Here is a 125590-nt window from a genome sequence, read left to right as displayed (position 1 = left end):
AAGAAGATGCTGCTGCTTTTCTTCTCTCCCTTGCTGAACAGGGTGAAGCATGGCTCCTTGGGTGCAGGGAAAATGGAGTCGCTTTATCCCTCTCCCACAAGATGCCCCCACCACCTTCTTCCCCCTCCTCACCACACACCTCCCTTTTGGGAGAAAAAAAAAATAAAAAAGAGATAATAAAGTTCTTATTTCCACCACATTTGCCATTTCCTGGTCTAAGTAAAGAGTGTCATAAGAGTGACAAGCTAAAAGCCACTGATTACTGTGGATTCATGGCATTTATTCTCCTCGTGAAAAGAGCAAACATCAGAAATAATGTGGTCCGGCCTGCCTCGGAGCCTAACCCTGCAATTAATCAGCATTCATGTGCAGAAGGTGCACGAGCATCTGATATGCAGAGAGGGAGTAATTAAAGGCAGATGCAATCTCTGCTTCCCGCAGGCCTGGGGAGGGCAACCGCACCCCCCGCCCCGCTCATTGGGGTGCAGTCCCCAAAGTCATCACCATCCCCCCCTTCCCTCCAGAGCAGCTGGTCACGCTCGCCCCGTCCACCTTTGCTGGGTGCATCACAGACAGGCTCTGCTCCCTGGAGCCAGCGGGGCGAGAGGGACCCTCTGTCCCTCGGCTGCTCGGCAAAGCGTGCGGGAGGGTTTGGGGACGTGGTATTTATGCAAGCTTCCGATGCCTTGAACCCTGACATGGCTAAGTGACACCACGAGGTCCCTGGAGAGGGGGATTGCTGCGGGCTGGGGCTTGCCCGGGACTATCGCTGGCCTCCTCCCGCCGGGGTCTACCCCGCTGCTCCCGCTGATCCTGTCGAGACCTTTAATCCGTGGGGGATCAGCAAATTAATCCACTAAAGCATGAAGGGCCTGAGCTGTGTTTAATCGCTCCCTTTTGTGTCAGGGGACGGCTAAATGACCATACAAGAGAAAAACCCACAGAAGGGTCAGAGGGGAGGCGGTGGGTGATTAACCCCCGTCACCTCCCTCCAGGCTGCGGCGCGGGGTGAGCCGGGGCTGAGCCCGCAGCCATCGGGGATGGGGCATCGCGGGCATCAGTTGAGCCGGTGTCCCCTCGTGCCTTGATGCCCCATGTCACCGATCAGGGGTGGCATTGTGGCCCACGGCGCTCTGCAGCCCCCCAGCACGGTTGGACCTGCCCCAGCTGCGGGTGAGACAAGCTGTGCGAGGTCTCAGCCTGGCTCCCAGCAGACAAGCTGTTATCACGGCAATTACCCCCCAATACGCCCTTTGGGAGCTATTTCGGGCGGAGGGGTCAGTGGTGCTGACAGCGGCCGAATCCTCCCCTTGCCCCCGGGGAGGAGGAGCCGTGCTGGGGGAGGCTGAGCAGAAGCTGTCTGCCTGCTCCGGCACAGATTGTGCCAACGCGTGGTTGAGCGCGGCGAACGCTCACAGCCAGCACCCTTCAAAAATATCACTCGGGGAACAAATGACACCACCTCCCCCTTGCCATCCTCACACACCAACGCCCTCGCCCTGGCAGGGGCGGCCACGCCAGCCTGCGTGCCATGGCCCCCCAGTCCCCCCCCCTCCCATTTTCTTCAAAAGGAGAATAACCTGCAATATATATATATATATTTTTTTTCCTTTCTGGAAACTAATGGACTCCTTAAATAGCAAAAATTGCACCCTGTAATTAAGATCTTGCTTTTTAAATGATTAATCATTCTAACCCCTTCCAGCGGCATCCCACTTACTGCTGCTCTCATATTGAAATGCAGATCTGAGAGGGAGGGAGCCGAGCAGGTCTGTGGAGAGGAGCAATTAAATCTTCCAGCTGTCGCTGGTCCACCCCATCCTCCGTTTTTTTCGGGAAGCCCTGGGCGTTGTCCGCCAGGCTGGCTCCGTGCCCTGATCCACATCCCCCTTTTTGATACTCTTATCTCCAACGTCCTCCCCACCTCCATCCGTTCTTTTTCTGTTGTCTCTTGGTTTCTGGGCTCAGTGACACTTTCTCACTGCAAGGTCTGACCTTCCTTTCCCTGGAAATGCTGTCAGCTCCCCAAAAAGCCTTCTGGCCCCCTCTTCCCAGGTGAAAGGAGAAAGGATGTGAATACAGGGTTATGGTAACGTCAGCTGGAGGTCGCAGAGAACCAGCAGTGCCAGTCCAGCCCATGACAACCATCTGCTTGTTTGGGGGCTGCTGCTCTGCATCTCTGCCTATGCCAGTGTTTGCAGCCCTCTGAGGTCTCACCCTCCTGTCCTCTTGGCTTTCCCCTGAACTCCATCCAATTGCAAAAAATCAAATCCTGCAAAGACACCCATGAACACGTGCCACCTCCCTGCGAGGGGTTCCTCACAGCCTCAGCACGTTGCCTCCCTCATTCACACTTCTCTGGGACCAACTACGGGTTTCTCAGGATGCTTCAGCAGAAAAACTGCTCAGCTGTGTAGAAACCATCACCAAAAGAAGGTCCTCTGGCCTAAATCTTCCTGTAAACCCTCTGCAGGTTGGAGGGGATCCTTACGGTGCTTTCTAGAAGCACGCTGTTGGTTTTTCAGCCCATTGCAGTGAAGCTACAGGAGCATGGAAACCAACCAGGGGAAAATCCATCTGGTTTCAGTTCTCAGCAGGGTCAGGCTGATGGTGTGGGAAGGGCAGGCTCCCTTCTGATCACCACCTGAAGGGGAAGGGCCTGTGATTTCTGTTTCAAGGCTCTGCAGTAAATCCCCCTTTCTGTCACCCCCTCAAGCCAGTCGCATGGCAGGTCTGCGAGGTGGCCAGGACGCCAACCCCCATCCCCATGGGCTAAGGAGGAACCTGGTGCTCTGGATCTATTGAATTCAGTACAATAAACACAGAATTTATCCAGGGAACCAGAGAGGGGCATCTCCAGATTTTCTGTGTCTCTGCCAGTTTGATTTTTCTGATATAGAAATAAGAGAGGAGACAGGAAAGTGTGTAACCATGTGAGATGGGGGAAAGGGAATGACAAAGAAGAAAAAAAAAAGAGAGGGTGGGATGGGGACAGGATGTTCCCCACAGAGTGGAAATGAGAGAAGAAGATGGTTTCCCAAGGAAGAGGAATGGGAAGGAGGCTCCTGCATTACTGTTATCTCTAAAATGTTGCACCTGTCTTCTCAAATGTTTCCAAAAAAGAAGATTCCCAGAAGATGTGAGGAAGGGAGGGAGATTGAAGCTCCTCTGGACCATCCATCCCACAATCACCGCATGGTGCATTGGGCCAGTGCGGTGCTGAGCACCAGGGCAGAGCACAGGAAGGATGCTCCGTGGGTTGGGGGAGAGAGGAGTGAACCTCCTCCATAGTACACACGTACACTGTTACCCCTCAGCATCAGCACTGTCTCCACACTGATTTTCAGGCTTATTCCTTATACTCTGGGTTGCAACATCTGTCTGTGACACGGCTATAGGATAGGACGTGGTTTTCCTCACCAGGTACTGACCCATCCCAGGACACAAGGTAATGTTCCAGCCCTCCACCCTTGTCCTCTTGGTGTGGATGTATCCAAGAGGGAAGAAGGTCCCTAGGTACCTTGTCCCTGCTGAAGAGTGCTTTGGTCTTTATAGTCACCGGGATGGCTTTTAATGGTGTGGACAACACTGACCTGGGGCTTGATTCCCTGCTGCCCAGCTAGAGCTCAGAGGCCTTTTTCCCGTGACAAAATGGAGACAATATCAACAAGTCACATAATAAAGCAATGCCCATTTTGTCGGTGGTTTTGGCTTTGGTCTTGCTGAGAAAAAACCTACACAACCAAGCTTGTACAGCCAGGAGCACTGTGAGGGTTAAGCAGTGGGAAGTGGAGCCGGGTACAGACAAGTCCTGATGGGACCAGATTTCCAGAGCACCAGAAGGAAAGTCAGCAAACCCCACCAAGCTCTCTATTTATGGATCCCTGCTCTTCTGCATGGCACCTTTCTTCCTCCTCATTGCTTCCCTCTTTTTACTCCCTGCCCTGAGTTCCAAGGCGCAGGACCCTGGCCCATCTCCGAGCCCCCTCCACGCCATCATTTGCATTTTCACCAGCCTTGATTAATGCCAGAGCCTGTTTATAGAGTTACAATCTCCAAATTAGGTTGCCGAAGGCATCCCGGGCCAGCCCTGGAAAAATCTCGGTGGCTGAAAGGAGCCATAACTAAGCCTCAAGCAGACGTCTTTATTCAGCTGTAATTGACGTTTAACAGACGTCTGTAACTTCGTCTGGACTTATAAAAAAACCCAAAAAAAAGTTCTCCCCTCTCTTTATGTTCCCCCCTTTTATCCAGCAGTCAAAAGTGTAAGAGCCCACCACACCGGCCCCACTCGGTCAGTGTGCAGCAGGGGCCGTGACAATAGTGGGGCTGAGACAAAGCCGCAGCCCACGCTGCACACACTGGCGCCTTGTATGTCTATTTACCTCCTAGAGTGGTTTATGCTAATTTATTGGCGAGCGGCGACCACTTCTGCATACTGATGTGCTGCCACTTCTTTCTGAGCGGGGGCCCTCGTCTGCAGGGAGGCCCGTGGGGGGACCCCCTTCCCCACCGGCAGCGCCCCAGAAAAGGATGCTGCAATGCTCAAGGCTCCCCGCGTGCCCCCCAACCCATCCAAGCTGCAGGTTTGGTTGCACGATGGCTCTTTATTTCGGTCCCCTTTGGACACAGGGTGCTGATACCATCCCTTTGCACAGGGATGTTCCAGGCACTGGAACCAAATTGAAGCAAACCAAACCCACAGCCATAGGATGGAGCTAAGGGCACAGAAAGAAACGCTATAGATAGCTGTGGAGACAGCCGGATTTTCATATAAATATATCTCTGCTGTGTTCTGCTGACATGTGTGAGTATGGAAGGGTGCTCACAAGTCAGGAAGACACTAGAAATCAGGATAAAATTATTTTCTTCTTTCCTGAGTGCTTACATTGTGTACTATTCTTTGCTGCACAATGGTTTATTTCAGCACTGGGACATGAATTCTCAGATCAGGCTTTACTGACTAGTCCTTGAAGGCAAATTTTCCTTTCTTCCTCCAGAAGACATGGTGCTGCCCAGCCCCTGGCCAGGGAAGAGCTCCTGTGCTCTCCCACAGATGATCAGACCATCAGGACAGTCAGGTCTCTCTCTGCAAACCACATCCTTCCCAAAGGAGGGTTTTAAAGAGCATTTTCAATGTAGAGACTACCCACAGTTAAAGAGTAAATTGGTTTTAGTGGTTCAGGATTTCCCAGAGAAAAGTGAAGTCAAACTGGATGCTGTTGCTTTCACCCACAAAGCACCTTACAGCACCTGCCAAGCACAAATCAAGGTGAAGCTAAGGCTTGGAGGCGAAGCCAGGAGAAACAATCAAGGCAAAAGGAATAAAATCAGGAGCAATTCATTTTGACACTGGGGACTTTCTGTTTGTAGCACATGGAGCTCCGAGAAACCTGGTCAGTGCCATGATGATGCGAAGGTTGGGGACAGTCAAACATGGGTCTTCATGTCCACAGCGTGAGCACTGGGTCATCGTATTGCAGATGATAAAGTGAATGATTCGGGCAGTTTATCCAAGAGGAACAGAGGCTATGTGCAGGTTTAACCAAGCAGTAGGCCTGGAAGCTTTAAGATGTCAAAAATCCTTTGGCCTCTCCAGGAGAGGATGAAGGGCTCTTCAGCCCTCCAGCTCTCCCACTGCTCCTCCACACTGGTGACTCCTGGCTGCAGAGCAAGGCAGGAGACCTGTCTGTGCAGTGGAGGACATACCTCATGGCTGGAAGAGCCATGTAAAAAGAGTGAGAAATCTGGCTTCAAGTTCCAGAGAAGTGGTAAGGTCCCAAAGCCAGGAGCTTACCCCTGCTGGGACAGCCAACAGCTGAGAAAAAAGGGTGACAGAGGGTTAGTTGGACAGGTGGGACTGTGAGAGATGTCCCAGAGGTCAGAACACCTTGACTGTGCTTTGCGGGCTCAAGCCTAGAGAGACTTGAATGTGCCCTTGAGAAGCTGCTGGCTGGGAGGGATTTATTTGGCGCGGGTGCCCACTGCCAAGCATGGCAAGCAGCCCCCGCAGCTGCTGCTATCCACGGCAAGCACGAACTGAGCACCTGCACTGTAACACCACCTTCCCCCAGAACGCCAGACGTAGGTACTCCTCCTATTCCTGGGAAGACTGGAGAAAGTCATCACGACTCCGATGCAAGTTAGGACAACCTTGGGGCACTGGGAATCCCATCCTGCTGCCTGTGGTGCTGGAGGTGGCTGTGGCATAGGCACCAGCCTGTCCCTTTAGCCACCGAGGGACCCCCACAAACTGGAGGAGAGCTCGGTTTGCCAGAGAAGCAAGTTTTTCAGCTGCTTTGTGCTGCTAAAGCTACAGAAAGGGGCTGTACTACAACCATGGATCCAGCCTTTTGTGTTTCAAAGCCGAAGGCTCAGGGTTTCTTTCCTTTCTGGGCTGCTCAAAGCAGCAGTAACTTCTGTAGCCCCTCTGGCATCTTTTCTTGAGGCTTTTCGCACCAACTAGGTGCAGAGCATGGCCGTGGGGAGGGAGCAGCTTGTTGCAGTGCCAGAATGGTTCCCCTTTTCCATGGAAAGGGAAAGAGCTACCCTGCAGGTCTCTTCCATAGTCCTCCTGCATGTCAGTGCAATGAGCCTGGGACACCTCCCTCTGACATGAGATCAAGGGCTGGCAGGACTCTGAGGTCAAGAAAGTCTTCCCAGGCCGAGACAGGTACGAGGGGGTTTCTCCAGACTTTCTACAGCAGTGGAAAGGGAGGATTTCTCACACAAGGCTGAGCACAAAGAGCCTGAGCTGCCGTGCATCAGTAATACTCAGGGGTGCCTTTCCTTGGGCCGGCAAAGGAGGTTTGTCAGCGGCACTAGAGAGTCACTGGAGGGGTACACGCATGAAGAAAAGCCTCCTTCCTCCCCCCCCAGCACCCTGCCTGCGAGGCAGGGCAGGCAGGGCAGGCAGGGCTCTGGGAAGGTGCCAGCCCAGGGCCTGGCAGCCTGCAGCCCTGCCTGCACTGCTGCCTTGCAGGAGAGGAGGGAGATGTGAGGACCATGTCTTAGGCGAGGGCACCTCATGCTGGCAGCTCCAGAAATAGCCTGGAAAGCCTTTGTTTTAGTGCTTTCCCTTCCTGCAGAGTGGTTTGCTCGAGCTGGTGCTGGCAGGGGGAGAGGGTGCTCTGGAGCAGCATGAGGCTGTGGGGACCAAAAAGCTGGCCCAACCCTGGAGATCATCCTCCTGTTTCCTCTGTCACATGTCCCCCTGCAAGCCCATGCACAGAGCCACAACTGTATGAGGCCAAGCCAGGCTTTTCCTTGGCCACCAGCACCAAGCATCCTCCAAGGCTGTGTCCACAAGGTCCTGCTGTGCCCCAACCCACCAGGACATGGGGGGCTGTGGGTGTGTGGGGTGGCTGCCCTTCCGCAGCCTGTCTAGGGACACCCCCATGCATGGCAGCAAACCCCAGACATTTCAGGCCGAGCCCCTGACCCCAATGTCCCAATGTGCTCTCCAAAGGCTTCTGCATCTTCCCTTTCCCCCCAGGGTGAGCTGCCTCAACAGGGGCATCCCCAGGCCTCGCCGGCGAGCTGTTATCTGCCAGTCAAAGGCGGGTGAGAAAAGAAACAACCTCCCTAAAAAACAAGATGTCTGGTGTGAATCTCCTGATCCTGCTAACCCGAGGGCTCCGCTGGAGCCGGCCGCGTGCAAGTGGCGGCCCCAGGTTTCACTTAGCAACAGGGCACGGAGCAGCCTGCGGCTGGTGGGAGAAAAAAGGGTCTTTTCTTGTTGGTGAAAGATTCATCGTTGGGCTGAAAGTGGCCCCTCCCCTCTTTCAAATACTTGTCAGCGGGGAGAATACAGCTTAGATACTGGGCTGATCAGATCATGGCTAATCTGTTATTCCTGGCCGTGAAAACTGCCGGAAGACTTTCAAACAACTTCACTGGGAGCGTGTGTGGTGGGAGGGAGCAGGCAGGAGGTGCCGAGCTGCTGGCAGCTCTACATCGGCATCCCGAGGGCATCTCCCACTTCTAAGGTGTGCGGGGAGGGTAACGCTGGTCCCCCACTCTGTGCCGAGCAGGGCTGGTGGCATCCTCTGTGCCACAGACAGGGGCAGCAAAGGGGAAGAGGTTGGTGCTGAGTGGTAGAAATGGAGGAGATGGGCCGGCCAAAGAGTCCCCTGTGGTAAGAACAGGGCCCTCGTGGTTTCATGGCTTTTTCTCCCAAATCAGGTGGTTTGGAGATGTTTGCCACTGTGGAAGGACATTTGCCACCCATATCTGGGAGCCTTGGTGCTGCAGAGAGTACCAACAAAAAGGTGGCCAACTCAGAGAAAGGTGCTTTCCTGGCTACTCCCTCCCTCTGGGCTGAGATGTTTGTAAGGGAAAAAACAGACCAGACAAATAAAAAAAAATCATACTCAGTGGTTTGCAGGAATTTCATGTAGTGGCCCAGATTCTGCTCCTGTACCTGGGGGTACTACATCAAAGAAATGCAGTTAGCAGGAGAGGTAGGAGCACATCACAGATATCACCTACATGTCCTGCTATGCCCAGCACTGGGGTGGCCAGCCCAGGGGACAGCAGCAATGCACCCTTATGGCCAGGAGCCCACATCTCAGCAGAGGGAGCTGCTTTAACCATTGCTATGGCACATGCAGGTAAGACCTGATCCCCAGGCCTGGCACATGCTGCTCTGCCTCTCCCCAGATGCTCTGCATGCCCATGCATCTTGCCCATGCACCTTGCCCTGATCCCTAGCTCTCTTGCTGCTGCTGCCTTGCCCTGCTGCATACCCCTGCGAGCCTGGCTTTAGCCCTAAATCGAGCTCTTCTGGGCTCAGCACTAACCATGGTTATTGTGCAGGATCTGCTGTGGAGATGGACCCTTGGTGGGACAGCTCTGCCTGTGATGGAAAGGAAAACTACCCTGAAGTGGCCCAAACTGATGGGAGCCTGTGGGAGGGGGATGGATGCCCAGCAAGCCTGGGGACTGGACCGCACCCCGGCAGGCTCCTCTTAGTCAGGATTAATTAATTACCTTCTTGAGGATCTTAGCTTCAGCGCTTCCCTGCTCATGCCCCAGCCCAGGAGAAGAGGGAGGGAGGAGACGGCAGCGAAGAGGGTAGAGAATTAATTGGACATTGTGTTGGGAATCGCCTCCTGGTTGCTGTCAATCTTAGGAGTGAACAGCCTCTTGTCTCACTCAATAGGAACTTTATATGCTCCTTTAATCCTTCAGTCCGTATTGTCAGAGCTTCCCCCCTCCTCCTGTCTCTCCTTCCCACCGCAGGACTTTTGATGACCCCAGCTGTCTGAGGCAATACAAAGAAGCCCCTTAACTAACACCCTGTGATCTATACAGGCAATAAAGAGGCTCCCCTTGACAAGGATTTGCGGGCAGAATATATGCAAATGCTGGGAGGTGCGCGGGTGGGGAGGTGTGCTGAAAAAGCCGCCGCGCGGCGGGACAGGGCTCTCGGCCCTGGGGATGCGGTGGCCCAAGTGGGGATGTGGTGCAGGTGAGGGATGGCCAGAGAAAACCAGGGCTGGCCAGGGCTGGCTGGGCATTGCACACCCCTCCATGAGCTAAAGCAAACAGGAGTGCCCTGTTCATCTGGGCTGCAAGGCCAAGGCATCCATGGGCACGTAAATGGGGGGCTCCTGGCCTGTGCCCCCCTGTGCTTTGCTCCTCGAAGGCCACCTCCTGAAGTCAGGAGGCCATGCTCCTTCCCACATTAGCACATGAATGGGGTTAGGGGTGGGGGGGAGGCGGGAAGGGGGGCAAGCCCCCACTGTCCACTCAAGCAAACAATTTGGCTAGCAAATTGACATAATTACAAGGGACAGAGAGAAAAGAAAGGCGAGCCCCCTCCCCTGCGCTCCAGAGGGCCCGACCCCTGCGGAGTTACTTAGACCCTTTGTGCAACTCAATGCTAGGTACTGATGAGGGGACGTATGCCCTTTTCAAGGGCCCTAAGCGACCGGCTGCCCTAATCTGATTACAATTTACAGCACTCCTTCAGAAGGGGCTGGAGCGGCGTTCACGCAGGCGTGGACACGCCGGCTCCGACACGCACGTGCTCACACCAGTGCAAAGGTGAACATGCACAGCAAAGGTAGACGGACATGCACAGCAAAGGTAGACAGACATGCACAGCAAAGGTAGACGGACATGCACAGCAAAGGTAAATGGATGTGCACAGCAAAGGTAGACAGACGTGCACAGCAAAGGTAGATGGATGTGCACAGAGGTGCCGTGGCTGGTGGGCTGGGACGCGTGTGCGAGGGCAGGTCGACACTGCCAGCAACGTGGACAATGTGGGTTTCGGTGGGCTGGTTGCCTGTGGTCAAGAAGGCTGAAGGCATGTGTGTGGGGACACAGGGCTTTGCAGGCATGGGCACGCTGCCAGAGGGAGATCTACCGTGGTGAGCACCTTGCGTGTGCAATGAGCCCGCTTCAGCCCAAATCTGGTTCTTGCATCATGTACTTGCACCCACACTCACGCACACCAACACACACACGGGCACAGATGTAAGCACGCGAACCCCCTTCTGCCAGGGACCTTCTGCAGAGGCACGGGGGTCCCACCAGGAGTGTGTGACAGCAGAGGTGAGCAAAGGCGATTTTCCCTCGAAATCTCTGCAGCAGCTTGCAGGAGCAGAAGTGCGAGCAAAACCCACCACCTGCCTATTAAAAGCGGGATTAAACGATGCTGTACCGTCCCCTTACCCCCTTTCCATTCCCTCTAATATCATCCCCTTGGGGAAACCACCACCTTTACACAAGATTTTCTTCTTCTTTTTTTTTTTTCTAACCTTTTTTCTGCTCTGTGCCCCACAGATCCCAGGGGATTAGCAGCCAGGCTGGGCCTTCCAGCCTCCTTGAAGGCGGGTTGTTTCAGCTAGCCCCCCCATGGGAACCTGCCCCAGGACAACTTTGGTCAATGCCTCCGGTGCTTCCCAGCCAATTTGTACCACCTAATCCCCGCGGGTATCAACAGCCCCTTTCTCACACATCCTCCCGCTTACTGGAGCAGCCCAATCCTCAGCCCAATCCTCTGCTCCCTGTGCTCCCCTGTTGAGAAACCCTCTGTCCACCGCTGGGGCCGTGACCGCACTTCAAACGCGCCAGCCCGACCCCAGCATTGTTTGCCAGGGAATTAAGACTGGAAGGCCAGCCCCAGCGAGTGATTTAGGTACTGAGACCAGACTGAGCTCCGCAAGAGCATGGGCAATAAAATGCTTCACTGCCCAGCAGCCTGGGCAATTTAGGTGTCTTCCCACGAGGAGGAGGAGGAGGAGGCAAAGCCCAGAGGGATGGGGAGTGGGGTCGGGGCTCCTTCTGCTGGCACGTGCACACAGGGCAGGACCATCTCCCCATGCTCACAGACCTGCCCCACCGAAGACACGGGCAATAAGGATCATTCAGTCTTTGCCATTACTGATCCCCACAGCCCCTTGAAAGCTGCTGGGAGGAAAGACTGGAGGGCATGGGGGCTGGACGCACTGCTGGATGCTGGGTCAACTGAGACATGGCCGGAGCTCAAATGGGGTGGGATGGCGGGGCACTGGTCCAGTGACACAGTAGGAAATGCAGTGCCCAAAAAGTCCGCTTCTGCTTTCAGGTTTTGCAGGCTTGGGACAAAAAGTTTGGGACTCCCTTTTTGAAATGAGATTGCCTACAGTGCCTGTCAGTAAACATCGCTGTGGTGGTTTCTGACAGGCTCTGGATGAAGCTGTGAGCAGAAAATGGCTGTTACATCCTTTCCCCAGTGCAAAGAAGCTGGGAGGAGATCTTTCTTCAGCAGATCCCAGCACAGGGAAATCAGGAATTGCCCTTCATTTTCCCATCCTTGCACTAGGAAAATGGTGCAGCTCAACATACACTCAGGCTCTGCAGTGATCATTCTCCAGAGACCATTTCTAGCTTCTGTCAGACCTGCCTTTGCCATCATAAAAGAATATACGCTGTACCACCAGCTGGCAAGAGGGCTAGAGCTTCTAATGGCCCAGCTATGATATTTCTGAATTTCCCCTTAGCCAGCAAATCCTTTCCTTGCATCCCTGATGCCAAGCTTATAGGCCTTTTGTTATTTTTTTACTCTTCCTTTTTCAACGGTGAGGTTGTCTCAGGCCAAACAGAGGCAATGCTGGTTCAGAAGAGAGAATCTCCTGTGCCTGGCTGTCCCCGTCCCCGCGCCATGGCAGGGGAACACAGTGTTTTGGCACCTCCTCCTCTGTCACAATGTTTTTCAGCTCCGCCAAGCAAAGTGTCCAATTAGAGCAGAGCCTCTTGCTTCCATCTTTGCCGACATTTAATTAACATGCTGCTGCTGGCAGCCGCTGACAAATTCCAGAAACATGTTGTAAAGGGTTTTTGTCTTTACCCAGCATGGAAAATGAGGGTGTCATATCCCAAGGGGATGTGAATAGCTACTTTTGACTCCCCCCCTCAGGTGTGAGAATTACAGCTAGACATGGTGAAGAGACCTATCAGCCCTCCTACCTCCTTTTCTTCCCCCCTTTTCCTCTCCTGCTCCTCACATCATATCACCCTGGAAAACACACAGGTTTTAGGCATGATTTTCATTCCCGTCTCCTCCAACTCTGGCTGAAGCCTGACGGTCTGGTTAAAAGCTGGGGGCTGTGCTCTGGCTTTGGGCTCTTCCCATCAGGATAGCACCGGTAAGTGGAAGGAATGGTCTGATGACATCGGAAGAAATGGATGAAACCAAAGAAGAGGAGAGGTTCTGTGCAAACAAGGCTTCCAAGAAGCTGATGGAGGCCTCAGTAGAGCAGGTCAAGAGAAGGGAATGGCAGAGGCATGTAAAGGTGTAGCTGGGCTCAGAGCTGGCCCCCACCCAGGCTGTGGATGGCCGTGTGAGTGCAGGGACAGCTGCTGCACCCCAGCACCCCCCTCAGAAAGCACCAGCCTGGCCTGTGCTTCCCACAGGGGCTCTGGCCCTGCCATGGAAGGTCTGGGGGCTGCCTCCAGCTGCTGCATTTTAAGGCGCCGGGTCCTAAACCGAATGTCTCCACAGCCTGCGCTGTCCCCGCGCTGCCATCCCTCCTGCATCCACTTCGGCCCCCGGGCACCAGGAGAGTCCCAGCGACTCTGCTTTACCCCCAGCAGCCAGAAGTTCCCCCAGGTCTGTGCTGCCGGCGGGGGGAGACGGGGTCTGGGCAGCGTCCCATCCTGCTGCGCTACTGACACAAGGCAGCCCAGGTCTGGAAAGACGAACGCGTTTTTATTTTATTCACAACAGCTTTTACAAAAGCGGGAGAGAAGGGCAGAGCCGGGTGCCTCGTCGTCACGGGGAGAACACGAGCCTTCGTCCCCCGCGGCGCAGGGCCCGGGGTCCTGTGCTGGGGGCAGAGGCCGGCGGGGGCAGCCCCGCAGGCGGGATGATGGCGGCCAGCCCCGCCGCCGCCCTGAGGGGGCAGCGCCCTCGGCGGGAGGCGGCGGAGGGCTGCGGGCGGCTCAGGGCGAGGCGGGTTTGTCGGGGTTGTGCATGTGGTACACGTCGCTCTCCTCGTCCTCCGGCACCTGCGCCGCGGCAGAGCCCCCTCAGGCCGCGGGGCGACAGCGCCATCTTGTGCCTCCCGCCCCGCTCCCGCCGCCGGCCGCGGCCCCAGCGCCCGCCTCAGCGCCCCGGCCCGCGGCCGCGCCCGCCCGCCCGCCGCCCGCCTCACCTCCCAGTAAATGTCGTCCTCGAAGCAGTTCTCGGCGGCGGCGTCGCCCCAGAAGGGCAGCTTCAGGACGGCCCCTGGAAGCAGCGGGCAGGGCGGTGGGCAGGGGCCGTGTGGGAGGCAGGCGGGCGCGGGTGGCCGAGTCCAGCCATGCCGGCGGCAAAGGGGGCACACGCAGCCCTGGCACCGATCCCCCCTTTTCTCCAAACCCATTTGACCTCGCTCTCCCCTCGGTTTCCCCTGCTCCCATGGGTTCTGGGGTGGTCCCGCTGTAGGGTCCAAATGTGAGCAAGCCAGGGGCTGCAGCCCTCACGGCATGGGTGGGAGGGACGCATCCAGCCACAGGCAGGAGTACGTGGATGCCTCCATTGCAGCACGGGCTGGGCTCGACCCTCCACTCTCCACTCTCCCCTCCTGCTTACCCACAAGGGCCCCCCCGGCAAAAGCCATCAGCAGAGACACCACAATGCCGGCCGCCTGGAACCCTCCTTGGACACTGGGTGTCCTTGTCCGGTACGGGCCAGTGAAGTCAAACGCCTTGATGAACCTGCCGAGGGCAGAAATGGCGAGGATTGCTCCTGGCCTGAGACCTTCCCAGGCTCTGGAGGAGCCCTGTCCCCCTGCTCCCCCAGGGACCTCTCCCTAGCCCCATCCCTCTTCTACGAGGGACAGGGAGACTTGCAATTACCACCCCTCACTTCCTTCTCCTTTGGCCCCTGGCAAAGCTTTACCTAGGAGGAGCCTAAAATACCGTGTTTCTTTTGTATTTCAGGCTTTCAGCCGTACCTGAACCCCCAAAACAATGCAGGGATGGAGGGAGGAGCACTTCCCCAGCCACCATGCCCCGGGATAATGCCCAGTAGTAGGGTTGTGGCTCACTTTTTGAGGCCACCAGAAGTCAGCTGCAAGAGGAGTCTTTTACACTTAAATAAGCCCAACACAGTCAGCGCACCCCATATTTTTGAGGTGGAAAGGGGCATCTCTGGACAACTAAGAAGGACTGTTAATTGCTTCTTGCTCCCAGCCCAAGGAGCCCCAGGTAAAATCTTTTCCAGGGAAGATTTTCAAGCTATCTTACCCTTCCTTTCCATATACATCTTCCGTGGCTGCAGCTGCAGTGATGGCCCCCACAATACCCCCAATAAGGCCTGGCATGGCATGGAGGTTGTGGATGCCACATGTGTCCTGGATGTGCAACCTGGACTCCAAAAAAGGCTGAGGAGAAGGGAGGTAGAGAGAGATCAGGGACACGAGCACATCCCTGAAAAGGATTAGTTCCTTCCATGGAGGACTGGGATAAACAGAGAAGGAAGAGTGATATTGTGTCCCATTAAAGACCCAAGGGCTCGTAGACAAAGATGTGATCCAAGCTCAAGTTAAAATAATAACCTATCCTCCAAACACTCTCCTGTTGAGAGACTGAACCTTCCTGAGCATTTTGAGGCAGTAAATGGAGATAGAAGTACATCGACGTAAGGAATGGTGGAAAGCAGAAACCCTCAAAGGAAAGTGAATCCTTCTGGTCTCCTGAGCAGGACCAGGGCTGCAGACTCCTAGAGCAGCACTCACCGTGAGGTAGACATACCCCACCGTGGACACGATGCCACAGATGAACCCGACAATGAGGGAGCCGTATGGAGTCAGCATCATCTCCGCACTGGTGCCCACGGCCACGCCACCCGCCAGCGTTGCGTTCTGGATGTGGACCTGCAGAAGTAACCACCCTGTCTTGGCATCTCAGGGAGATTGCAATTGCTCAGGAATGGTGTAAATGGCAAAGGGGGAGAATCGGCTCTGAAATATCAGGAAATATCAGGGCCCGTTTTCCTGCTTGTTGGTGAAAAACAAGAGAACAGGCAGCCTCTGTCTGTAGCACAGGCGCACATAGACTCCCACTCCCCGTACCACACACATACTTTGCATCCACAAACCTGGGTGGGGAGTTGTGATGAGATGGAAATTGTCTCACCCGTGTGTCATGCAAGCTCTGCTGTCACAGAGACATGTCACCCACACACATAACACGTACAAGTCAGCCCCCCGATTGCTCACGAACTGCCACACAGGCCCTGCTCGCCTTGCTGGAGAGCACTGCCAAACATGGCTCTGCAACAGGCCCATCAGGAGCTCTCTGGGCAGAATGAGTCCAGTCCCTGCTGTGACTTAGGTCCACCATGTGCAGGGCAACACCCTGCGCCTCAAGCACTGCAGGACTCGCTTCCCACTTTCTCATTGAATATAGCCTCTGGCTTTCTGCCTGGATGCTGGTTTCACCATCACGCCCTGAAACCCAGTATTTGTTCAGCAAAAGATAAGTGCCGATTGTTTCTTGGACCCTCATTATATAATCAACCTCATTATAAGTCCCCTGGGCAGTGCAGGGCTCTCTGCTCCCAGCTTACCATGTCAAGCTTGCCTTTCTTCTGCAGCATGCTGGAGAAGGCCACTGTGGTGAGAACACAAGCAGCCAGCGAGCAGTATGTGTTAATGGCAGCCCGGTGCTGGGCATCCCCGTGCTCAGAAATTGCTGAATTAAAACTGGGCCAGTACATCCATAGATACAGGGTACCTGGTGGGATGGGGAGGAGGGGACAGAGAAGAGAAAGGAAAAAGAGAGAATACAGGGACTGAAAAAAAATTGGAAAGAAGATCTTTCTGCACAGCGGGAATTTAAATCCTGTAGTCCTGCTGCCCCAGAGCGGCACCTACCATGATGGGACGAGCATCAGGAGGGGCTGGCAGAGAGGAAGAACCAAAACATGTCCTCGTCTTCCCAGGCACCATCTCAGCTCAGCCACTGATGATGGGAGCTGAATAGCTCTGAGAGGTGGAAGCCTGGTATACAAAGCTTCTCAGCCCCAGACCCTAGTTTCAGTTTGTTTTCCCAAAGAGGGACCAGCCCTCTGCAGCTGAGTGGTCCGCATGTACAGGCCCCCCTGAGGTGGGGGCTGACTCACCGATCATAGCGAAAAGGTCGGAGTGGTACACGGAGCCCTGCTTGTCCTTACTCTGCTCTAGGTTGGGTCTGTACAGAATGCGTGTCACTGTGAGGCCAAAGTAGGCTCCAAAGGTGTGAATCGTCATGGAGCCACCCGCGTCCTTAATCTGCAGCAATGGGAAAACAGAGGTTTGCTTCTGCAATCGCCACTCATTCTGGAGCTGAGGTCTGGTTTGCATCATGCCCAGCTTGTCTGCCCACTTGTCCTTCCAGACTGCACTCAGTCATTGGAAGAGGTGGACAAAAACACTATGGTCCTGCTGTCTATCCTGTTTGCTTGGCCCTTTGCATGGCCGTGGCATTCCTCTTAGCTTCCTCGTGGAAGGCATTAAGGCAGAGGGGAGTTTCTGACCTGTCCCAGTGGCAAGTGGGTTGCAGCGATACCCAGGTTGCCTCCCAGGTGCACTCAGGTCTTCTGGGAGCTTGTTTGCTTCCCAACCCTCCAAGCCCTCTTGGAGGGCAGGAACCCTGCCTCTGTCAGCAGACATCTTGTCCTCTTTGTTGCTTGATTTCCTTCTACAACACCCATGTTCCAGGAGGGAAAACACATGAGAGGAAATCTCAAGTGTGAAGATAGTGACTGCTCCTTTGGGCTAAGACTCCTCATCTGCCTCGGGACCTACAGCAGAGGGACCCAGTGCTCTTGAATTGCCAGGCTCGTATGTAAAACCCCAGAAGAACTCCCTTCTCAGGGAATTACCACCTGCTGACTCCTTCCTTCAGAATCTGTCTATTTTTTTCCGCCTGGATTCTTGCATTTCAAATGCTTGTGAAGACAGTGCCTTGGTGGAGCCATAGCAAAGGAAGACAGTTTGGAGAGATGCAGAGAGGAAGGAGCAGAACCGAGTGGGTGCTGCCTAAAGCCTTACATGAAGCAGGTTGAGGAGGATGTACTCGTTCACCGCAAAGAGCGTGACTTGAAACAAAGTCATGATGAGGAGCTGTATGGGGCTGGTTTTGCCCAGGATGGCCCCAAAGGCAATGCACACAGAGCCCACACAGAAATCAGCATTGATCAGGCTGGAAAAGGGGAAGGAAAATTGTGGTTTAATAAGGAAATACTTCTGTAACCCACCCACCCCCAGCTTTAGAGATCCCACCTGAAGATGAATAGGCAATTAGGCGACAACCCCAGGTTTCCCACTGACCTTCCTCTCATCCTTACATACTATCCATGAAAGGTGCTTTCCCCCAAATTATTTAAATAATGTGGATCATATGTGTTCTTAGCACTGGTGTCCGTGGTGCTAGGCTTGAGACTAAGGGGTGACGCTCATCTCACATTTCCCTTTGAGCAGTACCACCAGATAGCACCTTTGGGCTAGAAGGTGGAAAGCACGTGAAGGTATGTGGAGGAAAGACAACGTTTTAGAGACTTGTTTGCACATAATAGAGGGACAATCACTACCAGTTGCTTGGCTCCCATCCCAGCTCTTCCACAGGCCAGTCAAGAGGTGGCATCCCAGAGCCCATCTCCTCCTTACTTCTCCACTCCAATGAGGATCTTCCCGTTCTTGAAAGAGTGGAACCAGCCTTGCATCAGGAGAGCCCACTGGATCCCAAAGGCAGCAAGGAGGAAATTGAAACCCACAGCTCCAAATCCGTAACGCTTGAGGAACGTCATGAGGAAGCCAAAGCCCACAAAGATCATTACATGGACGTCCTGGAAAGCTGTGCAGAGGGAAGGGACCATCAGCACTGTGGGGACAGCAGGGCTGTGAGTGCCATTGAATTTGGTGGTGAAAGGAAACGAACTGCATCAGTGGCAGTAGGGGGGAAATTCAAGCAAAAATGTGTGTTTGTCTCATGTCCCCACATTTCTAAGTCTAAAAATGGCTCAGATTTCAGAAACGGGCTTTTGGTTAAAAGGCTCAGTCTTGAAAGTAGAAAATCTTTAATAAAAGGTGTGTGCAAGAGAAGACCAGAGACTAATGGAGTGTACAAAGGAGAACATTTTCTATTCACCTTGGTTTTTCCCCTTTTGTAAAAAACTCAGAAAATGTCTTGTCAAAAGAAGAGTGAAGTTTTGTTAAAAACATGAATGGTCATTTTGGGTAGGTCCATGCAATGGAGGGTCCTGGTGATGTCTCAGAGCAAGAAGAGTACAAGAACAAGGGAAGTTTACAAATACGTTTTTAAATGCCACTGAAATCGGTGCCAAAATATCCTTGAGACCAGGTTCCCACCTTGTGAGATTTTGAGTGCTTAAACCAGAGAGACCTAGTTCTTCCCACAAATGCTCAGACCTGCTAACTCGAGCCCCTCAGATGCCCTTCCCCGGGGGAAGACAAACCTGCGTGAGCCTCTTGAAAGAACTTCTCGGTGCAGTAAACCTGCTGTACTTTTTAATGCTGCACGTTTCTATCAGATAAGCATAGCTTTGCAATTAAGTGAGCTGGAACGCTGCATACTTACAAACTGAACCATGCAAACCCTCACACTGGAGGCCACTCTGCCCATGAAAAGAGCAGGAGACCCAAGGCTTGGATGCCCCGCTGGGAGACTCCCACCAGCAAACCCACACTGTAGAACAGGTAAACACAGCATCGACAGAGCTACACCAGCAAGTTCTGCATTATGTGACACACAAACCATTACAGCCACTGTAACCAGCAACGTCAGTGCACCTCAGAGGAGGCACAACTCAGGCCAAAGGAGGTTCAGTGAATCTGCTCTACCCCAAATGTGTGCTGAAATCCAGCAGCCCTAGACCCGCTCCTGCAGGGACAGTCGGATTGTATCTGCTGCTTCCACTAAGGGCTAGGTGAGGATTTGGGTGAGGTGTAGCTCTGCAGAAGTTGTGGCTTTTGTCCTTCAGTGCTTTACAAGTAAAGATCTTGCAACTTGGTTTAGGACAAGCATTTAGACAGGCCTCAGCAATGTAGTGCAATGTTGCAGAGACAGATTATTCTGCTTGTTTTTAAAAAGGCCCCCCATGGCTGTGAAATTACTCATAAAAAAAAGGGAAGGAGACAAAATCTGCAGCTGGTGCTGTTCAGCAGGGGTCACTTCAAATGCACTTCACACGTCCTACGAACCAGTCTTCCTAACTCCAGTTTTACTGTACAATCATGCAGATTTTCCCTCTGCAGCTGTATTTATTCTCCCCTACTCTCTTCTCCAGTGTAAGCCACACAATACACCGCTAGAATTATCTGCTACCATTTGCATTATACATTCCCACTTTCATCCTAAAAGCAGAAATACACAGGTCAGAGTTAAAGCTGCAGACTGTGCGCCCTCTGAAACCACAGAGGATCCCCACTGTGTGTTAGACCCTGTACAAACCCAGGAGGAAAAGCAGGTCTTTCCTCAAACTGCACCCAGCCTAAAGCCTTTTCCTAGCCCTTGCATTTGTCTTCCTTTGGGAAGAATAACGTTGGCATCGCTCAGAGGCAGCCCAGGCACTGCCATGCCCTAAAGGTTTCGTGATCCTGCTTTTGCAGGAGGACAACTGCCATCAAGAAGAAATGTTTGGGCTTTGGGAATGCTACCTGCGCTGAAGAACCTAATTTCTTTTCCCTCTAGACCAGATGAGTCACTTATTATTAGGGAATATCAATGTGTGATTCAAAATGAGAAGGAATTGTCACACTGTCTGGATCTGGCAATGGGCACCACTACACAACTGCGCAGAGGGAAGCCTGCCTTCCCAGTCACCTCTGGGCTTAGAGGACCTCTCAGTTTGTCATTCCTATCCCACTGCCATTGTGGATGGGTCCTATGGACAGCAGCGATTGCAGACCCGTTAATACAAATGATCCTCGGATGTTCAACCATCGCACTCTCTTCTGAGCAGCACTGGATGGACACGGGATCAAAATGCCAGGTCTTGGCCACCTTGTTGTGTTTGTCCATCTTTGCAGAGAGAGAATATTTCTGATTAGGTAACTGAGAAAAACTGGCTGTGCTTCTGGGCATGTGAGCCCTTCCTCAGGTCTGAAACAAATGTAACTCAAGGCTAAACTGAGCTAAGCGGTTGCTCTTAGGTTGATTTAATCGTGCAAATCCATGCAGGCATTTGAGGGGGAATATTTGACACTGTGGTAGCAGGGGCGGGGTATAAGGACAGAAGAGATGTCACGTCCTTAGCTCCTAGAAGCTCTTCCTTGGACCTCTGATGTCCTCCCAGCGCATCAGTGACAAGAGCAGCTGCTTCGTGCCAACCTGCATGGGGTTTGTCCCAAGGGCAGATCTCAAGGGAGAGCCCAGGGCAGCCACGGCTGTACACTAACTTGGAGGCTGGCTGAACAGCAGGTTTCTGTAAGCAAATCCTTTTCTGAACTAGCTAATCCTCAGCAGCTACAGGTTTCTATAGCTCCTTTGATTTAGCAGGTGTTTTTAATGGAAATGTTCTAAACAGATGCATGACTCAGGCCTGTTGCTTCCTTGGAAACAATTGCCTACAGACGCAGCCTGTTCTGAATGGCTCACAAAGATGACCAGCCCTGGAGATCAAAGACGGCCAAAGGCACTGCCTGGCCAAAAGGGCTTTAACCACCTGAATAATCCCTGTAGCAATACGGTGCAGCGACCCAAGAGCCCTGGGAACCTGGCAGGTTAGGAGGACTCCGGCATTGAAATGCCAGTAGCTAAAGGGTAATTTACTAGTGAGGGGGAGGACGTAGGAAGGGGAGGAAGATGTCACAGGATCTCGACAGCCGTTCCTCCGTATGCACAGAAAAGCTTGCTCTGATCCAGAGCTGAGGAGCTGAGGGAGGGGGCAGCAAGCCGAAACTTGCAGGGTGCTGGGAACACGTCAGCCCTATTCCTGGAAAAAAGACGTCACGGTACCCTGCTGATAGAGCCCCAAGAGCACTGGAGGGCCATGAGGCTTTTCTCTTCCTCTTTGGTATACCCCAAACCAGCCTCAAGGCAAGAGCCAGACTTTCCACCAATTGGTGGAGACATTGCCTCTGACAGGGGATGGGATGGGATGGGATGGGATGGGATGGGATGGGATGGGATGGGATAGATGCAGTGGGTTGGGTTGGGATGGGATGGACGGGATGGGAACCAGCCAGCACCAGGACTAGGCTTCCCGAATACTCACACGGATATCGGAAGTAGAAATCGTTCTCTATATCGCTGGTCAGGTTCATCTCTCGCTTCTCTTCCTCCCAGTGCGCATCAGCTTCAGGGCCAAAGCGCACGAAAACCCCGAAGAGGACGATCATGGCCACCTCCCAGAGGAGGCATACGAGTGGGAGACGCCAGCGCATGTACGTGTTCTTTGCCATCCCCTGGTGCCTCGGCCTCTCCATCTGCAGGGATCCCCGGGGGCCTGGCAGACTGTTTGAGCCCACGTCCCCTGAGCCCGGCCAAGGCTGGCGACATATATAGGTTGGAGAGGGCGAGGTGGGGCCCAGGGAGGTGCCTGCGGCAGGATCACATTTCAGAGAACAGGAGCTTCAGCAGGCTTGCTCCTCTCTCCCTCCCTTCCTCTCTGGGAGGAGGGACAGGTCTCCGCACCTTTCCTGCGAGCTGCTCCAAGCACCTCTGAGCCCTGCCTCCTCGGGGACGAGTAGACATGGAGGCCAGTGTGAGTGGGGAGTGGAGACTGGGTGTCCTGCCCCCTGCTCTGCCCAGCCTCACACCCCTTCCCTTCCCCTTGCAGGAGCACCCTGACCCCTGCCGCCCTGAGTGCCCTCCCTCCCTGCACTGAACGCTCCCCTCACCACCCCTCCCCAGCTCTGCAAGCACCCTTCCCCAGCTGGCACCGAGGGTGAAGGCAGAGTGCCTCTTACTCCAGCTCTCTGCTGTCCCCCCCGTTTCACAGGGCACAGCGGCAGCCCCAGGATGACCCTTGTCCTGGGGTGAGACTGTCCTGCTCCTTGCTTTGCAGTGTGCATCCAGACAGTCAACCGCACCCTGTGAGCCAGGGTGGAGGTGAGTGGGGACATTGCCACTCCATGCAGGGCAACTCCCAGAGCCTCTTGGGCAACACCAAACTGTCACCAGGGTCCGTTTTCCTCCTGTGAGCCTATGTCCTGGGTACAGAGTTGGGGGGACACATCCTTGCTGCAGCAGGGGGCTGCCCATCCCGACCCAGAGCAGCTGGCTCGCTCTGACCAAGAGGAAATGGGGCTGAGCACAGGGGCCACACTCCCTTCTGATGGCCAGGGGAAGATGAGTTGTGGGGCCTCTGCACATCCCTGCCAAGGCAGCCTGAGTCACTGGGCTGGGTTTTTGGAAAAGCAGTCTGTGGGGCAGTCCCAGGAGGAAGAGGAAGATGCATGCTTCAGACCAAATGCTAAGATCCTGCATGCATGCACAGACACGCAATGGCCCTGCCAAGGCTGCTATATATCTATAAAGATGTTCAAGTGACACGTGTCCCATCATTTCCTGGAGTGATTTACCCAGCGCATCCTCCCGCAAGACAAACCGGGCTGGGGCTGCATGAACCAGGGCAGTTCTCTGAGCTGGTGCTGGAGATGGGGCTGGAGACCTCAGCGCTGCAGCCTAAACACCCCCTCCTCTGGTATAGGGCTTCCTTTAATTAATAAACACAATACTGCTTTGTTCCTATGGTTTTGAACCATGTGCTCTTTCCCCAAAGAGCCAGGCAAGTCCTTCAAACAGATTCCAGCTCCTTTCTCTGCTTGCAGATCTCCGAGATGCCTGTCAGTCTTCAAGAGATGAAAGACTGCAGCCCAGGCAAGCTGCCCAAATTTGCTGATGGCATCTAATTGTGGCCTGCAGGCTGAGCAAGCAGCACTGATTTCTGTGTTGATTAGGGAATAATTTGAGTTTATTATTTTTTCTTGTTTGCTTTCTTCTCAAAATGACAGATGGCAGAAAAATGCTGTGGATGGTCTTGAAGAGACTGACGGCCACACAAAATCATTCTCCAACCTCATTTGGTCCCTGTGCAGGCAGCAGGGCAGAGGCAGCTTTGGGAAGAGCCGGGGAGATGCAGCTCAGGAGGTCTTCTGTATGGCAGAGGGTCCAGACACACCGGGGAGGGTCAGCTAGGAGTAAGACAGCAAGGGAACCCAGACAGCAAGGGAACACCAGACCATGGGAGAGCATCGGGGTGCAGGCTCCTTCCTGCAGCCCTGGTGGAGCACTGGAAGGTCGGGGCTGCAAACCAGCACTGTGCTTGACTCAGCAAGGGTCGAGAACAGCAACCCTCCCCTCCTGTCCATGCTGCCCCACCTGCCTAGCCCTTACCCTGCATGAGCAGAGCTTCAGCCAGCTTTGGCTGGATTGGGGTCACTTGGTGGGGACATCTAAAACAAGCGGGTGTTGCTGTTGTCCTGAGGACGGGCACTCCCTCGAGCCATGCTGCTCAGGGTCCACCCACTATATTTTTAGGTCTCCCATTACACATGGTTTCTGCAGGGCGGTCTCAGCTGTACGCATCACGAAAGAAGAGATCTCCATCTAGAGAGAAGCTGAAATCCCTAAACAATAGCTGAGCCCTAATCGCTAGAAGCACTGTTGATAGTTGCCTGTTGTCCTGCCAGCTACGTGGTAGGACCAGTCTTCAGCCCTACCGTAAAGCAGCTCTTAGACACCTTGAGAAAGGCAACAAGGGGCACAGAGGAGAATTTTCTAACACAAGGGAACTTGCTAAGGTAGCGTAGCCACCAGCAATTATGCATTGTGGTTACTCTGCAGCAGAAGAAACCAAACTGCAGAGATTTTCTAATCCGTGGTCTCATTGAAATGGCAGTGTCCCAAGAAAAGCAGTTTGCAAAGCCCGTGCAAAGCCCAGGAGGCAGCAGCTCTGTCCCACCCGCTGTCCCCAGCCCCTCTCCCCTGCGTCTGGAGGCCGAGGACAAAGCCTAATGGCTTTTCTGCTGGCCCGATAGTCTCACTTTGCTGCACTGCCTTGCGCTGCCCCTCCTTATCGACCTGCAGATCAGCACTTTGCCACTGCAGTCCCATCAGAGCTGGCACGCTCCACTGGCTGCCTGTGTCGTGAGAGCCCATTAAAGGACCAGCTTCTCTCCAGGCTCCTTTGCAGGGCCAGGGTAATGCTGGAAAGGCTGACAGGGCTATGCCAGCACAGGTGCCTGCAGCGATGCTGGCAAAGCGCTTCCTACGGTGGGTTAGACCAAGTCCTTTGCATCCATCCTACAAGGTACCTAGCTGCACGGTAGGATAAGTGGGGTAGATTTCACCATGCCCTAGTCACAAATATCAAGGTGCTTAAAAGCCCTGTTGGAAACTTCACACTGGTGTGATCCAGTGCAGTGCTCGCTGGGGGCAACACTTGCCTGCACCACCACTGAATTTGGCCCACCATGTCCAGCACCCATAAGAGCAGCAGAGATTCCCCAAAAAAATCAGTGGGATGATGCTGGGGGAAGAGGGGCAGGTACATTTGCTCTTCTGCTCTGGAGACATGGGACTAGGGCTGGCAGTGGTCAGGACTCTTGGGAAGGCTCTGGGTGAGTGTGGTACAGTACTGGTCCTAGCTGGGTCTTTCCCAGTTTCTCACTTTTATAAGCACTAAAAATATTTGAGATGTTAAAACAAAATCTAAAGCACACAGAAATCCCTCCCTCTTGCCTGGAGGCCTTGGGGCAGCTTCACCCTGGAGAGGAGGGAATGGGAGCTCCTTGGGTCACTGTGAACTGTCTCGGCAGATCTTATTGCAGCCAATGCTGGGCCAGGGCACTGTGCTGGCTCGGGGAGGTGACCACAAAGCTGAGGACCCTGGGGAACTGGAGGCGCCCAGGGGAGGGCAGAGCTGGAAGCACTGTCTCTACTGTCCACAGCATTGCAGGCACTGGCCTGACAGTCCCTGCCTGCTTACCCTTGCCTGTCTCTCCTTTATCTTCTGGCAGCTCCAAAGATTCACCAGTGAGGAGAATCTGCTAAAACCAGGCAACACCAGAACTTCTTCAGGGGAGGACTTTGAGGGATTGGCAATGGACAGCGATCCTTTCTCCTCACTGGATTTACCCTGGAGCTAATGCTGGCTTGCCTAACTCCCTGGTGAGCAGAAGGGAAGCAGAACAAATTCTTTTTTATTAAGACAGAAACAAAATAGTTGCCTCCCTAGTAGGCACCAGTGGCTTCCCATGTCATGCTATACTCAGGCCAAAGCAATCTCCAAGGACTTTTAACACCCAAGAAGCACAGCCAACCTTCCCAGCTGCCCCCTTCCCTTCCTGCAGCTCCCTCAGACTGCCTGGAGATCCACCAAGGAGCCTTTTGTCCAGCCTGACTTGCTCTCCAGGATTAGTGGGCAAAGCAGCAGCAGTCACTGGCAGTAGCCTTTGGACACATGGGGTGGAGAGGGCACCGGAGGATGACAATCTGGGGAGGCTCAGAAGCCTTCATGCAGCACAAGTGAGTCGCTGGGCATTGCCCAGCATCAGAGGTGACTCGTTGCCTATGCAGGTCCTTGAGGAGTGCCCTGAAAGCAAAGCGTCTGAGTCAATCCAAAACAAAAGCTTTTTTTGGCTGGCTCAGCAGAATGGCAAACTTTCCACTGGGGTGGGACAGAGCGGTGGTATAGTGGGAGATCAAACAGTTCATTTAGGTCTGAGTTTTCTCAGCCCTTTTTTCAGCCTTCACCATTAAGTATCTCTCAGAGAGAAATGTAGGAAAAAGGTTAAGCAAGACTTTTTAAAGTTAAAAACCCCCATATCTGGATCAAAGTGTCAACCAAATGCAAGCCCAATTTACAAGTGATTTCTCTTGTGCCCTCTCCTTCCTTCCAAGAATCTGCATTTATCAGCAAGTAAATGATTGTCCAGAAAGAACCCAAGGGCTCTGTCTGAGAGAGGAGAAGTCAGTGTCCTTGGGGAGCAGGCAGAGAGGGCTAACATCTCTGCAAGCAGCGCAAGCGCAGGATGGTGTGAGAAGCAGAGGCATGAGCAACTCCAGCTGTCATGCCGGGAAACACACAGGTCACCAGGTCCCAGCCAGCATCTCTGATGGCTTTCCCAAGAGCTGGATGGGCTTCAAGAGCAAATACACTGCAGTGGGCAGGAAAGGAGCAGGGGCTTGAGCAGCTGATGGCAGTTCCCATGATGGGAGCTGCCAGGCTTTGCTGGGGAACTCCCCTGTGCCCTGAGTTTGTTTCTGGTCCCGGGTGGACTGTGATAAGGCAGGTTTTGGTCACACTCTGCTAAGTGTCCTCAGCGGGCTGCTGGGACGGACGCCAGTGGCTAGGCAATGGTAGCGGGAGCATGGTGGGGCTTGGTCTTCTTCAGGGCTCTTAGAGGAGAGTGATATATTGACAAGAAGCACCAGATGTCTCACAGGACCAAGAGCAACCCCCAGCCAGGAGGAGGGACCCATGGCTCCCCAGGGAGCTCACATCCCCAAAACCACAGGCTGCCTGCCACCCTTTCAGCCAGAGAGACCTGGTGTCCTTCCCTTGCTCTTGGTGCCAGGTTACTCCTGCGCACCCAAGGGGATCAGCTCCTCGTTCCAGCTCATTAAACCCACTTACATTCACAGTCACTAGCAAAGCTGAATGGGTGGTTTATTACCCGCTTGTCTTTGTTGCTTTATAAATACGACTGGCTGCTGGTGACACTGGTTTAGGCTGGGGCATTCAGGCTCCGGAGAAGGGTGGTATGGGTATCTGACAGCTCTGGTCTGCAAGGCTTCCTCCTCCCTGTTACCCGGCGTGATCGGTCCACGCTTGGATCTCCTTGCCTGCTGCCACCCACGGGGTAAGATCTGCTCCAAGGCCTGCAGCGAGACGATGCCCAGAGGCAAGGTGGTTGATGACAACCCAGGGTCTTCGTCCTCCACCTCCCCAGACGTCAGCCCCTGTCCAGGTGTCCCGTCCCTACACCTTTTCACCCACATGGGCCCTGGGTTGTCCTTGCCGTCCTCCGAGGAGGCTCGGGGAGGAGGATAAGCCCTGGGGTGCCACCGCCCCCGGGGCTGCAGGACCTTCCGGGCAGCCGGCGGAGCTCCTGCTGCCCTGCCCTCGCCGGCCGGGGAGGGGGCTGCGGAGGGGCCGGTTCGCAAGCAGGCGTTGACCTCTAGCGGCGAGCGGGAGCCTGCTCGGGTGCGGGGCGGGCCGGGCCGGGACAGGAGCGGGGGGCTCCTGCGGCTCAGCCCCGGGGCTGCCCGCGGCCCTGCCTGCCCCCGGGGCGCTCCCCGGGCTGCACCTCCCGCCTCAGAGACCCCGCCCACCCCGGCGACGTCACAGCGGTGACATCATCGTGTCGTCACCGCCTTTACGACCAATGAGGGGAATAAGAAAGCGATGACGTCACTGTCACGCGCGTCCTGCCGGCTTTAAATTTTAAATTGGCGGCGCGGCCAATCGGCTCGCGCCGGGCGCTGGCCTCGCCCTCCCGTTCGTCACGGACTGCCTCCGCCAATGGAATGCCGCGCTGTCCCGCACGTACGCCGCGACCGGCCAATCAGCGGAGAGCGCCGCTCGAACCGCCGGCGCCGCTCCTCCCTTCCGTCCCACGCCCGCCGCCAGCGCGGGAGCCGCATTGCGCAGGCGCAATGCGCCGCGGCCGCCTCCGCGGTCCAATGGGGAGCGAGGAGCGGGAGGGGGCGGGCGCTCGCCGGCAGCCAATGAGGGCGCGCGAGGTGAGGGCGCCAGCGCTTGTACCGGGCGATGGCGGCGGGCGCGCGCTGAGGGTGCTGGTGGGCTGCGCGCGGCGGGGCCGGGCGCCATGGCCTGCTCCCACAGCGTCGTGTTCCTGCTGGACACGGCCAGCCCGGGGCGGCGGGCGCGGCTCCAGCGCGGCGCCCTGCGGCTCCTCAACCACCTGGGCTGCCGCTTCGGCCTGTCCCGCCTCCGCTGGGCCTTCAGGTTCTTCGACTCGCTTGGGGGGCGCGGCGGGGCCTCGCGGGGCGGCGGCTTCCGCCCGCCGGGGCCCAGCGCCTGGGCCCGTTTCGAGGAGGAGATGGCGGAGCGGTTCGGGGTGCGGGGACCCGCCGCCGTCCTGCCTGGGCCGACGCCCCGCGCCTCCCTCACCCACAACGGCCTCAAGGAGACGCTCCTCGACTTCCAGTGGGACCGGCCGGAGATCGCCTCCCCGGCTAAGCCGCTCCGCAGGAGCCGGAGGACGGGGCTGGCCGCCGGAGAGCCCCCCGAGAGCCAGGCGCCCCCCGAGGGCTTTGTGAACGCTGTCTTCCTCTTCTCCCCCTGCCCCCACTCGCGGAGGGAGCTGCGGCAGTTCGTGTCGGGGAGCGACGCCCTTTCCTCCACTCGTGAGCTGCCCACGGCTCAGGAGCTGGCGGAGAAACTTCTGCCCAAGAGCGTCCAGGAGCTGATTGCGAATCAGAAAATCACGTTGTTCTGGGTAGACACTGCCGAGTGGTCTCAGGTAATGAGATGACACCTCACAGCTTCCAGCCTGTGAGTACTAGCGGGCCGTCTTCTATGCTACCCTCCCCTGTAAGAAGGGAGAGCAGTTTTTTCTGAGAGTAGTCTTTGAGTGGTAGGGAAGGATCTTCAGTTACTACTACATAATCTTGTTCAGCAGGAGACAGAAAACTGGAATGGCAGTCAGTCATGTGGAGACTGAGCTATATCTGCAATTGAGTAGTTGTACAGTGTTTATTGATGGGTCGTCTCGTGCTTTGAGTTAGGTGGGAGTTACAGCTATTCAGAATTGCAGATAAGCAGACTGGTAGTTCAGGTATCTAGATACCAGATTTGAAAACCCCAGTTTGAAATTACTGGCCAGCTCTTAATTCAGTGGGAATAGTATTTTCTTTATTGGATTCCTCTGAAGGCTAATAAAGTCCATAAAAACACTTGGAAAGCACTGTGTTTAGATGCTTTGTATACATTTTGTATGCCAATTTTTCTAAAAGCATGCAGTCTTTATTTGTATGAAGATTATCTCACTCCTACCATTAACTTGAGACCTCTCTGTTACTTTCAGCTGATCGAATCCCCAGATCATGTTGGGTACTGGACAATGTTTGAACTGATCTGTCAGATGGGAGGCACCATTTTGCCAGCTGAAACCTTAGTGCAATGTTTGAGTCACCACAGGGCAAGTCTCGCTCATGGCTTTTTTGGACACTCGAGTTCCCCAGTGCCACAGACTGTGCCTTGGACCACGCTTCTGCCATTGGACGCAACTTTGAACTGCTTGTTCTCGAAGCCTTCTGTATTTCAAGCAGTATTCCCCCAGCAAGAAGGAATGTTGTTTCTCAGCATGCCTGGTAAGAAAAAAAAAGCAAAGATAGGTGTGCATAGTAATCACTGTGATCTCTCATGCAGGGTCCTTGATGAGTTTCCCTTGCAAACAGTACATGTAGAAGTAACTTCAGATATTGAAAAGCCTAAGTTTACCTAGTTCATCTGATTGTTACTGTTCCTCTGATTGTTGATTGCTATTAGCACATATTTCTGATTTAGTCTCTTTGGTTTTCCGTGCTTCCAGAAGTTTGGGTGCATGAAGAGCTCTTTGCTGGTCCCACCTCATACAGGTGTATACCCTGTTCTTATACACACTTTGTCTCAGCTTCAATTTAGCTAAACTAAGAACACAAATAAAAAGCCTCTTCTAAAGAAAATGGATTAGCTTTAAAGCAACATGCAGTGCACGTTGGCTTTTTAGTGGTTCCTTCGTGCACTCAGCTTCTTTTTCAGAGCTCAGGGATGAAGTCAGTTCTGCAGTACGTTTAACGTAGAGCTGTTCCCTGTTTAATCTTGGAACCTTTTTTTCATTGTCTCTTCATCTAGATGAAAACCTCATTTTACTTTAGGACTTTTGCTTTATCTTATCCTTGCACAGGAGGGAATGAGCCGGAAAGCTGTGCTGTGATCCTGGAACCCCTTGCCATGAGCCAAAGACAGCTGCATTGTCCAGTCAGCATCTTTCTGAAAGGCAGCTTGACAGCTTGGAGCTTGGTGCAGGCTGGTCATTTTGTCACAGAGAGCTGGATAGTGCAGAGCGCACGGGCTGAGCAGGCAGAACATAACAGGTCACTGTTTCATCAGCTGTTAAGGAGTCTAGTGACTGAAGAACTGCACATGGTAAATCTTTCTCTTTGTCCCAAACTAATACCTGTTCTGAAATGGGCTGTGACAAAGGGGGTGACATTGTATCATGTTGTGAGAACAGCAATAGTGGTATTTGTTGCACTGCGAATTGCTCATTTGGAGCTCAATTCAGAGCGTTCTTTAGGAGATCATGTAAATCTATAACTTATAAAGTATCTGTACCCCATTAGGTCTCTATTTCTAGATAATGTAAACTTTTATCTTTTTTAAAATGTAGGTTGCTGAAGTATCTCTCTCTAAAACTTGGTTCCCCTGCACTGCTGTTTTATCACCACTTTCTGAGAGTACTGCAGTTCTGACTGTTCTCGGTACTGAGAAGACTGCTGAAGTTGAGCGATGCAACCTTGAAGGAGCTGTAGTGGAGAACTCTTCCCAAGACCATGCTCTTCACCTCCCAGATATTGTGAATAGTGTGTTGGGTAAAACTGACACATTGGCAGAGGATTCTCTGACCAGTATGGGTAGGTGTCAGGAAATGCAAAACTTACTGCTTTTAATTGTCTTTACATTTGATTTGGAATGGAAAAATCTAAAGCTAATGATTTCCTCTGTGAGGAGTCTCTCATTTTTGGGACTTGTTCATTTCATCTTGTCTTCTGTGGCTCAAGCCTTGTGATGTGATGCAGAAATCTGCATGGGTGTACCTTTCTGTTTTATTGACGGAGCATCAGTTTCTATTAACTTGTAGATAAAGCACAGCTACTTGTGCTTGGGGACAAGTTTTTAGCATGAAGTTTCCTAAAATGTGTCACATGGGCCATCCCTGACCAGTAAAGCCTTTGGGTTTGGCTACAAGGAGGCTGCTTTTAGCTCATCTGTTCTGTGTTAGAGTGGATCTTAGGAGTCTCCCTGCCTGATGTATTGGCTATTAAATTGCCCCTCCAGGAGCAAAGGTTTGGAAACCTCTGCTTTAGAGCATCTGCGAAGGCTGAGAGGACCTTCTGCCGCTTCATTTAGTTTCCTTCTAAATTGTTGTGTGTCTGCTCACAGGAGAAGAAACTCCTCCTGTGCCAGAGTGGGTCCAACGGGAGCTGTCCTATACAGGGGGCTGGCATCCTTCAGTGTTTGAAGCATGGTATCCTGCATCGAACGCTTGTGGAGCGAGCTCAGATCTGATGGAGTCATTCAGGTATCTTTCTGAAACATGTTTCTGAGTAATAATCAAGGATTTCTGCTTCCTGTTAAGGGAGTATGGCTGTAGTGTTGCTCAGAGTTCTAGAATTAAATGCTTCTCTTAGGGCTTTTATTTCTATACTCAGTTTACTGTGTGCTGTTGCTTCCTTATGTCTTGGTGTATAGACAAAAGGAACTGGGAACAGCACGTTTGGGTAGCAACTTGTGTGGATTAAGATCTTGACAGTTTCAGGAGTGACTTACAATGACCTAATCTACTTGGGGAAATGCCAGACTTCAGCTCTTACGGTACCATAAGGTCCACTGCAAAATACTGAAGATAGCGGTCGTGTTGTTGCAGTTAGTATTTAGTAGAAATGAATAAGCTTGCTTTCTTCAAAGAGCTTGCTGACTAAACATTAAAAAAAAAGCCTAATGCAGGATAGCTTAATGCAAAATTGCTCATGTAGTTTTGTGGCATGGGTCGGTGGCATATCCATTGTACGTCAGGCAACTCTTTGTTATCCTTGTTTCTAACTTGGTGTGACCCTTTTAAGAGGGTGGTTTGGTGTTTTTTTATCTTTTAAGCAAGAATTTGGGGGAGCAGGCATTGGAAGAGTACTGGCATGTGTTACTTGCCCTATATTGCTGTGGACTGGCACCCAGAATCCACTGGGAACAAGGGATATGCCTCTCACTCCCATATTTTTTGGTAACTATTGAATGGCTCTTTTATGTAGGCTCCTGCAGGCTCCTTGTGCTAATGGGAAGGATGATGCAGACCAATCTCAAGTGGAACTCTCAGAAAGTCTGTGTGAGCTGTACCAGAGAAAATTCAGTGAAACATCTGCTGCAGCTGGACAAGGAAATAACAAAAAAAGACGTATGTATGCTTTGGGATTATATTATTATCAATTAAAGATGATAAAGACTTCTCAGCAGGTCTTTGAATGCATGAATCCTAGAGATCTGTACTCTCCGGAGTAGTGGCATGCTTTTAGATTTTTTTTTTAGAGACAGCTCAATTTACATATTAATATTAAGATTGTCCTTTAGTACAGCTCAAATGGCTCTAATTCAAGGCTGTGCAGTGACTGACAAAACTGTTAAAAAGCAGTATGCTGAGCTCTGCAGTTTCGCTAGCTGTTGAAATGGGGACTGTTCCAACTACTAGTAAATATTGCAACCTCTCAACTTCGTTCTAATTTGGAGAAATAAAACACTTTTTTGTAGAAGAGTTTAATCCTTGCATTTCAGTATCACAGCTGCATATACCCTGACCTGATGTATCTCTTAAGTCTTGCTCTGTCAGCTATTTCTATTTCTGTGACATAAGATTGCTTCCTATATATGTAACTTCTGATTATACCTATATAACTTAGAGCATCAGTTTTCTCTTGCTTTTTACTTGGAGAAGTAGCTGCCTGCTATGGAGCTCTTTCATGGAGAAATACAAACCTTTTGGGCCATGTTTCCCACTAGAAGGTTACTAATCTCACTTGACAGTAACACAGAACTCAGAATTATGCTCTGTCTTGGGTGGAGTTCCAGCCCCGGTGTGTCTGATGGTAGAACTTCCTTTTTGTGGCATTGCAGGTGGGGTTCCCCGGACTCCAGTCAGGCAGAAGATGAAAACCATGTCCAGATCCCTGCAGATGCTCAATGTAGCAAGGCTGAACGTAAAAGCTCAGAAGCTTCAACCTGATGGTGCGCCACCAACAGTGAATGAGAAGGTTCCACAGAAGCTTTCAGGAAAAAGATTGGATGAAAAGGTGGAAGAAAAGGAAAAAGCACTTAAAATATCAGTAGGTGTGTTATCAGTCCTGATATTTGTAGGAGGTCATATGGATTTTTATGAAAGGAGAAGGGAAGGATCATAAGGGAGTACTGGGTGCTAGGGAGAAGATCAGTGTTTGAGTTATCTAAAGCTTGGTGTGGAGTGGTTGTTTTTTTTTTTTCCACCCTTCTCCAAGTTAGTTTCTGTAAATGTTTACCTTTACAGAATGTGTTACAACTACTCCTTGGGGTGAGTTTCCTGCCTTATCTCCATCTGAAAAAAGTGATAAGGAACTACCTTTTTTTTCTCTTTAACCAAAAGAAATAGAGGGAAGCACCCTCTCTACTAATTATGCAGAAGTAAAGGGAATTTCTTGGCTGCTACAGTAATCTGAAAGCTTGCTGGTCTACTTGGAACTGAGTTTATCATTTGCATGGGTCTGGAACTGGGACTGCTTCTGTTAGTGTTCTGTGGTCTGGATGTGTCTTTGGAGAAAATCTCTTGATGATCCCCTCTGTTCCCCTCTTCAGCTGGAATGAATGTTTTGTCAGTAAAGTGTGGTGAACTGGCATTTAGTTAACTTAGACCATTTTCCTTGCAGACTTCAAAACTGAGGAGGCACTGCAGTCCCATTTAATTGCAAGCTACCAGAAGGCTGTTGCTGAGGGAGTTCTTTTGTCTGTGTGTGCCCAGAATATGATTATGGCCATAAAAAGGTTCTTGAAAGTACAAGATGCCAAAGAGAAAGAGGTAGGTAAGAGCATGTGGGCTGGGTTGTTACTGATCTGGAAATGTAAAGTTTACTATTTCAGGCTACCTTTCCTTCATCTTACCTGAAGTTTTATGCACAGTTGCACATAGTCACAACCACTAGCTACTATCTATGCTGACTAGTAGTGAAAAACTGTAGGTAGGTGTAAAGAATGTAGGAAAATCCAGTTCAGTTATCGGTTTACACCTTGGGTAAAGACTGCAACAGATGTCTTTCCTTTACATTGATCTCATTCTCAATTCTAATTTCACTTACTCAAAGACAGTATTTTAAAAAAAAACGTTCTTGCAAACTGTATTTTAAAAAGAGTGCATCTTCTGGTTTTGCTTTATGTGGCAAACCTAGGCCTACTACTTCTCCAGGAAAGAGAAATAGCTTAAACTATTTCTTACAATGTTTAACGCTAGCTATAGACTCAAAGTAACTCACTGAAACCAAGACTGGTAAACTTGAGTCACTGAAAAAAATACTGTGAAAGGCAAATTCATAGTTACTGAAGAAGGCCTGAAGCTGTGAGCAGGTGACCTTGTCTGTGATTTCAAGCTGTAAGTTCTACAAAGTCTCATGTCATTGTGACTTTGCTACTGAAAGAAAAAGAGAATTCTTCTCCTTGAAGGAGAAATAAAAAAATAGCTATTCCCTAAAAAATGGGGTCAAGAGAGGAGGGGATAAAAACCTGTCCTGAAGACTTGAAGTTTTTGCTGTAATTATGTGTCTCTGCAGGTGGCCTGTGTGGAAAGTGTCAGAAACCATCTCCTGAAGACCAGCAAAATGCTCAGACAACAGCATGGATTACAGAAAGAGACCAAAGTTGGAGAGTAAGGGACATTCTATTTACTAAAACTTCTGAGACACTGTGGAGTTGGTTAGCAATCTTTAAGGGTGGATTTTTTTTGTACAAGATGGAGAAATATTTACATGGGTTAAATATTCCAAGGAGAATCTCTGGTTGCAGTGAAAACGCTTCAATAAATGCCAATATACATAAGCTGTGTGATAAACATTGCAGCCTATATCTGAAATGAGGTGTCTCCCCTGCTGCCAAAATGAAATGCTAACCAAATTATGCCGTCAAATGGAGTCACTCTCCCTCCCATTGCTTTTTTGAGCAGCATACCTTTTGCAGTAAATATGATTCCACCAGAAAAAAAGGCAGTGAATGATTATTTGTTTTCTTAGGTGCCGACTTCAGGTATTTTTGCGCCTTGAGTTATGTCTTCAGTGCCCTTCACTGCAAAGCAACACTGACAAAATGGGGCAGCTGTTAGAAGAGGTGAGTAAATTATAGACCAGGTTGTGGTTTTTGACGGCACTAGAAATGCAGACCTGGAACCTGTAGTTTTCCCTTGATTTTACTGTAACACTTCATGTTCCTTGCTGAAAAAGAGTTGGTGTTGCAGCTGTCACAACTTAATCCATTTTCCCACCTGACTTTCTTTCCAGGTGACAGATATGCTGCGCATTTTATGTCTGACTGAAGACCCAGGGTATCTTACAAAGTTTCTAGAGGAAATACTAGAATTGTAAGTTCTTTAGCATGACTTAAGTGTTACTAGGGACTGTTGTTTTGGTTGCATATCTTTGAGATAAAAGCAATCTACAGCTTTGATTTACTCCATCTTTGTAATTTTCAGAAGTTTAGACAATGTTCTCTGTTATGCTTATTTTGATTAAAGAAAAAGCAGCTAAGTAAACTAATGAGAAAAAAAGTTGATCTTCAGTTGGTTTTTTTAGTTGACGTTTAAAAACAAAGATTTAGTTCAAACCTTGTGATTGAAACGCCAACTGTTTTGTGGGGCGTTGTATTTGATGTGGGTTCTCTCTGCTCTAGGTATATAAATTCTATACCGAAGACCCTTGGAGATATTTACTACGGTCTTGGTACACAAATACCCCCGAAACTGGCGTCTGTTCTGCCTTCAGATTTCTTCAGTGATGACTCTGTGACTCTGGATAGCAAATCCCCAGACCTTCCACTGTCTCTATCATCTGCCTTAACTCCCAGCACTGTTTGCCTACGCAGTGAGAGTGATCAGCTGGAGGAGCTGCGCACCAGATCTGCCAAAAAGAGAAGGTAATAATTCCAAATAGGAGGCAGCTTGTTGCAGCCTGGGCTGTGGCTGAGGAGTTTATATCTGAACTACAGCTCAATCATCTTTGTTTCTGTTGCTGAAGAGCTGGTTGGGGTCAGCTGACACCTGCTGATAGCTCTGCAAGCCTTAGAGAGATATTAAAGGCTCCAGTTTTTCATCTGAACTTAGCATTGTTGACCATGTGAAAGTGTAAACTTGATCCTGTATGTGTATCTTGTGCACAAGTAGAGTTCACAAGCATCTTCCGTGAGAGGCAGAGGATGTTCTACTATGCAGTAGGTGACCCTATATTGTCAGTTAAATCTGCGATTTACTGTAGACCTTTATGTTGAGGATCCTGTGTGCACTTCAGCAAATTGTGAAATGAGTTTTAACACCACCTTAAAGTTAGGTATAGCTATTTATATTGTAAATCATCTTTGCGTTTTGAGGTACCAATGCAATTTGCAGTCTGAATTTAGGTAGAGACGTCCTCTCTCTAGAGTCAAACCTACTAGTTTGATAACTATACTTCTGATCTTATTTTAACTTAATCTTTGTATATTTTCTAAAGGAATAATGCATTAGCCAGACACAGGAGCATGACAGAAGCACCACAGAACTTGCGTCAAATTGAGATTCCCAAGATAGCCAAGAATCCCATCAGAAAGGTAAAACACTTCCAAAAGGATTGTGTGTGGGTGGGTTCTGCAGGAGTGCAGCAGTGTTGCGAAGTGACACTTGAGTGCAAAAACTCTTGCTCTGTATTCACTTAGTAAGTATGCCCTGTATCAGCTGGGCAGAGATCAAAATTGTTTTGAAGGAGAAATTGAAGTAATGTGTGATTCAGATTTTACAGTTAATATTCATAATGGTTAAACATAACATTAAGCTGCTAGCGAAGCTAACTTCTATTTTTGTTTCAGGAGACCTTGCGTTCTTACCTTGCCACTGAGAAGTCCCAACAGATGCCTTTGTTGCAGAAAGAAGCAGTGCAAGGTATATTGACTTCTAGCTTTTCCATGGAAAGGTGCGTCTTCAGCACATGTTCTCCCTGTAAATTTTGGTGAGCCATGATGAAATTATGCTGAAGCATGCTGGAAATCTAAAGGAAGTTTTGCTGAATTGTGCAAAAACTTTGAGGGAGGAAAAAAAAATCACTGTATGCTGTGTGTGCTCACATGCAGAAAACTTAAATCACATATCCTGAAAAGAAAACCTTTCCATTCTTCCTTGAATCTTGCAATTATTTCCATCTTCTCTGTCCTGAAAAGGAAGTGAGGACAAGAGTGAACTCCAGTATCTGGAAACAGGATATCTCTCTGCAAAATACATAATAAAATGAAATCCCGCATGTATTTCCTGAACCAACATGTCCTTCAGTTGATACAGCTCACTTAACGTTGCTCAGTCTAGGACAGAGACTGACCTACCTCTCTGCTATGGCATCTGCTTGTAGCTTATTGCTGGAATAATGCAAATAACACAAATTTATAAGAGAAGTCCAGAATGGATCTAGAGGAGCACATGTTCCAACAGCAGAAAAACAACTTTTCAATGTTTTGTGGCCTCTAAAAAGTTTTTCTATGCTAGTATGTGATGTTCCCATCTCTAGTGGCCTGACAGAATTATCTTTCTATGATTTTTTTTCTTTTCCCCTTTTTTTTTTTTCTTTTAATCTGACCATTTCTTGCTTTGTCTTGCCCCACAGAGGTTACAAAGGTTAGGAGGAACCTCTTCAATGAAGAGATACTTTCACCATCAAAAAGGTCTATGAAGAAGATGCCTAGAAGCCATTCAGTATCTGCTGTGGAAGGCTTAAGATACAAATGTACCGATGAAGGCACTAAAGGTAGGACATGACTTGCAGGTATAGGATTGTTGTGAAAGAGCTTTTCCTAAAATTCCTATTCTTGTGTCCTCAGTTCTATGAAACAATGATGTGTTTTTAATGAAGGAGAAGATATTTTAGATCGTTGCTGTGGTGTTTGGAGGGTGAATAGGATGGTGTTGAAACTGAAACCTATTTTTTACTGATCTCTAAATCTCAAAAGAAAACTGGTGTTAAGAATGCTTGGTTAAAAAAGGATCTATGAATGAAAGATGAGGAATGGAAGTTATCTCAGTAGGTTAATTATGTCTGAGACAAAGTCAGTACTGTTAATATTGAGAGAGTAGGAAGGAAATGTAGACACTGGACTCTGAAATGATAGCTTATGAGTGCTGGGAAACTGATGCACAATGATTCTATATTGGCTGTCATTCTTAAACTGAAGCCTATACAAAACTCTCTATTTTTTTTCTTAATTGCTTTATAATTGTGTGATGCTATAGCTTTTGCTTGATTTTTAGATCATCGTAAGTTACTGACCAGGAGAGTTGCAGAAACACCACTACATAAGCAGGTCTCCAGGAGACTACTACATAAGCAGATCAAAGGCCGGTAAGCTCTCTCTGAATTTCTTCAGTAAGTATTAGATGTCTAATTAATGGCTGCGAGCTCAAGAATCGTGTATCTTCTTGTGGTCAAAGTGTCTTCTTCACCGAAGGCAGTAAGAGAACCGGTGGAGGCTAAGTTCCATTGCCCAAGTGGGGAGAAATACTTCATTGGTGTGGGTGCTTCAAGGTCAGGGTGCTTTAATTCCTGCAGCTAACTTCTGTTTAGGTTCAGTTGCTGTTTTGAAGGCTTCTGAAGAGGCCTGTACTGTATTTTGTGGATTCCAGGCTGAAATTTACTTCCATGTAGAACTGTTACCTATGCAGCTAGACAGTTACCCACACTCAGTCCTATGTTAATAGGAGGCAAAGTGCTTACAAATTACTCAGAGTAGCCCACAAAGCAATATTTTGTTGTGGGATAGAGTACTGCTTTTCAATTTATGTGTTAAGTTCTGGTTTTGTAAATGTGAAGTGTGCTAAGTCCAAAACGTCTGCTGTTTCTCAAGGTCTTCTGATCCTGGTTGTGACACGGGGGTTGTAGAAGAATCTCCAGAGAAGGCTATAAATGGTATGCACTGATTTTTGACTGAAGGTGGTTTTGCTGTATTGTAGCTCGTAAGATGAGCATGCTTCAATTTAAGTAATTCGTGAGTAGTCAGTACAAAAGTCTTGTACTGCTCTGTTGGTGGCATACAGCCTCCTCTGATAGAACCACTTGCTGCTCACTGCTTTGACAACCCTGTACAGTAGAAGTTAAGAAAGAGGGGTAGATAGTAACTATTTTAAATTAAGATACATGAAGGACTTTGAGGGTAAACAAAATTCTGAGCTGTTATAATTGCTGTCAAACCAGCACATGTAAGGTTTTTTAATGTAACTTCAACGTGTGCTGTGACCCTAATACTCCTCTGATTTCTGCTGTAACAGATAGCCACCTGGCTCTGTGGAGTGTCTCTGTTGTGTTGGCTACTGCTGTTTCTTCTCCCCAGGAATGAAGAAAACAGCATAGTTGGGCAAGCAGGAAGATGAAATCACTGGTAAAAAGAGACAGGAGAATTAATGAATCATTTAACCTGGATGTAACTTGAACATGGCTTTTCTAGTGTTCTTTTTCTTTATAATTGCTAGAGAGGGATGAGAGTAATCATGACTTAGAGGAAGGGACATCGTGATTTCGAATGATACTTGTATGCATTAATATTCTAAATCCCCAAGAAAGTTGAAACTTTCTTTTTCTCATGCTTGCCTCCCTACATGAGATAGTTAGCTGTATGGAAGTTTCTTCTTAGTGTGTTCTTTCCAGTTACAGACTGCTCCTGAAGTTGCCCCCATTGCTGAGGGAGAAAGAAGGCTCAATCCCCAATATTCTTTTTCAGAAGCAGGTTTGAGAAGAAGCCCACGCATCAAACAGCTGTCTTTGAGTAGGACCTGCTCTGGTGTTTTCTATTCCCCTACACAGCCCAGCTCACAAAATTCACAGCAAGCCCATCAGGGACAAGAAGAGAGCTGTACACAGCAGGATGTAGAAGGTACTGAATGGCATTTGAGCAGGCTGATATTGGTGATCTGAAAAGCTGACATGGATAGCTCTGAGTTTGATCTGGCTCTACAAGAGACTGTAGGAAGCTAAGAGCTATCACGTAATATCTTCTGTAGAAAGAAATTCATCCACAGTAATTAATTTTGAATTGGGAACCTGAATTTGGAGGGTGGTAAGGCAGCTATTTCTATGATGAATACAGTCCCAACTTAAGAAACAGTCAGGCCCATCTAACAGAATACCACTGATTGTCAGTCTGCATTCTTTAAATGCAGTGAAATCCCTGTAAAATACGGGACAGAAATCCTAAAGCTTACTTTCAGTCTACTCTGTGGTAGCATAAAGCAATGACTGATGGGATCTTTGCTGGCTTTCTCAGTAGGATTATCAGCTACAAATGATGACATTTGGTTCTTTATATTGTACTTACTAGAATTCTTAGTCGTGAACCAGAATTTTCTTAAACTACAAGCTATAAATAGAATAAGAGGCTGAGCTATTTTGTACTTTTTTCTGCTAGAGCACTCTTTCTACAGATATTAGTTTCATATTGGAAAATAACAATAATTCTGGTGAAGCTTTAACATTTAGCTAGAAAAGAACATGCCAGGGCTATAGGCTTTGTACAGTACTTGTCCATATATCTGAAGTGATTGAGGCAATTGTTAGTGGCAGGTTACTTGGTGTTAGTTCAATTGTACTGTTCCACTTACAGGCATTAAGCAGCTTTCAGAGCGCCCCACTGTCCAGACTCCCAAGAGGTTTTTCTTCGGTGCAGTCATTGACACATGTAGTCCTGCAGTGAAGCCTTCACCTGGAAGGAGGAGAACAAGAAAAGGTCCTCTACACTTAGAGGAGCTGACTGCCTGTCAGGTAGAAGCACTTACCTCTCTTTCTTCCCATCCCCTTTCTCTATTTCTGTTTAGTGAGACCTACACATTTTAAATTTAGAGTTTAAGTCTAATCAAATGGGTTTTGTATGTTAAATCTTGAGAAGTAAATATCAAGAGGGGTAGATAATACTGCTGGAATAGAAGGAGCATGATTCTTTAATATTTTTTTTTCCCCTGTAGACGCCTAGAAAAACACCCCATAAATGTGCCCAGAAGCCACTGAATTCTGCCAGTAAGCTACCTAGGAGATCACCTCGCATTCTCCACAGGACACCTCAGAAGCTGGAGAAGACTCCTGGCAAAAGTCCAGCTGCTAAGCAGACTGCAGCTAGGTGTTTGGGAAAGTACTTTTCTCATCCTGTACACGGGGTCAAGTCACCGTCTGCGTTAACTGAAAGTAAGAGGGTTCACTTACTGCAGGTAACTTCTAAGGACTGTTCTCCAGCACAAAGGCTTTCCCCTCCTTGCAAAGAGGCTGCCTTACAAAGACCAGAACGTGAAGGGTTCGCAGTGCTCAGTGCCTCGTTATTACCTCTGACAGATTCAAATCCAGCTGCTTCTTCCCCCTCTGCCGTTCAGGAAAGATGTTTTGCAGAACTGCAAACTCCAAGGCGTTCCTTGCGATACCTCTCAAAATTAGCATCTCCAGTTGGTACTCGGAGGCAAATCCTACCAAAGGAAATTCAGGTGGAGTCAGATCCATTATCTCAAGCAACTGAAAGTACTCCCAGGAAACCTGAAGATCCAGGTTCAAAATCAGGTGCCAGCTCACCGAGTGCAGAAATACCACAGCTCGTTGTGAGGCTAGACCCTCCCTTCAGTTCTCCTCTCCATGAAAGTTCCACGAACACTGTGGTAATCTGCTCTCCTTCCCGTGTGCAGGGTAGGGAGTCTGACTGGGAATCATCTTTTAAAAAATCTCCGGGTATTACTGGCACTTCACTGGGGTCCCTGGTTCACGCATCCAAGCAGGCCAAATGTGAACCGAACCCTGGAGGAAAGAACCTTGCACTTGCAACACCTGAAAATAAGGACAATCATCATGATGGTGGTAACTCTTCTGGAGAAAGTCTTCAGCTTTGTCAGTCCCAAGTTACTGAAGATACCCCTGTATGGGAAAAAAAACCCCAGATGGTGGTAGCGTCTCAGCAGTCTTCTCCAAGAGAGGACTCAGAAAACTTGGAAAAGCATTTTTCCCCAAAGCCTTGGGCTGGAGGGCAGGCACATGGACAGAATGATGAGGTAGAGCGTGAGCAATTGGTTAAGGAGGGGAACTCCAGTGCAAACACCTGTGAGTCCTTCCTAAGTGGTTCTCAAACAGTTAGTGGTGACTTGGAACCAAGAACCCTGCTGAGAGAGGAATATATGGGGTCGAAGGCTCCAGGTCTGAAGAGACACTCCAAATTTGCCCTGAGTGCTTCACCTCCTATGCCGACGTCTGCCTATTCTTTACGCTGCACTGCAGACAGGAGGCAGCGGGAGGCTGCGGCGCGGATGGGGGATCCTCAACTTCCAGCCAAGTTCTCTACTCCTAAAAGTCATTGCAAACTGCCTTCTGCTAGCTCACCAACTTACGAAGTTGAGCTTGAAATGCAAGCTTCGGGCCTGCCCAAACTTCGCATTAAGAAAATTGGCTCTTGCTCATCGCTGGAAGTTCAACCTGAAGCAAGTGCCAGCAAATCCAAGGGACGAGAAAGCCCCTTTGGTGATCTTGCTATGGCCTGGTGTAGCAAGCACCCGGGAAAACTGGCAGCTGCTTGTGTCTCACCGTCCTGCTTTCGCTCTTTCCACAGTACGCCTGGGAAAGGTGGAGGACAGACCTACATATGCCAGTCATACACCCCAACAAGCTGTGCCTCTAACGCCACCTCCCCGTCCCCCTTAGAAGCAGGAGTTCCATGGACACCTTCTCCAAAGCAGAAGGGGAAGACAACCCCTGATGCTATCAATGACTGGCCTCGGAGAAAGAGAGCAGCAGGCAGCACTGCTAATGCTAGCTGTGGTCAAAGTGAGAAGAGTGCTGATGAACAGAAGAGAATGTCAACAGGCAGAGAGGGAGAGATGATCTTGGAGCACTGCAGCAGCAAAGTAACAAACAGTCTTGGAGAATTTGAACTGGAAGGGGTTTACAGGCTCCAGGATCAGGCATCTCCTAGTGACTCTGAACCCAGGGCTGATGAGGACTCTGCCCTTGGAACTTTTGGCTTGAAATCTCGGAAGCGGGTCTTTACGTATCTGTCGCCAGAAAAGGAGGAGAATTGTGATGCCAAGAGATCTTGCACTGAGAGGCGCAACCTGGATCTCACTGGCTTGTCCACGCATGAGGGCAGCAGAAGCAAATCAAGGACGGACTCTGTACTTCCTGAGAAACCAGGACCATGTGTGCTTGTAAGTCCTGAGCAGCACAGTTGTGTAACAGATGACGATGTCTTCCTTTTGTCAGGTAATTAAGTGGTATGAGTGACCCTCCATTGAAATTCAGAGATAATTAAAGATGTGGGGTAGGCAAGAACACAACTGATTTCTGTCTGACTATCTGTGGGAGAATGAGGTGGAGGAGGGAGAGTGGTTTGCCAATGACAGTGGAAGTTAATTATATGGAGAGGCAAACTGGCTGAGGTGGTCATCAATGGAGTATTAATGATGGGAGAGATCAGAGAAATGAAAGAGCTGGAGGCTGGAGGAATTGAAAGGTTGAGAACATGGGGAGGGAGGATCCCAGTTGCATCCAACTGGCAACTTGCTTGGGTTTGTGTTGGTGCCGCCAGCTGCTGCTGCTGCTCAGCATCCAGCACTGAAGCCAACTGTCTTTAAAGCTTGGCTGTTTCACTATATAGACTGGAGCCTTGACAGGGTAAGTCCTGTGGATGTTGGTATTTATTGGTGGTCCAATTCTTCTATCTGCCCGTGGTGGTGGGTCTGTTGAAAGTGAGTATCAGAAATTATTCCCTTGCTAGCGGTAATGTTGTGTTGGTAGGTATTTAAGTTTAAACTACCTCTTTGCTTTTGCTGTGGGTACAGGTGATTCAGCTGAGCTTGGTGAAGCAGGTGCTCTCAGCTCTGTAGGCAAGGCCTTGTGAATTTCAAATGCTTAATCCCATATTGTTCTATAAATTACATGAGGCACTATGCAGATGTTCTGTAGTCGTTGCATGCCCTGAAGCATTAAGCTTCAGTGTGTTTGCTCTTGCAAGGCAAGGTTTGTAGACAAAGGCAGTGTCTTACCCATTCAACGGGTATCAATGAGAAAAATGGGCAAATTTTAAAGCAACGTAAGTCCGTATTCAGGTCATGAAATAATAGCAGTATTAACCTTAAGCTGGTCCTGTAAGAGACTTTCTGTACCTACAGACCTTATTTTTGTATTTACAGATCATCACAGTTGTAATGGTTTTTCTTCCAGAACACGAGTTAATTGAAGAGTAACTGTTTAATAGGAGTGAAATGCTTTTCTAGTAAACCACCTGAGAAAATTAAATGTGCTCAAAGCTAATTCCAGACTATTGTTTACCTTTTGTGATGCCAGAAGCCCGCTGGGCCAGCCTAGATATTGTTTTCAGATAAACTTCCAAGTATCGCTTGTACTGATGGAGGTTTCGAGGTAGGATAAAGGCTGTGCATGAGACTTAGCTGAAAGCACTTGAGTTGTCAGTTTGCTGCAGCATCTCACTGTGCTTCTCCAGGCTCAACTCCACCAGTGAAGAGCGCGCTCTCTGCTAGCGGCCTTCTAGCACTGACTCAGTCTCCACTGCTGTGCCAGGGACAGACACCACCATCTCGGAGAAAGTGTGTCCAAGGTAACAACCTGTGCTGTGAGGAAAGGCTGGGCTCCAGCAAACGAGGGTGCTCCCTGCTTGCCTGCAACTGAAGAACAACAAAAGCATACTGTGCTAGGGCATTGTGCAGAAAGCCTGTGGCTCTAGCTGCCACTTCTGTATTCAGTGTCTCCATCTTGCATGCTTCCAAGAAACTTGGTGTGAACTGGGAAGTTTGGAAGGGAGGGGACATAGCAATGAAGAAAGAGTAGCTTAGCAGGAAGGGCAGCTTACTGTTCGTGGTGTTTTCAGTTGGTATTTGGCTTCTTGGAGTCACCAGTAACCTTTGGCAAACTGTGGCTTTAATTTATTCTTTCTATTTTGTAGAAGAGGAATCTGATGCCTTCCAAATTACTGCCAGCCAGGAGCTGTCTCCATTCCATGCCATGGCTTCCAGGAGGCGTCCCCTTAGCAGGACTTACTCACGGAAAAAGCTGCTCAGATGAAGTGTGGAGCCAGAACAGTATGGAAAACTGGGCATTATATCCCAGCTGTACAATGTGCTTTTTAACAAGGACCTTATATTTGGTGTTGGACTGGAGCTATCTTGTGCTGGAGACTCGATTCAAGTATATGATAGTGGAAATAAGGATTAAAAGGGTTTGGGTTTTTTTTTTAACCTCACTTGCAGCATCTCTCCATCCATTCAAAGCCTAGCCCAGTCTTTCTGGCATTTCTGCATGTGGTAGCTGAGTTCTGCAGTGGAAGTTCAGTTCTGTTAGGCAAAGAGGGAAAATTGTCACTTTTCTACAGGTTTCTTGTAAAATAAACTAATGTGAATTTTCATTGTGTCAATCAGAAATCTGTTTTTAGCCCAAGGGAAGGGTGAGGGATTGGGGCTGCAGGAAGAAGGATGCTGCAGGTGCGTGTGCCTGCTGTGTATCTTGTCCTGATACTAACTGGATCCCTCTGTTACTTGCATTCAGTTTGCCACAGCTTTGTGGGAAAATAACAAGCAGATTTACTCATTAATCTAGAGTGAATTACTCAGAAGTACTTGACAAATGACAAAAGAGTACAGATGGAGTAACTTCATTGTCCTTTTCTGCAGACTTGCAGAGACGACTGCCTGGGGAAACTTCCTTGAGATGTGAAACTTGCTGGGTAACTGGAGAGGACAATTCAAAGACTGTCTACCCAACTGAGTCACTGATTAAATAGTGACTTTGTTGCCTGTGAGACACATGCTTGCAGTCCAAGCCCATGAAGATAGCAGGAGCTGTGATTCAGTGCCTGAGACAGCCTACAAGGGCCTAAAACTGTGCATTATTATGAAGTTGCCGGGGGAGGGAAACTTCAATCCATCCCCCTTTTACCAGCTTGATGCCAGTACCAGCAATAGCGCCCAGAGCCTGGAGAGGGGTCACAGGACAGCAGGAGAGCACCTGAAGAGCAGCACAGAGGAATTCCAGCCAGTAAATCAGCTCAGATGGGCCTAGCTTAAATGCATCTCTGCATGGGGAATAAACAGGAAGAGCTAGGGGTATGCATGTGCCTGTAGGGCTACAATCTTACTGTCATCATGGAGATGTGGGGGGATGGCTCCTAGGACTGGAGCCTTGGGATGGAAGGACACAGGCCCTTTAGGAAGGACAGGCAGGAGAGACTGAGCCAGTGACCTGCTGGAGAGCACAGAGCTCTGCCTGGGGATGGGTGAGGAGCTGACCAGGAGCTTATGGGTCAGGATTAAAGGTGGGACTGGGACTGGAGATGTTATAGTGGGGGTCTGCTACAGGACACCTGACCAGACAGAGGAGCAGCCTCATGGTCACAAGCCCTGGTCCTCATGGGGGACTGCAACCACCCTGATATCCCTGGGAGGGACAACACAGCAGGGCATAAGCAATCCAGGAGGTTCCCTGGAATGTGCTGATGATAATGTCCTTCTTCAAGTGACAGATAAGCCAAGGAGGAGAGGTGCTGTGTTGGGCCTTGCTCTGACCAATGGGGAAGGGCTGAGGGGGAGTGTGAAGCTCAAGGGCAGCCTTGGCTGCAGTGACTGCATTAGTGGAGTTCAAGATCCTTAGGACAGCAAGGAGGATGTGCAGCAAGCTCACTACCCTGGATTTCAGGAGAGCAGACTTTGGCCTCTTCAGGGATCTGCTTGGCAGAGTAGCATGGGATAAAGACCTGGAGGGAAGAGAAAGCTGGTTATGTTTCAATTCATATTTAAGGATATTAAATTTCAATTAATATTCAAGGATAACCTCCTCCGAGCTCAGGAGGGCTGCATCCCAACAAAGAGGAAGCCGGGTAAGAACACCAGGAGGCCTTCATGGATGAACCAGGAGCTCCTGGACAAACTCAAATACAAAAAGGAAGCCTACAGAGGGTGGAAGCAAGGGCAGGCAGCCTGGGAGGGATACAGAGAAATTGTCTGAGCAGCCAGGGATCAGGTTAGGAAGGTCAAAGCCCTGATAGAATTTGGCCAGGGATGTTAAGGGCAAGAATAAAAGCTTCTGTGGGTACATCAGTGATAAAAAAAAAAAACACTAGGAGAAATGTGAGCCCTCTCCAGAAAGAAACAGGAGACCTGGTTACCCAGGACATGGAAAAGGCTGAGGTACTCAATGACTTTTTTTGTCTCAGTCTTCACTGCCCAAGATGCAGAAGGCGAAGCTGGAGACTGGAACAATGAAGAACCACCTGCTGTAGGAGAAGATCAGGTTCGAGACAATCTAAGGAACCTGAAGGTGCACAAGTCCATGGGACCTGATGAGCATCCACGGCTCCTGAGGGAACTGGTGGATGAAGTGGCTAAGCCATTATTCATTGTGTTTGAGAAGTTGTGAGAGTCCTACTAACTGGAAAAGGGGAAACATAACCACAATTTTTAAAAAGGGAAAAAAAGATGATCCAGGGAACTACAGGCCAGTCAGTCTCACCTCTGTGCCCAGCAAGGTCATGGAGCAGATACTCCTGGAAACTGCTGGGACACATGGAAAATAAGGTGATTGGTGGCAGCCAGCATGGCTTCACTAAGGGCAAATCATGCGTGGTGAGTTTGGTGGCCGCCTACAACAGTGTTACAGTGTTTGTGGATAAGGGAAGAGCAACCGACATCACCTACTTGGAGTTGTGTAAAGCTTTTGAAACTGTTCTACATGACATCCTTGTCTCTAAACTGGAGACACTTGGATTTGATGGAGGGACCACTCTGTGGATAAGAAATTGGCTGGATGGTTGGACCCAAAGAGTTGTGGTCCACAGCTCGCTGTCCAAGTGGACACCAGTGACAGGTGGTGTTCCTCAGGGGTTGGTGTTGGGACTGGTGCTGTTTAACATCTTTGTTGGGGACATGGACAGTGGGATTGAGTGCACCCTCAGCAGGTTTGCCAATGACACCAAGCTGTGTGGAGGGAAGGGATGTGCCATCCAGAGGGACCTGGACAAGTTGGAGACGTGAGCCTGTGCAAACCTCATGAAATTCCACAAGGCCAAGTGCAAGGTCCTGCACATGGGTCAGGGCAATCCCTAGCACGAATATAGGCTGGGTGATGAGTGGATTGAGAGCAGCCCTGTGGAGAAGGACTTGTGGGTGTTGGTGGATGGAAAACTAACTGTGAGCCAGCAAAGTGTGCCCACAGCCCAGAAAGCCAACTGTGTCCTGGGCTGCATCCAGAGCAGTGTGGGCAGCAGGGTGAGGGAGGGGATTCTCCCCCTCTGCTCCGCTCTCGTGAGAGCCCACCTGCAGTGCTGGGTCCAGCTCTGGGGGCCCCCAGCAGAAGGACATGGACCTGCTTGAGCGGGTCCAGAGGAGGCCACAAAGATGCTCAGGGGCTGGAGCCCCCCCCTGTGAGGACAGGCTGAGAGAGTTGGGGGTGTTCAGCCTGGAGAAGAGAAGGCTCCGGGGAGAGCTTACAGCAGCCTCCCAGTGCTTAAAGGGGCTGCAGGAAAGATGGAGAGGGACTCTATCAGGGGGTGTAGGGATAGGATGAGGGGTAATCGTTTTAAACTGAGAGAGGTAGATTTAGATCAGATATAAGAAAAATTCTTCCCTGTGAGGGCGATGAGGCCCTGGCCCAGGTTGCCCAGAGCAGCTGTGGCTGCCCCCTCCCTGGCAGGGTTCAAGGCCAGGTTGGACGGGGCTTTGGGCAACCTGGGCTAGTGGAAGTGTCCCTGCCCATGGCAGGGGCTTGGGACTAGGTGATCTTTAAGGTCCCTTCCAACCCAAACTATTCTGTGATTATCTTGGAAGGGCTGAGTTCTTCCTTTAGGATAGCAGTCCCATTGTCCATGGCTGGGTGTCAGGGAAGTCACCCCCTTATGTCTAGTGAATGCACAAGAAGCAGAGGGCTCTGAAGAGAGTGTGAGGTCATCCTAAAACCAGGTGTGGCAAGGCAGAAGTTTGCTACATTAAGGGGCTAGATGGTATTGAATGGAATTTATTTCCTAGAAACACTATTTGTTGCAGGAAAAGCTGTTTCCCTCTGCCAAAAGAGGAGGAACAGTGTGCTTACCAGTGACTGTTTTGTTTGTGGGAGAGGTGCACCTGCTTCAAGGATGTAGGCTGATACACAAGCATGAAGCTACAATACTCCTTACTTCCAAGAAGGATGGATTCTTCTTTTCTCTGCTGAAGATCTTTGTTTTCATCAGCAAAAAATAAAGGCTCCGGACTTAAATCTTGTGCAGCTCAGCCACACCCAGAGCTCTCTGTAATGTCCCTCCTCAAAGCCACACCCCTAAAGGCATGAACAGTTATGTAGGAAGAAGATCAGGTGGTTCCTACCTCAGATACTGACTTTCAACTTGGTGTATGTTACTCCTCAAAGGGTAGTTGTGGTGGTTGTGGCCGTTGTGCTTTCAGGCAGAAGCAGTGGCTTGCTTTTTGGGGCCAGGTAGCCAAGCTGCTGTTTTCCCCCATTGCCCTTCTTCAAGCAGGTACCTAAGCTTGAATTTCTTGCTCTGACAGTTAAACTTATGTCCCCCTTCCTAAGGTTGATAGTATCAGTGTTAAGAAGTTGCAGGATTGTATTTAATCTCCCTTTTACATCCAGACTGGAAGTTTTCCTAAGAGTAAGAAAATGCTGCTTAAAGCAGCTTATAGGTTGGAGCAGAAAGTGATACTGAACCAGGGTTGCTTTTATCCTGGATGCTTCAGATAATTCTGCTCTGTCTGGAGATGCTTTTCCTGCAGCAACTCAATGTAGGAAGCCCATCAGCTCTGACTAAGCACTTACAAAGCAGGTACATTAAGGCAAAACTGTGACAGCAGCTGAGTTCCCATGCAGAGAGATTTAAATAGAACTCCTTACCTACATACCTAAAGTAATGACTGGAGCCTCTGACAAGTGACTACTTCATAAAACTCACTCTGCTTTATTAGAAAAGTTACAATAGAAATGTAAAAAAACCAGTTACTACAAAAATCTATGTACAAGTTCTGCAAGGAGTGCAGAGCATCTCCCTCTAAGGCTGCTAGGGCTGAGTAAGCCCCACAACAGAGGTTTCCAAACTGTAAACAAGTTTATAGTGTTATAAAGGCCAGGGTGGAAGTTATTGATCTCCCAATTCCCAGTGTTTAACCTGCTGAGGGTGGAGGAGGTAAGGTGTCCAGTCAGCACTGTCTGGACTGGCAGCAATGTGGGGAACACTGGTGGTCCCACACCTTACATGCTTGCCTTATGATGAAAAGTCACATCTTTTCCTTCCTCAGGCCTCTGAAATGCAACAGGTGTGTAGCCGGGCTGGCTTGAGGGGCAGGAAGGCTCTTAAGCTTGCATCAGCAATATCTGCTCCTCCCTGCCCTGTGCCAGGTGAGCATTAAGCCTAGGTCTAGAGAGGGTTTTTCCTGACGTCGATCATCGCTGGGTGGTAAGGCACTGGGGTCGTGTTCAGGCTGGCTCTGCGGAGCTCCCGGCGGGGCTTGGAGGCAGGAGCGAGGCTCCGGGGCGGGTGCACCTCGTGGGGCTGCCCCGCTCTCAGCAAGTGCTCAGCGGGCCGAAGGTCCCCGGGGCTGTCGCTGGGCAGGGAGGAACGTCTCCACGTCGATGGTAAAGGGGCATGCACCAGGTCCCTGCTCTCATCCCTCACCCGATGGCTTTCTTCAGCGACAGCCAGAGGCACGGGCTGCTCCCCAAGGCTGGATTCCTCGCAGGTCCCGAGTGCGGGGGGAGCTCTGTCCCCAGCCCCGTGAATGCCTCTCTCCATCCCTGCTTGGAAAGATTGGCAGTACAGTGAGAGGAGTATCAGGATCTCTACTTCCCTCATCACAATCAGGCCTGTAGACCACTAGCTCGAGCCAGCAATGACCTGCACCCACACTGCTCCTGACTCCGCTCCAAGCTCCCGCTGCCAGGGAAAGGAATTTAAACTCCCCTCCTTTTAACTTGGTAGGAACAGCAAAGCCCCAGCCTGGGTTTCCTCTCACCTTTGGTCTGTCCAGGATGGAGGTTCATGTTACTCAGCCTCTGGTTCAGCTCCTGATTTGCCCACATATAACGGCTCAGCTCCTTTTCCAGCACCTGAATCCTTGCCTCGTACTGCAGCTTGCTGCTGGCCAGCCCCTCATCCATGTGCTCTGTAAGAAAAAACAAAGCCATTTCAAGCTGCGAGCCCTGTGAAAGACGACAGTGCTGCCGCTGCTGCCCGTCTCGGAGCTGGCTGGTTACCACGGCTCTGCTGGAGCAGTAACTGCATGTTCTGCTCGTGCTCCTTCTGCTGCAGGGTGAGCTGACGGTCCATCTCCAGGCGCTGGCGCTCCACGGCCGCCTCCAGCCGGTACACCAGCTGCTGCTGCTCCTCCAGCTGCATCTCCAGCTCCGAGAAGGCAATGTGCTGCCTGTGCTGATCCTCTCGCAGCGTCACCACCTGGCCAGGGCCCAAGAGCAAGAAACTTCTCAGCTCCTTCAGAGCCCGGAAGCTTTCCTGCACCACCAAGCCTGATCAAGTTACTTTTTTGGTACAGTGTACAAAGGTTAGTAGTTCTGGGATGTCACAGCTGCCACGCAGAGGGAAGAGCAACACGTGGCTGCACTAATGTGGTAGAGCCACCACAGGGATCCATGCATCCTATGACTAGTTCAGCCTCTCTCCCAGGTGTTGGGACAAGTGGGGATCATGGTGCTGTGGCTTTGTGGCCTTACTTTACAGGGCAAAAGCACAGCAGGAGGCAGGCAGAAGGCTTGAGGATGAGGAAAACGAGAGTTTGGTCAGATACTACAGTTCCCACCAGCACAGACTGCAGTTGTGTCTCACCTTGTCAAAGTACTTGCAGAGCAGAGCTCGGGTCTCAGAGGAGGAGAGATAGCTGAGCTTGGCCATGAGGTTCATCTCACACTGGGACAGCAGGCTGGCTGAGGCCCGCAGGACTCGTTGCCTGCATGTGATGGACTCATTCTTGTACTCAATGGCTGCATCCAGAGCCTCGATTGCTTCGTCCAGCTGGAACAAGATCCGTTCTTCCTGCCAGGGCAGAGCTGCAGTTACTAGGGAGCAAAGGGTTCACTCTGTCTCACCCTGCCTTAACCTCATCATCTCAATAGTGCTGGCAAGAAGTTGTGATACCCACAGTTTGGGGATGTGGAGGAGCATCTGCTAACGACCCCATGCTCAGGTCTTTTACTCTATCACTACCTCATGCTCCTGCAAGCAGAGCAGCCCAGCCCAAGACAGAGGTACCTCTGGGGACAGCAGGGTGCCCTGGCGCAGCTTGTGGTCGAGCTCCAACCTCTGTTTGAGCAGCTGGTCCTTCTCCTGGCGCAAGTTGTTGATCTCCTGGCGGATCTGCTGCTGGTCGTGGGCACTGCCGTGGCGCAGCTGCCCGTTCTTCTCCGTCAGCTCCTTTTCCAGGTGCTCCAGGCGGCTGGACACACGCACTATGTCATCTGTCAGGGCCTGCAGCAGAAGATGCTCGAGGGAATCTGCTCTAAAGGCAAGTCAGGCCCTCAGCCCCTTTCTACTCCCTCCGTAGGTCAAGTGACCCCACACTCACACATAAGCCAAGGGCTATCAAACCAGCTAGCTCAGAAGCACAGCATAAGCAGGCTCTTCTGTAGAGGTAGATTTCCTACCCACTTCCCAACACCACCTCACCCTGCAGCCCTCTGTCAGACCCAGGATGGCACCCAGGTCTTCCAGCCTCCCACCTCTGCTGGAAATTAAGCAAGAGGTTGAGGTGTCAAGTCCTGTCCTACCTGGCTGGAGCGCTGTCGTTTGCTCTCCAGGCCATTCTTCTCCTGCAGCAGGGCTTCCTTTTTGGCCACAATAGCTTCCCGCTTCCTCAGCTCATCTTCCAGCTCATCCAGGGCCTGGCGCTGCTCGAGAACTTTATCCATCTCCATGTCCAGCCACTTCTTCTGTTCCTCAATTTTCTGATGGAAGGCGAGGCAAAGGACATGTGTGTACAGACAGCAGTAGCAATGCCCAGGATGGCTGGACTGAAGGGCAGGGGGGTTGAGAGTCGATTCCATCTCTGCTAACCCCCGTAGCCCAGACTTCCCTAGATTTATCCTTCCAGCTCCTCTAAGGGGCAGAGCTAAGCTCAATTCCCAACTGCTGAGGAGTCCTTGGGGACCACCTACCACCCTTCTGCTAACAAACAAGATTTCACAGCTTCTTTACCAATGCTAGTGTTTAGAAGAGATCCTGGTCCTGGGGCTAAGACAAGATCCAAGTCCTCGGCTACTAGATGCAAGTGACATTATGGACTGTCCCCCTCAAGGGCAGGATGGGCTATGTCCCATCTCGAGCTGAGGTCCCTGTTTCCCGATTTCCCCTGTCAGCCTGCAGTCGGCCAAGCAGTCCCCTCTGAACAGGAAAGAAGCGTCAGGCTTGCTCTGTCTGTACCTGCTGCTGCTCCAGGCTGATCACAGAGCCGTTGCTGCCGCTCCGCCGCTTCCTTTGGAAAGCCGCAATTTCCTCTGTTTTGATGCGCAGGATTTTCTGGTGCTGCTCGTGCTTCAATTCCAATTCCTGTGTGGGAAAGAGCAGCCGTGAGCATTGAGGGGGTGGAAGCTCTTTACCCTACAGCCAGGGGCTGAGGGACGGGTTATGTTCCCGGCTAGCTCTTTGGATACTCTTTAAAAATCTCTCTCCATCTCCATCACAGACAATCACAGACCCCGTCAGAGCCACCCTGGCCTGCCCAGCAGCTTGCAGAGCCACCCGCTGTCACCCTTGCACACACCGCAGTAGCACAGCTGCTCCTGCCTGCTCCTACCTTGACTCGGTGCTGCCGCTTATTCACCTCCGTCTCTAGGCGCCGTTTCTGCTCGCTCTCCTCGCGCAGCCGGCGCTGCAGCTGGCCCTGCTGCCGCCGCATCAGCTGGATGTTCCTCTCCAGCTCCTGCACCCGCTTCTCGCTCTGGGCCGAGAGTGACACCAGCCTCTCCGTCGCCTGCTTCTTCTTGCACAGAACCTGCCGGAGGATGAAAGCTGCCCTTGGGCTCTGCGTCTCCCCCGTGCCCTTTGCAGAGATGAGCCAACTCTGCCCCTGCCCGCCCCCCCAGGGTGGGAAGAGCCTTTCCCACTCACCCGTGCCTTGCTCTGCGCGGCCGCCACGCGTGTGCGGTATTCCTGCAGCTTGCACTTCTCCCCAGGGTCCCACAGCTCTTTGGCCTCCAGCTCCTGGAGCTGCTTCTGGCTGTCACTCAGCTCTGCCCGCACTTGCTCTGCCTCCTGCTCCAGCTCGCTGATCTTCTGGCAGTACTGCCTGTTCAGAGCCTGGGCGTCCTTGCCTGCAACACACCGCCTCCGCCGTGACCTCCATGCTCCCTTCCCTCACAGCCAGGATCCTGCTGAGGGATGGACCTTTCCTCTCTCTCCCCAAGTATTTCTAGCTGGAGAGACTGAATGCTTCCTTTCCCTCAGCTACTCCAGGGAAGGGAGAAACCAATGGGAAGAGTCTCACTGAGCCAGAAGGATGGAGAAACAGAGCTCTGCTGCTTATAGGAGAAGGGACTGGGCACCAGCAACACAGGGAGGGAAGGTGAGGATGGGAGTAGAGACCAAGCATCATGACTAGGAGGGGATTTCATGGGGAATGGGTGCATATTCCCACCAACAGCTCTGCACCTGTCTTAATGAGCTCCGTGATCAGCTCCTCCTTCATGCGGATGTTGATCGCCAGCTCTCGGATCTTCTGCTGTGCTTGCACCAGCCTCCACTCGGAGTCCTTCCCTGGCAGGCGCTCCCAGGGACCAAGCAGTGGCTCCCGCCTCCTACAGACCTCTGCAACACAGATTCCCAGGTAAGGAAGGTCATTGCAGCTGGGTGACAGATGGACAGTCCCATCTCAGATCTGTACCTAAGATCTGGCACAGCATCGCCCAGAGTCACCCGCAGCTTCCACCAAAGCATGCAGCTCTTGACAGACCCCAGCAGTTCTAGTTTCTCCTTAACAAAAGCAGCTAGACTGTCATCTGCTCCATTTTTGTCCTCTAGGCTCATCCAGGTGGGACATCAACAGCAAAGCACTGCCAGCCCAAGGAAGACTGCCCAACAATCTACGGTTGCTACTTGCCTTTTAACACCTCCAGCTGCTCCTCCTGAATCAAGTGGGCACTGCCTCCGCTCAGCTCCTCGCTCAACTTGCAAATCTCTTTCTTGGTCCAGCTTTGGATCCTGTTTCTAGAAGGAACAGCAAATTCATCAGTTGGGTCTGGGCACTGCTAGAGCTGTTCCCAGTAAGGGAAGAGTTCCCTCATGATTCACAGGCTTCAGAGAGATAGAAACTAGCTGTGCTCAGAAAAGATGGTAATTAGCTCCCCAGAAAGCAGGCAGCTGTCTCAGCAGAATCACTGGCCCCAGAGGCAGCATTTGCTTCTATATCCTACGTGAGAGCTGAGCTGCAGAGGTGGGACAGCCAGCTCACACAACTGCCAGGGCACTGCGCAGTGCTGAGACAGCCTCAACTCACCGGCGCTGGGACAGGGACCGTTTCTGTTCCCCCTCCTCCTCCTCTCCTGAGGACACCTCTGAGGGCTTCTCCGAGTCCTGGCTGAGCTCCCTCCTCAGCGCTGCATCTGTGATCTCTGGATTGCTGGTCAGGCACTGTGCATGGTTCAGGTGCCAGCCTGCCAGGTCCTCCTCCTGGAAGGAGGGGTTGCTGTCGAGCTGCTGGGTAGAATTAGAAAGAGAGAAAACATGCTGTGTGAGAGCCAGTGTTAGAAAAAGCAGCTCTCAGCTGGGCATCACTGCTAGACACAAAGAAGAGCAACAAGAGTTGAGTGTATTCAGAACTGGTGTGTTGCTAGACCCAGCTGCCTGCCCTTCTGCCTTCTGGGGCTCAGGTGCTGAGGAAATCTGGGACGTGTCTGTAACATCAAAGTAAAAGCCTCAGTTTTGAAGCTGGGCTGTTTTTTCCAGAGTTGTGAAACTCTTTGGATGTGAACACTGAGCACAGTCCTATGGATTACGCCTATGACAAGATTCTGTTCAACAGCAGGGCAAAAGCAGCTCCTACAGTGGAGGGCACCCAAGCGAAAAGGCAGCAGTTCCTCGATGGCATAGACTTGTGTCCTCACCTTCCTGCAAAGGGCTCTTCCATTCTGCTCAGCGGGAAGGAGCCCTGGGGAAAGCCCACTGAGGCCATGGGTCGGGGCAGCATCCAGTGGGGCCGTGTGAGGTCTCTGGCTGGCAGTCACCAGGTGGAGGTTTTCCAGCAGTCCTGGCACACACAGGTTTGGCATTGCCATCTCCAAGCGCACATGCAGCTCTGAGATCTTATCCTGCTGTTCCTGCAGCTTGTCGCTCTAGGAAGCAACGAGAAAAACGTGGTTATGTACATGTGGATCCCAGACCTGCAGCAGAGGAACCTGAAAGCTGGGCTGCGCTCTCCTGGGGAGGAAGGGGAGGAGTGGGGCAGGTCCCTATAAAGAAGGCACAGCCCAGAAGTACCTGCAGCTTATACTGCTCCATGGCATCCTCCAGGGCAGCCAGAAAATCACGGTTCTCCTCCTCCAGACGTTCTACTTGCCTCTGCAGTTTGGCCACCTGCTCGTCTTTGATGGACTCACACCTCTTCTCGGTGTTCACCTGCTGCCCAAAATGTAAGAGAGGCAGCATCAGCATGTACCTTTGTCCTTCCCTTCCCATGCTGGACTCTGCAAGGACACAGCAGCTCTGCAGACCCAGATTTTTCCTGGAAAATGGCCGCAGCTGAATCCAACCTCTCCCTGCCTGCTCTGAGAACCACATCATTCTGCCTCCTACAGCCCCTTGGCCACGTTACTTCTCCCTTCCCTCTCCTGACCCTTTCACCGTGCCGTGCTGAGGCTGCTGTACTCAGTGGCCATCAGACGAACCCCACCTCAGAGCTAAACCACCCCAACCGTTACCTGGGCTTTTGCCAACTTTGAGCCCTGTGCCTCGGGGCTCTGGTCTTCCGCAGAGGTGCTCTCGATGCCGCTATCCAGCCCGGCTGAGGTCAGCTCGCTCCTCTCGCTCTCCACTGCACACAACCACTCCTTAACCCGCAGGATCTGCTCCACTGTCAGGTTACTGTCCTCCTGCAGCTCCATCAGCAGCCGGTAGGCAGCGTCGGTGCAGGTCCGGTAATGTGCACACTCCGCCAGCAGCCGAGCCGTGGGGTCCGGTGCGCATCGCTTGGCAGTGGCCGAGCGGTTGATGATACGGGTCTCAGAGCGGTGCCGCTGTTCCAGTGCCTTCTGCAGGTTCTTTATCTGCAGGTGAAGCTCTTCAACGTGCTCGGTCTCCTTGCGGCAGTTCACTACAGCTTTGTTCTGGATGTTTTGAGCCCGGCTGGCGTAATTCAGCGTGTTGAGGCTCTCATCGAAGTCGGAGGAAGATGGGCTGACACAGGCTATCATCACAGTCTGGGCATTCCCCCCCAGAGAGTCTTTCAGGATCCTAGGGAAGAGCACAGTGATTAAAACAGCTGAAATACAAGATCATGCAGGAACCAGAAGGTTTCCAACCCTTTTCAGACGTTAAACCCAAGGAAAACAATATTTTTGCTCTGTGGCAGGTTCAACACAAGCGAAGTGAGCAGAATCATTAAGCAGAGGAATAACAGTTTGCACTGTGGCAAGTTTTCATCTAAATAATTCCTGAGGCTGGGAGCTCCCCAACTCTGTCATCATTGCTAGGGCCGTGCTGCACAGGAGCCTGTTGGAGATTGCGAAGGCCACCTGCTCGAGGTAAAAACTAACTGCAGACCATCAAACAAGCTTACTGGAACCAGTTTTTATTCACTGCCAGGCAGGACAGTAAGCATAACCCACGGTGACACCCCATCTCAGCTTCAGCAGCACGACTTATGCAAGCTTCATCCTCCGCAGTGCTGCAGTGAGCTAGTCCATTATTCCTATTCTGGCCTCATTGCTCCTCAAACTTCCCTACTTGAAAACCTGCCCCGAGGGTAGACCTGTAAACTGCTGTGAGGCACAGCAGGTCAGCTGGCCCCGTACCATCAAGCAGTTGGTCTGAGGGCAGAAGGGAAGACCAGCCCTGCAAGCTCCTCTCGGCTAGCCTGGGGACTCTGCCACCAAACCTGGCACGCTGGGCATGGGAAAGGCAGAAGAGAAGCATCGCCTCCCTCCTGCTGGGCCAAGAGCCCCTGAGATGTGGGGGTCCCAGTCCCAGCTGTACCTGGTGATTTTGGAGTCCCTGTAGGGGATGTGGCTGCTCTTCCTCCGTGGGTCTCCCAAGGCACTAATGACGTTGCCCAAGGCCAGGAGGCCACTGTTGATCTGGATACTCTCCTTCAGCCTCTCCCCCGTGTTTCCCGTCTTCACAATTCGCTCCGAGCCCGCCAAGTCCACAAAGTGAAACTTGGAAACCAGGACCTGGCCTGAGGCAGGGACAGAGGGGGGGTGGCGGTGCAGGGGGAGGCGGCCGGCCCCGCGCCGCTGTTCCATGGTCACTGTGAAGATGGTGTGCGAGCGGCTCGACTGCCTGTTGACGTGGGTAGCTCCCGTGTGCTTGGCTGTGTTCCCCATCTCCAGCAGGCTCAGCACCTCGTCCAGCCCTTCCACCTCTGACTCCTTCACACCGCAGAGCACTGCAACAGCAAACGGAGCTGTGGCTGGGAGGGACAGGCTGCCCGAGGACACACCTGCTCTGCACAGCCTGGTGCCGTCGCCCTGCCCGTACCGTGCCACGCACAGACTGGCTTTCCACACCGAACAGGGCTAAGCACAGCAATCTGCTGCAGGGAGGGACGCAAGGATGGAGGAAGAAGACCTGGCTCTGCCTTCAGGGATAGATAACCCAACCCTGGCCTTGGGCATGGGGAGAAAAGGGAGCCTGTACCCAGCCACACATACCAATGTTCCCCTTGTCGTCCTCCCGGATCTGGATGTCTTTGCTGGCTGTATCCACCTGCAGCAAGTCCCGAAACTCCTCCTTGTACACCTCCAGGTAGGACACTCGGACCGTGTAGTCGATCAGGTCATTCTCGTCGATGAGTCTGAAGGTTTCAGCCATGGCTCGTGGGATGATGCCCTGCTCATCTTCACTGATGGAAGCTGGCAGAGAGATGCACGTGGTCATGGGCAGCGAATGCCCGGGGAGCCTGCCTGCAGCACACAGGTCAGCTGGAAAGGAGCAGCCTCACAGCCCTCCCACAGCTCAGCCCTCGAAGCCTAGATTAAACAACCCTCTGAGTGCTTTTAAGCCACAGGACCTTGGGGCAAATCCTGTCACACTGCTGTGCTGGATTCCAGCAATGTTGCTTGTTTGCAGTCCTTCCTCAAGAAGGAAAAAGCACATTAGCATTTCAGCAGGTAGCAAACACCATGCCTGCAGCTACTGTGTGCTGTCCTTTGAAGCCAGCACAACTCCACAACGTTTTCCAGCTCCAAGAAAGCTTTTTTTTTTTTAGTGCTTGCAGCCTGCTTGTATCTGGCCACAGCACTCTGCTGTCTGAATTTTAAATGGTTTTGCTTTTGTTTCCAACAGCTGTGTAAAAGGGCTATCCTCAAATGTGGTACAAGGACAGCCCGAACTGGGAAACTGCAGAGGTAGATTGAAGGTATGGAAACAATTTAGTGTTTACAAACTATGCCATTAACTAAAGATGACTGATACATTCACAGTACATTCTCTGCAACATATCATAATACCATTAAATCAGCACTTACAGGAGGGAAAGGTCTCCTCTTTCCCCCTTTCCTTCACATAAACAAACTAACGAGATTAACCCTTCCAAACCTCCCTGTCCTTAGGGCTTATTTCAGGGCAAGGCTGATAGATCAAAGCCAGCTGAAGGTAGCGGTGCTCTAGGAAGATCACCACCACCTCCAGACCAGCCATGGTCCTCTCACTTGTCCTGCAGTGGTAGAGGAGAAAGCCTACACAGTTATCTCAGAGAAGGTGTTGTCCATGGTGGGGGGGCGGTTACAGCAGCGTGGGTGGAGGGGAGAAAAGGCTGTTGGGGTGGGCAGGATGGGGATGGGCGGTGGTTGGGTTGGGCGAGGTGGGGTGGAGGGGTTGGGATGGTGGTGCTGGGGGTGCTGGAGGTGTTGGAAGTGATGGAGATGGAGGTGCTGGAGATGGGGGTGCTGGGGGTGACGGAGATGGGGGTGCTGGGGGTGACGGAGATGGGGGTGCTGGGGGTGACGGAGATGGGGGTGCTGGGGGTGACAGAGATGGAGGTGATGGACGTGTTGGAAGTGACGGAGATGGGGGTGACGGAGATGGTGTTTGTGGGTTCGGGCGGAGAGAGCAAAGCGGACAGAGGGGTGGGGATGGCGGCACGGGTGAGGGTGCTGGGCTGGGAGGGATGCCGGGGCGGCACCGGCGGGCACAGCAGAGGCCGGCGGAGCTGCCGGTGCTGGCGGGGGCCGGGCACGGCGCTGCCGCGCACGCCGCGACTCACCGACGCTGGCCTCCCCGATGGTGTAGGTCTTGCCGGAGCCGGTCTGCCCGTAGGCGAAGACGGTGGCGTTGAAGCCGCGGAAGAAGGCCCGCAGCAGCGGCTGGACGCAGGCCCGGTACACGGCCGCCTGCCCCGCCGCCTCGGGCAGCACGGCGGCGAAGCGGAAGCGGCGGCGGCGGCCCAGCGCCACCTCCCCGGTGGCGGCGTCGCCCCGCAGGCAGGGCCGGTGCCCCCGCAGCGCCTCCCGGGGCAGCAGCGGCCGCACCCGCACCGCCACCCGCACCGCCGCCCCCTCCGCCGCCGCCATGGCGGGGCCGCCGCGGGCAGCGGGAGGGGCCCGGCGCGCCGCGATGGCGTCAGGCGGCTCCGCCCGGCGGCGGGAGCGCGGAGCGGGGCCGCGGTGCTCGCCCCTCCGCCCCGCGGGCGGAAAGGCGGCGGCCCCGGAGAGGCGGAGGGAGCGGGCGGGGAGGGGGGCGCGGGGGCCTGCGCGGCGGGCAGGGGGGTCCGGAGGCGCTCCGTCACTCACAGGAGACTCCATCGCCCCCGAGATGCTCCGGCACTGTGAGACAGTGCTCCACCGCTTGTGAAACAACACTCCATCACTCGTGAGACGCTCCATCGCTCACAAGAGACTCCATCTCTCCTGAGATGCTCTGTCACTTGTGAGACAATGCTCCACCACTTATGAAACAACACTTCATCACTCGTGAGACGCTCCATTGCTCACAAGAGACTCCATCTCTCCTGAGATGCTCTGGCACTTGTGAGACAGTTCTCCACTGCTTGTGAGATGCTCCATCACTTGTGAGATGGTGCTCCACCACTTGTGAAACAACGCTTCACCACTTTGAGATGATGTTCCATCACTTGTGGGACACTCCACCACTTGTGAAACAGCATTCCACCACTTGTGAGGTGCTCCATCAGTTGTGAAACAACACTTCCTCACTCGTGAGATGCTCCACCACTCATGAGACAACGCTCTGCCGCTTGTGAGTGCTCCATCACTCACAAGAGTCTCCATCTCTCCTGAGATGCTCCGGCACTTGTGAGACAGTTCTCCACTGCTTGTGAGATGCTCCACCACTTGTGAAACAACGCTTCACCACTTTGAGATGATGTTCCATCACTTGTGGGACACTCCACCACTTGTGAAACAACACTTCATCTCTCCTGAGATGCTCCATCAGTCACAAGAGACTCCATCTCTCCTGAGATGCTCCATCACTTGTGAGACAGTTCTCCACTGCTTGTGAGATGCTCCACCACTTGTGAAACAATGCTTCACCACTCTGAGATGATGTTCCATCACTTGTGGGACACTCCACCACTTGTGAAACAACACTTCATCTCTCCTGAGATGCTCCATCACTTGTGAGACAATGCTCCACCACTTGTGAAACAACACTTCATCACCCACGGGACGCTCCAGTGCTCCTCTGAGGCATTCCCACGATCACCGCGGGGAAGGGCCAAGGGGCTGCGTGGCCCTGCCAAGGGACGACGTGCTTGAGGCGCAGGCCTGGCAGCCGCCTGGGCCGCGCTTTGAGGAGCTGCTGGTTCCGCCAGCCGGCGCTTCCCACCCGCCTGCCGCGCTGGGGGCTGGCAGGGCCAGCTCTCGGCACTGATGTACGCTTGGGACGTTCTGAGCTATAACCAAGTTTTTCATCTGGCCGCCTGCAGTTCCCGCTGCACCGCCCCTGCAGCTGCAGGGAGGGGTATGGCCCCGGCGGGTCCCCTGGGTGCCGTGGGAAGCGCTGCCTCCTCGGCTGCGCGGAGAGGACTCGCAGACGGCGCTGGGACCGCCGTCGGGGCACGGCCACGCTCGGCATGGGGCTCCGGCTCCCGCTGCGCCGCAGCGCCAGCTTCACCCCCGACCACCCTGCCCTCATGGAGGTGCCTGGCCCCCCCGCCCTGAAGATGGAAGCAAACGTCCTCGTTATGGGAGCGGGCAGTGTGGGGAAATCAGGTAAGAACCCATGGTGAGCTGGGAGCAGGGAGTTCCCCGGCAGGGAGACCCATTTCTCTCTCCCCCCCCCCCCCCCCCAAAAAAAAAAAAAAAAGCTGAAAACGGCAGCAGCGTTTGGAGAACAAGCTCTGGAGAGCAGCCCTGTGCAGCAAGCTGGTGAGATGGGGCTGAGCTTGAGCTTTCGGGTGCAGCCGTGATTTGAGTTGGAGAAGCTGAGCACAACCTTGTAGGCAGCGGGCAAGCAATTGGGGAAGGCATTTTCCACTGAGCTGCAGTTTGCTGATGCTCCAGTTCACGCTGTGCCTCTGCTCCTCTCACAGACCTGCTGGTGGCTGGGAGAAAGCCAGAGGTCGTTCCTCCTGCTGGTGGGAGTTTACAGAGGGATGGTGCCTGACTCTGCTCTGGATTTAAAAGGAAAATCTTGCAGGTTTAGGGTTATTCTGATTCTTATCCTTGCCTCTGCAGCTCTGACTGTGCGTTTCCTGACCCGGCGCTTTATTGGGGAGTATGGAGACATGGGTGAGTGCCAGGCCAGGGCCAGGCGGTTCCCGTTAGGGACTGGGATCAGGAGGCGAGTCTGCTTCTGCCCGTGGGATTTCATTGTTTCCCATCCTTTCCTGACTTTCTCCAGAACCTTTGCCTGCTCCTGGGGTCTCGATGGTTGTATTTGTTCAGTGACCCATCTCTTTGCTCCAGAATTGCTTCTTTGGGGTGCAGAAGGTGCTGGGTGGCAGGTGGTGGCACCAGCATGCCTGGACTGAACGCTGGGGTGGAGGCAGGCTGGGGCACTCACAGCTGGAAGGGCACTGTGCTCCATACGCTTGTTGCTGTATGAAAAGAGCCCCTGGACCTTGCCTTGTGGAGCACAGTCTCCCAGGGTGGATGTGACAGGCTTGTTCCCAGGAAGAGGAGACCTGGGTTGAAGGAGCTGTCTCTTGGGTCTGTGAAGATGATGATTTTTTTTTTGGCAGAATTCATCTACAGCCACAACCTGACCGTGGATGGCCGAGAGATTCTCTTCCACATCTGGGACGTCCCCAATTCCCAGGTGAGAGGGCTCTGCTCTTGTTTTCACCTGTTTTCACCCAAGGGACAATAAAACCTCTACTAAAAGCTACCAATGGGGAACCACAGGCTGGGAGCTCCAGCTGAGCAAAGCTCTTGTGTCCGATGGTCTGTAGGCAACCGAACCCTTCTGGCCTGCAGAGCACAGGGCAGCAGCATTGCTGGCAGGGTAGAAATAGTCAGGGATGTTAGAGCTCAAGCATGAATATTATCGGCCCCAATAGAGCACAGGACTGTGGTAACTAAGTGGCAGCCCCGCTCTGTGGTCACCACGCTTTTGTCACCTACAGCCCGCAGTGCTTGCCAGCGGGGTGATAAGGTGAGGACTGTGATGTTGAAGCCCAAATCATGTCCCCTTGGTGAGGTCTGCTGGGTGCTGCTCTGCTGCCTTCCTCAGCACTTCTCTTTCTGCCCTTTTGCTACTTGCTAGCTGTCCCTGTCCCGACGGGCTCAGGGTTGCTGCACCCTGTGCTAGCAGGCTGGTGTGGAGGGAGGGAGCTACATAAAACACCCTTTCCTTTTCCCTTTCCCCAGGAGCACGCAGAGGAGGGCTCCTCAGAGGAGAAGCGAATCCAGTGGGCAGACAGCTTTGTCCTGGTCTACAGCATCTGTGATCGTGCCAGCTTCAACATCCTGCCCCTCAAAATCCAGTTCATCAAGGCAGCCAAGGAGGGACAGAGCCAGGAGAAGGTGCCCATCGTCATTGTGGGCAACAAACGGGACCTGCAGCACCAACGGGAGGTGTCTAGCGAGGAGGGTCGGCTCCTGGCCCTCTCTTTAGACTGTGGTTTCTACGAGGTCTCTGCAGCCGAGGCTTATCACGGGGCCCTCATGGTCTTCCATGGACTGGCTGAGCGCATCCCTGACACCAAACTAGCACTGAAGAAGGGTACGGGGATCCGTGGCATCGTCAAGACCATGTCAGCTGTGTTTGCCCGTAAGCGAACAGACTCCCTCTGAGCTACAGTGTGGGTGTTGCTTCTTTCTGTACTGTCCAGCTGGATTAAGCCTCCTGCTCTGGTGCCCGTGGAGATGGCGTGTGTTCTCCTCATGTTGGGGTCTGGGTGTCCTACCGTACCCAGCCAGCGCAGCCGAGGACTGTAGTGCCTTCCTCTTGACTCTGTGATGGGGCAGAGTCTTTACCCTTTGCTGTACCAGCTTTTTAGCTGCTTCTTGCTTTCTCCCTTCATCCTCCGACACTGGAAACCACCAGGTGATTTTGCCACAGCTCCAAGCAGCAGCATCCCCACCTCCTTCAGCAGGAGCTGCCCAGGCTGTTGGTGGGCAGGGAGGAGATGCTGCTTCTGCACATCTGCCTGGCTCCCTGTCCCCCTGCTCAAACCCTGGATCCTCATTCCTGTTTAACGCTTGTCAGGGGCCTCTTGGGTAACCCTGGAGCACCCATGAGCTGGCAAGGTGGGGGCTTCGCTGCCGGGGAGCCACTAGCATTTCCCCTGTGTGCATCAGTGTGTCAGGGTGTCCAGAGCCAGTGGCACCGGCCAGCCCCAGAGGACCTCGGTGAGGGCTGATGCCTCCCATCCCACCTGCCTTGCTTTTGGACCATCCTGCTCGTGGTCCTCTCTCGCACAGCCTTTTAGCAATCGCAGCCGTTTCCCTTGTGTGAGAGGCATACAGGCTCTGCCTGGGAAAAACCAGGCGCGTGGCTCATTCCCAGGATGGGGAATCGCACTGTGCGCCTTCCCAAGCTGCTCCTTCCGCAAGGCTGCATGTCCCCGGGGAGGAAAAGAGGTGGGGAAAGGGGTTGCTGGGCTCATCGCTGAACCCTCCTGCTGCCGGGAGATTTTTTTCCCTGTCTCTCCCCAAACCCTTCCCCTTGTGTGCCTGGGAAAGCAGCATGTTGGAAGAGAGTTTGTGTGTCGGTACAGACAGTGATTTCTCTGCTGTGTTCTTCTGGAAATGCAATAAATCATCTTTGGCAGGAAGCCTCCAGCTCCTTCGGGCTGTGAATTTGTACTTGAGGCATGGGAGAACACACGTACTGTGCTGGGCATGAGCCCTGGGGCAGCAGTTCAGGGATGAGTTTCCCATACCCACGCCCTGCGCTGGGTGTCTCGCTCCACTCTGCTCCCTCGTGTTGGTGGCTCGCTCTCATAAAGCAGCCGAGCAGACGGGGAGAGTGGCAGGCTGGGAAGGTTTATTATTGCAGTGGATACAACAAGGTGTTGCGGGAAGCCAGGCAGTCCCGTGGGAGAGGGGCTGCAGGAGCTCCACCTGTTCTCACCGATCTTCCTGACCCCACCATCCGTCCCACCGTCAGCAGGGGGTGGGTGCCCAGGGCTTTCCAACTCGTGAGTCCTGCTGGTCGGTGGGGAACCCTCAGCTCCTCCATGGAGGAGCAATCTGTGTCCAGGGATGGGCCCTGCAAGGGGGGGATGGAGGAGGGAAGGATGGGGAACCAGGCTTGCTATGGTGATGTCTGATGGCTTTGCTCTCTTCCCTGCTCTGTCTCGGAGCTGTTCTCAATGTGTAGCCCATCTAAGTCCACAATATCTGCTCAGCGGGGACTGGCTGGTCCCTTTTTCTCCTTTCTGGTCTCGTTCTTTCCACATCATAACCTTTCTGGTCCCACCTCCTTCCCCCAACAGGGCTTTTGGCTGCCTTTATTCCCCACCCTGGCCCTGATGCACTCCAGAAGACCTCCCATGACATGTTTACCATTTTGAGCTCCTGGCCGGGTACACGGGTGCACGTGAGTGGCTGGCAGGGGCCCGGGCAAAGCGTGCTGTGGGGGGATTAGAGAGGGGGCTGGGATGTGCTTGTTCTCCCCACCGGCTCAGTCCTTCTTGAAGGTAGGACCGTAGAGGTTGCTGTAGTAAGCCCGGCTGTACATGGCCTCGGGGCTGAAGCGGTAGGAGCCCTCGCTCACCCGCCTGTTGTAAGGGGCAAAGGCGGATTTCCGAGGGAGGGGGCACTCGGGCTCGAAGGCAGGGCTGCGGTACAGGTTGTGCCGTAGGAAGAGGGGGTCCTCAAGCCCCAAGAAGGAGAGGGGGTGATGGCCCCGGTACAGCCGCCAGTCGCTCCTCAGCTGGGATTTCTCCTCAGTGGAGGGAGCGGCAGGCTTGGCATCCTCCTCTTTTTGCTCCGTCTCCGGGCTGGGCTTGCTCGCCTTGGTTGCCTCCTCTTCCTTCACTGACTGCCTGCGGAGCTGAGAGGTGGGGTGAGCATCTGGCCAGGCTGTACCTGCTGCTAGCCCTGCTCTCCCTGTGCTACACAGTCTCCCCCAAACTAGGGGGACCACAGGACAAGCCATTATGTCCCCAGAGGGGTCTCCAGCAGAGGGGAGTGAGCGGCTGCAGCCCCCAGGCAGCTGCAGTGGAGAGATGGCCCAAGGGGAGCAGTGGGGTGGGGGAAAGGAGAGGGGACATGGCCTCAGCCTGAACTTTCACTTTTCCAGGAATCTGTGGTCTCACCCTAGCTTGGGCAAGAACCGTGTGAAGGTGCCACCACTGGTTGATCTGCTGAGTCTGTGGGGGGACTCGCTGTCACAGCTTGGGGGATGCTCAGGAGGAGGATGCTCTGAGGTGTCCTGCCCATCTCCCTGCCCTGGTAACCTGGCACTGCCCAGAGCTATGGGGTGCTCACGGGAGGAGATTGGCCAAAATGGGAGATGGATGGCATCTAACTGGGGACAAACTCACCGGCACGTAGCTGTACAGGGTGCCCAGCAGATGCTTGGGGGCACTGACGAGGGTCCCCCCGAGAGCATCCACCGTCTCCATGGCCTTTGACAGCCTGCGGGGAGTGAAGAGGATCAACCCCTCTGCCGCATCCCAGGCCACGGCTGGGACCTTCTTCACACTGGAGATGCCCGAGGCGCAGGCGCTTTGCAGGTTGTGAGCCACGCTGCCCACCAGCCCGGGGTCTTCGCCTGCCTGCCGAGAGAAACCAGCTCAGCTGCCGGCCCCGGCCCCGCCGGCCCCTCTGGGCAGGACGGGGTGGCCCTGGGCTCCCCATCCCCTCCACAGCTCAAAGCGGGAGTGCTTTTGGCTTGCTGCTTTGCAAAAGCCACCGTGGCCCCTTGCAGCAGGGTCATTCCCTGTCCCCGTCCGGGCTCTCCCCCATTCCCAGCCCCCCGGGAACCCTCTGCCCCAGGCTGTGCTTCCGCAGGCAGAGGCGAAGGGCAGTGACCCCGACCTGCCGCTTCCCGTCCCCGTGTCCCAGTGAGCCGCCGGGGACCGTTCCCAGCCCTGGCAGTTCACGCCACCCCTTGCTGCTGGGAGCATGGCGGGGATTTTTCAGGGGTGTTCAGGGGCTTGATAGGCAGCTCCGTGCTGACACCCCGCAACAGCAAAGGAGTTTTGAATACACAAGCCTGGGTGACCTTGCCTGACAGAGAGGCTGCCCACAGCCCCCAGCTTTGGGGAGTCAGGGAAGGGGGCTGCTGGGACTGACCCCTGTCAGCCCCTTGCCTCCTCCAAGCTGCAGCTGAGGGTTCAGCAGGGATGTAGGGCTGGTCTCAAGGGTATGGGGGGAACATCCCCCCATGCTGGTGCAGTCCATGGACAGGAGGATGTTTTGGGGCACCCCCAGCTCAATGTCCCCCTTTTCGCCATACCTCCTTGGTGTGGTTGCTGTCTTTCTTCCCTGCCTTCTCCTGCTTCTGCTCTGGCACTTTGCTCTGCCGCCGGCTCAGCCAGCCAGCCGTGGTGCTCTGCCCATCACCGTGGACCCGCGGCACCTCAGGTGCACTCGGCTTGGCCAGGCTGCCCTGGAAGAGGAGTGAAAAGCCACCACTTGGAGGGAGCTGACAGGTCCCATCCACCCCATCCTGCTTAGCCTGAGGATCTCACAGGGGCCCTGGGGTGAGCAGGGAGCAGAGGGGCCCATTTATGCACATGGGAAGAAATCCAAAGGGCAGCTGGGAGCTCCGGGATTTTGGCACAGGCCGGGGAAGGGGTTCTCACTGCAGTGCTGGGTGGGAGAGGAGAGGTGCCTCCTTCTCCCCATCCTCTCTGGGCCTCTGCGGGGGCTTTGTGCTTTAGGAAGGATGTTATGGCAAGGCCATAAATCAACAATATACGTTGGGAGCTGGCTAAAAATAACTTGTCCCACCGACATGGTACAAGGTTGTGTGTGAACATGCAGGAACTGCTGGCCCCAGGTCATCCTGCTGAGCGGGGGAAAGAGCAGCACCCACCACTCTGCTCTTGGACGTGCTCCAAGAAGCCTGAAATGTTTCGTCTAAAAGCAGAATCAGCCCAAAAGAGGGAATGGGGGAGCAGGAACCTGGCGGGTGGGTTTTAGCACTCACCAGGATGGGGATCCAGGTGGCCAGCTCCTGCCCTTTGACTTTGGCACGGTGGAGGCTTTGGCTGGTTTGCTGATAAGCGCGGTGGGAGACGGTGCTAACCAAGGCACTGATCCGGCCCAGGGTGCTGGGAGCACTGGGAGCACTGGTAGTGCTGGAAGCGCTGGGCTGCTGCTGGGAGACCTTTGCTGCTGACCCACGTGTCTCTTTGGACTTCTGATCTAAAGGCAGAAGAGCACAGGCAGAACCGTGGGGGGGGATTTACCTCCTGGTGGGACAACCCTCCTCGGCAGCCCTACACCAAAATCCAGGGGCTTCCTCCTGCCATGTGCACCCCACAAGTGAGGTGCTACCCCACATACAACCAGCCCTCACCAGATACCCTCAGAGGGGATCTGGACATCAGGCTACCTGCTTCTTCGTCCTCCTCTGGCAGCAGGTACTCCATCAGCTTCTCCAGCCCTCCCAGGGCTGTGTCCACTCCTGCAGCTGCCATCTGGCTCACCGAGTTCCTCCTTGTGTACCTTGCCGTCGTTTCCACCGTGCTCTTGGTGGCCTCGAAGCCCTCCGCTGCCAGTTCCATGATCTTATCCACGGAGTTGCCAATGGTGCTTTTGGCACTTTGGAGCGGGGAGGAGATGGTGCCCTTCAGTTCAGATGCAAGCTGCAGGCAGAGAGATGGAGAACAGCCCTGCCGGTGTGCTTGGAGATCCCACCCATGGTCATGCTGGTAACCAGCCCCAAGGAGGGCATAACAGCTCTCGCTAGCCTGGGCTGCAGGTAGCTGGCAGGGATGGGACACAGGACACTGTTGACCTATATTTGGGAGCGCCCCAACTATCCCCTGGGCTGCAGGAGCCCCTGGAGGAGCTGTTGCTTGGAGGTGCTGTCTTGTTTCTCCCCCAGCAGCCCATCACCGTCCAGAAACAAGACCAGAGGAGATGTGCTGTGGGCTCTGCAGAGGGGCTGGGGGGTCCCAGACTGTCCTGCCTGTGATTTACCTTGTCGACAGGGTACTGGAGGGCAGGGATCTTCTCCTCCAGGTGGTCCAAGCCCCGGCAAGCCAGGTTGTTAGCCACAGCGACTGCCTTGGTCAAAAGCACGGGGTGGGTTGGTAAGAAAAGCTCCCAGCCTGTGCTAGGCACGTGCTAGTGCCAGCGCTGTCCCACCAAGGGTGGCTCTGGCGGGCTCCCCGCTGCCGTGTCCCCCCCCGGCGGATGGACTCACACTGAGGCTCCAGCCTGCGCACCACGGGCTCCACACTCCACATGGCCAAGGCACTGGCACCCTGCACGCCCCGCTCGTAGACTTCACACACCGAGGCCATGAGCGGGTGGGCCTCCTTGGTGCTGGCGTAGGTCCGCTGGATGCTTTCGCAGGTCGAGCTCACCACTGGCAGCTGCAGAACCCTCTGCAGCACGTTCTCCTGCGTGTGGGATGAGCGTCGGTTAGCTAACAGCCCTTCCCCGAGGAACGCCCCTTGGTCCGCACACCGGTGGCATTCAGTGTGCTGCAGTGACCACAGAGGACCTCAGCTCGCGCTGGAGGAGGAGGGCATTTCTTGAACCCCATCGAGGGTCTCCCAGCTACACTGTGTCTGGCATGGCCATGGACAAGCGGGCTGGCTGCTGCCGCTGAAGGAGCAGGGACACCACAGGCACTGTCGGGGGGGTGATGGTGCCCACTCCCTTCATCTCCCAAGCCCGATTCCCTGGCTGCACCCTCTGATTCTCCTGCTCTGCTGCTTCTTCCATCTGACCCAGCCCTTGCTCCTGTCCTTGGACCAGCAAAGACCAGTGCCTATGTGGCACCTCTGTCCTGCCTGTCTTGTCACCACTGTCACAAATAAAAGATACAGATCCTGGAAAGGAGAAGGGGAGAGGAACGGGTCTGTCCTGAGGGCAGACAAGGAGGACATTTGGTAGGAGCCACTGCTGTAAGAAGAGAGCACCAGAGCTCTCTGAGACAGCAGGGCACCACATCCCCACACTCTGCTAGCATGGGCGATATGGGATACCAGTATAAACCAGTACAGCCAACACCTGTGTGTGCTGCCAGTGCCAGAGCACGGCTGGAGGTAAGTCCCTCAAAGCTGAGCGAGCAGGATAAATGTGAAGCTCCAACCCTCTGCTTCTGCTGTCACCCAGTGCCCACATGGTGAGGTGAGCCAGCCAAGAGACACTGCAGCCGCAGGGGAGGAACACTGCCTCATCACAGCAGCCATGAGGCAAGAGCTCTCTGGGCTGCATGGGACAGAGCAGAAGAAAAAGCTGAGTGTTCCCCTGGTCACCAGCAGGCAAGAGGCAAATGTTGGCTGCATGTCCTACTTGTGACCATGACTGGGCTGTGAGTCTGCAGGTTTGAGAAAAACTACATTGTATTATAGTATATTGTGCTAATTTTGGCTTGACACGGAGCCAGCCCTCTAACAAAGCCCGAGGGGGGTCCAGCTGTTCAGAGCAGCGCTGCATCCACAGCAGCACGACTGCTGGAGGTTTGGGGTTCACAGTGGGACAGAGATGAAGGACAGGCACTGCTGGCAGGTGTCACTGAGGGCTTGTGTCAGCTCGGGGTTAATTTTCTTGATTCTGAACTATTTAATTTCAAACAAGCAAAAGGTTTTGTCCTTTTCCTTTGATGATGATCCTTTTCCCTATATTATTGCAGGCAAAGATCCATCATAAAGATAACAGGGGGACATGTGGGACAGCGTGAAATGTGACTCATATTCATCTGGCAGAGTCAGTACGTGCTACCAGGTGCCCCTGGCACACCTCTGCCCACCCCTCTCCCTCTTCCCACACCCACCTTGGCACTTCCATTCTGCAGAGTCTGATTCTTCTTCACTGTCATTGTGACGCATCCACCTGCAAAGCAAATTTGGGAGCTGCAGACCCCGCTGTGAAGGCAGGGCTGGGCTTGGGCTCCCCCCACTCACTCCTGCACCCCCCCAAGCATGGCAGGGCTGGGAGCTAGACTGAGACACACACCTCCCATGGGCGTAATGGATGAGGCATTGCCTAACACTTGACTTTTTTACCAGTTAAGCTGTAAAACCAATGACTCCACACAGCTCTCCCCTCCTAGTGTGTCTTAACACCTCAAAATGGAAAAAAAAATTAGTTGAGAGGCATCTAGTTTAGAAGAGATACAGTACAAGGCTGGATAAAGGGCACCGGCAGAACTGTAAAGCAAAATCAGAGCAACCAGGATGTTGCACAAGGGCCAAGCTGAGAGGTGCAGGCTGAGAAGGGGTAAGAAGGCAGGACAGGAGCAGAGAAAGGAGCTGTGGGTAGGGATGCAGCGAGTTGCCCTGCTGTGGTCAGCATCCCCCTCCCACACATCTGCCCCGCAGCCCTCCCGCTCACAATGCCAGCGCTTGTCCCTGTGCAGCCCCAGCTCGATATGGGGGCAAAAGCACCACAAAACACCCATCTCCACTGCCTCTGGCTGGGTGACACCTAAAAACACACCTCCAGCTCCCCCCCAGCATGGATCCCCTGTTCTCAGCAGCAGATGAAATTCAGGAAATTTAGGGGGAGGGAGTGATCCCTGCTCTCACCCCCCTGGCCCCAATGAAGCTGTCCCCAGAGCAGCTGGTGGGGACAGGCTACTCACCGAGGGGCAGCCCGTCCTGGCAGAGCAGGAGCAGAGGGTGGTGGCTGCGCTGTCCCTTCACCCGAGTCCTCTGAGAGTGATGCACCGTGCCCTGGCCACTACCACCACGAGGCCCCACCTCCCAGTTGCGCGGGTTTGGGAGCTGGCGGGTTGCGGTGGAAACTGGCCAAAGAGCTCCCGAAAGCCACCGTAATTTGGAACAGATGACGGCAGAAAATCCCCTCCTTTGTCTTCCTGCAGAGCCCAGAAGCTGCGGCATAGCCGGGATGTACCGGGGTTTAATGCCACTCCATCAAGAGAAGATGAAAAGAAGCTGCCCTTGGACCTTGCCATCTCAAAAGCCACAGATCATGAGCAGCCAGGGAGAAGGTGAAGAGTTGGGCAGGGTTTCCTAAGAGATTAAAACCTTCCTGCATTTCTGTAGCCCCTGTTATGACCTGTGGAGGACCAGGATCCTATCCTGTTGGGAAATGCAATGCAGACAAAGAACATCATTTCTCCCCAGGGAAGTTTACAAAGCATAAGGAGCAGAAGGCAGACAAGGGGGACACAGTCTGCATAAACCAATCTGGCTTAGTAAGTCTGCAGTTTCTAAGAGAATTCATGGACGGTTTTGGCGAGGAGGCTTTTAGCTGAGGGTCAGAGCAGAAACTGCATTAGGAAAGCTCTAGGCATTTGGAGTAGACAGAAATGGAGAAAAAATCAGGTTAGGAGCAATCTCTGGAGGTCCCCTCGTCCAACTGTTGCTCAGAGTAGGGCTACCCTCAAAGCTCGATCAGGCTGCTCAAGGTCTTGTCCAGTCTTGAAAATCTCCAAGGATAAGATTCCCATCTCTCTGGAACCCAGTTCCTGTGCTAACCATAGTCACAATAAACTATTTTTTCCTTACGTCCAGCTGAAATTTTCTCTGCTGCAGTTTGATGCCTGCCATTTCTTATCCTTGTTCTGTGCACCTCTGAGCAGAGTTTGTGCTCCAGCCTGTGCTGGTACAGCACGTGCTCCATGCCCCGAAATGTCTTACCTTCTCAGTGATCCTCTGCTGGACTCTAGTCAAGATCTCTTCTGTGCTGGTGGGGCCAAATAGCACATGATTCCCCAAATGCGGCCTCACAGAGAGGAACAACTGCTCCCCTTGACCTGCTGGCAGCGCTCTCACTACTGCTGCTCTTTTGTGGCCAACCTGCCTCGTTGTGCGGGAGGCACTCTGCAGACTCACATCACAAAAAATCCGTTTGTGGTATTGATTGAAAAGAAAGAAAACACCACCTGTATGGAGCTATGATAGGTTTTGGTTATAGACTATGGAGACCAAGGGTGAGCCACACCGATGAGACGAGGACATGGTGCAGAGAGGACAAAGCAATGACCGAGGGGGTGAGTGCAGGTGAGCGATGCAGGCAGGCTGCTGACACAAGGATGCTGCGTGTCCTGGCTGCCCAGCACGAGTCGGAGAGACCCCTGGCATGCAGCTCGGCATTCGTGGAGGCCCAAGCAACAGAGCCAAGTCCTTAAACACCCGCAGCTGCCCAGCACCCCTGTGCAGGACACAGAGGTGTGCACCCAACATAGCTTCGTGGCTCCCTGCTCCTGCCTGCGCTGCTCGTACGTGGGGGTGGGAGGCTTCCCAGGGACATGGGAAAGCCATGAGTGGGAGGAAAATACCTCCCAAAGAGCCTGGAGTTTGCTTCCAGCGAGGGGCTCTGCAAAGCTCGCAGGCCTGCCCGGCTAGCTGGGTGTAGAGGCATATGAATGTGCTGGGCTGCCTCCAGCTCGGTGGCGGGGTGGGTCGCTGCTCTCCAGACAGCGGGACAAAGGGCAGCAGCCTGCTCAAAAGTTTGCTCTCTTGGCACTGAGACTTTTTGCAGCCGTGCTGGCCTTGCTAAAAGTGCAGGGGGCATGCCAACCTTCTCTCTGCCTTGGCTGGAGTCCGGATCAACAGACAACACAGCCTTTGTGCTACTAACACCTTCGCTCTTCCCCTCCCCTTCCTCCGGGACAAAGGCTGTGCCAGCCCCGGGCTCTACAGTGCAAGGGCACCAATGCCACCCCCCTCCATGGATTCACCCCACACCAGAAATACTTCACGTTTCTGCAGACAATATTTAGAGCTCACGGGATCAGCTGGGTGCAGGGAAGCAGTTTCACACCCTTGTCTCCACAGTCTGCTCCATACCCATTAGTAGACCACGGTGAGGGGATGAGCCAGATCCCCAAAGACCTATTAGGTATCTTTACGCTTAGGTCTAGGAGGGGGCTGAAGAGGGAACTAATTCATTTCCATGCCCTATGGCAGGATCATTACCCTCTAAACCACTACTGGCAGATGTCTGTCCAGTTTCTTTTTAAGGACTGCCTTCCTGGGCAATCCATTTAGTCTTTTATTCTACTTACAGTCCAGAAAAAGTGTGATTTAATTCTCCTTTGCTGCAATATAAATGTATTACCTCCTGGATTTAGAGACCAATTTATTGCCTTCCTCTTGGCAGACAACCTTTTAGATACTTGAAGACTTCTCACACCCTCTCCCAGTCACCCTTCCTCTACAGAACCAGTTCATTTGGTTCCTCCCTGGAGATCTTGACTTTTAGACCTTTGATCGTTCTTGCTTCTCACCTGGGAATCCTGAACGGCTCACATATTTCTTGAAATACCATGCCAAGCACAGCATTAACATTAGGAAGGCCTTGTCTGTAAGTAAATAGAAGATTATTTTGCACATCCCACATAGACAACTCTCCTGATAACTGTTTCCATTGCAAAATGTGTACAAGACCAGTAATTCAGAAGGAAACTCTTGCTGAAACACTGCTGAATGCAATGCTTTATACATTGTGCAGGAACTGACATTTTAGAGCTTCCAAGTTCACAAGGCTCTTACTGCAGGGGATAGGAACTAACAGTAAGCTCGCTTTTAATAATTTTTCTGGCTCCATCCCTCCCTATCTCAGCTGGAGATGTTACCCTTCACTCCCTGCCCCAAACAGGCATTTGTTGTTAAAGAGCTGCAGTGATTTGCCCTACGACACTAAGACCCATCCAAATGAAAGGCCGTTTATAAGACACTACAATACAGGTGCACCCATTCCTTTCACCGCAGCTGGGCCCATGCTGGGCAGAAGGCTCCAGCTCTCTCCGCTGGTACCCAAGGGCAACAGATAGCAATTCTCAAAATATCCCTTTGTTTCAGGGCATTTCATGGATGTCGTTTTACCTGCTACTCCCATGGTGACTTTTTCATGTGTTTGCAACTGAAATGGGGACTGTAAATTAGTCTGATGAATCTGGCTGCCTCCTTGCTAGTGCAAAAGGACAGCTCTATAACTGAGGTGCAACTATAGGCAATGTCTTTTTAACAGTATCATGCCTTCAGAAAATTCAGAGATGGGAGGGAGGATTCTCTCCTTCCTCATCTCTTTACACCACCTTCTAAGTTACACACATGGACACAGTGTCACTCTCATCTCAGTTTATTGTTTTCAAACAGTTGTCCTTATTCCAACTGCTGTATTAGAAACAGATATAAAAAAAAAAAAAAGCACTAAAAAGTTTTTCTCTGTATGATTATGATTCTATGGCTTCAGTCACGTTATGTTGAGGTACCTTAAATTGCCAGCCTCCAGCTGGGGAGCAGAAGGCAAGTATTAGTGCTTAACACCCAGGAAAGAGAGTTACTCCTCTATGTTCCAACTCACATCATTCAGAATGGGACAGGTAAGGCTGAGACAGGCTGGAAATTCATTGCCCCATCTCCCACATTAAGTCTGTACTTTCTAATCCACGTCAATCCCTACAGGAGAAACATCAAAGCCCGGCTCGTGGCTTTGCACAGTGTTTGCCTGGCACAAGGGGAAAAAACACCCTTTTCCCTCCGCAGGGCACAGGGAGGTGTAGCTGGCTAGGGGCTATATCACTATATTAATCCATTTCCCTTTACCTGTGAAGTACAAAAAGAGAAACCAATTCACAAATGAGTGAAAGAAGTATTTTCTATCCAAGAGCTCCCCTAAGAGGAATTCAAAACGCATTTTTCTGCAAGAAGATGAAATTCTGTAGGCAGAAGGTGGCCAAACCTCTGCTGCCAGATCATCAAGACTCCTCTTCATTCCTTACAGGGGTTGCTACACACTGGGATAATGATCAAATCTGACCGAGGGAGGGATGGGCTCCACATTGCCAGAAGCTCAAAGGCTAATGGAGTAAAGAAACAAAAAAAAATTCCATTGTTAAGAGGGAGAGAAAGCCCTTGAAGACAACATATCCCATATGTAATGCTTCATTATGGTCTGAACTGCCAGTTCTTTTAATGGTATTCATTTCCATATTAAAAAGAAGAACTGCTGCAGGCCACATTCAGTCTTCAAGCACACTTAATTATCCTGCCCAGCAACCTTGTTTCAAACACCTCATTGGCAGGCGAACACTTCAAACTGGAAGTAATTCCAAGCTTGACCACAATGACTTAAGGTAAACTGGGACACTGCCTTACCGTGCCTACTCAATTCCACAGCCTTCACTTTTTAATAAAGGAGACCAGCACCTTTTAATTTCTGTTTTCAGACAGTGTCAGAAATAATAAGAGAGTACCTTGGTCCAGGTTAGAGTAGTCTCTGTTCACATCTCCTGACAGATTAAACAACTAGTCCTTGCACCAGAAAGTAGCAGAACACACAGGCCTAACTCTGATGAAGAAAAATGATAATTTTATCTCCTATATAATGTGCAAATTCTTCTCAGATGGTGTCAGAACTGGTACTCTGCAAAGTCAGGAACAACAAAGACTGCATGTCATGTTAAACAGCTGGACACAGCATTTCTCCTTTAACCTAGATTACACTGCTGGGCAATTATTCTCAGCGAGGTAAGTGATAAACAATAACGCAGTTGCAGGGCAAATGTAAGGCGTTTTCAAATGGTAGAACCCATTCAACCAGCGAGGAAACACACAAGAAAGCTTATGGTCATGACAGGAGAGAATAGGGAGGACCCGATAGGAAAATCTAAACCATGAATGCCCAAATCCAGTAATAAGATTTTCTTCTCACAGGGGATTCTGATATTATCACGACTAACTCCATTCCCTTCCCTCCAGGAGGTTACACAACTAGAAACACACCCTTGCAGTTTTTCTGACTCAATGAGCTCTGAGCCAGGCTTCTCTCCTTAACTGCTGGTTGCAAACCTCCTTATTAAACTGGAATTTTTCATGTAAAATTAAATCAGCAACACAAGCTCCTTATCACAGTATGATTAATGGAAAGTTCTTGCACTTGGACTCACAGGGGTTTGGGAGTTAAGGTGTGCATGTAATGGGAAATGTAGTGCTTGTGAGTGATTTCAGATTCACAGCTTTGGAAACCCAGTTCCCTACAAATCACAGCATCAGCAACACTCAAACAAGCTTCTCCCACATGCTGTCCTTCACCAAAACCCTCAGCCATGGCCTGCTTGAGAAGCCAGAGTTCGTGGCCAGTGGTCCCTGGCTCACATTATCAAAGGAAAAGAAGAAAGTGCTGATTTCCTGGAACACAAATTGGCACTTACTAGACTACAGATGCAGCGTCACCGGTACGCATTACAGAGATCATCAGAAGGTCAGATCATACCACTCTTCAGCTACCATCACACTGCATTCACACCGCTGCCTACAGATAACAGGATCCACCAACCCAAACTCATCAGAACTTGATGGCACTTGACGTCAGGCCATTTAAACTGCAGCTCCTAACTTGCCCGAGCCCAATACAGAAAATCTGACTGTAGGAATGTTTGATTGGTGAATTCCAGCCTTCCAGTGTAGACACGATTAGTTATTAGTATACCTATTACAGTTGTTTGTGCAGCTATTTCACAGCCCTGTATTAAAACATAGGAACATCAATATTTCCTTGTCTAGCAGCCACGTTCCCAGTCCTTTTTCTGTCTGTGAAATATTACTCTGTCTTCTCCCATGTTGACTCCATCAGTGAGTGTGTCATGGCACCAAACTCATCTGCAAAGACACAGGGAAGGAAAAAGGGTAGAATTCACTTATTTAGAGAACAAAATTAATCTTGAGGTTACTGTGAGACATGTTCATTTCGAAAGTGCCATATGGAGGATAAAAATCTATCAGAGGATCAAAGCTGTTGGCTCAGTGTATACTATGCAGCTCCTTTTGTGTTACTGTTTCAGCTTCAGACATGGGTTTGCTAATGTGAAGATCCCCACCAGGGAGGAGAGGATGCCACATAAGCCAATCACTCCTGGGTTGGTCTTGTAGATGCCAAGTGTATCCAAAGGACCTGAGAGATCACAGAGATTCTTCACCAAGTCCAGCAGCAAAGGAGGATTTCTTTTCAGTATCTGAAACAGCAGGAGATAACTGTGCAAACCATCACATTTCACATGGTGTAGTTCCTGACTGTGTTTGTCCCAGATGGAATTCTCCTTTGTGTTTTCTTTCCGTATAGCTTGTTCCAGCCTCCAGGAGATCTCATACCAGTCCCTGGCTAGATTTATCAGGAGTGAAAGGTAGTAACACTTGGTAGCCCTGTTCTGCCACTTCATCTTATCGATGTCAGGCTGGAGCCCAGTGCTCTTCAACCACAGGATCGCATCGCAGATGAAGTAGAGGGCACGGGTCAGGTTGGAGGCTGTAAGGCAGAAGCGAGGAACCACATCTGGCAGCTGTGTAGTCCTCTTGGCTGCTACCAAAGCGTGTACCGTGTTGCCCAGTCTGAACACTGCAAGAAACCCCACAAAGGTTAGCACGGCCTGGCCTTTACCGCAGAGACACAGCCCTATGCAGGACAACGCGACACCTCACTGTTCACGTTTATTAAACTTAGCGGGCTTTGGGGCATTTGTATGCTTAAGCATTTTCTTCGCATAGCGTGAGAAGCTAGTATTAGCAAGGAAAGGGGTGTAAGCATCTCAGTTCTGTCCTGCAACAGCCCAGGACATAGACACAGATTTTGTCAATCGCCAGGACTTGCAGCCTTCTCCTGCTGCTCCATTCTCAGCACCTGGGTGCCCTCTGGACCAGTATCACCAACTGCTCTGAACGTCAGTGTTAGCAAACAAGGGACACAAACAGAGCCTCCATCTTCAGCTCTACACTTCATGGGATTTCAGATAATTCTGGACAGGAGATGTTACTGCACTACCCTGTAGCAACCATGAGCTACAACTTTCCTAAGCTTTCTCTAAAAGTTGGTGATTCACGTGCTGAGCACACTGAGATCCCAAGTCCCTCCTCAGCTGTGAGTCTGTCAGAGGTACATGCAGTTCACTGCAAACAGGAACAGTGTACTCCATTTCAAGCTAATAACATACGGCAAGCCTGATTGCATCTGCTGCACAGTTTAGGTTTTGCCCCATGAATGTTAATACAGTATTACGTAAAATACTTTTCATAACCTGCTGCATTGTCACAGTGACAGGTGTTGGCAGTACCCACTCTTACTGGAACTGCAAGAGTCCTGCATTTAGGCCTGACATCTATTAGCAATTTTTTTAGCAGAAGCAAGAGAATTATGGCTATGCTGATAAACCAGCTGGCTTCTCTGCTTGAAGTTACCGTACTCTGGAGCTAACTGGAATAATAAAACAAATCCATAGTAACATATTAAATTAGAATATTTGCCTCATATATTGAAATTGTTCCAGGATTGAGTAATTGATAAGTAGGTGTAAGTTCAACCCAAAAGCAAGCAATACAATCACCGCAACGGTGTAACCATAGTGGATGCAACTGTGACACAGCATGAAGTGATGTAAATGGTTTGACTATGAGAAAAGTATGGAAGGGTATATGATTTATTAGAGTTTTAAATATATATATATATTTATTATTACAAATGCTAAATAAAATTAATATGCAAACTAGGATATATAAAGTCATTTTGAAGGATGGTCCTCCAGAGGTGTTTTTACTGGGATGATGATCTTTAAAGTTAGGATGTCTCAACCCATTACCTGTAAGGACTAACGAGAGCACAGTAAGCCAGTCTTGCACCATGACTCTGTGGTCTGTCCTTGAACTGAGATGACAACTTGATCTCTGCTGCTACAGCTGACTGTTAATTTATTTCTCTAGTTGTGCCAGTGATCATTCAGATTCCCTGATCAGAAAGGAGGCCGAGGAAGTAATAAATGTCTATTTGGCCCTATCTAGTCTGGCAAGCCAAGGCAGGGATAAGGTCTATTGACAATTTTGTGAATGTACTAAAAGAGGTTTTATGGCTCAATGTAACTACAGAAAACGCAAGGCCAGGAGCTGTTTTGCTGGAAGGAGCAAGTGAAGGACTTATCCCTCTAGACACCAGGTACTTACTTTTCCGGCCAGAACTCATGTTAGATTCCAACTGCTTGAGTTTCATTACCAGCTTCTCTTTACCAGCCTTATGCTCTATTAAATAGCTAAGCAACATGCATGTGTACTGAGTGGCTCTGGAATGGAAAAAATGAGGAAAACGGTACACAGGTGAAACAGGACAATTCAGAGGAACGGCAGCAGCAGGGCAGCATTTATTTCCGAGCTTAAGGTCACCCCTCTCGCGGTGCCAGGGCGAGTTATATCCAGGGGAAGGGGCACAAGCGCAGGGCGGGCGGCCGAGGCCAGGCGAAGCGGTGAGCAGCGGGGGATCGGCAGGGCAGGAGAGGGGCCGGGGCCCGCCCGGGGCGATCAGGCAGCTCTCCCGCCCGAGGTTGGGGGCCCTACAGCGGCTGGGGGCTGCGGGAGGGGCCCGCCGAGGGCCCCATCACCCAGAGGGGCAGCGGGGGGGGCCCTGAGGGGCCGGCACCGAGCGGCCTCCGCCCAGCACGGAGAGGCCGCCCGGCCCCGCCGCCGGCTCCGCACTCACCGGAAGAGCTGGTCGCGGCCCTGGCAGCGGTTGGTCAAGTCCACGAAGCTCTCCATGGCGGCAGCGGCGAGACCGGCAACGGCGAGACCGGCGGCGGCGGGAGGTGTGCGGGGGCCGCGGCCGCTCCGCCCGGGCCCCGCCCCGCCGGCGGAACCCTCCGCGCCGGGCGCGTTCCCGGCCGGGCCGCGCCGTGCTGCGCCGTTGCCACGGCGACCGTCAACAGCGGGGCAGGTGTCCCCGCTAAAGGCTCCCCCCGGCCGCGGCTGCCCGGTAACCGCCGCAGCGGGTGCGGCCGTTCCGCTCGGGACGGCTGGAGGGCAGCGGCTCGGCTCGGCTCGGCTCGGCTCGGCTCGGCTCGGCTCGGCGCGGCGCGGCTCGGCCCAGCCGGGCCCGAGGTTAGGCCGCTCAGTGGGGTGACGGCGGCGGAGGTGGGGCCGCCGTGAGCCCGGCTTGGACGTGAGCGGCCCCGGCCCCGCCGCAGAGGGGGAAGCTCAGAAAGCACCCGGTGGCTTGGAAAAGAATTCTCTAACTTCCAGTGAAATCATCCGCTTTCCAAATTAAGTCTTGGGGTTTTATAAGTCTTTAGCGAAGAACAAGCTAATATTTTTGAACGCTTTGTCATAATTCTTATACAAACTCATGCTAAAGCTTTTTCTGTAGGTAACCAACAGATGCCTGTCTGGTTGATATTCCCAGAGCAGGACAAAACCCCTGAGTAACAGAGACCATGCAGCAAATAGAAATGAGCTATATAGAACAGGGTTGCTCTGGCTACCTGTACTGAAAGGAACACCCCTTCCCTCCTAGACATCATTAATCATCTTTTTCTTTTTCCCCGTTACCTCATGAAAGTAGATACTGCACGATTCTTCGTTCTGCATCTACTGTGATTCCTGCATCTGTGGTGTGTTTTGCATTTGGAAGGGCAGAACCATGGCTGCATGTATCCGGAAACATCCCCTGGAGATTCCTCCACCATCTGAAAAGGACTGGCTAAAGGAAGACGAGGAAGATTTCTTCCTGCAGGATCCCGATCGAAAGCGTGATGTGTTGCCTCAGCCCTTCAGGATGATCAACAAACTGGTGATGCTGGTTTTTGAGAATGCTATGGAAATTATTGAAAGAAAGGAAATGCTCCAAGAAGCGCAAAAGCTAAAGGTCCAGCCTGCAAAATGCTTTCCTACAGCTGAATTTCAGGTACAGAGTCCCTCACAGCAGAGAGCCTGAATCACCATAGCAGGTTTTCTAGAGAATATCCATTCACTTGATTTTACATTTTTCTGTTCATCACCTTCCTCAGAATCTGTCACCTCACTGACTCACTTCAAAAGGCTGCAGATTCTAAGCTTGTCTGACAGGTTCTGCTTCCCACCCATCTATCACACCTCTCTGAAAAGAGAGCAGCAGATATTAAACAGCCCTAAATTTACCTTCTGTCTCTCAGGCTGGCTCCACCCTTGTTTGCTGAGGACAAAATAATTAGTCAGTACCATATAAATGGGCAAACTCAGCTCTGTATTATGGTGAGTACCTTAATGGGAATGTTGTGAGCAAAAGGGCAGCACTGCCTTCCCTATCCTTACATGGAAATATCCTGGAGGATACTCTGGTCCACTGGTGTTCTGCAATTGCCCGGAGGAGCTCAGCATCTTACCACAGCTCTGTGTTAGCAGTGGGAGGGCTGAGCGCTACTGAGTTCTTGCCCTTTAAATCTCCTTCTTTATGGGCATCGGAAGGGGAAAGGTGTGAGCAAACTTTTTCATTTCCAAGACAGAACAATCTCTGTGACACAGATAACAGCCCCTCCACTCCTCTTCTGATGAAAACTCATGCAAAAGTTTTTTCCTTCTAGAATAAATCAGCATTTTCTGTTGGTGACAGTCTAGGAGCATATCACAAGTATGGCTGATGTGTTCTCTCCTGGGGAAGTGTTGGGGTACACTCATCTTTTCCCTTTCTTGGTAGGTAACTGGAAGAGCCAATTGCCTTGCAGTGTCTGGAAAATATGTCTTTGTCGGTCTGTCCGTGGGTCTGGCTGCCTTCAAGGTGTCTGACTGTAAGGAGGTCTGTGCTTGGGATGCAGTCAAGACAGAGATTTGTGCCATCCGTGCTTCAGATTTAGGGAATGAGTGCCACGTCCTGCTTGCTGTGGATGAAATGGGTTAGTGTGACATTGATTTCCTTGACGTAGCTGGGGATGGCTGTGCTCAGGAGCTGAAGAGTTGGCAGCTGCATTATGGAGGAGTGCTAAATCAGGAGGAATGTTGGAATGGTTGGCAGGTTTCCTAGAAAGCCCTGCTGAGAGGGCGTTAGATAACAGGTTGTAGGGTGACAGAATGGTTCTAGGGCCTTGTGATTAGTAGCGGGTGTGGGTTTGGTGTCCTCTCTGGAGCAGACGAGGCAGGTGCAGAGCTGAGAGTGAAGTGCAGTAAATTTTAGGACCACCTTGGACCAGGCAGAAGGAACCATTGCTAGGTATGACCTTCTGCCTGTGCTTTGTTTCAGCACCTGTAATTGCACAGCTCTGTGGTAAATAGGTTCGTTTGTTGATTTATCTGAAACCTATCAATTCTGGTGGGATTACTTTTCAAACTGGTTTATCCATCTCTATGTACACTTGAGTGTTTGCTGGTGCTGATATAAGGAAGCCAGGAAAGGTTTAGTCCTGGAAGCAGTGGGATACTCTTCTATGAGCCCAGGAAAAATGTAGTCCCGTTCACTCTCCTGTACCTGTTGTAACAGCCATCTCCCAGGAGCATGGCTACTACCTGTTCACTTTATTTCCTTCTCCTAATGTTAATTTTGTCTTTCTATTCCAGGCCTGGTCTGGCTCTTCTGCTTTCACAAGGAAAGCTTCCTACTGATTAAAATCCTAAATGAAGTGGTAAGTACTGAGTTAATCTTATAGACAGTGGGAAAAGGCTGGTAACTAATCAATCATGAGGAGTACTAATTGCCCTCGGGAATTTCTGTCATGGGCAGCAGCACTCCGAGAGTGCTGCCCATATTTATTCCTGTTCTTCCAACAATCTGTCTGGCCTTCACCCTGTTGAGAACTGTGTAAGGCCATGGAGCTCTCTGACTCGGTGATCTTGCTTTGATGCCAGCCTGGTTTTCTTTGGCAGGAGGATATCAGCAAGCGAAGTACTTGTGTGGAGCTGGTGCTCTCCCCAGGAGCTGATTATGCAGGAGTCCTTCTGCAAGGCAAGTGCAGGAACAGGCTGTGTTGGGTAACATCTGTTGTGTTCTAGCAGAGGGGCCAGCAACAATGCTTTCAAAATGCTCAAAATGTTCTGGCTTCACAGGGATCCTGTACCTAATCCTTCCAGTCCCTCCTCCAGTTTAGAGAGCTGCTCCTGCCACTCTCTGTCCTCTCCAAAAGGCCTGGTGTGGATCAGGACTGATCCCAAAAGTGAGCTGTCCGGGGCTGGTCAGTGCAGTTCCCAGCTCCCGGAAGGCTCTGTGAAAGAAGGTTTCTAGCTCTTCTCCAGAAGTATCAAACTTAATTCTTCCTCTGGTTTGCTATGGCTCACTGTTACACTAGAAATATGTACACCTAGAAGAATTTTCTCTGCAGACAGAAGCCAGACAACATAGAGACAGTCTTTGAAAACACCACCACAAAATACAACATTTTTTTGCTACATGGCAGCTGCCTTTGTCAACCTGTTTGCTGCTAACAGGTTTTCTGCACCCCTGTTTGGTGGAATCTGCCTGGATCCATAGCATCCACAGAGAACCAGTGTGAGACCATGTCTCACCTACTTTACCTAAGAGGCTACAGGTCAAATTCTTTGGCTGAGTTGCTTCACGGAATTTGTTTGGTGGATGTTGGACCTTGAGGACTTGAGCTGGAGGCTGAGCTGCCAGTCTGAATCAAGCATGGGAAGCCTTAAGTGGTAAGAGAGGAGGTCGGCATGGAGTTCACAGGGGTTTTATATTTCATAAACTATCCAAATCTTGTTTTAAGGATATCAGATAACAGAGACTACTTGCTTGAAAAACCTTTTCTCCTCATTTTCAATTGCTCAACATGGTTTCCCAATGCAGATAGCACAGAAGCTTCGCTGCAGATCTACCGATTGCCTAAGGATTCCTGGCTGAAGGAGATGGAAAAGAACTCAGGAGCTGCAGCAGGGCTGGCTTGCGGGGAGAGGAGATCAAGCTGGACATCTGTGGTACAAAACAGTTCCATTTCACACTGTGCTATTTTTTCTTATACCCTTTTGCCTACAGGTTTTTCCCCAAGCCTTTCTTCTGCAGACAGTGACAGCAAGATACAGGCTGAACAAGTCTGTCAGCCCAGGGGGATGAAGTATATGTCTCCACAGTTGCTACAACTGCCCATCCCACATTTCACAAGGCCTTTTTGTTATTGGGACATGTTTATTCTCCCAAGACAGACTTTCCAATGAGGTTCCCTTGGTCCCAGGGCTAGCATTCCTGCTGTCCCTCCCTGAAATTGGCAGCTCTTTTCCCAGAAGCATTGCCCCATCTGAGGAGGCCCTATGCAAGGCTATTCCCTCAGGGCTTCCCCCTTCTGTTACTGGGGGAAGGTGAAGGAGTGGCACTCGGGCCTGATAACTACCACTTGGGAGTCTGGTCCTGAACCAGGGTTCATATTTTAGGCTATCTACAGCAGGAGCCTGGTGGGGTCATGGCTGAACCTGCCCAAGCAGGTCAGAGTCTCGGCCTGCTTGCACTCACCACTGTCACCTCTGGTTCTTTGGCAGAAAAGCATGGAACTGCGTAAAGATGGTTCTTCAGAAATGGTAACTGGCCTCAATGAATGTCCTGAGCTGTTATGGGGAATTTTAAATTCTGAGTCAGTGCTTAACCCTCTCCTGCATCGCTTTTACCCTGCTCGATTTCACCTCTCAACACAGGCACTGCCTGCCCAGCACCACCAGCTAACTCCCTGTGGTACCTGACTCAGAACTTTTCCCTCTTCCTTCAGCAAAGACTTTCCTGGGCAATTAAGAGAGAGCTGCTTCAGCCCTGTCTTCAGGGCAAACATCCCCTTTAATTTAGGCAAGCCAAAAGCAAATACCCAGCCATTCCCTTTTTGCTGATTCCATGTAAACTACCCAAGTTCCTGTCTCTTCCTTCTCAGACATGGTTGAATATTTAGCCAGGAAGCAATATTCCGCAGCATTTATCGGGAGTATCTGGAGGCTGAGGGTGAGAGAGAGAGTAAGGAAGACATCCCCAGGTGAGTGGAAGCACCAGCCAGGGCACTTTTCAAGTGTAAATGAAGCCCCTGTCTGACCTTTGCCTCCTTCATCTCAAGGCTTCAGGGCAGGGGGCTAGAGCCACTCCATGTCTTGTTGCAGTGCTGCCTATCAAAGCCTTTCTTTTACATATATTTATTCCTTTTTTTTCAGACATGCTACTTTTCATTTTCTCCTGCCTAGCCGGATCCTACAGGTGGGACCTGAAATCAAAGTACAGCCAGGTATCCAAATGGGCAAAAAGCTGTTAACTGATGAAGCATGTTGTTGCGTGACATTGAACTCCAACTAAAGCTCAATGGCTCTGGCTTGGCTTCACTATATACTTTTCATCACCAAGTACATAAGCCTGGATAAAAATGTCAGCCCCAAGAATTTTAAGTCAGTTACCGGCATGGAGTCAAATAAACTTAGCTTCATATTTAACCACCCCCACACCCCCAACCACCCAAAAAGATGAGGGCGTGCATAGGCAAGATAAAAATAACAAAGGGAGAGTTTGTTCTGGTTTAGTTTCTATATGACAAGAGTTTTTATAAATCCTGTCAGGGGAACCATGAGAGCTCTAATGAGAGATTTCTAATGGTATTTTGGTGTCCTGGATTGTCCCTTTCTTTGTTCCCAGTCTCCACCCTTTTGTTGTCCCCTTCTCTGTACCAGATGTTCCAGCTGGCATCAGTGTGCATTGGGATGGAAGCCACAATCTCTGCTTGTACTTACTTAACCATCCACTCAAGGAGAAAGTGGGTAAGAAAGTCTTGCTTTCTCTAGCAGAGAGAGCACTTTGTGGGGAGTGGGAGTAATCAGTGGCCAGCCATTCAGCCAGATCATGATACAGGGAAAAGAGGAATGGGGAGGAGAGATGCTTCACATCTTGTGGGTCTAGGCTGGCATTTGGATTGTGGGGCTCCATGTTGCACAGGCTGGCAATATTTTAGTGAAGCCACTCTGGCAGGAGGCTGCAGAATGGTGCATGTTTTACTGGGAAACTGGATGCTAGCTTTGTGAGAAGGAATGCTCTGCACCTTCGTACAGTTGTCTCTCTGCATATCCTTCTGTTTAGACTCTGATCTGAAGCCTGATGTTGTGTGGCCATGTGCAGCTCCAATTGCATGCTCGGCCATCAGTTCCTGCTCCAGGTACCTCGCGCTGGCATGTGAAGATGCAACAATAACTATTTGGGATAAACACCTAGGTGAGCTTGCCCTTTGGGACGGTGTATTGGGGTCACTGTGGATAAATTGCTCCCTTCCTAGGAGTCTGAGGCTCTGGCTTGGTATGAACAAGGGACTGCAAGCAAATCTGAAAACAGATTGGACTGACTTGTTCGTTGGATGCTTGGCCAGAAGTTGCCAGTGCAGGGTGACTGCCCCAGCCCTTGCAGAGCCACTCCCTTCCAGGGCAATGCAGGAGCTGTGAGCTGCGGCGGTGAGGACTGATGACCTTCTTCCCCTCAGGCTGTGAGACAGTGACAGTCACTGCTTTGCCTCTGTTGTGGCATCGCAGTCCAGGCTGCCATCAGTGCTAGTGTCATCCTGCCGTGGTGCAGGGATTCTCCTGGCAGAAAAATCTCTTCTTCCATCAGGACTGTTCTGGTGGTTGCTGCCCCCGAGCAGGCCACAGTCCAAGCTAAGATTTCCTTGGATAAAGTTCCTTTTTCTTCCTGAACTGCTATCATCTCTTTTTTTTTTTTTCCCCCCCGTTTCCCCAGGATACCCGCTGTCTGTGACTGCCATTCTAGAGGAACGTCTCATCCGTAGCATCCACTTCCTGCGGAGTTCTGCAGCTGCCAGTGATGAGACACTTTATCCTGGTACAGATCCTGCCTGTCCCATCGTGCAGCTTCTAGTGCTGTGTACAGACAGCTCTTTCTATTTGGTGAAAGCACCCAGGGCTGGGAAGTCCAGCATCACGCTCCTGGCAGAGAGGTGAGGTAGACTCTGAGAAACCTCACTCCAGCCCAAGAAAACCGTGTGGTATAGTGGTGAGGTCCAGCAGGGAGCCCCAGATTTCTGTGGAGTAGAGAACTTTCTACTGCTTTTACCCAGATAGCTCTGCTATGCTGCTGTCAGCAGCAAGTGTGGTTTTGCTAGGAGTCAGTTCCAGGACTAAAATCCAGTGGTTATGCCAGAATTAGGGATGTTTCTGGGTTCTTCTGTGCACCAGAACACAAGTGCTTGTAGCACTGCTCCAGGGCTGATGTTCAACTAGATGGGTCTCTGCCAGGTACCCATGGGAATTTTTTCTTCTGTCTTCTGCCCTTGCCTGAATAACTTCCCCCTAGAAATCAGAATAAGGATTTCTTGCCATCTTTCTATCAACTTTATGTTCACTTACTCCCTTGGTTTGAGGAGAAGGGTCAGCTTTGGGGAAGTGGCTGCTCTGAAGGTTATGGTTTCATGGCAGGCAGGGGATTTTTATCTCTAACGTAGTTCCTAGGCAGGTTTGCACAGGGATGGGCCTTGGGATTCCTGCCCAGGAGAAGGCAAGCTTTTTCTCCATAGGGAAGGGGCTTGGCTGGAACTTTATGCCAGCCCATGTGCCACAAACTGCCATTGTAATTTTCACAGTCTCTCAGTATGTGCCAGGTAAATGAAACAGTGGCATAAGTCTGAGTCTGTTTTACATGCCTGAAGATCCAAATCTTGCTGTCAGCATGGTGGTGCCTGTCCTGGCATTCCCCAGTGCCGTGAGTATTACTGCCATCTCTCTTAAGAACTGGGTGAGAACACAAGTCCATCTGGCCTAGGATCCTGTTTCCAGTAACTGGGTACCTAGAAGATAAAGAACATGGCAATCAGATATGGTACTGCCCTCACAGCCTTTGCTAGCCTCCAACTATTTTTAGCATGGGGACATCCTGCACCAGTTACAGGTCTATATGTAGCTGGTCACTCTCAAAAGATTTATCTTCCATGATCTTACTCAGTAAGAGTAAGACCTTGCACCTATGTCCTCTAATTGACCACTGAGGTGGGAGGAGCTGGAGGCCCTCTGCACATGGACGGGCCCAACTGCAAAGATGAGAAGGTTCAGCCATGAAGTTTCAGGCATCAGGGTCAAGTATGAGAGGGCATCATGATGAGGAGAAGTTACAAGCACAAGTCCAGCCAGACCTTTCAAGTGGCCTCAGAAAATTTTCAGGCATGGGGAGAAAAGGACTAAAAGCTGCTCCCCAGAGCCAGCCGTGCAGAAGGCTGGATCTAGTTCATTTCTAACCTGCCCTGCTGTCCTTTTCCAATCCTACCCTGCAACAATCCCAGTCCAAGTTCCCTGCACAGCCTGTTATTGGTTTGCTGTGGCCCTATGACTACTAGGCAGGCAAAGAAAACAGCATCATAGCTGGGGATGTGAAGTCCTGAATGTCCATGTCCTTTCCAGGAAACACTTTTCACTTCTTCTACATCTATTTCTAAGTGTCCACTTGCTGTTTCAGGCCCTGGTCTTCTCCTGGGATGGCACAGTGTCCCTGATGAACACTGCCACATTGCACATTGTTTACTGCTTCAGTACTCCACCTTCTCATGCTGTAGCATGCCCCTGGCAGCCAGTATTCACAGTGGATAGTGTGAACTGGTGCTTGCTGCTTCGAGGTGAGTAGCATGCTGAACTGGTTTTAGATACATGGTCACTGGGTGCATTCGGCTGTGCACTGATCCTTGATAGTTCTTCTTGGATGACTCCTGATGCAATAGCTCACTGTTCTTGTTTCTGTCTAGGAGATAAGCAGCAGCAGGCAGATGTGTTGGCAGAAAGCAGAGCCAGTCACAGCACCATCTTCCTTTTTGACTTCAGCTCCTACCCCCTCGAGGAGGCTTTCCCAAAGGAACCAGATTTGCCTCTCAAATCCTTGCAGAACCTGCGGTGGATTGAGAGATGTAACATTTTCTTACGTGATAGGTAAGGTTCTCCTTCTGCCTGATAGGTAAGTGCACTTGCATTATTGTAAGCTGTGGTGTTGCTCAGGTCCATGCGAGGTCTCACCCTGGAGCTTCTGGGTTCTTCTGTGTGCTGTCACAGATTTATGTCTGTGTAAGGTTGATGATCAGGTAGCTGTATTCCAGCCATGCAGAACCCTTCCTCCTCTCCCTCTGTCCTTCTTAGAATAACTTAACAGCTGTAAGTCAGGATGCCTGGTGCAGGCTTGTCATTCCAGGTAGAGAGAGCTTGCTAGTTCTAATGTGCTTCTGTGCAACACAGATTGTGCAAGCTTGTCAGGAAATAGGATCCTCACTTAAATGTCTGCGTCTTCCTTTTGACCCCATAGCCAGGCAGAGCTGGGATCTCTTTGCACCTTGCTCCTCCCCTCCATTCCTAGGTTCATTTGATGTTTATGTGGATATGTGTTGGAGATTTCCTGGTTTGAGAAGGTCCCCGGCACCCTCAGGCCGAGGTTGCAGTTTAGCTGATGCATTGAGATCATGCCGTCACTAGATGGCAATGTGACATCTCTTATTGGGTGTCCTTTTCCTGGAATTACTCTTTGGGAACCTGGAGCCAGATGCGTGTCAACGATATTCTGTTTGTTCTTTTCACTGTGCCTTAATTCTCCAATTTGAAATGGAACAGTTGGGTGCAGGTGTGACCTCACAGCACATATCACCTGGTAGCCCTCCCTAATTCCTTGTCTCCAGGGTGAATCTTGTGGTGTTGTCTGGCTAGTTAAGTGCAGAAAAGTTCTGTCCCACCAGTTCTGTCCCTCCTTCTCATAAAGCTGGAGAGGAGACTCTGGTCCACCTTATACCAGAAAAACTGGGGACACATCACCTCCAGGGATATCTTCCTTCCTGGAAGGTGAAGCCAGAGCAGAGCAAATACAACTGCAGTGAGACCTGTGTCTACAGAGGCTAACAGGCAAAGAGAAATCTGGAGGTCATTGCTGTCAAGAGCAGTAAATTTGAGTGCTGAGTGACATGAGGGAATCACTGAGGTCTTTTGGACACAAGAAATCTGAACTGCTTATTTTGTAGTGAGCCCCAGGGACCCTTGGGGGAACTAGGCTCAGCACTGGGGGAATGACAGGAACTGCTTTAACCACCCTTTTCTTCCCTCGTTAGGCAGCAGAGCCTGCTGGGACTCAGGGACCAGTTGCCTGAGTACTGGAGTCGGCTGCAGGCACAAGCAGCTGCCATGGACAAGGAGAGACAGAAAGTGAAGAGGCAGAAGAAGCCATAGTCAGCCTTGCATCCTGAGGGCCAGGCTCTGCACTATCACAGTCCTGCAGACCCATGATCCAGCACTGATATTTTGACAGCAACTCTATTCAAATCTGTCCTGCTGCTTTCCAGCCTGGGGCAATTTGTCATCCAAAATAGCTGCTTGCCTGCCACTGCTCAGCCACAAGGATCTGTGCCCTGCCTCTCTCCTTATCTAACCCTCAGCCTGTTCCAGCAGGGCTCAGCACCTCCTCATCAGAGACCAACATTACCGATGGAAGAGAGGTAGGAAAGACCTCTCTTCAAGGTGGCAGGTCCAACACCTCTGTGGTTCAGAAGTATTTGTGCTGGATCTCTGAGTATTACCTGAGACCTGGAGCATCAGAGCAATATGGTATGATACAATGTCCCTCCTTAATAAAGACTTTTCTCCAGTAAAACTTTCTTGCTTTTCATAGGACTGGCATTTTATCAGCCTCTGATGTTCTGTCCTTCTGTTGCGGGGGCTCACCAATGTGTCTCATCTTCTGCTCTGACCCAGATGGGCAGGCAGCACCATCCTTGTGCTGAGCAAGAGACCTGGTCTTTTCAAACCAGGCAGCAAATCAGCCATGGAGGTGGCATCCCCCAGGGCATGACAGTGCCAAGCAGCAGTGATGCTACAGAGTGTGTCAGGCCTGACCTAGGCTGTTCCTGTCTAGTTGTTTCTTTTGACTTCAAAGGAGGCAGGTTTGGGATAAGACTGCTTAGAAATTGCTGCCTGGGAATGTGCAGACAAGTTCTCTGGGTTAAGGTCAGGCTAGAACTGGTGTTAGAACCAAGAATTAATGTCACTGAGGAGCAGGACAGAAGCTGGAGGGTTCAGAGAAGTCAGGGCTGTGCTGAGCCAAAGACAGGCTGGGAACATGGCCAGCATATTGGTCAAAGGCCATAAAAAGCTGGAACATCTGTTCTACAGGCAACACAGGACAAGGGAACTCTCAGGGACAATGCAAGGCCAAGCATCCATGTGTTTGTTTCTTACCCCAGAAGTGTATTAAGTTAGTAGCTTGCCTTGTATACTGGACAGATGGGGCAAAAAAGTATGCAGGCTCGCAAGTCTTTCACTTGTCAGTATTTTCAGATCTGTAGTCCTGTGGGAGACTGGCAGCATCTGGTTGTGGGCTGACAGCCTACCTGCACTTTTCACTGGCATCTTTGTTACGCTTCAGGCGGTCAAGGGTCCTCTGGAACCTGCTTTGGGGGAGGTGACCCAAAATACCCATTCTCAAGCGCAGCAAACATATTCTTTCTAAAGCATAAACCCCACGAGAAAGTCTCAGTCTTTTTACAGCTGATCGTGCTTCCAGGATGACTGCCTAGTCCACAAAGAATCTGACAAATCTGTCAGCAACCACTCCAATCTGTGTGCATGGGTGAGCTGTATTTTTTCCAGGTCTCCCTCTAGTGACTCCCACAGAGGTTCAGCAAAGCATCAATGCAAGGTGCCAGGGATTCAGCACAAACTGAGCTATGTAGACACTCCTGTGCCAAGATCCCATTTCAGTTTTTCAGAGTAAGTTGTCTTGTTTTGGACTGAGTTTTGATGAGAGGTCTCAGTTTATCCCCTGGAAAGAAAGTCACCCAGTCTGTTGTGGAGGTAGGAGCATTCTACTTGTTTCAGTCTCAGACGCCTGGTTTTGCTCTGGAGAAAGACAAGTTATTTGAATTAAACCTTCCTATTTGCTTACCTTTGTGCAGGGCTTTGAGGGCCACAGTAAAGCCTTTTGTGCTGTTATTTTCCATCTGCCACAGATTACAGGTTCACAGCTCATCTGATGGTTATGGGTGTTGATACTGGGTTGTGTGAGCACTTGCCATCTGCTCCAGTGCAAAGTCAAGCAGGTTAGCTCAAACCACCTTCAATGCCTGTTTAAACTGAGCCACCTGGTTCAGCACTGAAGTGAACAAGGAACAATCCTTGATCCTTTCTTCTGTTCTTGCTGTGGTGGCAGTAACAATTATTTTATTTCTATGGTACTTTTAAGAAACAATGGACCTTCTGCCATAACCGGGCACAGGGGATTACTCAGGTTAGGAATTCCTATCCCTACATTGCTTCCCATGCTGTAGAGAGCCAGCACAACTAATACATGGCCCCCTGGAACAGCACTGGGTCTAGTTCTTGCTGTTTGTGCAGATGTAAAGGGATTTGGAATCTGTGCCCTTAATCCTACCCCATCTGCTTTCCATCCAGGAGGAGCAGAGCTTGCCTAGCATCAGAAGAGGCAGGATAGGATCTGCTAAACACTTAGATGTACTGTGTATCCACCAGTTTGTATATATTCATCTCAAGATGTGCTTGTTTGTTTGCAGTTTGAATTTGCTCTAAAACTCTAATCATGCTTGGCCAAGATAACCAGGAGCTGGCAGGCTCCACAGAGAAAGGAAAACAACAAGCAGCTGCAGGAGGCTGATGAAGAGCCTTTGTTTTTACTCATGACTTCAGCAGGGGACTATTTGTTTCCTGCTTCTTCGAAGGGATACAGAAAAATTGGTATGATCAGTGTGTTGACATGTGCGTTGGTGATGGAGCTGTGTGCTGAGTTCCACGACACGGTCTGGAGAGGACCAGAGGCACCTGGTTGCTTATTCCAGAGGAGATGCCCTTGCCAGCTATTCTTCTGTTCCCAGTCACTCTGTGAGCCCTAGGCAGCTGTAGGTCTGAACAATTTGAGCTATTCTGCTGCTGGAAACTATAGAAAGACCTTGAGAGGTATCATAAATATCACCATCAAAGGATGAAACTAAGACTTCTAGCTGGGCCAACTCCTAGCTCACTGCCAAGTTCAGTGAACTCAGAGGTGCTACCTGGGTATAATAGGAGCAATTTGGCTCTGTATTTTAAAAAAGTAAAATCCAATTTAAAAATCGGTTGGTGGACTGAGAAGCTTGCGAGAGGGAGGAAGAGAAGCTCAGATCCACAGAGAGGCGCTCGAGAAGCGTCGTTCCAGCGGCACCCGGTTAATGCCCGCCATGCGGGGATGGTTCCTGTGGGAGAGGGGCCTGTGCTTGAATCTCACTAAATCATCTGCTGCTCTCTGCAAGAAGCCAAATGTCATCTTACTTCTTTGCATACGTGCTTGTGCTGTGGAAGCAGAGGAAATCAGAGGCTGATCTGATAAGATTTCCCCATTCCTGAGGGCCAGCAAAGGTTTGGGCTGTTTGGGTAAGCCACGTCTGTGCTCTTGGGAGGAGTGTGGTCCTCAGGAGAGCTGAAGCGTCGTGTGCGCCAGGAGCTGTGCTTCTTGCACTCGTGTTGCCAGCTTTAATGCAACAACTCACAACAATATCCCATAGTGCCTCACCACATACAACCTGAAGCCATCTTAAGGAGGAATCTACGAAGACCTCTGTGTCCCGTGTGAGGCAAATAATGCTCCTGGAAGACACTGTGGGACATGCAGTGGTGCCCAGGGCAGGGCAGTCCCACCAAGAGCTTGCTCTATTTGTTCTGGAAGTAGGGCAGCACAAGGCCAAGCTTCTTCCCCTGCTCTACAAATTTGTGTCTAGATACAGGTGAACCAAGTACCGCATCCCATTTCTAATTGCTCAAAAAGCTCTTGTTGTCCAAACTAGTGTCGCCTCATTACCTCTAATGCCAGTTCCCTGTACCAGGGTACAGTTTATTGTCTTCCTTTGAGTACAGGCTATAGCTGTTGAGTTGTGCTGTTCAGCCAAGCTATGCAGATTAAATCTTTTAATCTTCCCCAATGCATTGTGCCAAACAATCTCAGTCTGGTTTCATCTGGGCTTTCTGCAAACACCTTCCAGTTTGTCCCTGTTTCTGTTCCAGTTTGTGGTTGTCCAGTGTTTCTGGTACTGCTCTGTCTAGGATCTGGTGCATTATTCACCTGTGGTCTCGCAGGGGGCATGGGGAGTCAGGTTCTGCTGGCCTTCATACCTGATTTTGCAAGAGCGAGACCATTGCCTGGGATGAGAAATGAGCCTTGTTTCTGCGGCCAAAATACAGGAGGAAGTTGGCTGCATCTAGCTAAGGGTGCTAGAGAGATAAGAAATTTGCATGATGACTAGGGTGATGCTGTGTTTTGGCCATGGCCTCGTGGATTTACAGGCATTTTACAGAGCTGAAGACAGACAAGGCTTGTGCCATGAAGAACTTGCACCCCCCCTAAGTCAAGTGCTGGGGCCGGGCTGTAGCACGGCAGACTGGTCGTGCAGTAGGGGAGGATTTGTCATGGCAAGAGCCAGGTCTTCACGTGGCACACCTCTGTGCAGGGCCATGTGTTGGCTGGGCCCCAGGAAAGTCCACGCTATAAGAGGAGGGGAAGGGGAATGACTCATGTCACTGCAGGGCTGCCGATTAGGCAGGAGGGAAATGTACAGTATCTGAATGGCAAATTGGCCTGGGCTGCCGAGTGTGAAACACTTCCACTGCCTCAAGCTCGTCAGGCTGAACAGCTCGGTTTTCTTAGAAACTTTGTGTTAGCCTGCTGGAGCAAACTGCAGCTCTTCTGCCTGTGAAGGGCTGGATCTTTGTTGGGGGGGAGAGGGAATATGTTTGTGTTGTGAGGGGGTGTGCACAGGAGATGGAGATCTGTACGGGGGAGAAAAAAACAAGTCCTGCAATGAGGAAGAAACACTAATTAGGCAAGGAAGAGGAACCTGCCAGGTTGCAATCCTGACCTAACAACCAATTATAGGATAATACAGCACGGTAAGACAGGGTAAACACTAAGCAGAGGATGTTTCTGAATTAATTCCTTTCCGAAACACAGTGATCATTTAAAAACATCCGGTATCCTAATTTTAAACTGCCCGTCATAGATGTCAGCACAGCCTGTGGTAAATCGTCCCAGTTTTTAAACTACCTGTGCTGTTTGGATTTGCACTGTATTTCTAATCTGAAGTCACATTCCAGTTTCCAGCCACTGGACTTTGCTGGATCTCTGGGTGATGGAAGAACACACCAGCAAAAGGTGTGGTCTGTGGGGAGGGACTTGCAAGCCATGTATATATACGAAGCAGACGAAGTTCTCAGTGTCCATGGTGGAGCAAAGTAGTGGGTTCAGGTTAGGTATGAGGGGAAATTTGTGCTGGGCATGGAAGCAGCATTAGTGTAGTTTTTGTGGGAGTCATGCAGCGCCCATCAATGGAATCCTTCTCAAACATCTGTCAGGGATGATACTGTATAGACCTTGCCCTGGCCAGGAAGATTCACTTGTATAGAGGGAACTCTTGTGTTCTTTCTAGCCCAAATTCCCCACGATTCTCAGTTTCTAGAAGTGAAATAGTTTGGTTTCCTGAAGCTTTCCCCATACATTCTGCGTTGTGTCCTTGCTCTCCATGAAGGCTGTAACATACTTCTAGTGTGAGGGAGGAAAATAAGAAAAGCATTTCACCCAATTCCTGGGACAGTGCAGAGAGGCAACAGGAATGAAGAGACAGACCAGGGAAGAAATTTGCATTTACCCAAATGGGAATTGAATGCTGAATTCCATTACTAGTAGCTTTTGCCCTGTATGGATCTCCCCCGTGACAGACTCTTGGCAGAGACTGCAGCAGTGATGGTGGATGAGACAGGACTAAACAGATCTGCCAGGTTGTCCTTCCCTCCTGCTGCAATAGCTCTTACCCTCCACACTGCTATTTCACAGTGAGTAGACAGTGAATACTACAGTTTGGTCATCTTTTTTTTTTTTTTTTTTTTTTTCCTGGTGGTTTCTCTGTGGAAGTTCATATTTTAGCAATTAATTTTCTTAAAAATATTTCTTCTAAAAACATTACCAGGAGGTCTCTTGGCACTGGTAAATGTTTGCAAAGGCTGAATTGTGTTGATCAGTGTTGTGGACAAGCACCTTTCCTGCAGATTAAATCGGAGCCAGTGCTGCTGAGTGGAGTAACAAGGGGTAAAGGAGTTACGAGTGGTAAAAGGAGGAAGCCCTGAGTTATTTGGCTTTGCTATGATCACTTTAATCAGCGGTTTTCAGGAATAAGTTGTATTTTTCTTCAGTGCACATTACCAGTGTTGTAAATCATCATTCCTCAGGGATCAGAGAGGCTGAGGTTATTTACTTGTTGGAACCAGAGTGAATAGAGACTTACACATTTCCTTTACAAAATTAATCTGAATCCAAAGCTGCCTTCTGTATATTCTCTACCTCCGGGGGGGAAGACCTGAAATCCAGATCTGGATTTCACACTTGCATCTCACTATGACCACATTGCTGATTGGGGAAGAAAACATAGAGCCTAACTGATTTAGGCTACCTGTTCTGCTTGTACACTTCCATTTAATCCTGTCTTAACAACGGTTTCTCTTACTGAACACATTAGGGCAGTCTCATTATAACATAATTATTTTGTTGACAGACATGCATCTTTTTGCCTCATTCCAGAGCTTCCAGAGGAAAAATGTTAATACAGTCTGCAGTTTGATTATCATTGTGGTGACAGTTGTTTTCCCATTTAATTTTGACTTTGCTTTCATTCTTTGGAAACAGAGCAACTGCTAGATCCCCTCTCCTTCTTTCAAAGATGCCATCTTGCAGCTAGGAAATATTTAGTAAGGCACTGGGGCAAACAGAACAGACACATAAAAGGCACATAATGAAATATAATGAATTGTTGGCAAAAAGATCAACCAATTAACGCTTTCAGCTGTTGCAGCACAAAAAAGACATATTCCCTCCCCCAAAGGTAGATCAAGTACTGTTATGAATTCCTAAAGCCTCTTTAGAGAAATTAAATGCATCTTCCAGCTATAAGCTGCGGACTCACGTAGCATCCCAGCAACAATATTTTCCCCAAGTATGAACTGTTCTTGAACGGAATGGCCATGGAAATGCATTTCACATGTGAGGGATTTCAAGTTAGCTGGAGCTTATAGTTCTATAAGGTATGTATCATCTGTCAGAAAGCTAAGCATTTCCCCTATAAGTTTGAAAAAAAATCCTGTGAAGATGTTTTCAGATTTTGACTACAGAACCAGTATTTTTTCATTTGTCTTTATTATCTGGTTAGAGGCACAGGGTGAAGAAGGAATAAGAAGGAAGTAAGTTTTATTTTTTTTATTTTTCTCAAAGGAGAGATATTGCCATATTTTGTTTCATTAGTTTTTAAAAAACCACAATCCTTTTCCCTGAGATAGTCTTTTGAGCAAAAACTTGTTTCAGTGAGCTCCATGCACATGCTCAGTGTTTTGGGAAAGAATAGAGGCATGGTTTTCAGAAGAAATGAGTGATTTTGGATGCCTTTACTTCATGATACTCAACTAGAGTTCCTTCAAATTGACTGTTTTCATTGTCCCCAAAAGGCCTCCTTCAAATCAAATTGGAGTCTCTTAAGGTTTTCCAGATGAACAAATGATATTTGCCTAGAAAATGCACTGAAGATTTGGCTGTCGTACACGTGAGGAGACAACTAAATTTTCTATTGCCCCATAAAATTGCACTGGGCTAATGCTGCAAGGGCCGTTTGACTTAGACAGTTTTAATGTCCACCTGAGACCAGGCAATGAACTTCCCTGGGTTAAATTCACTCCTCGTGTGGCTTCCTTGAATGTGTTGACTTCAGTGGATTTACACCAGAGGAAAAAACCATTTCCTATTAAAATCAATTATTTAAATTATTTAAATCAATTATATTAAAACAATTATTTAAATTATTTTAATCAATTAAATTAAAACAAGTGGGAATTTCAGTTACTTGCAGCCACACTGCAGATTTATAAGCGAGCAGAGAGTGGGTATTACTGAAGTACCCTCCGCATGTCCCTCAGGCATTACATCAAGGGTATGTTTGCAGAGTCATTGGGCTTCGTTGCTTCAGAGCAAGGGTCTGATAATCTGCGGTGGCTCTCTGCATCTCCAGGCCAAAGCAGAGCCTCATGGGCTTCCAACTAAAGCCCTTCTGCTGGAGCAGCATGGCCACCCCAGCTCTGAAATGCAGCAAAGCAACGATTGTATTTACCAGCCGACCCAAATGTCAGGTCCTGAGTAAACTGTGAGCTGAGTCCTGCGTTTGCTGCAACCCCTTGGGCAGAGCCGAGGGCCTTGAATCAGAAAAGCTGAGCGGAGCTGAAATTCTGGACACATCTGCAATTGTTCTGCCTGCAGCCCTCCCTGCTAAAGCTCCCGGCCGGTGACAAATGGTTCGTGGGAATGAGATTGTCCAGCAGAGATGATGCAGCCAGTGCCCAGGCAGGGGCAGGAACCTGGAAATCGCCTCCCACTGGCAGCACATTGCTGAGAGAGCAAGGGAGGTTTGAACGAAATCTGCTGGAGACTCAGGGGCCTTCTGGGAAGGATGCTGAAGTGGGCCTTCTGGGAGCTGCAGGATATCTCTTTTTCAGGAGCAAATACCTTTTATGCAATTATTTTAGACGCCCTCTTGGCTTCAGTACCCTCCCTGTGACAGTGAGGCTGATTATTTGTGCTAATGTCCTCATCTCTGGTGAACAATATTGCTGCTATATTTAATATGAGAGAGGGTTATTACAGTATTATCTAGAATGAGCCATAACCATTATAGGTTGCTCTGTATTTCAAAGCTAGTTTTAATTAAAACTGCCAATAACTTTTGAGGTCTTTGACTTCTGGAGTTGAAGCAAAGGAACAAGATGCTCAGGTGGTTTCATTTGGTTGTACAACTAATTATTAGAAGGGTGGAGTCAGGTTCACTGTCAGCTGAGCCCTGCAGTTTCTGTGCTGGCTGTGAGAGTCCATCCCAGCTCAGCTAGGCTGGCCTTCCCAACACATGTGTGTATTTGGGAGCAGGTTATCCTTTCCACAGGCCCTTAGAAGGAGATGTTATCCTCCCTCATTCCATTCAGCTTGATTTTATTATGAGCCAAACCTGTGGGATTTCATCTTGCCTGGGATGCTGTTTGATCAAATGCTCTGCTAGCCAGAAATAAAGAACTGGGTCCTCAGCAATTGCTTGGTCTGGAGTAAATGCAGAGAATTTTCCTGCTCCCTCGTGATCTTCAGCAAACCTGGACATCACATCTGTTGCTCTACCAACATGTGTGACAGAATACAAGCTCATGTCTCCCTTTACCTGCAGAAAGTAGAAAAGAGCCTCACAAGTGTGATATTAAAAGACTGAAATGAACATGCAATTAGAGATCAGAGGAGCCTTCTTGCAGGAAAGTGCTAATTAGCCCAATCAGAGATTTCTGTGTCTCTCTTTCCCTGTGTACATCAGAGTTGAAGCTTTTGATAGTCACACTAAACCTGGAAAACCCATTTATATCCAGCACCTGATAGCTGGTATAAACTACATAATTGATGTGGTTTACTTAGACCTTTGCCTATGACCTACATGTGACCAATATGCAAATACAACAGAGATGACCTCGGGCTGTAGCTGACACTGAAGGCACTTTGCCGTCGGATACACTCACTGGTTTGAAGCGATTCCCATTTTATCATGTCCCTCCTCCACCCTCCCACCCTGTGAGACAGTGGACGTGTTTGAGAAGTTACAGGTAACGTGTGGGGCAGATTTCTTGCAGGGAGAGGGGAAAGGGACTGGAATTTCAGGCATGTTAATACAGCTTTGTGAGAAGGGAACCACTTCATCCCCAGAATCAAAGGGACACGATGAAGAATTAAATGACCTTTTCCTCCAACTTCCTCCGCCTGTGCTCCGTCTCCTGAATATTATCGGGTATGCGGTAAGTTTTCTTCCCTGATGTTGGTTGATGGGCAATTTCCACACCTCAGGTACTGATGGGTTTCCACTATTCGCTAACACCTCCCATGTGCCAGTACACTTAGTACTGTAATCACTACCTCCAGGAGAAAAATCATCCCATATTTACCCTTATAGGAGATTTACACTCAGATTTACAGCCTGCCCCTTCCCTTGGAGTGTAGACAATCCTACACCATTACATGGTTTGAATAATCTGGAATCCCACCAAGTTATCCATCCCATTGCTGCAATGATATGATTAAAAGCCTTTGTAAGAAACCGTATGTGCTTTGGCTTTATTTTGGTATCTAATCAGTTCACATTGAATCAGAATTAGCACCATAATATGAGGAAAAAGGCATCATATTTGTTTGGGAAAATAAAGACAGGCAATGATGGTATGTGTGAGTGATACTCCTTCTTAACTGTGCCATGAAACCATTTTTTCTCAGCCTGAAACTTCAGTCTCGATTTCCTTAATAGCCAGTTCTTTTATTTTGTTCTCCTCATTCAGCCTTAAAAGTTATTTACAAGGTACTTCTAAAAGCGGGTGATTTAGGCTGCTCTAATGCTTGGTTTGTTTTTGTCTCATCAAATTGCCTGCTGACCTGCAAGCAGTGGCCAAATCAGACTGAAATTAAAAAGGTGGTGGAATATGCCCCAGTCTCTCCTCAATCAATACCAGCCTAAATTACTGCAAACCTGGAGCCATGGTGCATGTAATACATCATTTTGTAACCCCATAAATTGCTTTTAGCCCGTCGCTTCTGATTTCTTTTTAATGGCCTTTCAGCTAAGATCAAGAGTAGCATTGGTTTTGCATCAGCTGCGTACCCTACCCAGGGACCGTCTCACACTGTCACTGGGATGAGCTCAGCCAAATTGTTGTGACTCCTTGATGTTGGTCATTTGGAAGTTGTTCCGAGATGCTTCCCCTTTGCAAATTGCATTCAGAGAGGCAGTACTTACCTGCCATGGACTGTGAAGTCCTGCCCAGGGCTGCGTTCTTACTTATCTCATCCTTGTTTTTAAGGGAGGAAGGAAGAGAGGCAGAGAGGGGATGCTGGAATTTGGGATTTAACCCCTAGGTTGGATTACATAGCTCCAAGGCACTATCCCTTCCTGTAGTTTCTTTTGGCCAAGTGGAGCAGTTTCAATCCCCAGTGGGGACCTTCAAAAACCATGGTCCTACAGACCTCTTGTCATGGCCTCCAGAGGCCACAGCTGGGGAGGCGGTGCCCTGGGTAGTGTGTCTTCTGCTCCTGGATCATCCCTTTGCTTGCTCGTAGCCATGTGAGACTCGAAGAGCAGGTGTCAAGCCTCCCCTCCTCCTGAGGTGGCCCTGCAGCTTGTGCTGAGATGGAAGAACCTCACCATCTGCTAGCATTGCTGGCCTGGCCATGCTGCTCTCTTCCCAGCAGGGACATGCCTGTATCACAAAACTCACTACAAGAGAGGCCCTGATCTGCCTTTAGACCAACCACCTCCGCAGCTGAACTGGAAATATGACGGGCACTGGGAGAGCAACTTGATCCCCTCCAGTGATCTTTTCTAGAGGCTGTGTCCACAGAGATATTTTCAAATAAGAGAGACGAGATAAGCTCAACCCAACCAGAAGCAGGAGCAACACTGCATCCCTCCAAACAGGACTCTCTCTTACGGATGGCTTTCCCTATCCTCCTCCTCCTTTTCTGTGGCTGTTTGCACAACAATCTCGGTTTCAGGAGTCACCTTCCCATTTCCCACGAGATGTGCAGCAGAGACAGAAGCGTGGGTGCAGGCCTTTCGCCTGCGCCTTTCTAAGAATTTCCCTTACAATACCAACTCTTCTGTAAAATAAAGTATGTTCTCCCCTGGACTTAATTTCAACAGAGTTGTTAGGAGAATAAGAAATAGCATGTCCTTTGCTTTATGCAAGTCCCACTATCCCAGACCTTCCTGGACAAGTCAGCTGGAGGCTGGCTACTCTGCTTGCTCTGAACATTAGTTGGAAAAGAAAAGTTTTTCTCTAACTTCAGTGACATTTATCTCAGTTTTAACTGGAGGGGTGGATGCAAGGGAACAAACATGTTTTGCAGTGAGTTTACTTTCCTGGGTATGTATGTAGATCCAGTTATAGAGCCGGATGGAGTTTCTCATCCATCTTCCCAGGGGGGTGTGTTTCTGATACCTAACAGCAAGCTGTGGATGGGAGCCCCAGGCAGAACTCTCCCCTATGTCACTCCCCATCCCCAGATCTCTTCTGTAATCAGAGCATGGCTTCAGCCAGCTGTTAAAATTGTCTTTCTGGTCCTGCTGTTCCTTTTCTCCCTTCCTGCCCCCTTGGGATCGTTCCCTGGCCCATGCAAACACGGGGGACCTGGAAGAAGAGATGCTCAGTGATGTCTCGTAGGGCCCCTTGTCCGCTGTCACCCAGGCAGCAAAGTCCAGCCCCTCCATGGGACTGGGAACATGGGCTTTGAGATACAAGAGTTAAATCCAGCAGCAGATATTTGGGAGGTTCACTTTATTTTAAGACACAAAACTGAGGTAAAAGCAGCCAGTGACAACCACCCCCCCCGTCCTTTTTACCTTTGCTGAGAGCCAGTAAATTTAGCCATTCCACTGTTGTTGCAAATGCCACAAGAAAACCTAACTGTGATCAACAGCAGACAAAAATCCAATCGATTGTGACAGATAAGAGGACAAAGAACTCACTGGGGGATGGAGCTCTAAGGGTCAAACCCACCCACCCACCCTCCCTGCAACACCCACTGGCTCCCACTCACTTCTGAGGTGACCTGCTGGGGACCAGCAGGCTCCTTTCTACAGCAAGTACAATATAAGGAAATTGGAAAGATTTTTTAGAGCTCCACTGAAAAGGAATATTTTTACAAGAAAGTAATGAGAACTTTCGAAAGAAAAGGTTTAACTTTTAGGAAGAAAAGATCGTTCGTCTGCGGGTGCTTGCTGAATTGCCTACTATGCTTGGCACTGACAGCAGCTCCTTTTCTTGGCTTTTCTGTTCCACTTTACCCCAGTGACTGTCTTAAAGAACTATTAGGAAATTTTGGAAGAGCTATGGTAGTAGCTGTAATTAAAGTACAGCCTTGGTCTGTGTTGGTGCAACGTGCAAGTGAAGTGATTCCCTGGGCTGGGAGACACATAATGAACTGAACTACTCATAAGATCCTTAAAATTCATTGACTTGATCTGCACAACTTGTAGCACCCTGAAATTAAAATGTAGGCCGTGTTGCAAAGAGCTCACAACGCTTTCAGGTGTTCAGAGATGGTCAGAGATCAGATTTTCCTATCAGAAGTAACAAACACCCCCTCCTTCCACCAAAACACAATTTTTTAAAAAACATCTGAATAGGAAAACTATGCCTGCTATTGGAAGGCAGAAATACAAATGTATCCTATTTCAAGTTGGCATTTTAAAATGAAAATTCCAGTTTTGGCTTGTTTCCAGTTTTCCCAGGGGGAATGCCAGCCTTTTCCCACTGGAACTACTGGCTTCCTTTCAAATGATTTTTAGTTGAGAAGAAAATTAATTTTTCTCTTGGGACAGTTACAGGGTCAGTCTCAATGGAAACAAAACACTTCTGAGACTCCGGGAGAGAATGCCATATTCCCCCCTACATGCCAATGTCCCCTTTACCATATAAGCCAAAAGGTGAAAAAGGCAGCAGGTGTGTTGCGGGAAGACACGTGCAAGCAGTGGCAGAGCAACCCACAAGTAGATGGCCTTTATTTTTCTAAAATCAGATGCTACCCCTGGGCAGCCCAAAGCCAATCAAGGTGGGATTTCCCAGCTGTGGCTGCAAAGGGAGAGAGCAGCAGAAATGCTGTGAGGCTGCTTTGAGGTTTGCTGTACTTCTGCTGCCTTTCATCAGGAGTCGACAGAAGTTTCAAGGTGACACGGAGAGGCCATTCCTGTGGACTTTTCCTCTTGATGGGCTTCAAGTGGATTAACAGCTGCCCAGAAGTCACTGCACTTTACAAGTGATGCAGTCCTGTGCGTGCGACCAGGATGTTGCTGGCAGCTTTGGAGGAGAGTACCACTTATCACTGTTATTCTCTATAGGGAGTCTTAAAGCTCCTCAGATCGTCTGTAACTGAATAAAATGCACATCCAGCTGCAAACTTAATTCCTTTTGCTTTCTCTCTGAACACCAGGAGCAGCGTGCTATAGGTAGGTAAGCCCTGGTGCCTTTTTACATCTCTTTATTTGAGTCTGCAGTATTTAAAACTTTCTGTTAATAGTAGTAAGAAGCCCTCTTAAATCATAGATCTTATAATAGTGACGCTAGCACACAGGGCAAAATCTGACAAGAGAAATTACTTCTGCAGAGACATAATAATGAACTTGTGTGCAGATCACAATACTGATAGGCATAATGTACCGCATCTGGTTTCAATTTGCAGGTTTGACCTTTCACCGAAAATGAATTTTAATAGGCAATTGTCTTGAATAATTGGTATGTATTCAAATCAATACTGGAACGTGATGGCTAAGTGGTTAAAATAATTGAGGTGTATGAAAGGGTTTTTTAAAGATTTTCAGATTCGCATGAGAAGGATGATGTTTGTGGAGACTGGAGCTCAGTTCTGTGGCTGTGTTGTCACTAAAGCACTGCATACAGCCATCGCTTTGGCAAAACTACTTTTTTTTACCTCCTGGAGCCCTCCCAGTAGGGTGACTTGCTTCTCCCAGCTGCACAGAAACAGGATGCAGTGCTCACTCCTGCCCTTGTGCAGGAGTTACGGAGATGAGGAGGATGCTGAGCAATCTGGATTGCTGTGAGAGGGAGAATGCGGGTGCATATCCACTCAGGTGTAAGTCAGAGTTGATCTTCTCCCCCTGAAACCTTACCTCTGGGGGATGCAGTAGTGGGCACGCTGCTCTCAGCCCCTGCAGCTGCCCTGAGCTGACCACATGCAGGGGATTTGAGGCTCCAGTCCTACAAAGTAATGCCAGTTTGATCTTACTGAGCTCAAGTTTTGCACATGCAGAACAAAACCATGTTTTGCAGAGCATTGTTTCTGCAATGCTCCACAAGAAGGTTGCCTTTGGTTGTAAAGCACAGCTGGTACTCTGACTTTCATTTATAATGCACGGATAAGAGTAGGGGATGCCTCATCGCACCCCAGCAGCAAGCGCTGACAGATACGTAGTGTTGGAGACTACTAAGGACCTGTTCTCTCTTCTGAAACTAACACGAATTTAACCCTGCACGTTAAAAACAGGTACTGAAAAATAAAGGGTGTGGTTCGAGATCACATTCTGACATGTGGTGGCTGCTAACCAGCCCTGCTGGCCACTGCAGCCAGGTGGCAACGCCAAGCTCTGCTCTTTCTGCCTCCCCCACCCTGGCTGCAGCCAGGGCTCTCTGCACAGGACAATTTGGCCAGTGATTTATGAGGCAGAGTAGGCTCCAGGTTGTTCTGCCATCGCTGACCTGGCTCTGCAGATAGAGCAGCAGTGCTGGTTTGTTGTTGGTGGCATTAGCAGATATGCCTCAGTGACACACTGGAGCGAGGCACAGATGTGTTTATCACATCTGTATGCACGTTTGGGTTTTTTTTTAGAAGATGTGTGCTTTGCTGCTGAATCTATCCCTAATATTTTTATATTTCTACCATATAGAAATGTTTTTTTTCTTTTTCCAGAAAGGAAAAAAAAAACCCAAAACCAAAAGCAAAACACAAATGTGTTTCCATTTGGACACTCTTATCAGCCTTTTCCTCTAGGCTGACCTCTCCTCTCTTTCCCATGAAGGAACAGAAATGATTTGTTGTGAAAGTTACATTTCCTCTCTGGGTAATCCAGGAGACTGAGCTAAGATTTCAGGGTGGGAAGATCAACTTTTTTTGGTGCATTGAATCCAGACCACCTGAAAATCATTAAGGGCCATGAGTTTACAAAATGCTCTTGCCCAGCTCAGTGGGGTGGTGGTTGGTGAGCAGCTGAGGTTGGAGGCTTGTGGGATGAAGAGCCTTTGTGGAGGAAAAGGAGTGTTTGTAGGCAAGGGGGGCTGCTTGGAAACCTGGATGGTAGGTTGGAGTTGTGACTGCTCTGGTTTTGCTTTTGCTTGAAACGGCTACTTCACTCTGGGGCTCAATCTCTTGTTTTAAGGTGATGAGAAGAAGGAGAGGGCTTGTACTTGGGCAAATCAGAAAGCAACCCTGTCTGAATATGGTGGAGTTCTCTGGTCTTTAAGGGAGCATATCTGATGAGAGGCAGCTGTACTGGTGCAAGCTCTTGCACTTCATGCAGCTTTCAGTAGAGCTGCTCCACTTGGTGCTATGCAAGTCAAATGTTGAACTGAGTTTGTAATGAGCACCCAGGAGAGATTTTTCAGGGATAGAGTGTAGTGCTGATGCTGTTGTAGGTGGTAATGTGGTCTGTGTCCTGGCACAATTTATCTCCTGATATGCGTTTATGTCAGGAAGAGGAGGCTGAGCTGCAGAGCTGGTTAATGTGCTTGACTTGGGGCAGGGTAGGGCTAGGTTGTGGACTCTGGCTGTTGCATTTATAATAAATTCTGCCTTCTTTGTGTTTTACCTGTCTGCTTTTCTTTGGCTGCAGAAAGATGGCTCATGTGGAATGTATGGATGCATGTTTCAGCTCATTAGGAAAGCTTATAAAAAATAGTAAACCCCAAAATCTAGGGGCTTTTGCTGTTGGCTAGGAGTATGTGATAAAGCCACTGGGTATCCTTGAGGCAGGCCTTGCGATGCCTGGGGGAGGGCCTGGCTGTTGGTGGGGACCACAGGCCCTGTGGGGTGTGATGCTGATGTGCACAAGGGCGGCAGGGAGAACCCCCCCATCTCTTAGGAGGAGCTGAGTGTGCCACGGTGGGTGCTCCCTGCCAGGAAGCATCTCACTCCCAGCAGACCAGCCTCATTCAGGTAGAATTTTGTTGCATCTTCTGAACCTAAATTTAAGAGACTATTTACAAAGAGTTGCGCCAGATCAGTTCCTCAGACTGCTTTTGCTGTGCAGCTGTACCTGGGTGATGGAGGGAGCAGCAAGGGCTGGGGGCAGTGGAGGGATCAGCAGGGGTGTCCCTGCAGCTCTGCCCAATTCATGTGGGGGGGTCTGAGCTCTCCTTGGGTTTGAAGTAGAGGGGAAGGGTAAGAAATTTGATCCCTGTGTCTGGTGTGACCTTGAGTAGCTGTCGCAGCTCTGCCATGTCCCCAGGGATTTTCTGCTGTCCCCATGGCTGGCACCAGTGTCTCTGCTACGCCCAGACCAGGCAAGGCTTACTTCCACCGGTGAAAACCAGTGGTTTATGTGTAGGCTTGATTCGGTGACAGCGTAATCCAGCTCCAACGGTGTAAACTAGAACACAGCCTCTGACTTGGCTGGATGTGCAGCAAGCTGAGGCTGAGCAGATTCTGTCTCCAAATGAAATTTTTCTTCTCTTTCATCTGCTCTTGGTCTCAGAGTTGGACTCTCATAAGTAGATTGAAGAATAACATAAACATCGTTGTCTGTATTTTAGCAAATACTTCATGCTTTTAAGACCCTTCTCTTTAATGAAAAAGGTAGGCAGGAGCTGAAGGACTGTGAGGAGAGAGACATGTTTTGCACACTCTTTAAAAAAGTTGTAAATTCTGCAGAATAGAAAACATTTTTAGCTATATTTGCTCCCAAAATGGAACGGCTGCCAGCTCAAATATTTTTGTGGTGCTTCTGTAAATAAGGTTCATAGGTAGGACTGATACAGCAATCTATCATCGTGCCAAGTGGCTGCTCTACTCCGTGACTGCAAATTGATCCCAATGCAGAATAACTTCTTTAATATATAGGGGATCATAGCTTGTTTTCCCAGGATATCCCTTCTTTAGAAAGATAAAGAAGCTAAATCCTTCCATCAAACCATGTTTCTGCTTAATTAATGCATGCTGCAGACCCTTTGGTAGAGTTGCAGTTCCCAGGCGTGACAAAGATGAACACAGCAGTGGATGGCGGATGAGTCTGACATGGATAGAAAGGCATAGGGGAAAAAATTTACCCTTTTCTCTTTGAGTAACTGGACATCCTCAGCAGTGCATCTGTCATAATGCTGCCAAGATAATCTATCTCCTACAGCCTGAAATCTGATAGGATTTGAGACTGACAGTGTGGAAAATAGAAACTGTCTTGGCATTGAGCAGGCTGGCAGGGAAACCTCTTCCTGGGGGTGGGATTGACAGTGTGGTAAAACCAATTACCATGGACCCCGGCCTCGGCTTTCAAGGGCTGTGCCTATGCAGACAGCGCTGCGGGCTCTGCTTGTGCTCAGGTGAGCAGTAGCCATATGTTGAGAGTTGAAGCTTTCAGGGCTCTTGCAGTATTGAACTGTTGTATGGAAGTCACTTCTATATAATGCTTCTTGCAGCTATACATTATGTACTCCAACTGTTTGCCAGTGCTAAAGCAATGCCTGGAGGAACAGTGGCTTCTGGAAACATCATTTCACTCCTATATCTTCTGGAAAGTTCATTGCTGCCTTGACAAAATTCAGTTTTAATAAAAAATGATTAATGTCTATGAATTTAATCAAGGCGTATTCACACAGTGGTGGCTTTACTATAATAGCTTGATTTTAAACAGCTTGTGTCCTGATGCGTGAGGTGCGTTATATTATTTGACAGCAGTGACATTTATATTTGTAATTACTAAATGGTGACAATCCATTGGAAAGTTTGCCCTACTTGAGGGAACAAAATGGATGGAAATGCACAGCACCGAAAAGCACAAAGTGTCACAATACATCAGCACATCCAGAGATTAAAAAAGCTGGAAATGACATTCTCCTACCAACAAAAGCACATACATGTTCCCAAATAAATTGCTAAGTTTTAATTATTTCTTTTGTATTCATGAAATATTCTCTTCCTGCTTATTGCCTGACAGTTACTTCTTCATTTCGTAACACAGGAGCATCTCGAAAGCAGATGATGTCGTGCGCAGGAGTCATGGGTCTCTTGGGGTTTGATTACAGAATGCTGAAAAATTGGGCAAGTCAAGCTGGAATAGAGAACCCAAATCTGATATAAATCTTGATAAATTGGTCAGGGAAAAATATGTTTGGAGCTGCTGTTTTTAAAGTGCCAAGATGTAGGATAAATTTATCAGCTGATACAAGCTATTTTGAAAGTGTCTTTAGACTATCGACACTTCGCAGGTATGATCCTTCCTCCTGCAAGAGGAAACTCAGTATTTATTAAAGTGCCGGAGAAACGGGGGTAGTAGGGAAAGGAGATACCCTCAGACCTGCTGGTAATTAATGGTATTTATCTCCTAGTTAAGGAAGTGCTGTTGGATAAGATTGGTAGCCAGACTTTAGTAAGAACATGGAGATCTAAATGAAATTTATAACTTAGATGGCTTATGTCACCTGCTGGGATGCCTGGTGGTGACACTGGGCTGTGATTGTCCTTGACTCCAATCTCCTTTTCCCATCTGTGTGGTCTATTAGAGCATTTCCAGTCCAGTCTGGGTCTCTGTCCTGGCCACACAGCAACCCATAGGAGAAAAACAGACCTTGCTGGACCAGCACAACACACAGAAACCTCCTGCAGAACTGCTCCCCTGGAAGACAGAACACTTTTTTTCTTTCCAGCTAGGCCTCCAACAGTCTCTGAGCTGGTCTCCAGCTTGGGGTTGAGCATCTGTCTTTGGTGCAAGCAGCATGGACAGGACCTGGGGACCAATACACCCGGTAGCGTATGGGAGAGGTTCTTTCATATTAGCTGGATTATTAAAGCAAGTCACCAGGTTCTGGAGCTATCCCAGGTCACTGCAGTGTCTGACAAGGTGATCTTCAAAGCAGGTAGGATTCAGCTCTGAGAAATGGGGGTTTGGACAGTCCTGCCTGGTGGCTGGAGCACCATTGCAGATGGAAAGTATCTGGGATGCTAAGGGCCAGCACACAGACAGCACAGCTCCAGGAGGGGGGATTAGTGAGAACCCTAAACCAGAGGCTTCAGGAGAAGCCATATCAGAAGTGTCCCATACTGGAGGAAGGGGTTTGCCTTCAGGGTCTTCCAGGCTGCTCCCCAAAATCTTGTGCCATCTGGGGGTTTTCCAGGAGCTCTTAGATGTTAACTAACAGCTGAGAAGGATGAGGCCCTAGCTGGCAGGTGGCTGGAGAGAGGTTCTGCAAGAAGGAATGCGGCAAAAGGTTTGCTATCCCCATCATATTTCAAAAAACTTGCACCAACAGGGAGACACCGTGCCTGGCTCTGGTAGAGCTGCTGGCCCCGGAGAAGACCACTGCAGTGGTGGGACCCCATTACTCACTTTATGGAAGGCTCTGGGTGTTGTGCTCTGGAGCTGCCTGCCCCTGTTTCACCCTTACAACGTCTGCTGTGTGGTGCTAGAGCTGTGCTGCTGCCCTTAGCAGTTGGTGTAGGTGCTGCTGCTGGTCATATCCACTCTTTGTGGATCTGTGGTTTTGCCAGGAAGAGAGTCTGTAAATGTAGATTAAAACCAGCCTGGTGCACAAGGGAGCTGGTTTTGCTTAGCTGTGATGGTGTACACCCATCTTCATGGCATCTAAGCGGATATTAGAAGTGTCTTGGTTTTTTTGCAAAGCTCTAGTTGCTGAACAGGTCTTGCTGTAAATAAAAATCTTGTGACTTCCTCAAGCTCGTGTTGCACCTGGATTTTTTCTGATAGTCATAATAGATAGTTTCTCTTTCCTTGTGTATTGGATTTGTCCTTTACAGGTGCTAATTTATACTGATTGCAGCTCATCAGTCTTGCTTCTTGTCTGCTACAGGGCTTCTTGTGCTTTCTGATTTTGAGAGGGAAATGTGTATCGACAGTTCTCGGTGAACTCCACAATACAGGAGGTGCATGTGACACTGAATCCTTGCAGAACAGCAAGTCCCAGGTAGTCCCCGACAATGCCTAATGGTTTTATACTCAAATAAGTGTTTCATTATATTAATCCAACAAATGCAGTAGTGCAAGACTTATGATAGTCCTTTTAGACAAAATAAAATCACTATTGAAAATAAGTGACCTATCTGTCATCTTGCCACGGGTGCTTCAGTAGATAGCAAATACTGTCTTTTAGATAAGACTGAAGTCCTCTTCCCCAAGTGGTTTTCTAGTTTTTTTAATCAAGGTTTGCTTTCAGGAATGATCTATAAACTCTATCAGTATTTATGTAAAAAGAGGTTTCATAATTCAAATCGAAGAAATGAAATATTTAGGTAAGATTAATCCTGAAAACATCACTGCTTTAGCTGTATAATCATTCATCTTATGACATGGACGTATTTGTGTGGATACGAACTTTTCCTTTGCAAAATCTAGTTCCATTGCAGATTAAAATATTAAAGGGGGGAGAAAGAGAACAAGTTTTGGGTAGGAACAATAGGGGAATAGAGACTGATGGCATTTAAACCGAAGGTAAAATGCCATATGTCTGGCAGAGGAACAAAAATAATTAAAACCGCTATATTTGAAGGTGGTCCCTGACCATATGTACCTACTTAGTGCAACCAGTTGCTGTCTGTGATGTCCTTGTAGAGGCAGCAAGGTAGTGTAGTTGCATTGCCTTTCTCAGTCTGGGGGAGATGCTCTGATGGTCCTTTTCATCCTCGGATAGGTTAAAACTTCTAAGGTAAGAATTACCTAAAGGGCATCTTTGCAGCAAAGAAAGTACTCGTCTGCCCAGGGTACCCTTTGGTGCCTGGTGGGTCCCTCCATCCCATGGGTGCTAAAGCCCTGTGCTCCTGTGCCGTTTTGGGCTGGGACCACTGCAGAGCTTGCACAGACCCCATCCTGCTGAGTAGCCCCTGCCTCCAGCAGGCATCTCTGTGTGCCTCGCTTTGCCCACGATGCTGCTGAGCGCTACGGTGGATCGCACGTGCCCGGCTTTATGAGATGAAATTGAATCTCAAATGTCCTGAGGCTGAGAGATATTTTGCTTACTTGTCTATAGTATTTCCAGACCTAAAGCCTCCTTGCTGTTGTGGCAACCTTGAACCTTTGCTGCTTCTCATCTTCCAGCTAAAATTATTCAGTCTGGCAGGAGACTGGTGAGGCACTGAGCTGTTTACGAATGCAAAGCTTGTATCAATAAGGGAAATTAAAGAATTCCTCAGAACCATGTAACATGTCAGTTTTGCCACAGTTTGGTCAGCTGTTCATTTTCTTGTTGGGTTTTTATAGCTGAAATTTTCTTAAAATGCTTTGTGGAAATTATACCCTGCCCAGTTTGGTGTGACTGACGGTGCACAGGCTGAGCTTGAGGTTCGAGAGTGGTGAGTGACTGGCAGGGATCCATACTCCTTCAACAAAGTGCAAGGTCCTGTGAATCCTGACGGAAAATAGATATGATGTAGAAAAGTTCCACTGAGCAACTTGATGAGTGAAAAAATCCACCTGTATCTCAGGCAGGTGGAGGCATATGGATCTTCCAGAACATGGTGAATTCCCATCTGGGGACAATCAACTCGACATAGCGCTTCAAAGGAGTACAGGGACATGGGGCTAACGCAGATCAGATGGCTTGCTGAGCTCAGGTAACTGTGCAATAAATCTCTAGCCCAGAAGATGCACAAAATATCTGTCACATATCCCCACAGGTCTGGGGACTGAAGTACAGCAGGTCTTGCAGGTTATGCAAGCTCTAGCACTAGCTGTTTGGTCTCCTGGGGTCAGATGTGCAGCTGCTTGGTACACAGCCCTGCCTTTTTACACGCAATTTGGGACTGGGCTGAGGAAGCTGGATAAATCCTGAGGATCCCAGCTTCCCCGGCTTAAACACCTTGCAGGGATTGAGTAGTTTTCTGTGGACTACAGGAGGTCCTCTAAATGCAGGTTACCAGAAGGTGAAATGAGTGTATTAGTCCTGACTGTCTCAAAGTTTGACTTGCCTTTATGCTGTGCTTGCTACTGAGCTAGAAAATGCATGAGATTCATAACAGCTTGGATTGAAACAGGGCAGTAAGAGCTAAGTCATGGCAATGTCACTGTGCTCCAGACAGGTTCAGTGAGATCCGAGGGCTCCTCTTTCCCTCTGCATTACCCACCGCCATCTGCTCTGGTGCGTGGGAAATTAAAGGTGTCTGTCTCCAGGGCCTTATAAGGTTTTAGCTTTTGAGGATAACGGTAGCTGAAACATCTTATGGGCAAAAATTTCTCTTTCGTGACTTGTGTTGCCTACTCTCCTCTGCTGTGGTGCCACCTCCTACTCCCCCAAAAATCAGGATGGGAGGTCTGGTGAAGGGGTGTGATTAGCTGAACTACACTGTATTCAGAGCATTTTAAGAAAAAAAGTGGAGATCCTGTAACACAGAAACACTGTTAATGATGTTGGGATCCCTCTGAGCACAAGTGATGGTGGTGGAGCTGCTGAATTAGGGCCGTGAGCTCGTTTGAGGTGGCTAGAGTGGGGGTGCTGCCCTGCGGGTGTAGGCAATGCATATGGGTTGTGCTGGGGAGGAAAATCAAGATGGTAATGAGGGAGCTGAAGGGAGGTGTCACTGCAACTGGAATGGATGCCATGCAGAGAGGAGTGAGGGGATGGACCAGAGTGTTGGAAAAAAGGAAAGCTGTTCCTCCTGTCCTGTTGAAGAGCAGCAATTGCACAAGCCCTGAGTTATTGCTGTGTGGTGGTGACACTGCTGAACGGACAAACCCAGCTGAGACTTGCCCGTCCTCGCTTTGTGTGTGGTTTTTGTGCCTGCTTTCAACAGCAAAGCAGTTGTACAGAGCGTGAAAGCAAATGAGCTTTCAGGTGCTGTGCTTCTCTCTGATTTATCCTTAGAAAAGAGCATCCTGATGTCAGTCCCACAGGGGATGCGGCTGAAGCTGGTTGGCTGTATTTACAGCTTGTGGTGCTCTGCAGCGAGCCTGACCTCTGCTCTATGGCAAAACCTTTTCATGACGCAGGACGGTACTGGAGTGGAGATAAATTAAAGGCCTGAGGGTTTTATTAGACTAAGTATGAATGATAAAATTGCACTGGCATTCCTGCAGTTGTATAATTTAACATAAGATTCAATTAGTTTTATCCTGCCTCTAAATTTTTAATTTTCTGATATGTTAAACTTGCTGCTCCCTCCTTCTCAAAAACTTGCAATTGCTTCATGGAAATATTTGGTGATGAGGAGACTGAAAAACATGAACGACTTTGCAGGTGCTACTGGGGCTTTTGGTATCCACAAAAACTGCTGTGTAGGGTCAGGGAAAAAGAAAAGTAGCTGAAAATTTAACCGAGTGTCTTGACCCAAGGAGGAATCTCAGTCCTGTTCAGAGGACTTGCAAGGAAGAGATGCTGCTGGGATGTGCTCTGACAGGCTCCCGGGGGAAAGATGGTCATCAATGAAAAGATAAAACGATGCTGATATAGACATTGCTGTTGAAGCAAGAGAAATGAAGTCCAGGCCAGGCTGCTACTGGCTCTCTACATAAGATGGCCTTTGATAAGGGATGCCAATTGCTCCCTCTCCTCTTATGGGAAAGTTTTTCCAGACTTGCCCTCATCTAATGCTTAGACACTTAACTAACCGATGAGTTTGTGCTGGAAATTATATGCAAAATTCCTCTTGTGCCAAAACTGCATCTTTGTCTTACTCATTGTTGGTAGAGATAAGGATCACTCCAGCTCTCTGCTCTTGGTGTAAAAATAGACAGGATCTGATGCTAGTAATCTCCCTGATCTCTTCAAAAATTGTAATTGTACCCATAGTCTCTCATTTGAAAACCAAAATTTTGAATCTTCTTTTGTGAGATTAAACACCTATGGTTCTTTGTACCTGTTTTAGTCTGAATTAGATCTTTCTTGGATTGGGATGTCTGGGCTTGTCCTGTTTTCAGATCCCCTACCACTGCCTGAGCAATGACACTTATCTCCAGCTTCTCCTGAGCAGACTTGTAATAATTGCAGAAACTCATTAGCCTCTTTTGAGGCCCAGTCATATCATCAGCTTGTTCTATCAACAAATATAAAAAGGTTGTCACCTTCCCAGGGGTTATCTGTTACACTCAGGTAGGAACTATTTTTTCCTGTCTCTGTTTCAGTAATTTCCCTAGAATGAATACCTGGTTGTTGCAGAATGTCTGCAGACATGTGGGAGCCTTGCAGACATCAGTACCAGGTGTCTGAGAAACATCTCTGAGAGGGTGAAGGATATCAGGCCAAATGTGTCAATGTTGCTCAGCAATTCTGATGCCTCGATAGCAAGTCAAAGCAGCTGTGTTAGTGCCTGGCTGCCCTGCATGAAGGATCCATCTGTAGATGCTGGGAAGATGCCTCCATGGTGATCCCTGTGGGGGTATTTCTACAGACCCTGCAGGTGTCTGGAGGAAAAGTTAGTGTGGGCTTCCCAGCCTTTTCTATACCTGGATTAGGAAATGGCTGGTTACCTGACCCGGGAATTTGAATATGTGAAGGTTGTCTTTTTGAGAAGAAAAATTGAAGGTGCTTCTGTCTCTTGTCAGGAAGGCTTTAGAGGAAGCATTGTTGTGACCTTAGGGAAGTGTGTGGAGCTGCTTGGGTTTGCATGGTCCTGTCTGCCCCTCTGCACTTCAAGCGTTTAAAGCTATTTAAATAATAACTATGACAGTTTTCCTGCAAAGTCAAATGAAAAATGAGTATGTTGGACAGTCATTCTTAGTCAACAGTAGTGCTGAGTGATGCCTCAAGCACCCAAAATTGGCCGCTCGTAGGAAGCTACAGTTGTTTTTCTTGCACTGGATGAAGTAACACACAGGGAATTGTCTCTAATCATCAGGTCAAATCCTGTGAAAGAAAATCTGATCAAACCCTTAATTTACCTTCAATTGATTACATAGAACCAGCATGTTGAGAAGATACTTATAAAGACCACTTCATCCTTAATAAATCCCAGAGAAAAAGAGACAGTTCTTAATTTTCCAGTTGGCTACATAGAATTTGTTAAAGCCATATTCTGTGGAAATTGGCTCACCCTAGAGAGCTTCCAGTCAATCACGTTGTGCTTTAACAAAGGGTCTTAGTAAAGCAGCAGATGAGCACCGAAGACATTAATGGCTGAGTGTGGTAGGTGGTTTAAAAATTACTTATTAAAGGAATTGTTAGTGCCCTTGTGAGTGAGTGATACAGCTGCTTTAGAGCATTCAGTGCTCTCCAGAAAGGAGACCTTGGTATCATCAGCAGGAAATACTAATTGATTCAGCCAGGACAGGTGTGTTTTCAATCTGCAAATTGTATTAACTTGGGGTTTATTCCAGGTCTTAAGAGAAACTTACTACTTTTGTTTTTTTCGTGTTGGCATCTAGCCACCCAAAAATGCAATGGGGGTTGTGCAAAGCGCCTGGTCCTCGCCAATGGTGTGTGAAGACCCACAGATGTCCAAGTCTGTGCACATGTGGGATGGAGCTGCTCAGAGCACAGTACAAGGCATAGCTATTTTTGTGGGCTCTTTTACAAATAAAGATCCTTTCCTCTGACTTCTCTGAATGGTCTCATTCTTTAATGGAGCAATGTGAATGTGTGAATTCCTCACAATTTTCTGTTGTGGATATCTTGCTATAAATCTGCTTTATATTGCTATTGACTAAGCTGATAGCCATGGAGGGGACTACTGCATAGCAAGGGTATTGTGGCAGGAGAGTGGGGTGCTTTATGTACGGGGATGATGCATCCACCTTCTGGCTGCTGTTCTTGATGCCAGAGCTGTGCAGGGCTGCAGTATTTGCAGAGCAATCCTTTCAATATTTGTTAAAGCTATCTACAGTATTGGGTAGGGCTTCCTCTTCTGTTGAAATAGAGTTACTGAATGTATGCACAGAGATGTTTCCAATAGGATTATTTTATAAAGCAGAAAATAAACTGAAGCACTGCCTAGCTTGAAAAACATACTGGATTTTTCTTGAATTCCTGCTGAATATAAAAATGAAGGCTATTCTTAAAGAAGATTTTTTCCTTCCCCTTGCAAGGCCAAGTCTGATCTTAGTGCCATTTTTTAAACTTATTTCAAGGAGCTCTGGGTCCTAATTTGTAACTACAAACTTTCTACTGCATGAATTAGAAGAAGTAGGAGCTTGGTCCTCTTTAGGACTTAGGGGAACTAGGAGTTCAGTAAAGAGGAAAATACAAAATTTAAAAAGTCTTATTGTAGAGGGCAAATATTCTATTTTCCATATTTATTACCATAAATGTTGCTCTTGGTGAAAGCAGGTGAACGAAGGCTGTTTTCTGTGAGGAGTGTGTGTGTGGGGTCCATCAGAGCAGAATAGGAAACTGAAGCTGTGGTCTACTTTCCAATTCCCTTTTGGTGGCTTGAAAATGGATCCAAGTGGAAAAGTTAAGGTAAACCAAGTTCCTCTTGGTTGCGTGATTTAAAAACAAAGATGAGGAGTGCAGGGAAATACCTAAGAAAATCACTGTCTTGATGTGAACTGTGGCGTGGCCTCACTTCGGTCTTCCACAGGTGTGTGGGAAAAAATGATGTGAGATGAGCTCTGGCCAGATCCTGGATTTTCATCCTTCCCACCTTGAGCAAGATGTTTTCAAGGGCAAGCTGGAAGCACTGTAGCATTTTGCCTATACTGCAAGTATCACAATAATGAAAACTTCAATTCAAATCATTGCATAGCTCCAGGACAATCGGACTTTTTTTTCATTAAGAGCAAGTACGTTTCTAGCTCTTGTGGAGACAAACCTTGAGCTAAGTATAGCCTAAAGCATTTAAGCAGACGGCAGATGAAAATAATGCAATGGTTGAAGCTCTTTTAATAATGGCTCCTAGGGTTTAATTCATGACTTTAAAGCTCTTGGGGTTGGGAGTCTGAGGACTCCTGGGGTCCAAGGCACATCAATAACAGTAACAGCCTCTCTATGGATTGATGAGCTTAACTGAGAACTGAAGGAAACCCGCTGTGTTCAGTAATGATGGCAGGTACATCAAGTGTTTGAGCAGTGCCCTGTCTGCATGTACCTGGCATGATTTTACCTGGCAAACATGGACCTGAACAGTTCAGCAGGGTATCCTGATCTGGTGCACATAGGCTGCAATCCTCAACAAGGTTGGAGACTTCTAAATCTCCAGCATGTGTGTGTCCTTAAGGAAGGCAAGTATTAAAGACGGTGTCCAGGCCCTTCACAGTGGCCCCCACTTACACTGTGGTCCTTTGTCTAAGTGGAAACACATGTTCCTGGTTTGTACTCTTGAACCTCTGTGTCAGAGCCATCACCTGGGGTTAAGACATCTTTTGCATATCAAAGGGCTTTGCTGGAGATGCACAAAACTGAAATCTCTGGACCTAGATGATTAGTGGTAGGGGCTGTAGCTACAAATCCATGAATTTTGTTCTTAAAAAAAGGTAGTAAAGCAATATATCCTGGCTGTCAGGACAGTGGTAATTCAGGCAGGGCTGCTATCGCTAGACTGGAAAGCTGTTCCTTTCCAGCAAACAGCCCTATGAGATTCCTACTCCCTCCTCATCTGAATGGAGGAAAAAAAAACCAACTCACCCTGTTTAGCAGGCAAGTCAGCTCTCCCGCAGTCTGATAAATACTCCAGGCTTGATAGTCTTGCTTCCTCCACAGAAACGCTAGTAGCCATTTGCCAGCTGTTTGCTCTGACCTACAGTCATCAGTGTCTGTCAACACACTGTTTTTCAGAGGTGGCAATGTGAGATCTAACAACAGTCAAGTAGTCTGCAGCATTGTCCTAAGATCTTTTAGGCAAACTGAGCCACGCAAAAGCCGGAGCTGGAAATTGCCTTATGCTTCCAGTCTTAACTGCAAGAGGTGATTAAAAAAAACCCCCAAACCAAAACAACTTTCAAGTCAGATAAAACAACACTCATAAGCCAGGCTGTCTGGAAACATCTTATATGAGAGCATCTATTTGGACTAACGTTGATTGGATTAAAATTAAAATATAGCAGTGAAACAGAGCTGTTAAGAGGGCTTTTATGTGTCTTGTGCATAGGAACAGGACAACTGTGTGTTCTTCTGGCTAAATTAGATTTCGGATTGGTTTCCCAGGTGAGAAACCAACCTGTTTGGTGCAGGTTTCGCTGGATCAAGTAACGCTGTGGCTGGAGGGCTCTGGCTAGTGCTGCAGTGGCTGGGCTGGAGGCTCTGTGAGGAGCTGGGGGGGCTCTGGGGGCTCCGAAGCAGCAGTAACCCTGTGAGTTGATGTCCCTTTGCAAGGTTCTCTGCCTCCTCAACTTCAGTCTGCTGAGGCTGTTACACCCCAGCTAACAGGATTTCGTGGATGTAGATGAGTCCATGCCCTGTGCAGCTCCTACCTGCTCTCTCTAATGCCTCTTGGCAGGCCTGATCCCAAGCAGAAGGGGTGAGCTCGCCCATGTGTGTGCAGCAGAAGCATCAGTTTGATGGACCTCTAGGAGGTAACATCTGTACTTTGTCCAGACGGAACTTCTGATTGGGAAAAGACCCATCCAGGGGAAAGAGCTCTGCTGAGTGTATAGAGGGTTTTGGGGGTTTTTTTTGCACATCCCATAAATAATTCTGCAGCAAATAGCAGTGGCTATAAAACAAAAACGTATATGATTTTGTTATCAGCAAAATACTCATGCTGTCGCTTGAATTCTCAATCAGAAACTTTGCCAAACCAGCAATTTTTTTTTTTATATTGTTGCAGCCGACAAAGTTTCTTGGAAACAAAATCACACTCCAGAATTAATAAACGCTGATCTGAAAGTTCCTTTTCAAGAGGATGATTTGCTGGGCAGGAATTCAAGTTCTCTTGTTTGTCTGAGGCAGCTTGTTCTCTTCTGGAGCACTATGTGTGTCCCTATGCTGCTGTGAGGCAGCACCTGTGCCACCAGGGTGGCTCCCAGCAGGGTCTGGGATACGAGCTGCTACCAAGCGTGGAATGACAATACATGGCTCTGTGTCCAGCTCTGCAAAGCAGCTGGTGCCCTCAGTGGCCTTGTTGCTGGGCACAGCTTGCTGTTCTTTCAGCATCTTCTCCAAGTAGGAGGCTCAGATTCTCCCTTTGTCTTTGCCAACAGCTTTGATACAATCTAGAAAAGTGGCTTTTTCTCCACCTCCTTGCAGTGTTTCTTCTCTTCAGGTAGTGGTGGCTGGGATTGAAAGGTCTCTCTGTGTAGGCACTCGTATGAGCAAGATGGCAGCACAAACTGAATGCATGTTGGTGCAAAGCATGCTGCTGCAATATCTGTAGACTATGTTTTGGTTTAGGTTTTTTTCCTGTTTATGTAGTGTGAAGAAGGTACAAGAAGCCCAGTGTGTTTCTAGAGCTCAGTGCCTCCTGAACCTTTTCTTTCTGCCCCTTTTAAAAAAAACATCACTGTTCCTGTTAACACATCAGGTAGGGGTTGGCCAGTACAAAGTTAATGGCCTCCTGGATGCTGTAAGTTTAGGGCCGAAAAAACTCTATTTTCTGTCTGAATGTGGAGCTGGTGGCACAAGGCAGTGTGACATGGCAGGAGGCAGAGTGTCTCCTGTTTTCATAGAGCAAGGGATGCCTCTAACAAGGGTTCCCTTTGCTCTTAAATGTTTTTGGTGACCAAAAAGTAGGTACAATGTGAATATCCAAAAGCCATTGTCCTAGAGGAATGAAGTTATGTTTTTTGGATCTCCACCATCTTCCAAAGTTTCCAGCTATATAAATTACCTTTAAACCTTAATATGTTGTTCCTTCCTTTCCCTCTTTTATTAATCCCAGTGAAGAGTCTGGAATAGTGAGAAGAAACTTAACCTGGGAGAACAAAGGAAAAACCATGACTGGTTTAAATGAGTTGAATTTTTCCAAGGTGGAAATCAGTGGTGTTTCTAAAGAACTGATGACTCAGCTGTTGCAAAGGAGAGCAGAGACCTTGCTGCCTGGGCTAAGGCTTGCTGGTAAACTTGTGGGCAATGATTGTGGGAGATATGAGGAAGACTCATCTTCAGGGAGGGTGCAGCACTGTGCAAAGCTGCCATAATAAACCAGAGCTGCTGCACAGAGAGGGGCATCTCCCAGTTGCTGCAAAGCTAAGACAGAGATTTGTGACTGCCTTGGCTATCTCCTGGTTTTCCCTGGTCTCCCTGTGTTGTCCTTTCCAGAGGAGCTTTCAGGAAAATCTTGCTCACTTCCCACTCCTGGCTGTGCCCAAGCTGCTCTGTTGGGATGCTGATATGCAAAACAAACTGATGTTGAACCTGAAGAGTTAATTTCCTGCTTTCTATTTAGTTCTTGAGGTCATTGACTGTCTTGTGTTAGACCTTTAATGAACTTAAGTTCAATTACCTGTGTCTTTAAGCCAGCTAGGTGTCTGTGCTTGTAATTACATGGTCTGCATCTCTAGCACACTTACTTTCCTGATTCATTTTCTCATCTTTCTTTGAGTCTTTTGCTCTGCATGTTCCCAGGGACTCTGGGTAAGACCAGCAGCCCCTGTAGACCAGAAAAGTTTGACCAGAGCTGTCTCTTGTGCTGGGTCTTAGACTGGCTGTCCCTCATTCCCAGCCTTGGGTCCTAATTAGAGGTACTCTATTGTAACGCCAAACCTGTCTGCCTTGGAGAGGCCTTCTAACCCTCCTGCCCCCTATCACCTAATAACTCACCTGATACTCTTGCAGCATGTATTCACCCTGGCCAGCCTGGACAAGGCAGTCCAGTCCCCTTGTCCCTCACCTGCCAGCTACTGTCAATTCACTGCAGAAATTAACTTGCATCAGTAAGGTCTAAAATGAGAGAAATTTGAGGCCAACTGGCACAGCTGTCCCCCAAACACCTGTCCCATGTGTTCCCATCTCACAGGTTGATATCAAGCACCTTGACCACCCCAGGTGTGAGCTTCCATCTTTGTGACCCATTAACTGCAGCATGAGGAGACATGGCAATGGTGGAGGTGGAAACCCGCTCAGCAATGCTGCTGGGCTTTAATGGTGTCTCATCTTTGGAACTACAAGAGCTTCTTCAACAGCCATGGGTAATTTCTTTGGCTTAAGTGTGCATCATAACTCATTTTTCTGAGTATCACTTGGAGAGCTCTCGAGGTTACAGACGTACCTCAATAATTCTTGTACTCTGAAGTGCAGAGGAAGCATCTTTGATTTCCTATTTTCCCTGATATCTCATGTCCCCTTGTACTTTCCCTGACAGATAACAGGATTCACTGAACTTAGACTGGGAGGATCAAAGTAAATGCCTGACAGAGCAGTCTGTTTTCATACAGCAGCTGACTGCAGAGACACCTCACTTCAATGGGCTGGTGTGCTTTGTACAGCACGAAGGTGCTTCATCTTCCAGCTCTCACTTGTATCTTCAAGGATAAGTGAGTCCAAGCTGAGACAACCACACTGGTGTTGACACTGCTCCAAGGGTTGGGCTCTGAGCTCCCTTACATGACAGCAGTAATGACAGGCCGTATGTGTGCGGAGGTCCCACCTCAAGGCTGGGGAAGCACACCTTGCACTACGGACTTGGTGCAGATGGAGGCCAGCACATGTGTGCAGGGACCTGGGCTGTGTCCTTGCTGGTCCTGACCTGTACTGGAGGGAGAAGCACTGTCTTGCAATCACACCCACGTCTTGTGAAGAACACAGCCTCTTGCAGAGCCTCCATGAGGCAGGAGTGCTCAGTGGATCTCAGAAGATTTGCTCTCTGTCAACTGTACATCAATAACTCCCTCTAACATGCAGAGCAAGCGAATTCAGGCTAGAAGTGTCTCATTTCATGGGGAGGTACAGCAAACCCAAGCTGAACAGCCATTGCTATTTAATTATTGGTTGATGAATGAGCCAGCAGTTTCCTTGAGAGCAAGTGCAGGTTTATTTTCTTTGGGTTATCCTCATTTTTCCTCTTTTTTTTTTTTTTTTTTAATGTTGTATTGCTTCTAAATCCATAGCCTACAGCAGTAGGTTAAGAAAACAACTCTACTTGGTGAGATGCAGCAGAGCCTCTGGAAAACACACTGCATGGAGACAGTAAGTTGATGTCTGTATTTTGCAGAGTAATCTGCACCTAATGCTTTGGGAGTGCTCTTGGCACTGACTGTTTGTGTTAATTTGGCATCACTGCTGGAGCCCTAAAATGCCTTGAAGACACGCTCCAGCCTCACAGCTTCCTACTGTTCCCTTCTTGTCTCCTTGACTTAAACAGCAGAAACCTGTAACGGTGATGTTTCACGTGTGTTGTATTCCCATGTGGCATTGCAAAGCCTTTAACATTGCATGTCTAATGGCTGGCACTGAATAAGGGCCTGTTCTTGGGGTGATGAAGTGGGTGTATTCCACCTCTCCACCCAGGCAAACACACTGCTGAAGTGTGGGTGAGGAGGCTGGAGGATGTGGGGGTTTAGAGGGCTTCCTAAAGCTGCTGCTGCTTGGGACTGCTTTCCCTGCTGTTACAGACTCTTCCTTCCCTTAGGTAAGAACAGATAAGCCAAAGTGACTATTAATCTGCATCTTGTTAGTGCTTCTCTGCCTTTTACTGAGACTTGTCTTGCTCGGACAATATTGCTCTATCTTAAGATGTGATCTAGTTGATTATGTCCAACCTTTATTCCTGCTTGTCCAGCTTTGACTTGGGGAAGTTATGCCAGGGCAAAGCTTCACACTAGCTGACAGATTGCCCTCGCCCTTTGCTGTATGCTGCCACTAACTCCCAAACAGGTCTGTGCAAAGGATGTTGGAGTTGAGCATCAGGATGCGTTCAAGTGCCTGTGTAAATCAGGGCATAGGCTGTGGCCAAGAACCATCCGGCTGTGAAGTGCAACCCAACCAGTGATGATATGGGATGCACACACTGGAGGCATATTTAGCAAAAAGACCTTGATTTGGTCAGTCTGAGGCCATGCAGTGAGCCCTGCCCCATCACAAGGCAGGGAGGTAAATCTGAACCCATGTGCTCTCCTTTGGGTGTCCCACAAGGGAAGATGAACCCTGAACCTCCGCATATGTAACTTATTTTCCATCTTTTGAAAGCTCTTTGGAACAGTAAAGTTGCTCAAGAAATGTCTTCA

General features: G+C 49.9%; 7 protein-coding genes across 12 annotated transcripts; 3 read left to right on the top strand and 4 right to left on the bottom strand.

The window, feature by feature from the left end:
* Window positions 1-13434: 13434 nt before the first annotated feature.
* Window positions 13435-21905, bottom strand: RHCG (Rh family C glycoprotein). The gene is made up of 10 exons (XM_074917262.1): window positions 21695-21905; window positions 18126-18312; window positions 17511-17661; window positions 16601-16748; window positions 16046-16212; window positions 15213-15350; window positions 14722-14858; window positions 14066-14190; window positions 13647-13720; window positions 13435-13500 (listed from the first exon to the last, which is right to left on the bottom strand). Exons 1-10 carry the CDS (start codon window positions 21903-21905, stop codon window positions 13435-13437), a joined length of 1404 nt encoding a protein of 467 aa, XP_074773363.1.
* Window positions 21906-28256: 6351 nt separating this feature from the next.
* TICRR (TOPBP1 interacting checkpoint and replication regulator) lies at window positions 28257-45773 on the top strand. The gene is made up of 22 exons (XM_074917018.1): window positions 28257-28913; window positions 29478-29763; window positions 30342-30580; window positions 30825-31068; window positions 31601-31736; window positions 32461-32603; window positions 33317-33529; window positions 34099-34247; window positions 34993-35087; window positions 35449-35542; window positions 35713-35792; window positions 36101-36343; window positions 36916-37012; window positions 37268-37340; window positions 38053-38193; window positions 38694-38784; window positions 39287-39348; window positions 40157-40309; window positions 41036-41193; window positions 41394-43656; window positions 44897-45010; window positions 45356-45773. Exons 1-22 carry the CDS (start codon window positions 28257-28259, stop codon window positions 45472-45474), a joined length of 5850 nt encoding a protein of 1949 aa, XP_074773119.1. The 3' UTR covers window positions 45475-45773.
* Window positions 45774-50327: 4554 nt separating this feature from the next.
* KIF7 (kinesin family member 7) lies at window positions 50328-61121 on the bottom strand. Of its 3 annotated transcripts, none has more exons than XM_074917379.1 (18): window positions 60813-61121; window positions 59260-59460; window positions 58583-58994; window positions 57310-57841; window positions 56870-57010; window positions 56497-56724; window positions 55890-56089; window positions 55494-55600; window positions 55046-55201; window positions 54506-54708; window positions 54192-54389; window positions 53819-53944; window positions 53167-53343; window positions 52652-52867; window positions 52229-52435; window positions 51643-51841; window positions 51402-51551; window positions 50328-51183 (listed from the first exon to the last, which is right to left on the bottom strand). In XM_074917379.1, the coding sequence occupies exons 1-18, from the start codon at window positions 61117-61119 to the stop codon at window positions 50807-50809; spliced, it is 4137 nt and encodes a 1378-aa protein (XP_074773480.1). In that variant the 5' UTR covers window positions 61120-61121; the 3' UTR covers window positions 50328-50806. The 3 variants fall into 3 exon arrangements, with proteins under 3 accessions (XP_074773480.1, XP_074773481.1, XP_074773482.1); XM_074917380.1 differs by having other exon boundaries at window positions 55890-56086; XM_074917381.1 differs by having other exon boundaries at window positions 56870-57007.
* Window positions 61122-62048: 927 nt separating this feature from the next.
* On the top strand, window positions 62049-65780 carry LOC141965392 (ras-related and estrogen-regulated growth inhibitor-like protein). 2 transcript variants are annotated; one of them, XM_074916917.1, is made up of 4 exons: window positions 62049-62781; window positions 63247-63300; window positions 63753-63829; window positions 64381-65780. In XM_074916917.1, exons 1-4 carry the CDS (start codon window positions 62643-62645, stop codon window positions 64804-64806), a joined length of 696 nt encoding a protein of 231 aa, XP_074773018.1. In that variant the 5' UTR covers window positions 62049-62642; the 3' UTR covers window positions 64807-65780. The 2 variants fall into 2 exon arrangements, with proteins under 2 accessions (XP_074773018.1, XP_074773019.1); XM_074916918.1 differs by lacking the exon at window positions 63247-63300.
* Window positions 65781-65911: 131 nt separating this feature from the next.
* Window positions 65912-71977, bottom strand: PLIN1 (perilipin 1). Of its 2 annotated transcripts, XR_012634460.1 has the most exons (9): window positions 71924-71977; window positions 70343-70541; window positions 70117-70199; window positions 69527-69779; window positions 69119-69336; window positions 68423-68575; window positions 67506-67739; window positions 66523-67012; window positions 65912-66226 (listed from the first exon to the last, which is right to left on the bottom strand). XR_012634460.1 is itself a non-coding variant. In XM_074916916.1 (8 exons), the coding sequence occupies exons 1-8, from the start codon at window positions 71966-71968 to the stop codon at window positions 66641-66643; spliced, it is 1557 nt and encodes a 518-aa protein (XP_074773017.1). In that variant the 5' UTR covers window positions 71969-71977; the 3' UTR covers window positions 65912-66640. The 2 variants fall into 2 exon arrangements, 1 of the variants encoding a protein (XP_074773017.1); XM_074916916.1 differs by having other exon boundaries at window positions 65912-67012.
* Window positions 71978-76271: 4294 nt separating this feature from the next.
* PEX11A (peroxisomal biogenesis factor 11 alpha) lies at window positions 76272-81654 on the bottom strand. Of its 2 annotated transcripts, none has more exons than XM_074917019.1 (3): window positions 81577-81654; window positions 81048-81163; window positions 76272-79455 (listed from the first exon to the last, which is right to left on the bottom strand). In XM_074917019.1, exons 1-3 carry the CDS (start codon window positions 81630-81632, stop codon window positions 78893-78895), a joined length of 735 nt encoding a protein of 244 aa, XP_074773120.1. In that variant the 5' UTR covers window positions 81633-81654; the 3' UTR covers window positions 76272-78892. The 2 variants fall into 2 exon arrangements, with proteins under 2 accessions (XP_074773120.1, XP_074773121.1); XM_074917020.1 differs by having other exon boundaries at window positions 76272-79365.
* Window positions 81655-82059: 405 nt separating this feature from the next.
* Window positions 82060-91982, top strand: WDR93 (WD repeat domain 93). Its single transcript, XM_074917491.1, has 17 exons — window positions 82060-82137; window positions 82432-82773; window positions 83542-83737; window positions 84396-84460; window positions 84702-84780; window positions 85627-85754; window positions 86310-86401; window positions 86708-86788; window positions 86961-87031; window positions 87468-87554; window positions 87871-88002; window positions 88519-88735; window positions 89436-89496; window positions 90244-90400; window positions 90527-90707; window positions 91581-91601; window positions 91865-91982. Exons 2-17 carry the CDS (start codon window positions 82510-82512, stop codon window positions 91980-91982), a joined length of 1950 nt encoding a protein of 649 aa, XP_074773592.1. The 5' UTR covers window positions 82060-82137; window positions 82432-82509.
* The last annotated feature ends 33608 nt before the right edge of the window (window positions 91983-125590 follow it).

Source organism: Athene noctua, chromosome 13 (genome assembly GCF_965140245.1).
Source record: "Athene noctua chromosome 13, bAthNoc1.hap1.1, whole genome shotgun sequence".
Lineage (NCBI taxonomy): Eukaryota > Metazoa > Chordata > Aves > Strigiformes > Strigidae > Athene > Athene noctua.
This window is presented reverse-complemented; position numbering and strand designations above follow the sequence as displayed.

Bases quoted from the DNA above. Each gene is read 5' to 3' on its own strand.
- WDR93 (XM_074917491.1), top strand. From the start codon at position 82,510: ATGGCTGCATGTATCCGGAAACATCCCCTGGAGATTCCTCCACCATCT. The intron at 84,781-85,626 runs GCAAGTGCAGGA...TTCCCAATGCAG, and splicing joins TGCAGGAGTCCTTCTGCAAG to ATAGCACAGAAGCTTCGCTG. The intron at 86,402-86,707 runs GTCAGTGCTTAA...TTGAATATTTAG, and splicing joins TGGGGAATTTTAAATTCTGA to CCAGGAAGCAATATTCCGCA.
- TICRR (XM_074917018.1), top strand. From the start codon at position 28,257: ATGGCCTGCTCCCACAGCGTCGTGTTCCTGCTGGACACGGCCAGCCCG. The intron at 32,604-33,316 runs GTATGTATGCTT...GTGGCATTGCAG, and splicing joins AGGAAATAACAAAAAAAGAC to GTGGGGTTCCCCGGACTCCA. The intron at 35,793-36,100 runs GTAAGTTCTTTA...TCTCTGCTCTAG, and splicing joins CTAGAGGAAATACTAGAATT to GTATATAAATTCTATACCGA.
- KIF7 (XM_074917379.1), bottom strand. From the start codon at position 61,119: ATGGCGGCGGCGGAGGGGGCGGCGGTGCGGGTGGCGGTGCGGGTGCGG. The intron at 59,461-60,812 runs GTGAGTCGCGGC...TCTCTCTGCCAG, and splicing joins CATCGGGGAGGCCAGCGTCG to CTTCCATCAGTGAAGATGAG. The intron at 51,842-52,228 runs GTGAGACACAAC...GGCCCTGGCCAG, and splicing joins TCTGCAAGTACTTTGACAAG to GTGGTGACGCTGCGAGAGGA.
- PLIN1 (XM_074916916.1), bottom strand. From the start codon at position 71,968: ATGACAGTGAAGAAGAATCAGACTCTGCAGAATGGAAGTGCCAAG. The intron at 70,200-70,342 runs GTGAGTCCATCC...TGACCAAGGCAG, and splicing joins GCGCAGGCTGGAGCCTCAGT to TCGCTGTGGCTAACAACCTG. The intron at 69,780-70,116 runs GTAAATCACAGG...CTCTGCCTGCAG, and splicing joins TCCAGTACCCTGTCGACAAG to CTTGCATCTGAACTGAAGGG.
- LOC141965392 (XM_074916917.1), top strand. From the start codon at position 62,643: ATGGGGCTCCGGCTCCCGCTGCGCCGCAGCGCCAGCTTCACCCCCGAC. The intron at 63,301-63,752 runs GTGAGTGCCAGG...TTTTTTTGGCAG, and splicing joins TGGGGAGTATGGAGACATGG to AATTCATCTACAGCCACAAC. The intron at 63,830-64,380 runs GTGAGAGGGCTC...CCCTTTCCCCAG, and splicing joins GGGACGTCCCCAATTCCCAG to GAGCACGCAGAGGAGGGCTC.
- PEX11A (XM_074917019.1), bottom strand. From the start codon at position 81,632: ATGGAGAGCTTCGTGGACTTGACCAACCGCTGCCAGGGCCGCGACCAG. The intron at 81,164-81,576 runs GTGAGTGCGGAG...TTTCCATTCCAG, and splicing joins GGCCGCGACCAGCTCTTCCG to AGCCACTCAGTACACATGCA. The intron at 79,456-81,047 runs GTAAGTACCTGG...GGTTTCTTGCAG, and splicing joins CATGAGTTCTGGCCGGAAAA to TGTTCAGACTGGGCAACACG.
- RHCG (XM_074917262.1), bottom strand. From the start codon at position 21,905: ATGGAGAGGCCGAGGCACCAGGGGATGGCAAAGAACACGTACATGCGC. The intron at 18,313-21,694 runs GTGAGTATTCGG...CCCTCTGCACAG, and splicing joins TTTCTACTTCCGATATCCGT to CTTTCCAGGACGTCCATGTA. The intron at 14,859-15,212 runs GTGAGTGCTGCT...CCTTCTCCTCAG, and splicing joins TGGGGTATGTCTACCTCACG to CCTTTTTTGGAGTCCAGGTT.